Below are 140,856 nucleotides of genomic sequence, written 5' to 3'. Positions count from 1 at the left end.
TTTCTAAACTCAGAGGTTTCTAATTTTAGATCTTTTTGAAAAAATTTTTTAGGTTAATGTTAAAATTTCCAAGTTTTTTCTTGCGATTTTGTTTTTAATATTTTTACCTCAGGAATTTCCTTGTTTCTTTCATGTGGATGATTTGATTTTAAAAAAGTTATAATAACACAAAAATAAATGTAAATTGCATTTATGATAAACTTGGAGTATATGTAAGTATTTATTTTATTTATCTTCTCATAAATATTTGAACACCAAACCATTTAAGGGAAAAGCAAATCACAAATAAACTTAGAATCTAACTAGTAAATAAATGTTTGTGTGGGATATTTTTAAATAAAAATAGATTATTGATCAAATCTGGAAAACATTTGAATGTTTCATTAATTTATTAAATACATATTTAATCAAATATAAAAACAAATCATAAAAATCTGTAATTTTGCTGAATTTTGCTTTTTTTGTTGGTTTTTGTAATTTTGATTAAAATCTGAACATATTTTCTCTTGTTGATGTTTAAAGCTGCGGCTCCTTTAAGAGCTTCCTGCTGCTCAGCGCTTTGGGTCGGGTTGAATCGCTGCATCATGTTACATATTGATTGGCAGCATTAAGGAACCGAGCCTTTTCCGCCCTTAAATATAAGAAACTCACCCATTATGGCTTTACTTTGTCTTTACTGCAGGGATATTAGTGTAGAGTTTACAGCTTTTAAAAGTTATATAACATTATATGGCTGCATTTAATGGCTCTGATGCTAAAAACATCATCAGGCTTAGTGGTGGAGCATCTTTGTTCTGGTTCTGGTGGGGGAAATAGATTACATGTGTCAAACTCAAGGCTCAGGGGCCACATCCGGCCCGCCGTAGCGTTTAATGCGGCCCTCTGGGCTCCAGAGAGATGCATAAATAAAACATTTAAATGCTTAAATATTATTTTATCAATCAAATCAAAGCACAGAAATTCATGCTAAATCAACAGATCCCTGCATTTTTTCAATTTTCCTCTAAAATGGTAAAACAAAAAACAAAAAACAAAACCCATCAGGTTTAAGTGATGCAAACTCCCATCTGCAGGTGGCAGTGTTTCCTTCTTCTACTATTCTGCTGCTTCAGCTTTACCTGATGTAAAGTTACATTTACTGTCACATATATGGAAACGTGGACATTTCTGAATTTCCTTTACTTTTTCAACTTTTGGATCTCAGGAATTTCCAAGTTTTTTCTATGATTTTTTTTTATTTTTATTAATTTAAAAAATTCAGGTATTTTCTCACAATTTTAATTTTACTTTTGGAGCTCAGATGTTTCCGAGTTTTTTTCTAGAAAATCTGTGAGATTAATCTAAATAATTTCTGACTCATTTTTTCCACAAACTTTCAACATTTGGAGATTAGAAATGTCCTGTTTTTTCTAGAATTTTTCTGAGATGATCTAAAAAGTTTAGAGTTATTTTCACACACATTTTTGACTATGGAAACTCCAAAGTTTTGTAGAGATTAATATTTTTGTCTCCAATTTGTTCCACTTTTGGACCTCAGAAATTTTTTTTCTTGAAAATCCCTGAAATGAATTAATTTTTTCCCCCCTTTTGCTAAAATGAGGGGGGAAAGTCATGAAATTTTTTGAAAAATTTCAGCTTTTCAAACTCTGAAAACCAGAATTTATTTTAGATTAATCTCCAAATTTCAGAATTTTTTTACAGGAAATTTTCTGCTTTGTTCTTCTGTCTTCAGCTCCAGATCAGTGTGAAAACATGTTCATTTAATTTCAGAGGAACTGATTGAATGCAGATGAAGCTGTTTATTAATAATCTTCATATCTTTTTATTTTATTTTATTTTATTTTTTAAAAAGGAAAATGAATTTGACACCCAGAAGTAAATAATAGAAATTTTTTGGAGTGATTGAATTGAGCTGTTGCTTAGCAACAGTCATCCAGATTTATTTGATATTCACTCAAATTTTTCAAGTTTATTAGTACAGCACATTTCAGCATCAAGGCGGTTCAAAGTCAATGTTAGCTACGTTTCATCACACAGGTGTAATATGTTGGTCAGTGTTTCATTTATTATGGTTATCAAGTCTAAACATATGTGTTTTTCAGTTTTTATTTAAAGGAATTTGTAAAACAATCTCCAAACGCCTGTAAATGTTTCTGCTTTCCATTTTGCCTCACAGTTTAGCCTGTATAGATGCAGAAAAAACGTGTTTATTTTAATAAATTCCCAGTTTTTGCAGCCAGTTTGTGATAAAATCAGATCCTGAGTTAAGATGGCTGCTGGGCGTTTCTTCCTGGGAATGTGTGCAGCTCCCCCTCCTCCTCTCCCTCCATCCTAATCCATGAAGGGAATTGATGGCATTAGAGCCGCTCGCCTGTCAATGAAGCAGGGCGAGGCTCTGCGCATGCGCGGTGCGGACCCTTCCAGTGCGGGCTGCGCCTCCTTTCTGCTCTTGTCTGGTTCCGCGTTGGGAAGGTAACGGGTCTCGGCGCGCCGGTGGAGAGCTGGGTTCGGCTGTCAGGGTTCGGGTCTGAACTTCCGAGGTGGTTTGGGTCGCTCCAGGTTCGGCTGTTTCCGCTCCCTTTAAGAGGCTGCACGCTGGTAATCCGCACTCCTCCGTCTCCAAAAAAATCAACAAAAATCCCCCCAAAAACGAGCAGGAGCGCCGGGAAAGATGTCGGGATACCAGGGCAAGAAGAACATCCCCCGCATCACAGTAAGTCCCCGGCTTCCTGCGGGTCGGTCCCGCGGCTCGGGTTCGGTGTGGGCCTGCGGGCGTGGACGCGAGATGTCACCGGGCTGCGTTTGGTGACGCAAAATCTCAGCTCGGATCTGCAGGAGTTTGTCTTTAAAGATAATTTTCATCAGACAGAAGCAGTGGTGTGTCCGCAGCATCTTTGCGACAAGTGTCTGCGTGAATCTGAGCTTAGGTTCCCCACGCTTTGTCTCCTGCGGTTTCCAAGCCAGTGGAGATTTCACGCCGGTGGTCTTTGTTAGGCACCAACTGGTGGGAGCGTAGCGATCCCCCTCCTCAAACTGCCTTTTTATCCATTTATTCATTCCTCCAGGACAGCCATCTTCATTCCTTCCGCGCTATTTTTAGCAGATATTAGCGGTGGAAGCAGATTATTCCCCTGAATTCATGGCAGAGCTGCAGGGATGATGGTTTCAATGGAAAGTGGAGAGCAGGGAGGGGACGCAGGGTCCTATTTCCTTCATGTTTCTGCTTCAGCTGTGCAGTGAGGGCAGGATGCATGCATGCAGGCTGGGCAGGAAGGAGGTCACTGTCTCTACACTGGAATTTAAATCAGATAAAAAGATAAAACATCAGGAGTTTTGCATTTATTTACAACAGGGGAGTCCAAAGATACAGATGGAGACTTGGAGACAGATGGAGATGGAAAATTTACATTTTCTTACACAAGTAAATGTAAAATGCAACATAAAGTGGTTTAATAAAAAGATAAAAACCAAGTTTATTCAGACTTTTACTGAAATTCGTACCAAAATCAGCTTTTGTTCCTTAATTTATTCCTTAATCTTGGATAAATATAGCAACTGTTTAGAATCAAAGTGATCCAAACCCTGTTTTTGTTAATTCAAATAAATTTATTCAATCAAACCTAAAAAATATGCTTTTTTAATACAACAAACGTGCAAAAAAAGGAAAAAAGTAATTTCAGAAATTTTAAAGAAAATTTTATTAAAAACAAAAAAAAATCTAATTTTTAGATTATCTGAAATTTTCTGCAAATCAGAAATTTCTGTATTTCAAATGTCAAATTAAAAAAAATATTTTATTTTTTTAAATACAGCAAAGATGGAAAATCTGTGGTGGTGTGTTGTAGAAAAAAGGAAAAATAAGAGTAAATTTCTGTCAAAATCTCTGAAATTTTGTAAGTTTTATTGGTCGATTCAGATTTATTTGTCAATTTTTGGAAAATAAATTGTCTGGTGACCGGAATCGGATTATTCTTTCACAAACCGACAACAAAGACATCAGAAAAATTCTCCGATTGCAGTTTTGTTGGACGATTTCTGTTGTGTTACAGTTTTGAAATTAGAGATGCAGAGAACTTGTCTGGCAACTGATTCAGAATCAATCAATGATCAATCCAATCAGCCACACTGGAAGATTTTTGTTTTTTATTAAGAGAAATATTTTTCCCGCAAATGCTACTTTTGCCTGGTGTCTCTCTTTTTATTGTTTGATCATGAACTTTGACCTTAACTGAGGCGAGGAATGAGCTGTTGATTGTCTCTTGGAATATTTTTATTTTCCTCTATTTGTGTATATAGTTATTTTAAAGCTTTTATTTCTTGATTTCTTTTGATAGAGGTATGAAGCGTTGTAATCGGACTGAAATAATCGATGGCTAATTTAGTAATCGAATAATTGTTAACTGGAAAAAACAACCTCAAAAATAAAAAAGTTGTAAGACAGCATGGTAGAGGAAAAAATTTGCTAATTTTCATCAAAAAACTTGAAAATTTGCTGGGAAAAAATTCTGAAATTTTTAGATTTAATTTTCTGGAAAAAATATGACATTTTCTGAGTTTCAACATTTTTTTTCTGACAAATTTTTAAACAAGAAGTTTCTTAGCTTAATGTCGAAATTTCTGAGATTTTTTTGGCAGAAATCTACTACTTTTTCTTCCATCTTCAATTGTGCTAATACTCAGTAATTAGGCCCAAAATGACAGAAAAACATGCACATTTTATGTTTTTATCTATAAATATATTTTACCCAAAGATCAGAACACAGCTTTAGCTTCACCAGGTTAAAATTTGTAAAAGAAATCCGTTTTTAAATTGGGTTATTAATCAGTTCATCCACAAATAATCAATATTTCAGCCTTGCATTATAAGTCAGCAGAGAGATTTGAGTTTTCCACATATTGACGTTAAAAGTATTTTTTTAAGTGCAGATTCTTATTTTACTACAAACAATCAAGTGTTCACTTGGTTAATTCTGCTGTTATTGTGTTATAGTGTGTATTTTGTCACTTAAAATGGAATTGAACTGTTTTATTTGAATATTTTTAAGTTTTTCTATTAATGTATAATAGTTAAATGAAAAATTTGCAGAATGTTGAGATGTTTTTATCCAATTAATCAATACTAAGATAACCGTTTAGACATACTTTATTCTGCTTTGTGTTGTGTTGCCTCATTTCTTGTTTATTTATCTGAATTTGGATAAATAAATTTAAATTAAATCACACTGCAAAAACACAAAATCTTACCAAGTGTTTTTGTTTAATTCTAGTGAAAGTATCCCAGTAAATTTGAAATAAGACAAAACTAACAAGTAACTTTTCAGGATGATACAGGAGCTTATTCCTTATGACATGGGAAAAATGTCTTGTTAAAGTGAAATAATCTCCCAGTGGAACTGTACTGCGTTGCTAGGCGACGGGCGGGGCTTGGCTGCGGTTGCTAGGTAACGGTGTAGAGGAACATTCTACCAATGGAACTAGAACTTCTGACTTAAAACAAGCTCCTATTTCTTGTTGAAAAGTTACTTGTAAGTTAGTTTTATCTTATTCCAACTTTACTTAGACATTTTCACTAGAATTTAGACAAAAATACTTTGTAATATTTTGTGTCTTTGCAGTTTAGCTACCTTTTATGTTTATATTTTCAGCTTTTGTTTGTCTGATTTTAAATTTTTATTTAATCTAACACCTTTAAGTGTCATTTAGAAGCAGAAACAGGATATCTTTGGGTCTGGAGGCGTTTCTGACGGGAGGTTTTGTAGATTTTCTTCTTCTGCTGAAGCGCTGCAGGAGCAGCTGCTGCTCGGCGCAGAGATCAGCGGATTAGGGGGTTCCTGCAGTCGGACGTAAATGGATAGACGTGATTATTCTTGAGAAGCACTTGAAAGAAAAAGTGGGTCAGAGACGAAGCTGATGTCTCTGGAAACCTGAGATTTAAATACATTAAACTGTAGTTTTTCTGTCATCTCCTATCAGTTCTTTTTATTTTCAGTTTTCCTTTTTCTTTCTAATTTCATAGAGGAGTCATTAAACTGAACAGACGCTGCGGAGGAAATGAATGTTAAGTTGATTAAAACCCAAAGCAGGAAAAGCCGAACAGGAGACAAACGATGTCAGTGTTTGGCCGACCGTTTTTTTAATGAATCGGTTTGAGTTAAATATTTAGCTGAGTCTGAATGCTGAGTCCAGCTGCACTTCCATTAAATATGAATGAGGATCTGCAAATTCACCACCTGGAAGCTTCCGCAGCGAAAATGTGGAAACTGACTCTGACCATATATGAGCAAAAACAGAGTTTTGTTTAAAAAAAAAGAAGCTTTGCTTTCTAATAAAGTTACTAAGCTTCAACTCATTTGCATAATGAGCCAGAAATGCTTGAAGAAAACAGAGGAGACAAGGCAATGTAAAGCTTGTACAAGGAAAAGACAAAACAAAATATACACATTTCTTGACAAAAATGCATGTTTAAGTGAAAGGAAAAACAAATATGTCTACTTTTATTTTTAATTACGTCAGTTTTGGTCTTCCATATGTTTTATTCCACCAATCCGTTATAGATATTTTTTGATGACTAAATGAATTAAAAAGTGGGAGAAAAATATTTCAAACAGCAAACATACCTAAAAAATATTCAGTTTCATTTGATTATTCATTCAAATTGTAATTAAAGGCTGAAACAATTAATCGGATTAATTGGTTATTGAATTAATTGTCAACTAATCAATTAATCGTTAACAAAAGCTATGTAAAAAAGGCCGCTTGGTGATAAAAACGACATATTCAGAGAAGTTATTAACCGAAAACGCTACAATAAATATGTAAATTTGATATTTAAGATAAAATCCTCATTATTTGTGTATTTTCTTAACCATAAAATGAAGCAGGTTATTTATTTGCATCTTTTATGATATTTCTAATACAAAAAGCTCAAGAAAAATGAAAAATGTATCCAATTAATCATCAGAAAAATAATCGATTACTAAAGTAACTGTCAGTTGGAGCATTAACAGTAAGACGCTGACTGCTCATAATCTCTCCACAGGAACACATTTCATAGTCTAAACCTTTCAATATCTGATTATATAATTGAGAAAAATAATCTAATATCAAAAAGAAATTTGATAATGAATGAAAGAAAAATGAAAAATAGATTTTTTTTTTCTGTAAATTGATATAAAAACCTGAAAATATTATTAATAAATCATCATTCAGTCCCTAGTTTTCTGTGAGAAAATAATTTAATCTACTTATTATTCTGGATTATTCAGTGTATGTCATAATCAGATTTCACTTTGAGAATCATCTAATTTTTAAGATAGTGACTGCCAACAATCTCTCAATAGGAAACCATTTAAGAAAATATGCTATAAAATATTTGATTTGAAAAACGAAATAAATTAGACATTAAATAAATTGTATTGCCTGAAATATAATGTTATCATTATTGAGTTAATCTGGCTTTCACTTTAAAATCTGACCAAGTTATAAAACATGTTTTCATTCTGATGCGAGTCATAAATTTAGATGAGAGCAGAAAGAAAAAGTTATTTTAGGAAACAAAAGGAGTCTTTTGTTCAGGATGGAGGATAAAAATAGATTTTCTATTTTAAGACCGTTTGTAGATTATCAGGACGAATCACAGGACTCTAATTTAAAAAACATTTCAGAGTTCATTAAATGGTTTCTGATATATCCGTCTTACAGACTTGTTTCCCACACATGCAGCTAATGTTTGGTGTTTCCTGACATGGGTGGTTTGGCTCTTTGCCAAGGGCGCTGCTGTGTCAGGGGGCGGGCATGAGAATATATGATATAAAACTCATAAAATATGAGAAAGTTTCTTGTTATATAGACGTAATGAAGTTCAGTTCAGCTCAGAACAAACACATTTTATACAGCAGAGTGATATATTGGTGGCTCTACACCAAATTTATCAGTTTTACAACAAGTTTGAAATTCTTAGTTTTTTTTATCTAATAATTTCAGAGTTTTTTGGCAGAAATTTCCTCTCCTTTATGCTGTTGTAACCAGCAGTGTTTGCTGGTCTGGTGCTGGGAACCAGTTCCCACCGCCGCCATGCCTCGCCGTCGGCCATCACGTCTCACAGCTGACGGCCCAACGGTCCAATCAGCCGCCCATCGTCCGACTCCGCTTGGCATTTCTGACCCTTTCAGCTTCAATCTGAACGTCTTCATTCATAAAAACCCAGAAACGAACTCTGCTCTAATCACAACAGAGACTCTGTTGGATCCTCGACGCCTGGCGGCAGAAAGGAGGTCAGCCAGGGGTCAACGACCAGGGGAGAGGATTTTATTACAAACTTTGAGTCAAAAAGACAGTTAGGACAAATTAAACAACATATTTTAAGTTTTTATAGCAAAACAAAGATTTTCTTTAAAACTTTTTGTGTTGAATAAAAACTTCTTTGTTGTTTTTTGTGTTACAAATTGAGATATAAAATTTAGAGAAACATATTCAGCTATAAAACAAGTTTTTTTTTATGCTAACAGATTAGGCAAATGCTACATAGCTGCAGTAAACAGCATCACTGAATTAAATTTAAGGCTTTTTAAGATCATTATTTAATGTAAACACCAAAAAAAAATAATGTTATGCCAATTAAAATTCCCGTTTTTAACATTTTCAATTCAGACTTTCTGAAGCTAAAGGAGGTTTGTGGAGCAAAATAAAAATAGAAGAAGAAAAAAAAGCATTAATAAACAAGTTTAAGACGTTGGTTTTAATCCTTCAGCTGAAATTTGATGGGCTTTTATATCACTAAATGGGAAAAATATGTTTTAATAAGCCTTTTTTTTGTCTTATCTTGTAGATGTTTTGTGTGGTTGAGCTAAAGTTTCATATTTTAAACCAGGTTTCAGTCCATTTTGTGGTGTTTTTCTCTGCACATTTAGTCCGTTTTTATGGTTTTTCCTGCAGCTTTGCAAACAGAAATCTGGTTGTTTTGCATTTTCGTTTTTGCTTCATCCAGGAGGAGACGCGTAATTCAGCTGGCAGCTTTCTCCACCTGACTTCCTCAACGTTTCCCAGGATATTTTCCCCTTCAGAAACACAACACAAAATGTTGCCGGGTTACGCCTGAGCCAGACTTTTTACTCTGCATCCTGCATTTCGTCAGGTTACTTTCTGGTTTCTGTTTCTTTTTAATTATGGCACAATTTTAGCTCATGTTTCTCATTTCTAATGTGAGTTTAGCGTCTTTTCCATCATTGTTTTGGATTTACAGCCTGCAGCTGCTGTAATTCTCTCTCATTAATCCAAGGAGTCACTTTACTGCAGCTGTTCTCATTACAAAAACAACGGCACGCTAAATTTCCTGCACCAAAATAGAGTGTTTTATTACATTTATAACCGTCTAGATATGAAGTTCAGTTTTAAATGTAGGAATAAATTGGTGGAGTTCATCCGAATTAAGTATTGTTGTTTGTTTAAGCAAAATAATTCATTAATATTGATGAAAAGTTAAATGATCTATTTAAACAAGACATTTCAACTAGCAACATTCCACTGATAACTACTGAAGCACCGATCCACTTTATTCACTTCCGATACCGATATCTGAGGTTTAGTATTGGCTGATTCTGATACCGAATTCACTTAAAATTTTTATTTTTTTAAAACATGGACATAAATGTACGAAAGTACAAATTTATCTAATAACTTTGCACTAATACTGAACATTTAAATACACAAATAGCTTCAGAGGATTGGTCAAAAATATATTTAATCATTTCAGTCAGCGCCATTAATGTGAAATAAATAATAAAGACAGAAACACAATGTCAGTCAAACGTGTAAGAATAAACTGCAACAAACTTCTTTCAAACAGTTTAGTAAATATAATGTAAAATAAATAATAAAGCATAGAAATAGACTGAATAGATTTATGGATGATGATACCCAATCTAGAATTGTTTTTAATATCGGGGCCGGTACCAATTTTTGTATCGGATCGGTGCATCTCTACTAATAAAGAATTATTGACTTAAAACAAACTGAAAAGTTACGTGTAAGTTAGTTTTGTCTTATTTTGAGTGTAATAATATATTTGAAGTAGAAATTAGACCAAAAAGTTTCAAAAAAATTTCCCAAACTCATCATTTTCGATGGAAAAGTAAATATTTTGTTTTGAAGAACTACAGATCAGTTTTTACTCATCATAGTCGGTCTGTCGTCCACTTCCTGTTTGCTTTATTCCCGTTCACCATGCCTGATTCAAACCCAGAACACTCACTAAATCAGGGGTGTCCAAAGTGCGGCATGTGGGGCATTTGTGGCTCCCAAAAAACTATTTCAAAACAAAAAAACTAATCAATAATTATTAAGAACGATTCTGATTAATCGCTTCAGCCCTCCATCCGAGTTGCGACAATAAAACATTTTTGAACACAGCTTCACTTTACTCATCCAGCAGTGAAGTTTAAGTTGCCAAATAAATTTAGTTTATTCTAACGCAGGATTTACCGTCCAGACCTAAAGCTGAGTTTGGACCGAAGTCCCGGAGCCTTGTAGAGATGTTCCGTTTAGTGGAGCCAGAGTGGATCTGGGTCCGGTTCTGCTGCTGCCCGCCTCGAACAGAGAGGCCTTTGTTAGCCGGGGACGCCCGAGTCCTTGTGACCAGACCGGCCACGCCTTCTTTGGAGAGGGAGAGACAGGGACACTGGTGGAGCCTGGGGGCTCCCCTCCTCTTCCTCCTCTTCCTCTGCTGGTACAGCAGCAGGGAGGATGATTGATCACATGGTTTGCTCTCTCATTGGTCGGCTCCCCGTGTCTCTCTGCAGTGCTGAGGCAGGATGGGTGTGTCCGTCTGGTTCTTTTATTGTCTTCTAACCAGGGCCGGTCCAAGCTGTTTTGGGGCCCTAAGCAGATTTTCAATGAGGCCCTCCATACCAACATGTCTGAAGCTTCTCTATGTGTATAATATACATATCTCTACTGTTGTTTGTTTGTTTGGATCCCTTGGAACATGAGTGTAAGATCCCATCTCCCTGCTGGAGGCAAGAAGTTGCTAGCTGACAATGACTAGCATTGGTTTTAGCTGCTAAGTTGTCAATATAATGCGCTAAATCTTAAATATATGGCTGATATATGAAAGAAAAAGGGACGCAGTGCTTTACTACACTACGACAACTAGATAAGTTCTGGAAAAAGATTTAATTAAGAAAAAACTAATCGAGGGAGTGGGAAGTAGGCTAGTTATGCTAGCTTGACTATGATAACCTTGACATCTAGATGTGCTGTGGAATTTGGTGTGTTTCAGTTCAGTTACAAAAAAATAATAAAAATTAGGCAATCTAAATGCAATAACTCTGACAGATAATCAGTAGAGCAGGTGTTTAAATTAGCTAATCAACCGCCACAGTGTTAGCTTAGCTAATAGCAGTGCTAGCTAATCTACCACAGCAATCAATTATTAATAATCACAAAAAAGCCATCAAACTAAAAATATAAAACTGTAACGGACTGAATGTTCTGTTCTTTGTGTGGGAAATGTTTGAGTGTTTATTGGTGTTGAATCCTGAAATGTAAGGTAGCGTTGTTGTCAGTTGCTATGGCAACAAGTCTGTTTATTCAATTGATTTTTCTCGAGTAAAAGAAATAAAACTGCATACTAATGTAAGTAGGATTGAAGATGGTTGGATTTGTTTGCTTTTAAAAGACTGAGATTTGTATTGAACTGGCACTAAAGAAATTAAAATTAATTGTTTTAATGTGCATTTTGGAAAGCTGCTTTAGGAGACCCAGTAGAGCAACCTCAATAATAATTTATTTCCACTTCCACTTAATGCAGGGGTGTCAAACTCAATTTCCCCGAGGGCCACTTCAGCATATTGGCCACCCTCAACGGGCCACATTGACGGTACAAATCAGGAGTGCATCTCTGCTAAAACACCCCAGACAGAAGGCTGACTTCCCTCATTCAGTTCTGTAGAGGCTTATAATGAGTCAATGGTCCAGGTGTGTTAGAGAAGGAACGCATCTAAAGCTGCAGATGGGAGCTCTGGAAAACTAGACTTGGGCACCCCTAGCATAAATGTATAAAAATACAATGTTAAAAATAAATTAAACAGCTCATAATGTTAAATAATTGATTTTATGCATTGAAGTTTTAAATATTGCATTTGAGTTTCCATGGATGTAAAATTACTGCTCAGTTTAAAAATTACAATAATCAGTGTTTAAAGGTAAGCAAACAAACAATAAAAACAAGTCACATGGGCAGACATTACAGATTTTACTCAAAGATTTAGTCTGAGGCAACTGAAATCAATTAATTAAAAAATCCTTTCTGAATATCATCTCATGGTCTCTGAACTAAATGCGTCTTTCTGACCGGGAGCTGACAGCGTGTTGAAGAGTTCTGGACCGGACGCTTTGGAGCGTCTGGTTAGGAAGCGCATTACAAACCTTTGGTTGAAATGGCGCGTTAAATTCAAGTCTCCATTACAGACCAGAGAAAACTGAAGAGAATGCAACGTTGTGTTAATCCATTTGAGGAGCCGGTAGTTTATCTGGAGGAAATAAATGACGATGCAAAAGTTAATTAGACTGTAACATGCGCAGTCCGCTGCTCAACCACTGCGGACGCGACTCCGCCGCTGCGAAGAATTAGAAACCGCTGGAAGTAACTCATCCAGCGGCTTTAACAAATGGAGCCTTAGTGCATGTTACCCAGGAGAGCGGCGCTCTGGAGGAGCTGCAGACATAACATCTGTCCGTTTTGGAGAAGCGAAACCACGCAAAAAAAATAAAAAATAAAATAAATCCTGGTAAAAGCGCACACCGGACGCGCAGGGTAAAACACTCAGAGTTCAGTTGGTCTGTTTGGATCAGACAGATCCAACTGACTGAAGAATTAGCGCAGATTTTTCTGCAGATGGGAACCACGAGGAAGTGCGTTCAGACCCCAGCGGGTGAAGTGATGCTAATTTAAGTGAAGTCGCTTAATTTAATTTATTAAAAGTTATTGGGGCCTCAGTCAGTGGTTTTTGTCAAATAGCCGATGTTAATATGATTGTAATTTCACGGATAAAAATAGTACATGACCGATTTTTTTTTTTTTTTTTTTTTTTTATGTTGTCGGTATAACAAATAACAAAAAAAGTCTAGCACGACCTGCCGCCCTGACACCAACTCACACACATCTTCATTCACAGTCTTACTTGTAAATCGATTTTTCTTTTCTTGGACGTTTTGATGTTCGCTTGTCGATGTCTCAGTTTTATTCGCTGGGAAAATCAATATGCTTATTGATTGATTGATTGAGGTGACTCTGCTGCTGTCTAGTGGCGAGAAGCCGTAATGTTGGCTGATAACAATCGGAATGCATTATGGGAGAATTAGTTTGTAGTCAATTCGTGCTCAAAACCTATTTTAAGTCAATCATCGGCCTATAAAATGCTGGGGGCCACGTATGGCCCGCGGGCCTTGAGTTTGACACATGTGCATTACGCCATAGAACTGCCAATTGAAAGAAGCCTACATTGAAGTCAATTGGCAAATGAACCATCACAAAAGAGGAAGGCTCTTGTCGTCTCACTGCGCCCCAAGAGATGCATAACCTACAAAAACCCATTTGTCTGGTTTCGAACCAGCGACCTTTTGCATGTAAAGCAAACATGATAACCACTACACTACAGGAACTGAACTTCTCTGCTTTGTTTCAGTTTGAGGTTCCAAAGTTGATGATGTGAGATGCAACGCATGAAAATTTCAACTGAGGCTTGCACTCAGATGCCTGGACTCAGAGTACAGACCATGACACCACAGGACCCTTGTTGACCTTTAGTAAACACCTGTGATGAATAGAACATGCAAAATCTGTTTATGTCTGGTTTCGAACCAGAGACCTTTTGCGTGTAAAGCAAACGTGATAACCACTACACTACAGAAACTCATGCTCTTTGCAGTGTTCCTGGTAAATGATCCACATTTTGTTAGAGACTAACGTCAACGATGGGCATGGAACGATATCAAATACTTACAGATCCTCTCAGAGAGCACAGTAACTTGGTGAACAAACTGTCAGACTTATACTTGTGCCTAATTTCACATTACAGTCCATAAACTAAGCCTGGGATCAAAAAATTGTATTGAAGATGTCATTAGCAGAGACAAATGGTTCAACAGAGACTTGGCTAAATGGCTAAAAAATAAATGCAATACTTACAAATAAAAAATGGTTCAAAAATAAAATTAACACATTAAAATAAAAAATATATCTGAAATACAATCAACACTTCAAAATAAATAATGGTTCAAAAATACAATCAACACTTCAAAATACAAAATCTCTGGGAAATAAAATATTATGTATGTTGTTTTGAAAAACATTGGACTATAAGCACTTTTATCAAATCTCCATTGTGGTAAGATCATGTAAGTTCTTCTTAAATCCATGGAAACTCAACAGTTTGTAAGGTAGGTGAGTTAGCTCAGCAGGTTAGAGCACCGTGCTGGTAATGCTGAGGTCACCAGTTCAAATCCCATATGGGGCAATTCATGTCTAAGGTCCTTCAGACAATCAACACTTCAAAATAAATAAGGGTTCAAAAATAAAATCAACACCTCAAAATAAAAAATGGTTCAAAAATAAAATCAACACTTTACAATAAATAAGGTTTCTCAAATAAAATCAACACTTCATAATAAATAAGGTTTCAAAAATAAACACTACAATAAGTAAGGTTTCAAAAATAAACACTACAATAAATAAGGTTTCAAAAATAAAATTAACACTTTAAAATAAAAAATGGTTCAAAATCAACACTTCAAAATTAAAAATGGTTCAAAAATAAAATCAACAGTTCAAAATGTATAATGGTAACTGTTTCTGTCTGTTCATTCCATAAACTAAGCCTGGGATCAAAAAATGTTTTGAAGATGTCAATAGCAGAGATAAATGGTTCTACAGAGTCTTGGCTAAATGGCTAAAAAAATAAAATCAATACTTACAAATTAAAAATGGTTAGTAAGTGCATTACAAACCTTTGGTTGAAATGACATGTTAAATTCAAGTCTCCATTACAGACCAGAGAAAACTAAAGAGAATGCAACATTGTATTAATCCATTTGAGGAGCTGGCAGTTTATCTTGAGGAAATAAATGACGATGCAAAAGTTAATTAGACTGTAACATGCGCAGTCCGCTGCTCAACCACTGCGGACGGCAAAGAATTAGAAACTGCTGGAAGTAACTCATCCAGCGGATTTAACAAATGGAGCCTTCTGGGTTCATAGGTCAATCATCGGCCTATAAAATGCTGGGCGGGCCACATAAAATGACATGGCGGGCCACATGTGGCCCGCGGGCCTTGAGTTTGACACATGTGACTTAATGGATATCAATAAATTATTGGAATCTAAAGCAACCACTGATTTGATTGATGATGTCCTGTCGTCGTTTGTTTTTTTTTTTTTTTTGTCAGAGTGACCGTCTCTTGATCAAAGGAGCGAAGATCGTGAATGATGACCAGTCGTTCTGCGCCGACATCTACATGGAGGATGGCGTCATTAAGTGAGTTTACGTCGCTTGTTTATGGCGTCCTCCGTTCCCTGCTCGGCCCAACCTGTTTCCATGTCGCCGCTTCAGACAAATCGGAGAGAACCTCATCGTTCCCGGCGGGGTGAAAACCATCGACGCCCACGGTCGCATGCTGCTGCCTGGCGGCATCGACGTGCACACGCGCTTCCAGATGCCCGACCGGGGCATGACGGCGGCCGATGACTTCTACCAGGGGACCAAGGCGGCGCTGGCCGGCGGCACCACGATGATTAGTGAGTCGCTCAACTGAAAATGTCCTAATTCTTCATTTCATTTCATTTTTTGGGTCATCAATTGTTTTTACCATTCTTGACTCATATAAAATAATTTCAAGGGACACAAAAGGCCCCCAGACCACACTTTGGACACCCCTGACTTAGCATAAATGCTAACTCATGTCATCTGATGAAATCTGTTGCGGAAAACTTTATCATCTGATAATATATTATGGCTTTATTACTAGAAAATACAGTTTTGATTATAAGAAAACGTGCAATATTTCATATTAATCACATCAAACTTTATTTTATCCCCACAGTACTTGTGATTTTTTTGATCTTTTGGTCTTCTTCTCCTCAGAAACATTTCTTGTTAGCTTTGCTAGCTTGATGAATTGACCAACAACCAATCAGACAAAAAGTATCAGAAATAATAGATAAATAAATAATTTCAACTTATATGTACAACAAATCTGAAGAAGAAAAAGGCATCAAGGTGTTCTTAAAAACCGTGATTCCTTATTGGTTGGGAAAAATCTCATAAATATAAACTCATATAAAAGCGTTTATTAAATAGCTTAAATAAAAAAAGTTAATTTTCTATCTATTATTCCTTGTTATTTCAGCTTTAAAACGTTAAATATATTGATGTTTATGTGAACTATAAAAAACAAAGCAGCTAATTGAAACCTTAATTAAATGCCACATTAGGCCTCCCTGTACTGAATCAGCAGCAAAAACAAACTCTGTTGTCACTCCAGGCTAAACGCTGACTGCTGCAGTCAGGTCTGGAACATTGACACAACATTAACTGCCGCCATTTTGAAGATGAAACGGAACCGTACAATCAGAACAACTCTTTAGAATAACCTCATTCTGCTCATGTTTACAAGATTCATTCAAGAACATTAATGTGTAACCTTTCAATGTTCATGTCAGGTCTACTCGGTTGACATACGACAGAAATATTCAGGTTCATTGTATTTATTCTAACAAAAGAGGAAACCAAGATGGTGGCTAACATCAGTCCAGCAGCTTCTGTCCCTAAACATTAACTGAAATACAAATAAATAACCATAAAGAAACTACAAAACAATAGCTCTCAATGAGCAATTAGCAGCAGTTAGCATCAGTTAGCATTTGTAAAATTAAACACATCTAAAATGGACAACATTAATAATAATATTTACAGTTAAAAACATATACAAGACATAGCAAAATTACTCATGAAACTGTATATTATTAAAATTGTCTAAAATAAATGTTAAAATATAACATTTGTAAAGAAAACATAGAGCCGATCCTACTACATGCCGCAGTTACCGACGGCAACAGATAAAAAGGGGGAGGAGCTGACAGTTACTGGTTACTATGGTAACCACCAAAAGAGCAGCCTAGCAGAACTCTAAACACCAATAAATGTCTGAAGAAACAACTTGTTGACTTAACAAAAGGAATTCAAAGAATAAATAAAGACATTTTGACAAACTTCATGTCTATAACGTTGTTAAAATAAAACCCAGTTAGAAATGCTGCACTGAATTTGCCCGTTTTAAAAGCTCCGGTCGGACTTGTGGTCTCTGTGTCCAGTTGACCACGTGGTTCCCGAGCCCGGCGTCAGCCTCATGTCCGCCTTCGAGCAGTGGCGCGAATGGGCCGACGGCAAGTCCTGCTGCGACTACTCGCTGCACGTCGACATCACCGAGTGGCACAAGGGGATCCAGGAGGAGATGGAGACGCTGGTGAAGGACCACGGTACGAGCGCTGAGCATCTGATCCGTCTGCACGGCACAGCAAAACAAACAAAACTGGCAGAAAATTCACAGAAACCTGAAAAAACTTAAGGAGTTTTTCTGACAACCTATATTTGTTCCAAATAAATTATCTAAGGAGTTTTAAAGCAACAGATACAATCTCTTAATGCACTATGAAGGTTGTTTTGTTTGTTTTACTTTCAAAAAATTATGAAAGAGGAAGAAAAGTAAATAAATGAAGGATTTAAATCTGGAGTGAGAGATTCTTGTAATCAAACCACCAACAGTTTGCCTTTATTGGCACACATAAAGTCTGCTTAAAGAAATTAATTCTCAATCATTTGAGATCTTCACATTTTAATGATCATCTTTTAATCTGGTTATTTTCAGGTGTCAACTCTTTCCTGGTCTACTTGGCGTATAAAGATATTTTCCAGCTTACTGATGCTCAGGTATGGCTCCTTTATTTCTCCAAACAACACTTACATCCACCCTGAATTATTCTCCTATATCAAAATGGATAAATCTGTATTGAAATTAACATAATGTTGCAAAATGTATGTTGTAGCAGATCAGCTTCTCTTACAAATCAGATTAAAATGAAATATTTCTTTAAATAAAGCTTGATTGTAGTGATTTTGAGTTTACTGGTTTCTCCTGTATTTTCTGAGAACGGCTGGGACTTTACGATATAATTTTATAATAAAACAAAATGTGCCTGTGGCTTGATTTTTGGCAAAGCTGGATCCAAATCCAGAGTGTGTTTGTCTTGGCGAGGCTTCTTCTCATAAAGATAGTCTGAGTGTTTCTCTTGGGAGGGTGAGATGTAATAAAAGCCATATCTCAGCGCAGATCTCACTCTGAGTCATGGTGAAAATGAATTAATCCCGTTCGAAAGCAGCTTTGAAGCAGATCTCTGTCGGTTTTTGCACCTGCGTGAGGAATGCCGGCTGCAGTTTATTCCTCTTTTGTTTCCGCTGAACTCTGACGGCGCCGCGCTGTTGCATGTTTGGCAGCAGGAAGGCGATGATTCCTTCAGTGAACCCATTTTACTGTGTTACCAAGTAAATCGTGGAAACTTTGGAAAAAAATGTTTGCTTTTCAGCTCAAAACCTTGTTTTCTTGTTTTCAGACTGAACAATGAGATGCCGTTTGTGAAAATAAGCTAATAATCTGGGTTATTTAGTAATAAGAGAAAGAAAAAGTCATATTTTCATCATGTTATTTATTAATTTATAAAATGTTGCAGTTTCAAACTAATTGTTTAATTATTTAGCTAAATATTTAGATTACAAGCTACTCAGATAGCTATTTAAATATTTAGTTGGGAAGCTGACCGACTTAATATTTAACTCTAGCATAAATATTTAGTGAGGAAGCTAAATATCACGCTTCAAATAAAATATTTAGATCTGAGCTAGCTCAGAAATATTTGGCTAACTTAGAGCAGGAACGCTCTGATTTAGCCTTCATTATTTCTGAGCTAAGTACTACATGTTAGTTCAATATAAAGTAAGTTAGAAATATTTTTGCTAGCCTAGAGCTAAATATTTAGCACAGAGCTAAACAAGCTAAATGTTAGTTCAGAATAAATATTTAGCTCAGAATATTTAGTTCACAAACTAAATACTGAGCTAGCTCTGAGCTAATTATTTAGCTAATATTCAAATTACTTATTAATAAACTGAAGTGGACTATGAAAATAAAAGGTGGGTCTTGTGAACTGTTGCTTAAACTAATAACTACATGCTAGCATTCTTGCTAACTCAATATTTGGCTAGTTCACTAAATATTTAGCTTGCTAACTAAATTTTCAGTTTGAAACTGTGACATTTATAAAAGAGTGAAAATATCACTTTGAAAAATGACTTTCTCACAGTACTATATGTAGATATTTTCATCAAATCTGATTTCAAATGATACATTTTCATCTCCCTGTTTCTCTTTGATGCAGGTGTATGAGGTGTTCAGCGTGATCCGTGATCTGGGAGCCATCGCCCAGGTTCACGCCGAGAACGGGGACATTGTTGCTGAGGTATAAATTTGAGCTGTCTGTTTCCCCGTAACCGGGATCTAAAAATTTAGCTAGTCTTGCAGATTTCTGTAATTCCAATTTGATTTTCTACTTTTTCTAAAAACAAACAAAACTCTTAAAGAATCCTCCCAGCCAGCCGCTGTTTGGCAATCAGTAAAAGTTTTTTGGTTTCTGAATGTAATGTAACAATTCAGCAGGCACTGCCCAGCCGTTACCTAGCAACCCCAGCAGAGTTCCAACCGTTACCTAGCAACTCAATAGGAATTCTGGCACATTTGGCCAGCTGGTTTTACTGCTTCATGTGCGGGTCAGTGCTGTTTCCCTGAACATAGATAAGTCATTTCATCCCAGTTGTTTCTGTGTTTCTGTATTCTTATATTCATTGATATATACATATTTATTATTGCCTTTGAGAGTTGCTATATTTTAATGACAATACAATTCATTCTGATTCTGATAGTTGTCAATTGTGACACATTGTATATTTTTATTATTTTTAAATGGTATGGACTACCTTTTGTCTCAAAATAAAGCTGTTTTCATGTGTAAACGCTGATTTGGGGGTGTAGCCATCAGGAATTTATTTGGATTTAAAGTGACAAGACAGCTCATTCTGAAAGGAGCCCAAGATACGCAGACTAAAACGTCACTATTTAAGAATAATTTTGTGCAGAAAATGTAATGACCATGCTTTGTGTGGCCTGTAATCCTGTTGTAACATGTACGAGTCGCGCTTGTTGGCCGCCGCATGACGTTTGTAATTGCCACCAGATGAGGACAGTCGGTTACGGGGGTCATGGCTGTGATCGGTTTTCTCTGCTGTTGATCGGAAACACCTGGACATGACTCAGTGGTTGACTTTTCCATCGAGTTTGTTTGTGTGTTTGTGCGTTTTTAGGAGCAGAGGCGGATCTTGGAGCAGGGGATCACCGGACCTGAAGGACACGTGTTGAGCCACCCAGAGGAGGTGAATGCTTGGACTTTGCATTTCTACTCCAGCCTCTTTCTTTGCCCGAACAGCTTGACCTTTCCAGTCGTTCACTGCTTGGTACTAAAGTGTTTGACAGTTTTATAATCGTTGGACGATTCTCTGCCTTGGCCAAAACAAGACGCCAAAACAAAGGATGGGGTTTGTCATCAGGACATCTGTTATAAAGATAACACTGTGTTATTGCTAAAACATGTATTTTCTTCCCTTTTTCCTTCTGCCTGGTGGGAAAAAGCACAACATTAATGTTTAAGCTTGACTGTAAAACATAAGTCAGGGCTAAAAAAGATTGTATTTGATTTGTATTCACCAGCTTTTACTGATACAACTAAATAAAAGTCACCTAATTAGATGCTTAGAGGAGATTTTGATGTCTACATCTACAGTGTTTTTCTTTGTTTTCCAGGTGGAAGCAGAAGCTGTTAACCGCGCGGTGACGGTGGCCAATCAGACGAACTGCCCGCTGTACGTTACCAAGGTGATGAGCAAGAGCGCTGCTGATGTCATCGCTCAGGCTAGGAAGAAGGGTGAGGAAAGGATATATAAATGTGTATTTTTTGCTAATTTTGGCCAATTTTACAAAGGAGAACAAAAACAAATAAGTATTTTGATAAACATGCTTTTATTATAACGTGAATAAAAAATATTTCATGAATAATTCATTATATTTTTAATAAATAACTCAATATATGTATTTCCAATTTTATTTAAGCTAGTACATACATAAATATTTATATGACAAATTATATTTTTTATTAGTTTGAGGCACTTATGTGCCTCTATGCAACACAGCAACATGAAATTACATTTTCAAGTTTATTGGTATTTTCTCCTATAAGTGCTAACAAGAGAGGACCTCTAAAATAGAAAAAATAATCATAATTTTTTAAATCAAAATTCTGACATTTTTCTCAAAATTTTGAATTTTTTCTGACTTTTGATTCTGAGGAATAAGCCAGATTTTTTGTTGTTGTTGTCAGTGGTCGTAAATGCTTATTCAGTGACACTCAAAAAAAAAAAAACAACGTGGAAAATGGTCTGCAAAGATCCTAGTAGCAATGAAATTTATGAGTTGAAAAAGCTAAAAAATTTTGGAATTAATCTCAGAAATTTCCCATTTTTTTCCAAACTCTTAAATTTCCTTTTTCTAAAATATTTGAGTTCGAAAAGTCAAAAATTTGCACGAGAGAAATTAAATTTTGGAATTAATCTCCTAAATTTTCATAATTATTCTAAAACTTTTTGGCAGACATTTTCTCTATATAGTGTCCCTAACATGCTGCTGCAGTAACCTGCCTCTGTCTGGCAGCAGAACTTTACTTTAACTATTTTTCCAGGCACTGTGGTCTATGGAGAGCCGATCACGGCGAGCCTGGGAACGGATGGGTCGCACTACTGGAGTAAGAACTGGGCCAAGGCTGCGGCTTATGTCACGTCCCCTCCACTGAGCCCTGACCCGGCCACTCCGGACTATCTCAACTCCCTGCTGTCCTGGTACAAGTTGGATCCAACTGGAGACACATTTGGAAATGTTTCTGTCTCAGCATCCCAGTTATACTCACTTTCTTTCTTTCTGCGTGTGTTTGGTCATTTTTAATCTTCATAGTGGCGACCTGCAGGTGACAGGAAGTGCGCACTGTCCCTTTAACACGGCCCAGCGCGCTGTGGGGAAAGATGACTTCACCTTGATTCCTGAGGGTGTCAATGGCACAGAGGAGAGGATGTCAATCATCTGGGACAAATGTGTGGTATGTGTCCTGGCCAGGGCCGGCCCAAGCCTTTTTGGGGGCCAGAGCAGATTTTTATTTGGGCCCCCCATCCCAACATGTCAATAACAAATTCTTTATACTTCCTGAGGAGTAACAGACTATATGTGTAACATGCCTATTATCATTATCATAATTTTTAATTAACTTAAATCATACCAATGTTATTATATTGATTTAAATTTTACAGGAGTAACAGACTGAAAAAAAATGTGAATTTTGAATTTGCGGAGTGGTATCTAAGTGAATATAGAGCTAAATTTGGGCCAAAAAGTTTGGTCAAAAGAAAAAAATACATGGAAGTGACAAAAAAAAAGATTTGAAACTGAACATTTATTTTTGGAAAAAAAATTTTAAACAGAAAAAAAGATTTGGAACTGAAAAAGGTATTAAAGTGAAAAAAGAAGCTGAAATATTTTGAAATGGAAAAAAATCAAAACAGAAAATAAAGATTTAAAACTGAAAAAAGGTTTAAACTGAAAATAAAAATATGAAACTTAAAAAACATAATTGAATATGAAAAGTAGATCTTTTTCAGTTTCACATTCTTTATTTCTGTTTCAAATATTTATTTTTTTTCAGTCTATTTTTTTCATTTGAATAAACTTTGACACTAATTTAGCTCCTTAAGTGTAGCATGTTATTTTAACCATATTAAAGTGACATCAGCTGATCAACACTAAATTTATAAATTTAATATTTCCCCAACAGCAGCCATCAGCAGGAAGAGATTAACCATTATTTGTGTTACAACTATAAAAACAAAATAGAAATATTTTTTTCATGTGTGATACCATTTAGTTTGTGTTATTCAAAGCTATTTTAAATATATATGTATTTTTATTATGATGGCTTGGTGCTCTTGGGGGCCCTAAGCAGCTGGTTAATTTGCATATTTTTTTGACGAAAAGATTTTTCTTTCAAAAAATGTTTTAGGCAAAAACAAGCCACTTTAGGTGAAACAGTCAAACAATTGGTCAGGAACAACAAACTAAACATGCAACATAGAAGCTTAGAGAATCAGGCCAGTTCTAACGCTCGGTCGTAATGTATTCCAGGTGACTGGTAAGATGGACGAAAACCAGTTTGTAGCCGTCACCAGCACCAACGCAGCCAAGATTTTCAACCTGTACCCCCGCAAGGGTCGCATCGCAGTGGGTTCGGACGCGGACCTGGTGCTCTGGGACCCGGACGTCACGAAGATCATCTCTGCCAAGAGCCACAACTCCGTACGATGTCCTCCATTTTCTGAAGCCGGTGTCAGTGGGAGCGAGTGGGTGTTAGTCCAGTGCTGTGGTGGCTGGGAAGACTGCTGAACAGGGCGTGGGCCTCACACGGTGTCGAGGGAGTGATGTCATTCATAAAATCTGCCAGAGAACTGAAACACATCAGGCTCTGATTGTTTGCAGGCTGCCTGTCTGTGTATGTATGTTTTAGAAAGACATGGAGACCATTGCTGTGGACGTTCTGGGAATCTGCTAATTTAATCCTGTTATGTCCCTGAGCCTCTTTTTGTTCCATGGGAGAAATTATGTATAGCAGCGTGTGAGTAATGGGGTGGCTAATCCTTCTGGTGAGCTCATGTTGGGATAAAGTTTTGCCAGATTGCCATGACCTCAGCGTTAACCAGTAGCTTTTAGGAAAGAGCAGTTTAAGGCTTCCAGAGTGGACACACACAAACACAAAAACCTCTTCATTGGCCAAACTTCCTCATCTGTTGGGATAAAAATGAACGCTTGTGTTCCCCATCAGCTAATCCCTCTTGTCCATACAATTAGCTCTTTTATTAGCATTAGACCACAGGGAACACATTGTAACACATTGGTTAAAGGAATAGTTGTGGATGTGTTGTAAGTCGGTTTTTGTGGAGTCATCATCTGTTCATCTGGTAGAATGATCTCCAATTTGGAGAATCTGGAAGGACTTGTAAGATAACAGGACCTTATAGCCGGTCCAACCTAAAAGAACTCAAACCCAAAACCTCCAGAGATGTTGTACCAATTATGTTTAAGCCTTGTCACTTTTTGCATTTCACAACTATTTATTGTCAATTATTCTCTTAACTGAAAATAATTTGTTCTTGTGTCATTTAAAATAATCTAGTTGTTAGCATGAGCAATGTTTTTTTAGGTTTCTGCTAGCCTAAGTAGCCATTAGCTTGAATTAGTCCATAGTTGTTAGCTTAATTAGATATTATTATTAAAGCACTGTTAGCTTTAATATATACTAGACTAATTTAATAACTAATTTAATATCTACTAGACTAATTTAGCTTGATAGATGCTAGCTTGACTAGATGTTAGTTAAATTTTGGGTATTGTCTGTTAGCTTTAGGTAAGTGCTAGTTTTGTGAAATGCTAGCTCAAGTTGCTGTTTGCTTATGTATTTGTTAGCTTTAATAGCTGTTAGTATTATTAGATGTTAGCTTAGGCAGCCATTAGTGTTAGTAACTATCAGTTAAAGTAGCTGTTGGTGTTCATAGATGTGCACTGCTAGCTTTTGTAGCTGTTAGCTTGAGTTTCTGATAATTTATTTAGGTTATTATCTAAATGTTACTGTCTACTGGGCTGATACTCAGATTCATTCAACATTCTGTTGCAAATGAATGTTATTCCTCTTGTTCTGGCTATTTCATAACATATTGTTTAAATCTGTGGACAAAGTGACATATTATGATAAAATATTACTCCATTCTGATAACGGGGGGAAAAGTCTGTCTTGAGCTTCTTTTAAGTTTTGTTATTTCAGCAGTTGTAACTTGGGATAAATACCAAAATATGCAAATTGGCAGAATGAATTCAAATTCTTCTAGTTTGTGTAAAATAACCCTATTTTTTATGTGCTTACTTTTCTTTTCTTAGACTGTAGAGTACAACATCTTTGAAGGCCTGGAGGTGCGCGGTGGGCCTCTGGTGGTCATCAGCCAGGGAAAGATCGTTTTGGAGGAGGGGACTCTCCACGCCACCGAGGGCTCAGGACGCTTCGTGGCCCGTAAACCGTTCCCTGACTACGTCTACAAGAGGATAAAGGCTCGCAGCAGGGTATAGTGCAGCACTGTTGTTTTGAGGACTGTCATTTTGGTTCTTGCATTGAATATTGCGTGTTGTTTTTCTTCTTGCAGCTGGCTGAGCTGAGGGGTGTGCCTAGAGGTCTGTACGACGGTCCGGTGTGCGAGGTGTCCGTCACTCCTAAAACCATGACCCCCGTCTCTTCTGCGAAGACCTCGCCTGCCAAACAACCCAGCCAGCCTGTCCGCAACCTGCACCAGTCTGGCTTCAGCCTGTCCGGTCAGTCAGGAACCATCAGTCCATAAGCTTTACTCACAGTCAGGAACCTGTAGCTTGTTTCTGTCTGGTAGGAGAGACAGAAACAAGCTACTTTTGAGTTTATTTCAGAAATATAACCCAGTTGAAGATTTCAAAGGCACTGCCACCATTTTGAAGAAAGCCAAGCTTTTGGCTAATTGGTAAAAACTTTTAGGAAACCTGAAGAATATTTTTGTTCATATTTGAAAATGTAAGGAACCAGTGGGGAGCTTTGCTTTATTTGTACCATGTCAGACATGGGGTTGGCTTAAGTTTCTCTGTGTCAATAACTGGATATTTCTGATCTAATCAACTATTTTAAACCATATAATACCATTAATCCACCGTCATGGATAATACCATGATTTTAACATGATGAAAATGTAAAATTGTAGATTAAACTGAGAATTAATTAATCTGTTTGGGTTTCTACTGCTTCAAAAACAAAACCCAGATGGTTTTTGACAATAAGTTCATGTTTTTTGTTGTCTGGACAATGAGCCATTTCAAAAACCTGAGGAATGCAACGTCACAAATCAACAAGCACTGACCTTTAATCTAGTAATCCCAGAGCAGCCGGCCTGTTACCTAGCAACACCAACGGAATCCCCCCCCCCCCGTTACCTAGCAACACCAACGGAATCCCCCCCGTTACCTAGCAACACAAGATGAGCTCCAAGACATTAGGTCAGCAGGTTTTACTGCTGTATTAATTCAATTCAAATGTAAAAATACTTTACTGAACCCAAAGGGAAAGTAAATGTTGTTGTAACTCATATTAATTCAAAAACAAGAGTTATTGTAAATGGTGATTACCGCCTGTAGCAGTCCATATTACAGCAAATTTGAAGAAACCTCTTACTTAAGACACTCTGTTTTTCTAATACAGACGTGGATGGTCAGGATGCATATGCTATACAATGGCTGCTGGAAAAAGTTTTGTGGTTGACTTACCATCCAGAAACCACTTGCTCCATTCTTGTTGTTATTCAAAGATGTACGGTTGTATGTTTACACATCTGTAAACGTTGAGTTAGAGGCGTGGCCAGAAGCAGATTACTTGGATTTAAAGTGACAGGACACCCTAAAACGTCTCGAAATCATAATGAAGATGTTTTGTTTTGACCTGTTCAAGGAACCATAACAGCTTGCTTTCTGTTTGGTCACACAGGTGCTCAGATCGACGACAACGTTCCACGCAGGAACACCCAGCGCATTGTGGCGCCCCCGGGTGGCAGGGCCAACATCACCAGCCTGGGTTAAAGCTCCGCCTCACAAACCCTGACCCTTGACCCTGCATAGGAGGAAATTTGTCAAAGGATGGCGTTCAGCCGGTGAGATCAGGTCGAGAGCAGCCGAACCTTTCACTGCGCCTCACCGTTGATCCCGGCACTTCCTCCTATGCAGTTTTTCTCACCTACCAACTTTCCTGTTTCCCCAGCCTCTATTGGACACAGTTAGAAATAAATAGCAAACAAACAAAAAGGAAAAAAGAGAAAAAAATAACACTGCTTTTTGAGCACTTTTGACTGCATTGTTTTGTTTTTTTATATATATATATATTGTACTTACTTTATTCCATTTGTCCTTTTTATTTTCTGCTTTGCAGTTTTTGTTGAGGGTTCAGGTGAGTCAGTTAGGACGAAAAAAGGCCATGTTATGCAAGATGCTGTATTTCTGTTCATTTCTTTTCCTTTTTGTTTTGGTTGTAGCTACAATGAAGAATGGGTACCAAATTGATCAGTCTTAACAGTGTTGCAGCAGTAAGGTCAAGAATCTCAAATTCTGTTGATAATTTACAATGAATGCTGCCTTAAGAGTTAAAATAATTAGAGATTTTTTTTAAAATCTTTTGTTTGTTTTGCAGTGTATCTGAGACATGTGATGGTTGGAAAACCGTCACGTTTCATTTCTGTTTTCAGTCATAATTGCATTGCAGAATTGGTGGTTGAGAAGTTTTATTCTGTCAGACTTTGCCTTTCCATGCCTTATTGTCTCTTTACATCCTTTTAGTGAGATCTGTCCCATCTGGGAAGTGACTGATTTTCCACTTTGTTTGCATTCCTGAGTCACAAAGATCCAAATTTCACAGCGGAAGCTGCAAAATTCCCAGCCGTCCTCAACCAACCAACCAACCAACCAACCAACCAACCAACCAACCAACCAACCAACCAACCAACCAACCAACCAACCAACCAACCAACCAACCAACCAACCAACCAACCAACCAACCAACCAACCAACCAACCAACCAACCGCTGCTTTAGCATACAGACTGTTTTCTACTCATCGAAATCTCTCCTCATTTCCACTTTTTATGTGCCTGAACAAACAGAAGTTGTACTGATATTTTGATTTTGTTCTTTTTTATTTGTTGTTGAAGTAAGTGAAGGATGTAAGATAAAAAGATGTAAAATAGCCAGGATTAACCGATTCAAAGGTGCCAGATTTTTGTGCTTTCGTAGGGGCTTTTCAGCTCGACTGAGCCCTACGCAAAGGAAAAACGAGATCGATATCTTGAAATGTTCTAATGTTTTAGAGTTTTTACCTTGTTGTCAAACTGCTTTTTAGTGTTATTCTGTAACTAGGTGCCTAAGGGCTGAGCACTATTGATTTACGCTTGAACATAGACATGAGCTAACGTAGTTCTGACTGATATTTAGTGTTTATGCGGATGAGGTATGGGACACCTACAGGAGGCGCCTGCTAAAAAATAGTTTTCACCAAATATTTAGCTTCAGCTAAATAATTGCTACATTAGCATGATGACGACTAATGGTACTGTGCTACGGTACCATTAGCGGATGGTAATATCTACTAGAGTGAATACCAGCATGCTATTGTTAGCATTCATGCTAATTATGGGCTATGAACAATTATGTGCTCATTGTTAGTATGCCACAGAAGCACTAGCATCCACAAAAACAATAGCCTAATAACTATTATGCTAACACTAGTTAGCTCAGCTAATTTCTGGATATTAGAATGCTAACAACTAGCTATAGTATGGTAATGTTCAAAGCAAATAATTGTCCTTTTCATGCTCCCAAAAACAAGCTACTTCTGCTTTTGTTAACATCTTGATTTAGATGTAAAAACACAACCTGGAGTTAATTCTTTAATTAGGTGGAATAGGTTTGGACATAATTTTCAATTTAAAGATTTCTTTTGACAGATAATTCATGCAAGTCTCTCTTTATGCTAGCATGGTAGTTGCTAATGCTAGTCTCAATAATGTCATATTTAGTTGTCGTCTGTTAGGACGCTAACTCCTGTTTAAGCAAATGGTAGCATTTTAATCTATGATTTATTAATTAAAACAACAACATGCAGTAACCCAACATCTACAGTGGTAGATTAGCCACAACTAATTCTAATATCTAGATGTTAGCATGCTAGTAGCTAATGTTAGCAAGCTTGTGTTCACACCTATAAACTGCAATTTTCAGATAAAAAAAACCCACACTGTTGTTCAAGGATTTGAGAAATATTTAAATTCATAAATTACAGGATAAAGTGCAAATCATGAATTTTACCCAGGAACAGATTGGTAATAATATCCACTGCTTATTCATTAAAAGTATCTTAATCAAATGAGTAAACATTTGAAATTTCAGTCAGTTCATCAATTAAGACTAGGTTAAGCTTTTTATTTTAATCATATTGTTAAAGTAAAAGATTTAATTCACATTAAATGGCTTTAGCTTTAATGCTAGCTAGTCTGTGCTCATCTGGGCTGTGAATAGTATTGAATAACAAAGCACTACTGTTCTCTTTTGCCATCCGTTACATGAAGCATTAGCCTATTTGCAATGACTGGAAATCCTTTGAAAGCCCACTGTTTTTAAAGATTTATTACGCAGTTGGGTTTGTTTAAAAACACAGTAACACGACTTGGCAGCGAACCGCGCTTTCACCCCCTTCCTCTAAACTTTTTCTCTCCTTTGGCTGTTGGCGACAAACCTCCAACCTCTGTTTGTCATGGCAACCCGGCGCTATTACCGACAACTCTGCACTGACATATTTTTTGAATTATGTTGTGTGGACTCCAGACTGTTCTGAAAAGATTCTGCAGGCGTAGAAGAGTCGGCTTTGATGCTAAAAACGCCCGTCGTTTTTAGCATCAAAGAGACACACTGGCGTCCTCAGTGTGTCTCATGCCTCCTCCGTTTACACGCACAGTTTTACTCCTTTGATGCTCTGTCAGCTTGGACGCTTTCTTTCTATGCCATATTATGCTAACGCTATATGAGTGACATGTATGTACCCAACATGCTGCAGACTGACAGGTTCTTCCTTCTGCTCTGAGGTTGTTGATGCTGTTGAACGCCGCCTTTCCCCCCTGAGGCCCGTAGTCACCCCACTCCTCCTCCTCTGTAAGCTCTCCCCCTACTTTTTGTGAAAGTGAAACTGTGTGATGGTGTTTGTCCTGGTGACTGTAGGGTTTCTGGGATGCTTGCTTGTTATGACGAAAAGATCATGTGGACAGCAGAAAATAAAATAAACGGAACAAGGACTTCAGAGTATTAAGGGTTTTCTTTTGTTGTTCTTGTTTGACACTTGGAGCTTCACTCATTAGTGAAGGCTAAACGACATATTCGATTCATATCAGTCGATTAGAGCAAAACTTCAGTTTCAAGAAGTGTAAAGTTGGTGCAGACACACCAGGGTCTTCGAACTGTAATAACCTAAATTACAGAAGAAAAATCTTGATAATAGTATACTAATTATCAAGATTTTTCTTTGTAAAACTAAAATAACTATAAATTAATTTCCCAAATAGCTTAATTCAATCTTGAATTAAATATAAGCAAGTAACTCTAATCGTGTGGCATCTCAAAGTGTTTGGAGGAATCCAGAGATATTACAGTTTTCCACTAGGGGGCGGTGCTGTTCTGTTTACAGATCCAGCTTGTTGAGACCCAACACCTGTTGCTATGGCCGTAAATCCTTCATCATTCAGCAGCAGCTGCTAAATAAAACACACCAGTTAGGCATTTGAAATAAACTACAACGTATTTTCCGGAAGTCTGAATTAACTCGATACTTTTAATGTTTAAATTAAGTTTTGTTCTTTATAAATGCCAAACAAATGAATTTTCTTTCGAAGAAGTTATTTACAAGGTTTATCAGAGTATTCTGACCCCTAGTGGTCAGTTTGTGTAAATATTTCCAACCGTCAAGAGTTACATTTCCATGTGTTTATGTTATTCCTAAGAAGAAAAATCCTCACAATATTTGCTAAATATTGTGCTAAAATTGTTTGGATTCTTTAAAATTTGGTGAAAAGTATGGAAGAGGATTAGGCCCAAAAGAAAAGCAATAATCTGATATTTATTCTCCAGAACTCCAGGGGGGAGTCAGGACTTTGACCCAAATTGAGCTAAATTCCTCTGGAGCTGGTTTGATTGTTCATGTTTCTGCAGAGTTCAGGATTCTGGTCCAGGCTGAACGAGGGATGAGCATCCGGATGGTTTTGTTTAAGGTGAAGAAAATTCTGCAGGTTTTTACCACAGAAAGATCCTGGCAGCAGAAATGAAGAGGAGCTTAAAGCTCCTCCACTGTCAACATTTGGAAAATTTAAACCTTTAAACCTGTGAGAAAAGTTGGAGACGTGTCATAAAACCCAGAAGAACTGGTCAGATGTTGGACCTTGAACTAAATGATTCTCTGAAAACTAAATGCAGAAATAGAGCTGGCAGTAGAAATACTAAATGCTGATTGGTTAAAGTTTTACAGCTTTATAAACAGACGGATTACAAACTGATATGAACACGATGCAAACATTGGACTCTGCTGTCATTATAGAGCAGTTAGGAAACAGGAGGCATATTTTCCCTGAACCACCAAACACATCTAGTTTCTTCAGCAGGAACGATTCTTTCATTTCATTTCCTGAAGCTGTGGAGAGCTAACATGTTAGCAACCTGAGTTTAGAGACTCAGTCGGTTATTTTGAGCAGAAAACTGCTGTGAAGATGATTCAGCTTAAACTATTACTGCTCTCAGAGCGCTCCTCTTCCTGGTCTCACACACACACTGAGTCTGGGCGGGACCTGCTGAAGCTGGAAGCTGATTGGCTGCAGCCTCTCTGCCCTGACATGTGATTGGTGGATCACAGCTCCAGCTTGTTTCTGTTCTCAGGAAATGAAACTAACAGTCAGAGCTACTGAGAGCAGAAATGGAGCAGCAGGCAGTTCAGCTGGATCGAGAGACTTTCTCCTGTTCCATCTGTCTGGATCTACTGAAGGATCCGGTGACGACTTCCTGTGGACACAGCTACTGTATGACCTGCATTAAAAACTTCTGGGATGAAGGTGAGAAAAAGGAAAACTACCACTGTCCTCAGTGCAGGAAAACCTTCACACAGAGGCCTGACCTGCAGAAAAACACCATCCTAGCAGTTTTAGTGGAGCAGCTGAAGAAGACTGGACTCCAAGCTGCTCCTGCTGACCACTGTTATGCTGGACCTGAAGATGTGGCCTGTGATTCCTGCACTGGAAGAAAACTGAAAGCCATCAAGTCCTGTTTAGTCTGTCTGGCCTCTTTCTGTGAGAAACACCTTCAGCCTCATTATGATGTGGCTCCATTAAGGAAACACAAGCTGGTGGAGCCGTCCAAGAACCTCCAGGAGAACATCTGCTCTAAGCATGATGAGGTGATGAAGATGTTCTGCCGCACTGATCAGAAGTGTATCTGTCTCATCTGTTTAATGGATGAACATAAAGGCCATGAAACAGTGTCAGCTGCAGCAGAAAGGACTGAGAGGCAGAGAGAGCTGGAGGAGAGACGAGGAAACATCCAGCAGAGAATCCAGGACCAGGAGAAAGATGTGAAGCTGCTTCAGCAGGAGGTGGAGGCCATCAATCGCTTTGCTGATAAAACAGTGGAGGACAGTGAGAAGATCTTCACCCAGCTGATCCGTCTCCTCCAGAAAAGAAGCTCTGAGGTGGAGCAGCAGATCAGATCCCAGCAGGAAACTGAAGTGAGTCGAGTCAAAGATGTTCAGGAGAAGCTGGAGCAGGAGATCACTGAGCTGAAGAGGAAAGACGCTGAGCTGGAGCAGCTCTCACACACAGAGGATCACAACCAGTTTCTCCTCAACTACCCCTCACTGCCAGCACTCAGTGAGTCGACACACTCATCCAGCATCAACATCCGTCCTCTGGGACACTTTGAGGACGTGACAGCAGCTGTGTCAGAGCTCAGAGACAAACTACAGGACGTCCTGAGAGACTCAAGGACAAACATCTCACTGAAGGTCACTGAGGTGGATGTTCTACTGTCAGAACCAGAACCAAAGAGCAGAGCTGGATTCTTAAGATATTCATGTGAAATCACTCTGGATCCAAACACAGCAAACACAATGCTGGTACTATCAGAGGGGAACAGGAAGGTGACAAGGATGGATCAGGATCAGTTTTATTCTAGTCATCCAGACAGATTCACTGGTTATTGTCAGGTTCTGAGTAGAGAGAGTCTGACTGGACGTTGTTACTGGGAGGTGGAGTGGAGAGGGGATGTTTTTGTATCAGTTGCATACAAGAGTATCAGCAGACTAGGAGGTGGGAATGAATGTGGTTTTGGAAGAAATGATAAATCTTGGGCATTAGGTTGTATCAATAGTAAATTTGGTCACAACAGCATCTGGACCTCCATCTCAGGTCCAGTTCCCTCCAGAGTCGGAGTGTACCTGGATCACACAGCAGGTATTCTGTCCTTCTACAGCGTCTCTGAAACCATGACTCTCCTCCACAGAGTCCGGACCAGATTCACTGAACCGATACTGGCTGGAGTTTGTGTTGGTTATGGATCCTCAGCAGAGTTCAGTAAACCCAGATAGATTTCCTCTTGTCTCTCAGGTTGTTGATCAGGGTTCATGGTTCTGGTGTCTCTGCTGTTCTGATCTTCTTTATTTTTCCGGTTTAGTTCTTTGTGTTACAGGAGCCATAAAGGAAATCACTGCTGATGATTTCTTTCATTCTGATGACAGAAATATTTCATGAAAATCTAAACTTCTCTGGACTCTGATGGTTTTCCTTTAACTTTTTATCCATGTATTTCCATGTTTTATTTGTTGTTAAATCAGTTTACCGTATTTTCCGCACTTTAAGGCGCACCTAAAAAACTTAAATTTCCTCAAAAGCCTTGCAAGAACAATAGGTATCAGTGATCTTGTCCACAGCTATATTTATGCTGAGGGTGTGAGGATCTCCTGTTTTCCTCATCTGTTGGTAGCTTTTAGCTGTGACGTGCACAATGTTGGAGGCATCCCGTGGCTCAAACACCTTGATTTCGTCCAAAAAAGATGACATGAACTTGTTGGTTCCCCTGTCCATTGTCGTGGCTGATATTTTGTTTCAATCACAGATTCACAAACATCCAGTGGTGATTTGTACACTCTGGAGGAAATTAATGATTTTCTGGATGAAACGTTTGGAAAACAAGTTAAAGTCCTTGATTATTTTCCTGATGCAGAAAAATTTATCAAGAGTGTATTAATGGTACAGAAAATAGTTGGTTTTGACATGTTGGATGAAAAGAAACAGTTCTGGTTAAATAAACACACGACAAACATCCAGAGACATTTGTCAGTAACTAAAGCAAAAAGTTCAAAGCGATTGGAAATTCAGAAATAAGATGATGATTAAAGTGCACTGGGTGATCTTCTTTCTCCTGTCTCTCTCTGTTTTCCTTCTCTTTTTCACCTGTATGAGTAACATCAGGGTGGGGACTTTAAATATCAATGGTGGGAGGGATCCGCATAAAAAGACGGTTAGTTTAGAGACGATTAGGCAAAAGAAACTTAATGTGTTTTTTACAAGACACGCACACAGACCATGAAAATGAGGTGGGGTGGGGTTTGAGTTGGAAAGGGAACCAGGTCATTTGCTGCTGTAGCAGTTTTATTCTCACCAGGTTTAGACATTAATGTTGTTTCTTATACTGAGTTAGTCCCAGGAAGGGTCCTGCTGTTAGAGCGGAAATAGAAAAACCCCTTTTCTTTTTTATGAATGTTTATGCACCAAATCAAGGGGATCAAAGAATTAAAATTTTTCAAGACATGCATCATTTTTTGCAGCAGTTCAATTAAAATGAGTGTGTTGCGTTGGGGGGTGATTGGAACTGCACTGCTAGTTTTCTAACTGACAGAACTGGGGAAGAACCTCATCCTCCGTCATCTTCTAAAGCAGTGGTTCTTAACCTGGGTTTGATCGAACCCCAGGGGTTCGGTGAGTCGGTGTCAGGGGTTCGGCGGAGCCTCTGCTGCAGAGGTAAAGACACATTTGTGTAAAGTTGTGATGACGCCCCGGTTTGCCATCACTTGCTGCAGAGGATCACGTTACATTGCTGAGCCAATCAGAGCTGCGGAGGAGGAGCACTGATTGAAGGAGCTCCTCTCTCAGCATGGATTTAAACTTGTGTCTTTAATTACTTCAGCAAAGCTCACAGTTTTTACCAAATTCTATAGTCTAAATCTGCTATTTAGTTGCATCTTTTCGGGGTTGCTACTGCCTCTGGTGGCGTGGGGGTGGTAACACAACTAATATAATTACATTACTAAATCAGAATACCGCAAAGTATTTTGTGTGTCGGGGGGGAGGGGTTGTAAGAGCGGAAATACTGTATAAGGAGTGTTTTTGTGGAAAAAGACCTTGGCGCCTCGTTTCTGTGAAAAAAGATCTTGGCACCTCTTTTGGTCAACTTGACCAGACTCCCTTTCTTCCATTTGCCTGCAAAGCGCAAATGGAACCAGAATTTACTGGAAAGGATGTCTGTGCAAGATAAAATCAACAATTTTATCAGAATTGCTGAATAGAAAAATTGTCCTATTCAGCAATTCTGAAATGGAGCAGATATTGAGTTTGTGAGGTCCAAAATATTTTAAAGGTCGTCCAATACACACTCAGTATAAAGCGTGCCAGGATCTTTCTGCAAAACAACTATAGCAAGCCATTGGTTGAAACTTTCCAATACACACCAATGAAGATGAAAATGTATAAAGAGAACGAGGTCTTAGAATGACGAGGAGATTTTTTGTGTTGAGACTATGGAAGATTTTTGATTATTGAACTGAAGAAACTGTAACGAGGTATCCGTGGTAGTGTAATAAATCTCTGGCTCGTCTATGGCCTAGCAGCAAGAACTACGTTTCTGTGCGTTATTTCTTTTACTTATATATTTAAGCCACCTTTCAATTCTTCAATAGGGGTTGGAATAAGAAGGGTTCGGTGAATGCACATATGCAACTGGGGGGTTCGGTACCTCAAACAAGGTTAAGAACCACTGATCTGAACTAACTGAGGTGACAGCAGAGCTGGGCTTGGTTGATGCTTGGAGGATTAAACACTCTCAAGATAGACAGTATACCTGGGTAAAAATGAAGGATGGGACAGTGAGTGGGGCCTGGTTGGACAGATTTTATATCTCAGATACTTATAGAAATAGATTGTCCAACTGTTTAAGTTCTCCAGTGGGTTTTTCTGATCATCACCTAGATTACTTGGACTTTCTTTGTTCAAGAAATATTAGATACGGATCGTATTGGCATTTCAATACGAAACTACTTAAATACATTTTCTTTTGTCAAAATTTGAGTAAATTTTGGCAACTATGGAAAACAAAAAAATCAGAATTTGTCTTTAACTGAGTGGTGGGAGGTTGGAAAGGCTCAGATAAGAGCCATATAATGCTAAAATTTTGCATTATATGGCTAAAAAAAGCTATATAATGCAAAGATTTAGCATTATATGGCTAAAAAATGCTATATAATGCTAAAATTATTAAATTATTTTACTTTTACTTAAGTAAAGAGTTAATGTGGTACTTTTACTTTTACTTGAGTACATTTGTGAGTACTTTCTACACCACTATAGAGCAGTTAGGAAACAGGAGGTATATTTTCCCTGAACCACTAAACACATGTAGTTTCTTCAGCAGGAATGATTCTTTCATTTTCATTTCAATTTAGCATTAAATGGCTAAAAAATGCTATATAATGCTAACATTTAGCATTAAATGGCTAAAAAAATGCTATATAATGCTAAAATTTAGCATTATATGCTATATGTGTAAACAAAACTGGAGAAAGGAAAAAACAACACAATAAAGTGTACATTTTTAAGTAAATTTAGTATAAAATTAACTCCATAAAAATAACAGTATTACTCTGAAGAGTGTAAAACAACAATAGTGTTAAATAATTTGACTCACTGACTTGTTGATTTTAACACTAAAATGAGTAAAATTAACTCTGAAAATTTGACACTGGCTATAGAGAACATTTTACACAGTTTTCTCGTGGGACCAAATGTTTTCTGAAACGGAGTTAAATTCAACTCTATAGGTGTTAAATTGACACTTTGTTTTTTACTGTGGTTTGACCTAAACCCAGGACTAACTGACAAAGAAGAATTAGAAGTTTCTCCTGAAATCCTTATGGTTTCTCTGTCCTGCCATAAAATCATCCCCTCCAAGAGGTGAGGGACGGTTCATGAGGTCAAGATTGTCTCTGTGCTCCATCTGGCAGTAGAGATCAGATCAGACTTTGGGTGGCTCCTTTCCTTGCTGTGATGATGTGACACAACAAGCTTTATCTGTCTCATTGTTAAATGAAATGGCACTTTGTATTAAAATTAAGTAATTTTAATACAAGTACAAAAATTAAGTAATTTTAATACAAATGAAATAATTATAATACATCAGAAAGAAATTTTTTTAATGATATTAGTAAATGCATTCAGCAAGTACTTTACTTTTAATAATTAGGTATTTTTAAAAGCCAGGGCTTTTTTACTTTTACTTGAGTACATATTTAGAGCAGTGAGGAAACAGGAGGCATATTTTCCCTGAACCACCAAACACATCTAGTTTCTTCAGCAGGAACGATTCTTTCATTTCATTTCCTGAAGCTGTGGAGAGCTAACATGTTAGCAACCTGAGTTTAGAGACTCAGTCGGTTATTTTGAGCAGAAAACTGCTGTGAAGATGATTCAGCTTAAACTATTACTGCTCTCAGAGCGCTCCTCTTCCTGGTCTCACACACACACTGAGTCTGGGCGGGACCTGCTGAAGCTGGAAGCTGATTGGCTGCAGCCTCTCTGCCCTGACATGTGATTGGTGGATCACAGCTCCAGCTTGTTTCTGTTCTCAGGAAATGAAACTAGTCAGAGCTACTGAGAGCAGAAATGGAGCAGAATCAGTTCCATCGAGAGACTTTCTCCTGTTCCCTCTGCCTGGATCTACTGAAAGATCCGGTGGCGACTCCCTGTGGACACAGCTACTGTATGACCTGCATTAAAGGTCACTGGGATGAAGAGGATCAGAAAGGAATCCACAGCTGCCCTCAGTGCAGAGAGATATTCATACCAAGGCCTGTTTTGAAGAAAAACACCATGCTAGCAGCTTTAGTGGAGCAGCTGAAGAAGACTGGACTCCAAGCTGCTCCTGATGACCACTGTTATGCTGGACCTGAAGATGTGCCCTGTGATTCCTGCACTGGAAGAAAACTGAAAGCCATCAAGTCCTGTTTAGTCTGTCTGGCCTCTTACTGTGAGAAACACCTTCAGCCTCATTATGATTCAGCTGCATTTAAGAAACACAAGCTGGTGGAGCCGTCCAAGAACCTCCAGGAGAACATCTGCTCTAAGCATGATGAGGTGATGAAGATGTTCTGCCGCACTGATCAGAAGTGTATCTGTTATCTCTGCTCTGTGGATGAACATAAAGGCCATGAAACAGTGTCAGCTGCAGCAGAAAGGACTGAGAGGCAGAGAGAGCTGGAGGAGAGACGAGGAAACATCCAGCAGAGAATCCAGGACCAGGAGAAAGATGTGAAGCTGCTTCAGCAGGAGGTGGAGGCCATCAATCGCTCTGCTGATAAAACAGTGGAGGACAGTGAGAAGATCTTCACCCAGCTGATCCGTCTCCTCCAGAAAAGAAGCTCTGAGGTGAAGCAGCAGATCAGATCCCAGCAGGAAACTGAAGTGAGTCGAGTCAAAGATGTTCAGGAGAAGCTGGAGCAGGAGATCACTGAGCTGAAGAGGAAAGACGCTGAGCTGGAGCAGCTCTCACACACAGAGGATCTCAACCAGTTTCTCCTCAACTACCCCTCACTGCCAGCACTCAGTGAGTCAACACACTCATCCAGCATCAACATCCGTCCTCTGAGACACTTTGAGGACGTGACAGCAGCTGTGTCAGAGCTCAGAGACAAACTACAGGATGTCCTGAGAGACTCAAGGACAAACATCTCACTGATGGTCACTGAGGTGGATGTTCTACTAGCAGAACCAGGACCAGAACCAAAGAGCAGAGCTGGATTCTTAAGATATTCATGTGAAATCACTCTGGATCCAAACACAGCAAACACATTGCTGAGACTATCAGAGGGGAACAGGAAGGTGACAAGGATGGATCAGGATCAGTTTTATTCTAGTCATCCAGACAGATTCACTGGTTATTATCAGGTTCTGAGTAGAGAGAGTCTGACTGGACGTTGTTACTGGGAGGTGGAGAGGAGTGGGAGAGTTCATGTATCAGTCGCATACAAGAGTATCAGCAGAGTAGGAGGTGGGAATGAATGTGGTTTTGGGTATAATGATAAATCTTGGGCTTTAGATTGTTCTCAAATCAGTTCAGGGTTTAGACACAACAGCATCTGGACCTCCATCTCAGGTCCAGTTCCCTCCAGAGTCGGAGTGTACCTGGATCACACAGCAGGTATTCTGTCCTTCTACAGTGTCTCTAAAACCATGGCTCTCCTCCACAGAGTCCAGACCAGATTCACTGAACCGATACTGGCTGGAGTTTGTGTTTATGGTTCTGGATACTCAGCAGAGTTCTGTAAACCCAGATAGATTTCCTCTTGTCTCTCAGGTTGTTGATCAGGGTTCATGGTTCTGGTGTCTCTGCTGTTCTGATCTTCTTTATTTTTCCGGTTTAGTTCTTTGTGTTACAGGAGTTATAAAGGAAATCACTGCTGATGATTTCTTTCATTCTGATGACAGAAATATTTCATGAAAATCTAAACTTCTCTGGACTCTGATGGTTTTCTTTAACTTTTTTATCCATGTATTTCCATGTTTTATTTGTTGTTAAATCAGTTTAGATCAAAGTGATCTGAACTTGATTCTGTTTTCTATGTTGTGATCCAGAAAACCTGAAACATCAAATCAGAACTGATGCTGTTTTCTTCTCATATTTTAGATTTAGATCAGAAATAAATGTCTGTTGTTTGTCTTCAATAAAGAAACTTGATTACAGAGAAATGCTGAAAGTTTTCTAGTCATTTCTAATGGCAGTTTGAACTTCCTCCCCTGTTTCCACTGTGATTGTGTCTTGCTGTTGGCGTCTTCTTCACAAATTCATCCAAATCTGTGGACCTACCGGTTTGATTGGTTTCAAAGAGCGACCGTTAACATGTGTGGTCTGTGAAACTAGTTGGCTGCAGGCAGCTCAGTCTGACTAACTCACAAGGGAAAGAAGGGTGGGACACCTGGATGGAGGTTGTCAGGAACCAGGTGAGTCTTTCTCCACAGGACAGCAGTTTACCTCAGTTCTGAACAGGGTGATACCCAGCAGGTTTAGGAAACTCAATTTACCCGTTAGATGGAGACGGCTTTACCCACGGAGCCCAGCCGGGCTCAGCCCGAAGAGGAGATGTGGGTCCCCCTTCCAACTGGCTCACCACGTATAGCAGGGGCCAAAGGGGTCGGGTGCAGTGTGTAATGGGCGGCGGACGAAGGAGGGGACCCTGGCGGTCTGATCCTCGGCTGCAGAAGCTGGCTCTTGGGACGTGGAACATCACCTCTCCGGTGGGGAAGGAACTGGCGCTAGTGTGCGAGGCTGAGAGTTTAGGCTAGAAATAGTCGGCCTCACCTCGACGCATGGCTCTGGTTCTGGAACCAGTCTCCTTGAGAGGGGCTGGACGTACTTCCACTCTGGAGTTGCCCACGGTGAGAGGCGCTGGGCAGGAGTGGGCATACTTGTTGCCCCCCAACTTGGCGCCTGTACGTTGGGGCTTACCCCGGTGAATGAGAGGGTAGCCTCCCTCCGCCTACGGGTGGGCGGACGGGTTCTGACTGTTGTCTGTGCTTACTTGCTGAACAACAGTTCAGATTACCCACCCTTCTTGGAGTCCTTAGAGGGGGTACTGGAAAGTGCACCTCCTGGGGACTCCCTTGTTCTGCTGGGGGATTTCAACACTCACGTGGGCAATAACAGTGAGACCTGGAGGGGCGTGGTCGGGAGGAACGCCTCCCCCGATCTGAACTCGAGTGGTGTTCTGTTCTGTGCTCATCACAGATTGTCCATCACAAACACCATATTCAGGCATAAGGGTGTCCATAAGTGCACTTGGCACCAGGATACCGCAGTTTGATGATCGATTTTGTCGTCGTTTCATCGGATCTGCAGCCGTATGTCTTGCACACTTGGGTGAAGAGAGGTGCGGAGCTGTCCACTGACCACTACCTGGTGGTGAGTTGGCTCCGGTGGTAGGGGAGGAAGCCGGTCAGACCTGGCAGGCCCAAATGTGTAGTGAGTGTCTGCTGGGAACGTGTGGCGGAGTCCCCTGTGAGACAGAGCTTTAACTCCCATCTCCAGCAGAACTTCAAACACTTTCTGGGGGAGGTGGGATTCATTGAGTCAGAATGGACCATGTTCCATGCCGCCATTGCTGAGGTGGCTTATCAGAGCTGCAGTCGCAAGGTTGCTGGTGCCTGTCGCGGTGGCAACCCTCGAACCCATTGGTGGACGCCTTCAGTGAGGGATGCTGTCAAGCTGAAGAAGGAGTCCTATCGGGCCTTTTTGGCCTATGGGACTCCAGAAGCAGTTGATGGGTACTGGCAGGCGAAGCGGCATGCGGCTTGGGTGGTCGCTGAGGCAAAAACCTGGGCATTCGAGGAGTTTGGAGAAGCCATGGAGAAAAACTTCCGCACAGCTTCGAGGCGATTCTGGTCCACTATCTGGCAACTCAGGAGGTGTAAGCAGTGCAGCACCAACACTGTTTATAGTAGGGATGGTGTGCTGCTGACCTCAACTCGGGACGTTGTGGGCCGGTGGCCAGAATACTTCGAAGACCTCCTCAATCCCACCAACATGCCTTCTGTTGAGGAAGCTGAGCCTGGGGACTCTGGGTTGGGCTCTCCAATCTCTGGGGACGAGGTCACCGAGGTGGTCAAAAAGTTCCTCGGTGGCAGGGCCCCAGGGGCGGATGAGATCCGCCTGGAGTTCCTTAAGGCTCTGGATGTTGTAGGGTTGTGTTGGCTCACGCGACTGCAATATCGCATGGACATCGGGGGCAGTCCCCCTGGATTGGCAGATTGGGGTGGTGGTCCCCCTGTTTAAAAAGGGGGACCGGAGGTGTGCTGCAATTACAAGGGGGTGACACTCTTAAGCCTCCCTGGTAAGGTCTACTCAGGGGTCCTGGAGAGGAGGGTCCGTCGGATAGTCGATCCTCGGATTCAGGAATAGCAGTGTGGTTTTCTTCCTGGTAGTGGAACATGTACCAGCTCTACACCCTCAGCAGGGTCCTGGAGGGTGCATGGGAGTTCTCCCAACCAATCTACATGTGTTTTGTGGACTTGGAGAAAGCGTTCGACCGTGTTCCCAAAGGGGGCTTGTGGGGGGATTTTCCGGGAATATGGGGTACCGGGCCCTTTGATACGGGCTATTAGGTCCTTCTACGACCAGTGTCAGTGTCTGGACCGCATTGCCGGCAGTAAGTCGGGCTTGTTTCCGCTGAGAGTTGGACTCCGCCAAGGCTGCCCTTTGTCACCGATTCTTTTCATTACTTTCATGGACAGAATTTCTAGTCGCAGCCAAGGTGTTGAGGGGATCCGTTTGAGTGGCCTTAGGATAGCATCTCTGCTTTTTGCGAATGATGTGGTCCTGTTGGCTTCATCAAGCTGTGATCTGCAGCTCTCGCTAGAGTGGTTCGCGGCCGAGTGTGAAGCGGCCGGAATAACGTTCAGAGCCTCCAAATCCGAGGCCATGGTCTTGAGCTGGAAAAGGGTAGAGTGCCTTCTCCGGGTCAGGGGGGTCATCCTGCCTCAAGTGGAGGAGTTTAAGTACCTGGGGATCTTGTTGACGAATGAGGGAAGAGAGGAGCGGGAGATTGACAGGCAGATTGGCGCAGCATCTGTTGTAAAGTGGGCGCTGTACCGGTCCGTCGTGGTGAAAAGAGATCTGAGTCAAAAAGCGAAGCTATCGATTTACTGGTCGATCTACGTTCCCACCCTCATCTATGGTCATGAACTTTGGGTCATGACCGAAAGAACGAGGTCCCGGATACAAGCGGCCGAAATGGGTTTCCTCCGCAGGGTGGCTGGGCTCTCCCTTAGATATAGGGTGAGAAGCTTGGTCATCCGGGAGGGACTCAGAGTAGAGCTGCTGCTCCTCCACATCAAAAGGAGCCAGTTGAGGTGGCTCGGGCATCTGATACAGATGCCTCCTGGACGCTTCCCTGGTGAGGTTTTTCGGGCATGTCCCACCGGGAGGAGGCCTCGGAGAAGACCCAGGACACGCTGGAGGGACTATGTCTCTCGGCTGGCCTTGGAATGCCTTGGGGTTCCACCAGAGGAGCTGGAAGAAGTGGCTGGGAAGAGGGAAGTCTGGGCCTCCCTTCTGAAGCTACTGCCCCCGCGATCCGACCCCGGATAGGCAGAAGAAAATGGATGGATGGATGGATGGATGGATGGATGGATGGATGGATGGATGGATGGATGTTTGGCAAGCTTCATCAACTTTTAATCGATTGGACATTGGACCAGGGAAATTGTATCTTTAAACATGGTAAAAGGAGGTTCTGACATCTCTGAGCCAATGCAAATGTCTCAAGAGGCTCAAGTTATGAAAGTGAACTGGGCAAAACACAGTGGGCTTATTTAGTGTCCTCATCTGGTTATTGGTGGCAAAGTTGAATCTGAGATGCCTCTTTTACCAGATCAAGTCTGTGTTCATAGTTAAAGACAAATCGTTGCTGCTTGCATTGCCTTTATGTACAGGAACTTTTCATCAACATTTTCATGCTGATGAAGTTACTAAAATGATGCAAGGTTTTGTTGCATTTGATGTCAACCAACTATGTTATCCGAAGCCCTTTGACATAAAAATGTCATATGAAGCAAATGACACTGCTCTCCTTGTTGTCCCATATTGCTATCTTTGGTGAACTTTGTTTTGCAGATGATTAAAATGACACTGTTGAAGTAATTTTGCCACTGGATCATCAAGTTCAATAAACTTATAACTTTGTGATTATTGTGATTGGTAGATTTTATAGAAGCCATATAATGCTAAAATTTAGCATTATATGCTATATGTGTAAAAAATTGGAAAAAGGAAAAAACAACACAATCAAGTGTACATTTTTAAGTAAATTTAGTGTAAAATTAACTCGATAAAAATAACATTATTACTCTGAAGAGTGTAAAACAACAATAGCGTTAAATAATTTGACTCACTGACTTGTTGATTTTGACACTAAAATGAGTAAAATTAACTCTGAAAATTTGACACTGGCTATAGAGAACATTTTACACTGTTTTCTAGTGCAGTGTTTTTCAACCACTGTTCCGCGGCACACTAGTGTGCCGTGAGTGATCGTCAGGTGTGCCGTGGAAATTATTCAGTTTCACCTATGGTACCGTATTTTCTGGACTATAAGTTGCTACTTTTTTCCTAAACTTTGAACCATGCGGATTGTAGCCCGGTGTGGCTTTTCTGTGTATTTTTCTTCAACCACCAGAGGGCTCTCTAGCAGGAAGTTAATCATTAGAAGTCAAAATTGTAAATCAAAGAAGAACACGTTAAGTTTCATTTAGAACAACCACATGCTAGCAGCAGGCACGACGGAGAAATGTTTTCAAAGTCGTATGATGCAGCTTTTAAGTTGAGGGCTGTCGATATGGCACTACAGTAGGGAAATAGAGCCGCTGCACTTAAGCTTGGTGTGAACAAAACCATGGTTAGTAGTGGCTAGTGGCATAATCATGTAATTTTCTTACCACTAGATGGCAGTAGGTACAGAGCATTTTATATTAAAACAAGAGAATTAGTGATGCATGAATGTTACAGGTACCGATGAGCAAAGACATAATATAAGGATAGACGCCTCATGGACCGCTCTCGCCTATTGTCGCTGACGAGATTTAGGGCGGCCATCTTGGAGCGGTATACCACTCCACTCAGCCTTATGTGTTTAACAGGCACAAGGACGTATCGGCGGATTTAATCGATCATAACACACTTTTTGTTACTGGAAACCATATTCAAACATCTATCAAAGCAACATTTATAAACAATTGTATTTTTTAAGTATGTTTTTAATACATAGTTCATCATATTTAAATATGCTTAGTGGCTATAACAATAGAATAGGAATGGGATATTCTGATATCGATGTATGAAGAGCATATTACAAAGCACACAGCCGTTCATAATTTATTTATTTAATAAATTATTTAGTAATATCAATACATATTTTATATAACTATACAAATACTAATAAATAAAGATTAATAATGGCACAAATAAATAATGATTAATAGTGAATTATATATATATATATATATATATATATATATATATATTTTTTTTTTTTTTTTTTTTTTTTTTTTCAGCCGACGAGTCCAAAATCCCATGTGAGATCCAGCCGTGCTGCAGTGAATCCGTCTCTCTTTATAGATATCTCCCTCTTCTTCCTCACATCGTGTCTTTAGGAAAATTTCAAAACAAAAACGGAAGATTTAGGATGTATCTTACTTTTGACAGAGTGAAAGAATATAAATAATAATCTTTACCACCTGTGTAAACTTTGCCGGTGAATGTTATAACACATAATATAAGTTTTATAATATATGTTACATTGTTTCATTTCTAATATAGGCCCTTGTGTCAGATAATCTAAGTCAATGTTAGAGAATAATAAATGTTTTTAGATTTACGGAATCTCAGTTAGCCTTCATAGCGGGGCTGAACCCGTATTACACTAAGCACTGTAGCTAATATTAGCTGGTATCTCGCCGGTGGACATAAATACAGTAAAGTAATATTCTAATCACAATATATACACAATAATATGTCCAGCTTACTTGTGAAATGTTGTCTGTGGAGCCCTCGCATCAATAATCCATAGATCCGAACAACAATATCCCTCAGTGCTGAGGCATCTTCTGCTGTTTTGATTGAGCAAAGTAGGAGGGTATACCGCTCCAAGATGGCCGCCGTATTTCCTGCGCCGGAGCGGTCCATGAGGCGTCTATGCTTATATTATGTCTATGGCGATGAGAGCATCGTATCTAGCAAGACTGACGACAGTGATGGAAAAGTCAGTGAAGCTCAGCAGTAGTTAGAAAGAACATGGGTCCATTTCCCACAACATGTCTGTGTGAAGTGAGCTTCTCAAGCCTGGTTAGTATAAAAACTGAAACCAGAGAGAGACTGAGAGCTGTTGAGGAAGAGCTTTGTCTTTCTTCAATTTCTGCTAGGAAAATCATCTGTTTCCTTCCAAATATGCACAGGTTTCACACTAGATGGGTAAAATATACAGATATTGACATTTTGTACATGCAAATCTTCATATTGTAACAGTGAAATCTGTCCCAAATATTATTGCTTCTTTCAGAATAAGAATTATTTTCTGTATTCTGGCTTAAATAATGCTGTGGACTAGTTTGTAAAACACTGAAGTTTTCTACAACTTCTTTAAATTTAAGACCACAGTGTTGTGGCCCTGTTCAGGTGTTTAGGTGTATTTTTGAAGTGGACATGTTACGTGCAATTTTCTGTCATGGGCCCTAATTTATGGAATGACTTACCTTTGGAGGTCAGAGAGGCCCCTTCACTGTCCACTTTTAAAGCTCGTCTTAAAACACATCTATTTTACTTGGCTTTCAACACCAGCGGGATCTAGTTTTAAATTGTATGTTTTTGTTTTTAAACCGTTTTTATTTACTTTTTTTATTATGTTGTGTTTTAATTGTACAGCACTTTGTATCAACTGTGATTGTTTTAAAGTGCTTTATAAATAATGTTGGTATGGTATGGTATAAGAAATGTAAAATGTGATAAAAATACATTTTTGTGTTTACTTGATTCCTTTTCAAGACACTTTGATAAGAATGACTATATATGTAATATAGGCGGCTACAGAGCATCTTTGTTTACATTTTTTGTTGGTGGTGTGCCTTGAGATTTTTTCAATTAAAAAAGTGTACCTTGGCTCAAAAGAGGTTGAAAAACACTGTTCTAGTGGGACCAAATGTTTTCTGAAACGGAGTTAAATTCAACTCTATAGGTGTTAAATTGACACTTTGTTTTTTCCTGTGGTTTGACCTGAACCCAGGACTAACTGACAAAGAAGAATTAGAAGTTTCTCCTGAAATCCTTATGGTTTCTCTGTCCTGCCATAAAATCATCCCCTCCAAGAGGTGAGGGACGGTTCATGAGGTCAGGATTGTCTCTGTGCTCCATCTGGCAGTAGAGATCAGATCAGACTTTGGGTGGCTCCTTTCCTTGCTGTGACTATATAATGATGTGATGTGTGTTGTTCAGGGCTCTTCTCCTGACTGCGCTAAGGAGACGGGTCTTCAAACGCTTTTGCCTTCGAATAAAGAAACTTAAAGACAAAGATTAATCTTTCTCTGATTATTGAAACAGCTTCTCATTCTTTGATAATGAAATTTCCATAACACCAATGAAGCAAAACTCAACCCATCATTCAGAAACGTAAAAACTAAGGTACAGCTGCAAAACAAGAGCTTTCATTACAGTATCAAAGAGGCTCCAGGTAACTCTGGAGGAGCTGCAGAAATCAACCGCTCATGTTTTATGGACGAATATTAAAGTTTTTAGTCTGCATGTAGGAAAAAAGCTGCTATATGGTGTAAGAAACTACACCAAGCCGGATTCAGCCCGCCTCCACATTTGGTCCGGCCCCCTGAACAATACCAGAGAGCATTAAGATTTTTTTTCATTCATTGTATTCTCCGGTTTATATGTGTATTTTTCCTCAACCACCAGGGGGCTCTTTAGCAGGAAATGTGTCCTGTAAACTGTGGGTGTTTTGTTTTGCATGGCGCATTGCTGCCATCTGTTGGAATTTTAGGGAACTGCTTGACTTTCATGTTATTTAATCAGTACGGTTGTTTGCTAGCGGTAGAGCAGATGAACACGTATCTGTTATGAACGCCGCATTCCAAGTCGAGTTCTTCAAAGTAATGCCTGTAAGTAGCAACTTATACTTCAAAATGAGCCTTTATGTTAAGATATGAGAAATTAATATGTTATAGTTACTTTCCCTCAGTGAAATACATACTAGTCAGTGCCCATGTGCTTTCTGGGTAAAAATCAATCGAGAAACGCCCCCCCCCCCCCCTAACCCCTCACCCCGCCCAGCAACAAATCCTAAGCGATGTCGTGTGGAACTACAGGTGCTGGTCATAAAATTAGAATATTGTGATAAAGTTCATTATTTTCCATAATGTCATGATAAAAATTAAATTGTCATATATTTTAGATTCATTGCACACCAACTGAAATATTTCAGGTCTTTTATTGTTTAAATTTTGATGATTTTGGCAAACAGCTCATGAAAACCCAAAATCCCTGTCTCAAAAAATTAGAATATTATGAAAAGGTTCTCTGAACGAGCAATAAAAATAATCATCTGAATCAACAAAGTAACTCTAAACACCTGAAAAAGATTCCTGAGGCCTTTAAAAACTCCCAGCCTGGTTCGTTACTCAAAACCGCAATCATGGGTCAGACTGCTGACCTGACTGCTGTCCAGAAGGCCATCAATGACATCATCAAGCAAGAGGGTGAGAAACAGAAAGAAATTTCTGAACGAATCGGCTGTTTGCAGAGTGTTATATCAAGGCACCTCAGTGGGAAGTCAGTAGGAAGGAAAAAGTGTGGCAGAAAACGCTACACAACGAGAAGAGGTGACCGGACCCTGAGGAAGATTGTGGAGAAGGGCCAAACCTTCACACAGAGGCCTGACCTGCAGAAAAACACCATGCTAGCAGCTTTAGTGGAGCAGCTGAAGAAGACTGGACTCCAAGCTGCTCCTGCTGACCACTGTTATGCTGGACCTGAAGATGTGGCCTGTGATTCCTGCACTGGAAGAAAACTGAAAGCCATCAAGTCCTGTTTAGTCTGTCTGGCCTCTTTCTGTGAGAAACACCTTCAGCCTCATTATGATTCAGCTGCATTTAAGAAACACAAGCTGGTGGAGCCGTCCAAGAACCTCCAGGAGAACATCTGCTCTAAGCATGATGAGGTGATGAAGAAGTTCTGCCGCACTGATCAGAAGTGTATCTGCTTCATCTGTTTAATGGATGAACATAGAGACCATGAAACAGTGTCAGCTGCAGCAGAAAGGACTGAGAGGCAGAGAGAGCTGGAGGAGAGACGAGGAAACATCCAGCAGAGAATCCAGGACCAGGAGAAAGATGTGAAGCTGCTTCAGCAGGAGGTGGAGGCCATCAATCGCTCTGCTGATAAAACAGTGGAGGACAGTGAGAAGATCTTCACCCAGCTGATCCGTCTCCTCCAGAAAAGAAGCTCTGAGGTGAAGCAGCAGATCAGATCCCAGCAGGAAACTGAAGTGAGTCGAGTCAAAGATGTTCAGGAGAAGCTGGAGCAGGAGATCACTGAGCTGAAGAGGAAAGACGCTGAGCTGGAGCAGCTCTCACACACAGAGGATCACAACCAGTTTCTCCTCAACTACCCCTCACTGCCAGCACTCAGTGAGTCGACACACTCATCCAGCATCAACATCCGTCCTCTGGGACACTTTGAGGACGTGGCAGCAGCTGTGTCAGAGCTCAGAGACAAACTACAGGACGTCCTGAGAGACTCATGGACAGACATCTCACTGATGGTCACTGAGGTGGATGTTCTACTGTCAGAACCAGAACCAGAACCAAAGAGCAGAGCTGGATTCTCAAGATATTCATGTGAAATCACTCTGGATCCAAACACAGCAAACACATGGCTGGTACTATCAGAGGGGAACAGGAAGGTGACATGGATGGATCAGGATCAGTTTTATTCTAGTCATCCAGACAGATTCACTGGTTATTCTCAGGTTCTGAGTAGAGAGAGTCTGACTGGACGTTGTTACTGGGAGGTGGAGAGGAGAGGGAGAAAAGTTTATGTATCAGTCGCATACAAGAGTATCAGCAGAGCAGGAGGTGGGAATGAATGTTTTTTTGGATATAATGATAAATCTTGGTCATTAAATTGTAGCAATAGTGAATTTAGACACAACAGAATCTGGACCTCCATCTCAGGTCCAGTTCCCTCCAGAGTCGGAGTGTACCTGGATCACACAGCAGGTATTCTGTCCTTCTACAGCGTCTCTGAAACCATGACTCTCCTCCACAGAGTCCAGACCAGATTCACTGAACCGATACTGGCTGGAGTTTGGGTTTATGGTATTGGATCCTCTGCAGAGTTCAGTAAACCCAGATAGATTTCCTCTTGTCTCTCAGGTTGTTGATCAGGGTTCATGGTTCTGGTGTCTCTGCTGTTCTGATCTTCTTTATTTTTCCGGTTTAGTTCTTTGTGTTACAGGAGCCATAAAGGAAATCACTGCTGATGATTTCTTTCATTCTGATGACAGAAATATTTCATGAAAATCTAAACTTCTCTGGACTCTGATGGTTTTCCTTTAACTTTTTTATCCATGTATTTCCATGTTTTATTTGTTGTTAAATCAGTTTAGATCAAAGTGATCTGAACTTGATTCTGTTTTCTATGTTGTGATCCAGAAAACCTGAAACATCAAATCAGAACTGATGCTGTTTTCTTCTCATGTTTTAGATTTAGATCAGAAATAAATGTCTGTTGTTCGTCTTCAATAAAGAAACTTGATTACAGAGAAATGCTGAAAGTTTTCTAGTCATTTCTAATAGCAGTTTGAACTTCCTCCCCTGTTTCCACTGTGATTGTGTCTTGCTGTTGGCGTCTTCCTCACAAATTCATCCAAATCTGTGGACCTACTGGTTTGACTGGTTTCAAAGAGCGACCGTTAACATGTGTGGTCTGTGAAACTAGTTGGCTGCAGGCGGCTCAGTCTGACTAACTCACAGGGGGAAGAAGGGTGGGACACCTGGATGGAGGTCGTCAGGAACCAGGTGAGTCTTTCTCCACAGGCCAGCAGTTTCCCTCAGTTCTGGACAGGGTGATACCCAGCAGGTTTAGGAAACTCAATTCACCCGTTAGATGGAGAGCTGTGTCAGAGTTGACACCTATTAAACACAGCAAATAACACAGGAAAGACAAAAGAAAGTTAGATTCTTAATACTCGCGAGGAGAACAGACAGAGATGAGATTTCAGTTACAAATCTCCTGCTGCTCTGAAGCACATTTACCTGCTCCTCTCTTTTTATTGTCTTTAGGATCCTGATCACAGAGAGCGCTGTGACTCTAAAGGGAGGAGAGACACTTCATCACACAGTCACAGCGCCAATCATCATCACTACTAACAACACAACCTATTTCACACCAGCTGATCTACAACCCCTGGCAAAAAGTATGGAATCACCAGTCTTGGATGAGCACTCATTCAGACATTTCATGCTGTAAAACAAACTCAGATCAAAAACATGATACAATATTAAGGTCGTTCCAAAGTGCAACTTGTTGGCCTTCAGGAACACTCAAAGAAATGAAGAGAAAACATTGTGGAAGTCAGTGAATGATACTTTTATTGACCAAACACAGGGAAATAAATATGGAATCACTCAATTCTGAGGAAAAAAGTATGGAATCACTCAAATTGGAGGTAGAAAAAAAAGGACACACCCATTCTATTTCCTTTCCCTAAATGGACACCTGCCCCAGATTAGATGTGCCCGTTAGTGTGCAGTTCAAAACACCTGGAGTCATGACACCTTGGAGGGCTGCTGGACGAAGTGGAGTGGCGAGAACCATGACTCCAACAAGAGAAATGTCCCTTGAAACAAAAGAGAGGATTGTGAAACTTCTTGAAGAAGGTAACCCTTCACGCATGGTTGCTAAAGATGTGGGCTGTTCACAGTCAGCTGTATCCAAGATATGGACCAAATACAAACAGCATGGAATGGTTGTTAAAGCCAAGCGTACTGGTAGACCAAGAAAGACATCAAAGCGTCAAGACAAACAACTTAAGGCCATTTGTCTTGAAAACCGAAAAAGTACAACTAAACAGATGAAGCATAAATGGGAGGAAGCTGGAGTCAATGCATGTGACCGAACCGTAAGAAATCACCTAAAGGAGATGGGATTTCAATACAGGAAAGCTAAACGAAAACCAGCATTGACACCTACACATAAAAGAACGAGACTCCAATGCGCTAAGGAGAGGCAATCATGGACTGTGGATGACTGGATGAAAGTTGTCTTCAGTGATGAGTCAAGAATCTGCATTGGACAAGGTGATGATGCTGGAACTTTTGTTTGGTGCCGTTCCAGTGAGATTTACGAAGAGGCCTGCCTGAAGAAAACAACCAAATTTCCACAGTCCTTGATGATATGGGGCTGCATGTCAGGCAAAGGCACTGGGGAGATGACTGTGGTTAATTCTTCCATCAATGCACAAGTTTACATTGACATTTTGGACAGTTTTCTCATCCCTTCAATTGAACAGATGTTTGGTGATGATGAAATAATTTTCTAAGATGACAATGCATCGTGCCATAGGGCAAAAACAGTGAAGGCATTCCTTGAAGAAAGACACATTCAGTCGATGTCATGGCCTGCAAATAGTCCAGATCTCAACCCAATTGAAAACCTGTGGTGGAGATTGAAAAAAATGTTCCACAAGAAGGGTCCAACCAGCAAAGCTGATCTGGCAACTGCTATCAAAGAGAGTTGGCACCAAATTGATGCAGAATACTGTTTGTCACTCATGAAGTCCATGCCTCAAAGACTGAAAGCTGTTATAAAAGCCAAAGGTGGTGTAACTAAATACTAGTGATGTATTTTGAATGGTCTTTTGTTTATGCGTTTTTCATGATTCCATACTTTTTTCCTCAGAATTGAGTGATTCCATATTTATTTCCCTGTGTTTGGTCAATAAAAGTATCATTCACTGACTTCCACAATGTTTTCTCTTCATTTCTTTGAGTGTTCCTGAAAGCCAACAAGTTGCACTTTGGAACGACCTTAATATTGTATCATGTTTTTGATTTGAGTTTGTTTTACAGCATGAAATGTCTGAATGAGTGCTCATCCAAGACTGGTGATTCCATACTTTTTGCCAGGGGTTGTAGTTCCAGACCCAGGATCAAACAGGTCAAGTTGTGAATCTTCACAGTTTTATAGTTATCTAAACAGCTCAAAGCAGGACGTTCTGTGAAGAGCTGCTGTCGCTGCTCTTCGTCAGAACGGCCCTCTGAGAAAGGAAATCAGAGCGATTAACAATACAGAAACATTTCTTAAGAGATATGACTAAACATGTAAGAATACATAAACTAAGAACATCATAAAATGTAACAAATAGTTGATAATACAATTTACCCAACAACCATCTTATCTATCCTAATAAATATTCAGCATGAAGAAAAATCTAAAAGATTTTGTGGACATTCAATTACTGAGTCGCCTCAAAGTTCTTTGATGGTCGTAAAATAGATGAAGTTTGATTCTGGAGAGAAAAAGGTGGGAAACGTTTCATATGTTGCTTTAACCCCAAACTTTATGTAAAACACCTTGAGACTCGCCTGAGTCACTAAAACCAACCTGGTTCAGGAACAAGTGCAGGTTGTAACACAGAGAAAGAGCGACCGTTAACATGTGTGGTCTGTGACCCTGGACATCAAATGTATCTGCAGTTCTAGAATCTCCACGTCTCTGTTATGAACGCCGCATTTCAGGTCCAGTTCTTTGAAGCAAAGCCTGTAAGTAGCAGCTTATATTCAAAACAAGCCTTTATGAACACATGAATTCCTCATGTTGAAGTTACTGAACCTCAGTGGGATGTATACCAGTCAGTCCCAGTGAAGGTCGTCTGATCCACAGGTGGAGGCAGCGATTTACAGGAACAGGAACCAGATTCAGCAGCTGTGAAACTATGAGGGACTGAAGGGCCTCACCTTTCCTCAGAGCTGATCTGGACCCAGCAGAACCAGTTCAGCAGCATCTGCAGAGCCAACCAGCAGAGCTTCACTCCCAGTTTGTTCTGGTTGCTCTGAGAGGAAGATGAAAATGGTTTGTGGGGTCACCTTCCTCTCTCTGCCCTCATCATCCTCACTCTAGTCTCTGCAGGTCTTTCTGTCTGGAAGCTGCTCAGCTCAACCACAGCAGAGGTTCTGGAGGTCCAGCAGGTTCTACTGGGTCGGTCTCAGACCAGTTGCTGTGTGGTTCTGCTGCTGTTTTGTTGATACACTAAAGTTCTGACTTGGTTCTGTCTGGGACCAAAGTAAATGGAGGTTCTGTTGTGTTCTGGTCTCACTTCAAATCGTCCTACTGGGAGAGTTCTGGTCCAGTCTGGTACCAACTTTTAAAGGTTTATTCAGGTTGTTGTCGCTTGTTATTCTGTTCAGGTTCTGGTTCTGGTCGGTTTCTGGCTTCATATATTGGACCTGAATGACATCAGCTGTACTGAAGGACATTCTGACGTTTCCAGAGAGTTTCAGCTCCAAACGGCTCTGAGTTTATTTTCATCTGCAGCCCGAAATTTAGCACAAATTGACAAATAGTGAAGTTTTACATGATAAATCACGTCGAATTTAATGTTCTGGATAAGATGAGCCTGATACTTCCTTCATTTAAGGATTTATTCTGCTGTGAAAGCAGAACAACCAGTGAGACCAATAACTGATTAGAAAATATCTATACATGCCATAGTATTTCCTGTCTGTGTCGTCAGTTTCCCAGCATGCCCTGCTGGAGTGGTGGAGGTTAATGAGGGGGCGGAGTCTGTCCTCCTGAGCTGCCGATACTCTGATCATTTGCCTGAAGAGCCTCACTGATGTGGAACCGCAGCGATCTCACTCCTAAATCTGTCCACCTGAGGAGAGAAGACAACGATGAGCTCAAAGGCCAGAACCAGAACTTTACAGGCCGGACCTCCATGAACCCTCTGGACAGCAGAACCTTCAGCCTGATTCTGAGGAAACCTCACCTGTCTGACAGTGGAAACTACACCTGCATCATCTACGACGGTCCCAGCCGCCACTCTCTGCCCTTCTCCAGTCGCCACAGTCCCCGTGGTGATGGGGTTTCTGGCCAGACTAGCCCCAAGACGTCAAGCGGCACGGCAAGTGGCATGGCCCGCCCCGGTATTTCAGCCTCCAGAGCTTCCTGCACCCACTGCCAATGAGCAGCCACCTGCTCCGTCCAGCCGGCCGGCCCCTCTGCCTGTCTTCAAGGGCCTCCAGCTGGCCCCACGGCCCAAGCGCCTGTTGCGGCGGCGACCGCCGGACCCACCTCCTGTCTCCCTTCCGCCCACCCTGTTGGGTTGTTTTCTGTTTTTTTGGACTAAGTTTTTGTTTTCTGGACTCTAGCCCCCCTTCCGTCGCCCCTCCTCCCCTTCATCCACAGAAAGCCGCTGAAGGAACGGACTCCAGACCTCCTGGTCATCGTGGGAACGGTTTGCTCTCTTTGTTAACTGAGGCCTCACCATGTAACATAACCAATGTGTTTGTTTTCTTTGGAATAAATGAAGTAAAAGTTAAATATATCAGACTGTTTTTTAGGACGGCTTCAGCTACTTGGTTGTTGAGAAATCTGAAGTTTTCCATTGTTTAAAACTGATTTTTTGGGAACAACATGCAGGTTTTAGGTGTAGCTATGATGAGCAATTAAAAAGGGTTGGATGTGTCGGCGTTCGTCAGGGCGCCAACACCGACTTTCACATAAAAAGGTCAGTGAGTTGATTTGAAACTGTAGCTGTTAAACAGAGCAGAGAAGAAAAGGTCAAAGGTTACAAAGTTATGAAATAAGCAAATTTGCTGCCATTTTACTAATTAAGCCCTAATAATATCTATTTAACCTCTAGAGTCTAGAACAACTTGGCTGCAGATGGATTTATAGACCAAACGAGCCAAAAGGGGTTAACTGTAAATAATTTTTTGATGTTGGCACCTCTAAGATCTAGAATAGCAAGACTGGGATATCGAGGGAAAGAAAACTCAGTAGCTGCTGGTAGGGGCCATTCAGGGGCCCTCAGACATTCAGGGGCCCTAGAAACGGTTTAATTGTAACACAGACCATAGATTTAAACCTGTAGCATTAATTTATAGAGAATGACAATATTACTAAATTTTATTAAATGCATTCAGTAGAGAAAAAAAGATACATTTAGGATTTAATTAGGACATTTACTTTGTAAAAGTTTAAAGAACCATCTTGATAGTTTGATTGTTGTGTAATTTATATTTTGGTGATTTTGCAGAATGTTAAAAACAACATAAAAAGGCAACATACCATATTTGACCAATAAAGTTTTTCTAATTAATTACTTTATTAGAAAAGTAATAAGAAAAACTTTTCTAATCAGATCCCCAAAGTTGAGATCTGGGGATCTTAATGATTGTCTAATGGTGTGGGATCGTATTTTTGCAAAGATTTGTAAGACTTTAAGCTTATCTCATTATTTCCTGGTTCAGTAAAGGGTCCTAAAAAGCCACGCCCACAGTAATACCAGTTAATTTAGCCACCAGTTAATCTATAACACCGGTAACAACCAGGTCTAACGCTCAACAAAACATATTTTTTTCCGCCGAACTACATTAAGAAGGCAAAGTAAAACAAATAAATAAACAAAACAAAGAACGGTTATCACTGAGGCTTGAGTTCTCCCGTTCACGGGATCGAGCCATTAAAAAGAATCGGATTGTTCCTGAACACACTACACTCTGCAAGTCGAGTGAAATTAATGCCACATGAACGTTAGCAGGTTGGGTTTATGCTGACATGCTAAGGGGCTGCAGTTGAAAGACAGGCAATCATCAGTCAGCTCTGTTATCATGGACGAAAACATTAAAGACTCTCAGGTAAAAGACATGGCAGTTTTAGCTAATGTTGGACCCAGAAGCCCATGCTAACGTTAGCATATTAACCTGAGAAGACTTTTATGCTTTGTCATTTTTGAGAAAAATCAACTTGTAACCATATATGCGAGTAGTAAAGTCTTTAGAAAATTTTCTAAAGAAGAATAACTCACCTTTAAAAAACCTCTGCTTATTTCACCGTCAACAAATATTCTGGAAGCTTCCGGCACTTTACTGCGCATGCGCACTGCTGAGCTGAAGCATTCGCTCCAGTAACAAAAAATCCAGCTTACTTTTCTCAGGCCAAACATGTACATTACTCACATTACTTGAGTTGAATTAACAGTTTATTGAGAGTTGAATAAAGCATTTTAGAGTGTAGTACCAGAAATTAATATAAAAATAGAAAAGCAATCTACAGATGGATATTCAGTATACACAGGAGAACTGTTGGCATTATTATTAGCTTTACAATAGATATGAGATATAAAACCATTAAAAACTATATGCTCAGATTCAAGCTCTGCATTATGATTTTTAAATTATAATCAGTCAGACAGTAGGATGGACATTTTATTATAAATATTTCATACATTGTTCAGAATACAAAATATGGGTTTGATAGTTATATTTGTGGTTCAACCACATATTGTTGGAAATGAGAGGGCAGATGAAATGGCAATGATGAAAATTCAAAAATCCTTTAAGTTTCACAGCTAAAACAAGTAAATCTGAGGGGAAGAGTTTTGTTAAAGACAAACTGATGAAATAACTACAAAAAAGGTGGGATGAAGGAAAACAGGAAGATGGTTATTAAATTCAAAAGATTCTTAGAAAGAAAAAAGAAGAAAAGACTAATAAAGTTAAGATTTGGACAGACAGGATTTAAAATTCAAAAGCACAATACTGGCAAATGTGATCACGGGAAAATATGAGACAACAGAGGATGTTGTAGAATGTCATAAAAAGAGACAAGATACATGAGGAGAGAGTTTGAAAGAATGAAGGAAAATATTAATTTATTATGAGGAAGAATTTGGGTAGTAAGCATTCCAAGCTTTCCAAGAAAACTAAATAATTTCATGGAATTCGATGTAGTGGATGTGTTTTTAAATGTGTGCATGATAAATAAATGGATAGTGTAAAAATGTATAGAAAAGTATGTAAATTTAAGTGTGGTGTGTTAAATTACGTATATATGTAATGTCGACGTTTATATGCATAGATAGTATGAATCAGACCGGCAGGATCAACACTCCATACCAGCAGGTGGCGGTAATGCTACTAAACGTTTGTAGCCAATCGCCAATAAAACCAAGGAAAAAAAACAAAACAGTAGAAGAAGAAAAAAAGACGAAGAAGAGAAAATCCTCTTGGGGCGGAGTGATTCCAGCAGGAACATCCGGGAAAAACAGGAAACAGTTTAGAGAGAAACGTGTTGGAGGAAACGCACGTGGGATCATTTTGTCTCGGACTGAAATCAAACTAACACTGAACAAGGAGAACAGAGAGAGAACCGAGCGACTAGAGACACAAACTGCTGGAGGACGAAACAACAAGCAAACCAGAGTAAAAGTAAGTTCAGAAAGTTTCTACAGGAGAGAAAGTGACTTCATGGTTTAACTTTCTGTCTGCTGTGTTTTCAGCTTCACTCTGAGGAAACAAAATGGCTTCCAGATCAGACGATGATCTCTGCTGTCCGGTCTGTCTGGAAATATTTAAGAATCCGGTTCTTCTGTCATGCAGCCACAGCTTCTGTAAGGAATGTCTGGAGAAATGTTGGAGAGAGAAACCGGTAAGAGAGTGTCCAGTTTGTAAGAGGAGATCTTCTAAAGCTGATCCTCTCTGTAATCTGGCTCTGAAGAATCTGTGTCTTTGTTACAGGAGAGAAACCCAACAGCTTCAGAGGGTCTCTGCTCTCTGCACTCTGAGAAACTCAAACTCTTCTGTCTGGACCATCAGCAGCCAGTGTGTCTCGTCTGCAGAGATTCAGATAAACACACCAACCACAGATTCAGAGCCATCGATGAAGCTGCTCAGCAACACAGGAAGGACCTTCAGGAAACTCTGGAGCCTTTAGAGGAGAAGCTGGAGCTCAGGAAGAAAGTTCAGGAGGAGTTTGATCAGACAGCAGAACACCTGGAGGTCCAGGCCCGACACACAGAGAGGCAGATTAGGGAGCAGTTTAAGCAGCTTCATCAGTTTCTAGCAGAGGAAGAGGAGGCCAGGCTGGCTGCACTGAGGGAGGAAGAGGAGCAGAAGAGAGGGATGATGAAGGAGAAGATGGAGGCTCTGAGCAGAGAGATAGCAGCTCTTTCAGACACAGTCAGAGCCACAGAGGAGGAGCTGAGAGCTGCAGACGTCTCATTCCTGCACAACTACAAGGCTGCAGTGGAAAGAGTCCAGCGCTGCCCCCTGCTGGAGGATCCACAGCTGCCCTCAGGAGCTCTGATAGACCAGGCCAAACATCTGGGCAACCTGGCCTTCAACATCTGGAGCAACATGGAGACCATGGTGACCTACACTCCTCTGGTTCTGGACCCAAACACGGCTGGTACAGGACTCCATCTGTCTGAAGATCTGACCAGTTTGACGATAAGTTGGAAACAGCAGCTTCCTGATAACCCAGAGAGGTTTGATTGGTCCCGTTCTGTTCTGAGTTCTGAGGGTTTTAACTCAGGGAACCACAGCTGGGATGTTGATGTTGGAGACAGTAAATACTGGATACTTGGTGTGTTGGAAGAGTCTGTAGAGAGGAAGGGAGACATAAAGTCTGGATTGTTCCATATAAGTTTTCATTTCTTTCAATACTCAGCAGATTCTCCATCAGCTCCTTTCACTCGTCTCTCAGTCCAGAAGAATCTCCAGAGGATCAGAGTGAATCTGGACTGGGACAGAGGAAAACTGTCCTTCTCAGACCTGGATACTAACACACACATACACACCTTCACACACACCTTCACTGACAGGATGTTTCCATTCTTCTCCACTATTGATGCATTAAAGATCCAACCGATGAAGATCTCAGTGATCAAACAGCAGCTCTGATGATCTCAGCATGAAGAACAAATTAATCCTCATTGATCAGATGATTGATTGGTTTTATGATTGATAGTTTGCTGGTTTGGTGAATTTAATGCTTTTATTTTGAAACTCAGTTTTTTTATTTAGGAAACTGGAGACGATCTGATCGTCTCTGGACTTTTTATTTTGTGTTTTTCCATCATAATATTTTCAAATTTGTTTTTATTATTTACAACAAATTGATGAAAATAAGTTTTTACCTACATGATTGAAAGTTTGTTCTTTTAATTTTACTTAAACAAGATTTCCAAACAAGAAGATTGTTTTTAATCATTTTAGAAGAATTTGATGTAAAAACTGATCAGATGGGAACAAATGTCTGTTGTTCTTGTCTCCTGTTGATCTGAACAGCAAAATAAAGCCAATAAAATCAGACAGTTACCAGGTTTCTGTTCATTAATGCTTCAGATTAAAGTAAATGATGCTTTAATGTTTCCTCTCACTGACGACTTGATTTCATTGGTCAGATGGAGGAACGTCACCCTGAGACCTTTAAACTCATTTCATTTAATCTGAAATGATTTTTCACATCTTTCTGTGTTTTGTACTGAAATGTTTTCAAAGTTGTGTTTATTATTTACAACAACTTGATGTGAATAAATTACTAGCAGATGATTGAAAGCTTAATGGAAACTTAATAAATTAGTAGCTATAAGAGTTTATTTTGTTTTTCTAGACTTTAGAAACCAAACCACCAAAACCTTCAGTGAGTTTGTGAACTTTTGCTGTTTCTGTTTTATTTATAGAGGATTAGAAAATTAAAATAACTTCATCATCACAACATGCGTCCAAATGAATCCAGGTGAAACCATCCCATCATGTGTTCCTGCAGGACCAGCTGGTTCCCATTTGCTCCGTCTGCTTGGGGAAATTTGATCCCTTGGATTGAGAGACCAGTTAACCAGATCTATAGTTTGTAGATCTGGAGGATGTGCAAAAAAAGGCTCCAAAAAAGCAACAGAACAAGATGAAGCAGGTGGATGTGAAGGGAGAGGAGCAGAGGAAGAAGCGTCCGCCTTCACCGAGTGCTAGAGAGAAAAGTACTGAGCAGAACTTCTGCTGCCTCTCCAACCTGAAACCATCAGTTTAATATGGCTTAGTGCAGAGGGGCCCAAACTGTGGGGCGCGGCCCCTAGGGGGGACGCCGTGCCATTGCAGGGGAGGCAGGAAGCAGAATGAATGAATGAACTAAAACAACGATGAACACTGTTGGGTTTTTACCTCAGAATGACCAACTTCCTGTTCTTCCTGCATCAGTTTGATACAGTAGGAGCTTCTGCTCTTCCATATCTGTGTCCTCTATATTATAACCCTCTGGTCTGGTATGTTATGTTGGTGTTGGTTTAAAGGGCCGTCGCACTAAACCAAACAGCTGCTACTGGCTATGTTATCTCATTCCTGCTCATCGGTCCTGAAATCAGGTTTTGCACAACTACTGTGTTTCTGTCATGTTGTCATGACTTTCACTCCATACTAGGGTTTAAAATGTTGTTAGCCGTAAGGCTACTTTTCTTTATTGTAAGCAGCAAAAGGCAAATTGTTTTTTCTGCCAGAATCTCCTTCATCAAGTGAGGAGGCTAAATCCTGGAAACTTCACTGGTGATAAAGTTTATTTTAGTCCGTCGCATTCAGCTGGTTATGATCATGTTTTACAGATTCCAGGTTCTTTGTTGGAGCAAATCAGAGACTCAAATGGCCACTGGGTAACTGTAACCATGGAAACTGAAGGAAATAAGATCATTTTGGTGTGTATATGGATACAATAATAAAGCCATAATAAATAGTATATTTTTACTGAGTGATGATAAAACATTGGAAATTAAAATATTCACTGATCAGGTTATTTTAGGAGGAGATTTCAATGTAACTCCAGATGGATCAATCGATCGTCTCCCCTCTAGGGGGCAGCACCACATTTACAATGATGCTTTTGTAACTTAATCTCTAATCCAGATTTGACAGACTGCTGGAGAATTAGAAATCCTAAAACCAGACAAAACTCCTGGTTCAATCCTTCTGGAAATGGCCAGAGCTCTAAACCAGATTATTGGTTAATCCCTCATAATCTGGTAAATAATCTTCAAACTGTGAAATCTCAGCGGCTCCTCTAACAGATCATTGTTCAGGTTTCTTGTTTCTCTCTAAATGAATCTAAACCAGCTTCAAACTGGAAGTTTAATCTGCTGAGTAATGAAACCTTTTGTTCAGAAATCCTGAACCTCATTCAGGATATTTCAGTGATCAGATCTGGACCATCTGGACCCGTCAGAGAGCTGCTGATGTCATCAAGCTTCTCCTCAGTCTGATGGACTCTGGTTCTGTTCTGCAGAGCCGTGTTGGATGGAGGCTCAGTGGACCAGGTGGGTTCAGGTTGAGGGTAGATCCCCTCTGAGCTGCAGGTGATCCTGTTTCCATCCTGATGGATCCTGATGTCAGAGACTGGAGCTGAAACAACATGAGAAAATAAAAAAGAAGAATTTCTCAGGAGAAATAGAACCACAATAAAAACTCTCAAAACAGGATTTGAATGTTTTCAGTGAAGATGTTCCACCTTCTGCTGCCAGGTGACCAACACGTCTATAGGAGACGCCAGCTGTAAACGCATCACACCTGTAACTGCCTCATCATCAACCTTCATCCTCTCAGCAGCAGATCGCCGTTTCCTCTGGATCTGATCCTCAGACAGAGACGCTCTGGATCTGCAGCTCTCAGAGCAGCTGGAGCCACGATGGTCAAACCGGACAATCAGAGATGATCCAGTTTCCATATCAGGGCCACATTCTGGTTCTGGACCAGCCCTGGTAAAATGCAGCCCTGGTTCAGAACCTGCTGCTTTCAGAATCTGCAATAAGATCAAATCAGGTGAAAGTTGAGCTGAATGGTGTTGAGGAGGAAACCCAGATCCTCTGAAGGATCAGAGGAAAACCTGCCTGGAAACAAGATCTCAGCAAATAATCTCCATGATCCAGATGATGTTCACTGGACCAGAAGTTCTGGTTCTGATGGGAAACAGGAAGGCTTTGTGGAGCAAAGTGGCCTTTTGAGTTATTTTCATGTTTTTACTATTTTGGATTTATTCAGTTTGGCTGTGACATGTTGACATGATTTAATTTGCTGAGTCGTCTGTATTGTGGATTTATTTTGGGTTGCTGAGTCGCTGTGTGCTGATCTATTCTGCATATATCTATTTTCTCATCTATCATTAAAAGTCTAGTTTATTTATAGTTATGTTTAAAAATAGCAAGTAGATTTATTCTATTGGCTTTTCAACAATTAATTGGAAAAGATTTCTTGACATTAGTTGGAATAAATAATTCCATGTTTTCCTCCGTCTCTTCCAGCTGCTTCCATGCTCGTATCTACACATGCGCAGCCATAGTGCACATGCGCAGCCATAGTGAACATGCGCAGCCATAGTGCACATGTGCACAAAGCTAAAAATGAGCCAACAACAGGAACCAGAACCTGTTGCTAGGAGCCTTTTTGTTGTTCCAGCCCATAACGACGGCCTGATGATGGACCAGCTCTGCTTCTTAGTCTGAATTCATGGAGTTCATGAATTCAACTCATTGAGCCTCAAACACTGAGAAGCTGAACTGAGAAAGGATAATTCTCCACAGTCTGGAGGCTCTGCTGAGACGTATGGAGGTCAGAGAGAAACTGAGCAGAGCTCAGCAGACCCAACTCTGGGTTGACCCACAGAAACAAAAGGTCAATAGAAACTTTAACTGAGTGATTGAACCACATGAAGAGGCTGGTGTCTGAATTATTAGGCTCCTGAATTCAAGGCTGCAGCTTCGCTTCATGGTGAAATACAGGATTTAATGGAAATCAGAGGAAAAAAGGGGAAAGTGCGTCTCTGGACTTTCAGTCCTCACCGACTAAACCTGACAAGGTGTCGGTTCAGAGCGAGGAGTGGGGCCCTCTGAAGAGTCTCTGGTTTATAGGGTCACTGGGACGTCTGAGGAATAAATGGAAACTAAACATGTTCTGGAAGATGCTGACCTCACTGGTTTAATTCCTGGTCTGTGTGTGAGCCGGGCCTCTGCTGGACCAGAGGATCCATGTGGAGCTGCTGGTCTGAGACGTTGGACTGATTTGGGCTTTTTGTTTGTTTGTCTTGTTGTTTTGGTGGATGGAGAACAGAAAATATGATGAACAGCCATGAAATGATCTGTGGATGTTAAACTGATGAATTTATGCTGTTGGTCACATATAAACACAATGTTCTTTGTTTTATAGACCAAAGGATCTTTTCCCCCTGGAGTTCAGCTTGATAACCTTTAGATTGATTTGCATAATGAAGTAACTATTGAAGGGGCTTTGGGGGGGGGGGGGGCATTAGGAAGCAGGAAACCAAATGGCAGTAAAGTGGAAATCAGCCAATTCACTTTGTTCTGATTCAAGTTCATCATTAGACTCAGTTAAAATAATCAGTCTGATAGTCGACCAGACCTTTTATTGGAGATTCAGTTTTTACTTTATATAATTCAGGCCGTGGGATTAATAGTCATTTTTTCATGGGTTCATCTCATGGAGGAATAAAAGGAAACGAGTCGGCAGATAAATATGCAAAACAAGCTTCAAAAACAGTTTTATTGAGAAACTGATTCATTTAGTAAAGAGGAAATAAAATGTATTATTAAACAAAAGGTGAAGGAAAGATGGCAGAAGCAGTGAAGAAGAGAGAACTGGTAGATGCTTCATAGGATTCAGAGGAAAGTTGGTGCAATGAGGGGAACAGGAAGAAGGAGAAAAGAAGGAAACATTTTATCCAGGTGACGTTTTGGTCACACAGGTTTAAACAGTTTCACTATTTAAAATGGGGAAACAGGAAACTGTGGTTTTAGTTTCCAAGCAGAGACAGTAAAACATGTTTAGTTGTTCTGTCCTCAGTTCTCTGAGGAGAGAAGGAAGTTAGAAAGTCGACGGCTAAAGAATAAGTTACAGTTAAAACACAAGATGTTCTGGGGAATTCTTCTGCATATTTACGGTATTTAATAAACTATCTTCAGAAAACTAACCTGGTAGAAAGGATATCAGGTGTTTCTGCTCCTCAGCTCCACCTCCCAGATCAGGAGGTGGAGGAGATCTGGAGCTGTTCAGGAGAAGCAGGCCGAGCTGCTGGAGGCCCAGAAGACTCCGGATGTCTGATGGTGGAGACTTTAAATCAGGTCCATGAAGGAGGAATGAGGAGCCAAGCAGGAGGCCCAGGCTCTCATCGCCTCCCCGAAGGAGGCCCAGGCTCTCATCACCTCCCTGAAGGAGGCCCAGGCTCTCATCGCCTCCTTGAAGGAGGCCCAGGTTCTCATCGCCTCCCCGAAGGAGGCCCAGGCTCTCATCGCCTCCCCGAAGGAGGCCCAGGCTCTCATCGCCTCCCCGAAGGAGGCCCAGGCTCTCATCGCCTCCCCGAAGGAGGCCCAGGCTCTCATCGCCTCCCTGAAGGAGGCCCAGGCTCTCATCGCCTCCTTGAAGGAGGCCCAGGTTCTCATCGCCTCCCCGAAGGAGGCCCAGGCTCTCATCGCCTCCCCGAAGGAGGCCCAGGCTCTCATCGCCTCCATGAAGGAGGCCCAAGATCTCATCGCCTCCATGAAGGAGGCCCAGGCTCTCATCGCCTCCCCGAAGGAGGCCCAGGCTCTCATCGCCTCCCTGAAGGAGGCCCAGGCTCTCATCGCCTCCTTGAAGGAGGCCCAGGTTCTCATCGCCTCCCCGAAGGAGGCCCAGGCTCTCATAGCCTCCCTGAAGGAGGCCCAGGCTCTCATCGCCTCCATGAAGGAGGCCCAGGCTCTCATCGCCTCCTTGAAGGAGGCCCAGGTTCTCATCGCCTCCCTGAAGGAGGCCCAGGCTCTCATCGCCTCCATGAAGGAGGCCCAGGATCTCATCTCCTCCCCGAAGGAGGCCCAGGCTCTCATAGCCTCCCTGAAGGAGGCCCAGGCTCTCATCGCCTCCATGAAGGAGGCCCAGGCTCTCATCGCCTCCTTGAAGGAGGCCCAGGTTCTCATCGCCTCCCTGAAGGAGGCCCAGGCTCTCATCGCCTCCTTGAAGGAGGCCCAGGTTCTCATCGCCTCCCTGAAGGAGGCCCAGGCTCTCATCGCCTCCTTGAAGGAGGCCCAGGTTCTCATCGCCTCCCCGAAGGAGGCCCAGGCTCTCATCGCCTCCCCGAAGGAGGCCCAGGCTCTCATCGCCTCCATGAAGGAGGCCCAGGATCTCATCTCCTCCCCGAAGGAGGCCCAGGCTCTCATAGCCTCCCTGAAGGAGGCCCAGGCTCTCATCGCCTCCATGAAGGAGGCCCAGGCTCTCATCGCCTCCATGAAGGAGGCCCAGGATCTCATCTCCTCCCCGAAGGAGGCCCAGGCTCTCATAGCCTCCCTGAAGGAGGCCCAGGCTCTCATCGCCTCCCTGAAGGAGGCCCAGGCTCTCATCTCCTCCTTGAAGGAGGCCCAGGCTCTCATAGCCTCCCTGAAGGAGGCCCAGGCTCTCATAGCCTCCCTGAAGGAGGCCCAGGCTCTCATCGCCTCCCTGAAGGAGGCCCAGGCTCTCATCGCCTCCTTGAAGGAGGCCCAGGCTCTCATAGCCTCCCTGAAGGAGGCCCAGGCTCTCATCGCCTCCCTGAAGGAGGCCCAGGCTCTCATCGCCTCCCTGAAGGAGGCCCAGGCTCTCATCGCCTCCCTGAAGGAGGCCCAGGCTCTCATCGCCTCCCTGAAGGAGGCCCAGGCTCTCATCGCCTCCCTGAAGGAGGCCCAGGCTCTCATCTCCTCCTTGAAGGAGGCCCAGGCTCTCATAGCCTCCCTGAAGGAGGCCCAGGCTCTCATAGCCTCCCTGAAGGAGGCCCAGGCTCTCATCGCCTCCTTGAAGGAGGCCCAGGCTCTCATCGCCTCCCTGAAGGAGGCCCAGGCTCTCATCGCCTCCTTGAAGGAGGCCCAGGCTCTCATCGCCTCCCTGAAGGAGGCCCAGGCTCTCATCGCCTCCTTGAAGGAGGCCCAGGCTCTCATCGCCTCCCCGAAGGAGGCCCAGGCTCTCATCGCCTCCTTGAAGGAGGCCCAGGCTCTCATCGCCTCCCCGAAGGAGGCCCAGGCTCTCATCGCCTCCCCGAAGGAGGCCCAGGCTCTCATCGCCTCCCCGAAGGAGGCCCAGGCTCTCACCGCCTCCCCGAAGGAGGCCCAGGCTCTCATCGCCTCCCTGAAGGAGGCCCAGGCTCTCACCGCCTCCCCGAAGGAGGCCCAGGCTCTCATCGCCTCCCCGAAGGAGGCCCAGGCTCTCATCGCCTCCCCGAAGGAGGCCCAGGCTCTCATCGCCTCCCCGAAGGAGGCCCAGGCTCTCATCGCCTCCCTGAAGGAGGCCAACGCTCGGCCAAACACCAACATGGCCCTTTTCACAGCAAACGGGCTGAAGAGGAGGAAGGAGATCCAGGAGATCCACCATCACTGGGTCTGACACCTTCTCCTGCTTTTTCTCCCCCTCCTTCTCCTCTTCCTCCTCCAACCTGGTATTTAGCACTAGCTAACGCTAAAGCACAATACAAACATAGTACATATTATATTTAGCAGAAACAAATGCTAACATGGTATTTAGCAGTAGCTACACTAAGGCATTTATCTTAAACTATTGCTAAAGCGCTACAATAACATAGTACTTAACAGGAGCTAATGCTAACGCGCTACAATAACATAGTACTTAACAGGAGCTAATGCTAACGTGCTACACCAACCTGGTGTATCTCTTCAAACCTCAATAGCAGCTCATGGAGGAGTTTGATCTGTTCACATTTCATCTGTCTGATGCCATACAGTCATGACACGGTAACATTTTTCACAAACATGTAAAAAACATATTTTTAATAAAAGTTACACACTGCAGCTATAAATGCCTGAATTTGTTCAAACTACTAATTCTGCACTGAGAGTCCAGAGTTTATTCTGAGGGAACAGACAAAGTTTCATCTTTTAATTTTACAGAAAACCCCATTAACTGCTGGAAACTAATCTGGTGAGACAAACCTGTATTTAAATGACCCAATGTTGGAGATTATATTTTTTCATCTTTCATCTTCATGGGATGGGAATGTTTTACTTTAACTAGGACTTTCTGAAAGGCAGAGTTGATGAAAAATATTTTTAATATTTAAATTTGAACAGGAAAAGAACAGAATGAGCAGCAAATGAACCAAATGCAGAAGAAGAAAAATGTTTTTATTTCTCTAAAACACATGAAGAAAAACTGCAGCAAATAAACAAAAGGAAGATTTAATATTCAAATCTGACGAGTTTAGAAAAATAGGAGCCGACAGAAACAGAAAATGTTCAGAGAGAAAAACTGATCAACATTTCAATGAAATCTGATGAATGAGAGGAAAAAATAAGACAAACAACATCTTGATATTCAGTGTGAAGCTTTGACTGGAAACAAACAGGAAAACATGAGGATCCTGGAATAATCCTGGAATAATCCTGGAATAATCCTGGAATAATCCCAGCTTCCATCTTTAAAGGACTGGAAGAAGAAAAAGTTTCCAAGGACTCAATCAGAAAAGTTTCACCAAGAAATAGATTGTAGAGATGAACTATCTGTTCAACAGTGAGAGAGTTTCTCTGACAGGAGGAAAATCTTTAGACTCAAATCAGCAAAGAAACACTGAGGAACCAGAACTGAACCAGAACCAGAATCCAGGAATCAGAGGTTCAGTGAATGTGGTGTTGAAGGTGTGGAGGAGGATCAGTGAGTCAGAGGAGACTCTGTAGAAGGACAGAATGCCAGCAGGACAGTCCACATACACTGATACTCTGTGAGAGACGGAGGAGGAGGAGAGACGAGTTTCTCTGTTATTGTGCCAGACAGAGTAACCATCATCATCACAGCATCTCAGACTCCAGGAATGATCATTCCATCCAAACCCACAGTCTCCACTGTTTCCTTTCCTCCTGATTCTTCTGTAACTCACTGATATAAAAACCCATCCTCTCCACTCGACCTCCCAGTAACAGCGACCAGTCAGACCAGTTCTACACAGCAGCTGAGGATCATCAAATCTGTCTGGATGATCAGGATATGACTGAATCTTCTTCACACGTGTCACCTTCCTGTTGTCTTCAGACAGTTTGATGTTTCTGCTCACTGTGTTTGTGTCGATGGTGAGTTGACAGGAATCTGATGGAGAGAACAAACACAATCCAGCTGCAGTTATTGATCATTTATTGATCTTTGATGATGATCCTGAATGAGTGATGTGACAGTTTGAAGATGGTTGAATGTGAGCTGCTTTGTTGTCATGAATCAGATGAAAAACACACTTACATCTCCATGGACCTGGTGTCAAGAATCGGCCTCCAGCAGGCTCCACCCTGAAAGGAGGAGGGGGGTCAGACCATCAGTCTCTTTCAGCAGCAAACATGGACATTACATGTCTCTCAGACACACATTGTCCTCCACTGAGACAGGAACAGTCCAACATCTGGATTGCAAACTGCAGTGGATGTAGGAAGGACAGTTGGTGCTGCTGCAGCACAACTCATTTCTCCAAACACAGGAAAAGCTCCAACAGAGAGGAGAAAGGAAATCCCTCAGTAACAACCTGAAGAAACTCACTGAAGCCTAAAAGGACATCAGGAAACTAAGGAAACATTTCTGGAAGCTCAACCTGATTTAATAATCAGCATTAAAATCCAATCAATCTAAACTCTGATCAACACCTGGATACCTGCTCCATCCACACTCCCACACACAGATGAAGGAATGAAACACTAAACAACCTGCTGCTGAAAACCTGCTGTGGCCTCACTGGAATATCCAGAAATACAAACATTAAAAAGGAGAAGCTGCATCACATTCAACAAAGAGTTCAACAAGAACCAAACATTTGATCTCTGAGCTCAGACTCACAAACCAGGGAGAGGCTTCCATCATCACACACCTCTGACAAACACCTCCAACCTTTCAGCACTTCCTCTACCAACCAGCACCACCAGGTGGCGCTATACACACTTGTGAGTTTAGTTCAAAATCTTTATTTCTCTCTCTGAACTTTTAAACATCCATCTGACCAACATGGAGTTACTTTTCTTCTCATCTTTGCTCCTTGGGGCTGATTGGTCTGGAGCTCCATCAAATATTGTTTTAAAGTCCTTTCTGTCATCAGTAGATCATCATGGAAATCTAACTGAACTTCACTTTTATTAATTTAGTCAGAGTCCCTATTAAACTCTATTAAATCCATCCCACTCTTTCATTTTCCTTGTGAGCCGTTCTTAGTCAGGAGAATATTCCAGAAAACTGGGTAATGATCTCTGCCTCCAGATGAGGCGTCTAAATATTTAATGATCAAACTAAATATTTCTCTTCAAACTAAATGTTTCCCATCAGACTAAAGACGTTTCTCCTCTTCCTCCTCTATCAGACCTTCTCTGCTCCTGCAGCAGGTTCCTCCATACCTGAGAGCTTCCAGTCTCCAGTCTGGATCCTTCAGTCCAGCCGACAGCAGCTTCACTCCTGAGTCTCCTGGATGATTGTAGCTCAGGTCCAACTCTTTCAGATGGGAGGGGTTAAAGGTCAGAGCTGAGGCCAGAGAAGCACAGCCTTCCTCTGAGACCAAACAGCCTGATAAGCTGCAGACACACAATTCATCACATGATGAGAAGATGGAGGTAGAGAACAAGGTCTGAACTGATTCCTATTGCAGATAATAAAAATCAACATTTCCCCATCGATGGTTGAGAAAGTCTGACAACTGCTGGTTGGAAAGATCTGCAATAATCTCCTTTGTTCTGTCAATAATCCAGAGTTACACTATCAGTGGAAGCCTGACCTCCACTTTTCTTAATAACTTTCTTTATGATTCTTTCAGCCTGGAGAAAATGAAAATGATCCATTATTATGTGTTGAGATTTAGCAGGTTAACCATGTCACAGTCAGACATCAATTATTATATCAAATAATAATTACATCATCTTTGAAAGCAGGTAAAGGACAGAAATCTGGTTTCACCAGGATTGGTCACATTTTACCTGAGAGTCTCCAGGTTGCAGTTTGGACTCTTCAGTCCAGCAGAGAGAAGCTTCACTCCTGAATCCTGCAGGTTGTTGTTACTCAGGTCCAGTTCTCTGAGACTGGAGGACTGGGAGCTGAGAACTGAGGACAGAGCTTCACAGCTTCTCTCTGAGAGGTTACAGCCACTCAGTCTGAGGAGACGGGGAGGAAAATATGAAAACATTCATCAGAATTTATGTTTTTTGTTCCAGACAGCGATGTTCTTTTTTTAACAGATTGAAGTAAAATGTCATATTTTTCACATCTTTATGATACAAGTATAGAGAACTGGTTTATTTTTTAGTTGTGCCTCCAGCCTTAAAAGACTGAGATACAGCAGCCAGTAAGGAGGCTGGCAAGAGAAACATTAATTTCATTAATTTCCATAATGAACAGCATTAATCCAGTTCAGCTTCAACAGAAACAATAATTTCTGCTCTTTGAACATGTAGCATTATGAATAGTCACCTATGAGAGCCGGTCTCTCTTTTACTCATCATCTGCTAGCGGCTAACATTGAGGAGACAATGAACCAGTAAACAAACTGAAGAAGCATGACTCGATATTTACCTCATCACTAACAAATGTCTTTAAAAATACCTGCAGTACCAATGTGTGTCCTTACAGAGCTTTGTTGGAGGCTTTAACCACTGGCAGCAGCCTCAGAAGAGCCTCCTCTGAAGCAGAGTATTTCTTCAGGTCAAACACATCCAGATCTTTTCCTGATGACACTAAGATGAAACCCAGAGCTGACCACTGAGCAGGAGACAGTTTATCTGTGGAGAGACGTCCTGAACTCAGAGACTGTTGGATCTCCTCCACTAGAGAACGATCATTCAGTTCATTCAGACAGTGGAACAGATTGATGCTTTTCTCTGCAGAGACATTCTCACTGATCTTCTCCTTGATGTACTGAACTGTTTCCTGATTGGTCTGTGAGCTACTTCCTGTCTGTGTCAGCAGACCTTGTAGGAGTCTCTGATTGGTCTGCAGTGAAAGTCCCAGGAGGAAACGGAGGAACAAGTCCAGGTGTCCATTTGGACTCCGTAAGGCCTGGTCAACAGCTGTCTGATGGAGAGACTTTAGTTTAGGTTTATTAAATAATAAAAACATTTTAGATGGTTGTGTTTCTTCCATCAGGTTGACTCCAGAGTTGATGAAGGTCCGATGAACATGAAGAGCAGCCAGAAACTCCTGAACACTCAGATGGACGAAGCAGAACACCTTGTCCTGGTACAGCCCTCTCTCCTCTCTAAAGATCTGTGTGAACACTCCTGAGTACACTGAGGCGGCTCTGATATCGATGCCACACTCTGTCAGGTCTGATCCATAGAAGATCAGGTTTCCTTTCTGCAGCTGATCAAAAGCCAGTTTTCCCAGAGACTCGATCATCTTCCTGCTCTCTGGACTCCAGTGTGGATCTGTTTCAGCTCCTCCATCATACTTGACCTTCTTCACTTTGGTCTGAACCACCAGGAAGTGGATGTACATCTCAGTCAGAGTTCTGGGCAGCTCTCCTCCCTCTCTGGTCTCCAACACATCCTCCAGAACTGTAGCAGTGATCCAGCAGAAGACTGGGATGTGGCACATGATGTGGAGGCTTCGTGACGTCTTCATGTGGGAGATGATCCTGCTGGCCTGCTGCTCATCTCTGAATCTCTTCCTGAAGTACTCCTCCTTCTGGGGGTCATTGAACCCTCTGACCTCTGTCGCCATGCCAACACACTGAGGAGGGATCTGATTGGCTGCTGCAGGTCGTGTGGTTATCCAGAGGAGAGCAGAGGGAAGCAGTTTCCCCCTGATGAGGTTTGTCAGCAGAACATCCACTGAGCTGGACTCTGCAGCATCAGTCAGGATCTCCTTGTTGTGGAAGTCCAGAGGAAGTCGACTCTCATCCAGGCCATCAAAGATGAACAGAACCTGGAAGTGTTCAAAGCTGCAGATTCCTTTGGTTTCAGTAAAGAAGTGATGAACAAGTTCCACCAAGCTGAACTTTTTCTCTCTCAGCACATTCAGCTCTCTAAAGGTGAATGGAAATATGAAGTGGATGTTCTGGTGGGCTTTGTCTTCAGCCCAGTCCAGAGTGAACTTCTGTGTTAAGACTGTTTTCCCAATGCCAGCCACTCCCTTTGTCATCACTGTTCTGATTGGTTGATCTCTTCCAGGTGGGACTTTAAAGATGTCTTCTTGTCTGATTGTTGTTTCTGGTCTGTGTGGTTTCCTGGATGCTCTTTCAATCTGTCTGACCTCATGTTCATCATTGACCTCTCCAGTCCCTCCCTCTGTGATGTAGAGCTCTGTGTAGATCTGGTTCAGAAGGGTTGGACTTCCTGCTTTACCGATCCCCTCAAACACAGACTGGAACTTCTTCTTCAGACCAGATTTAAGTTCATGTTGACAAACTGCAGCAAAATGTTCTAAATTAACACAAAAAGTAAAATCAGGTATGAAACAAAAATACCTTCTGAAGATGATTTAAATAAATGTGATTCCGTTTCTTCAGACATCAGTAAATGTGTCATTTATCCATCAGGTCAAATCTTTGTAGAAATCCTCTTACTCTGCAGACGGTCAGCCAGCTCCTCCTGCTTCATCCTCCTCAGGAAGTTCAGTGTGATCTTCATCACTGCCTCTCTGCTGCTCCTCCTCTGCTCTTCATCATCACCTTCCAACACCTCATCATCCTCTCTCTGACTCTCTGAGCATTCTGGGTAATCTGGACTCAGAACCTTCTGGATCTTCTTCAGCTCGTTCTTCACAAAAGTGACAATGTTTTCCTCCAGCAGCTGGAACAGAATAATAGATGAAGGAAACATCAGACTGACATCATGGAGCCAAACACCAGATGGATGTTGGACAGACTGACAGTCCTCTGGTCTACAAAGTGCAGCATGGAGACGACTGTGAACAGAACCATGGAAAAGTAGTTGTTGTTCATGTACAGACCATAAATATGGAGTCCAGCTGTGTTTGATGCTGCTGGGCAGACGGACCACTGGGAACCTCTGAGCTCTGCTGGTCCACTCTGTGGAGGAACCAGGAACAATCAGGAAGGCAGGAAATATTCATGCAGCAATATTTACTAATAAAATAACTAAGAGTGTCACATTAAAGCAGAAAACAGAGCATCACATGAACACAATACAAAGAAGTTAGAAAGAGGAAGATGAACTACAAGGATGAAGACCAGTAACACCAGAATCACCAGTAGACATTTTAAAAAGTTGGTGCTGAACTTGGACTTCAAACTGTCCACACTGTCAGCAGATCTGATGCTGGTGGAGACAGAGTCCCAGAGCTTGGGGACAGTGGAAGTGAAGGCTCTGTCCACACAGGTCTTCAGGACAGTGTGGGACATCCATCAGGTTCTGATGACTGGATCTGAGGTGATGTGGACATGGAGGAGCTCTGAGATATGTGGGTGTGTCCATGTGGGATCCTCTCCTGGATGTTCTAGAGGATTTAAAATGGATCCAGTAGATCCTGGAAGCCAGTGAGCTCACATTATATCTGTCCACACAGAGACAATCAGAAGGTAAAGGTCCATGAAGTGATATCTGGATGTGAGCAGTGAACCAGATGATCCAAGTAAAGATTTAATGTTCCTGCTGATCCACTAAGAACCAGCAGAACCTCTGATGGTCCACATCAGCTCAGTCTGGTTGAGTTCCAGCAGATCTCACCAACCACATCATGAAGCTTTCCTTCCTGCTGAACTGATCTCACAATGCACACAGGAACCAAGTCCTGATGGACCAGACTGGTTTACCAGGTATTTCCCAGTGGCTGGTGGAAATGTGTCCCACTGTTAGTCTGACATGGAGCCAGGAAGCAGCAGAACATCATCATCATCACCCAGAGATGAAGGTATGAAGGTGTTTTCATTAGAACAGAGCAGCTGGTTTAGATAATGGATCAAAACTCTGTAAATATAACTGGGAACATCTGAAACTTACTGGTTCAGTTTACAGCAGTTAGAAACAGCTCACCTCTCTGATGGTGGAGATCCAGGAGATTTAAATTCAATGGGTTTTTCCATTGACCTGTCGCTCTTAAAGGACACACAGCTGGGTTCTGGTTCTGGTTCTGGTCTGAGTCTCTGATGGATCCTGACAGAAACATGATGATTAAAACTGAATCTGTTCAGTCTGGATGAAGCAGCAAAGAGGAGCAGCAGCAGCTTCATCACCACGTCTGTTTTGGCCTGATATAGTGAACGCTGTGTGAAAAGGGCTGTGGACAGTTAGAGATGGTGACCTCACCTCTGACCTTTGCTCTGGCTCTCATCTTCCCCACACAGAGTGGTTTTAGAGGGAGGGACTCCCTCCTCTCTGTCCTCACACTGATCCATGCTGCTGAATTCACATCAGCTCACACACACTTTCTAGCTTCACCTGCAGAGGAAACACACATCATTCATCTGCACATCAACTCTGATCATCCTTTATATCATTAGTGCTGGAGAAAGATCAGCTGCTCCTCCTCTGATTGGCTCTTCTTCTCTGCTTCATATCAGTGTCAGGTGAATGCAGTCAGACAGCAGAGAGGCAGAGGAAGCTGCATCAGCTGCTGCACTTCTACTATCAGTCCACTAGATGGAGACATGGAGCAACATTTACATTCACTGATTCAACCTGAACAGGAAGAATTTTAGTTAGTTAATTATTAATCACTATAAATGATTAACAAATAATTAATCATTTGCAGTTATTGGGTTATATTCTGCATCAAAGATTATATAGATATTTTACTTTGAAAGGAAGCAACAAGTTGTTGTTGTTTTTAACTTTGATGGTGGAGACCAAAGTTTGATTACAGGAAATAAAAACATGAACCAGATTTTTCAGAGAAGAAATCATAGAAACATCGTCCTTTTATCAAGTTGTTTGATTCCAGTTCATCAGTAATATAATTCTGACCTTCAAACAGCAGAGATGAAACTTTGAGCTGAAATAAGCAGTGAATCTTTTCTCCAAACTTTAGAGAGCAGAAAGAAACAGGAAAGTTCCTGAAGACAAAGTTTAAGTAAACAAATCAAACTTACAATTTGTTCAAACGATCAAAAAGTAGAAAATAAAATATTTGAACAACAAATAAAGATATAACAACCTGATCAGAGCCGAACCTAAACAGTGTCATTCAAACTGAAAGTAAATGTGACGGATGTTACATACCCGATGACGTCACAGCTCACCTGGGTTGTAGATTTTTCTTTCAGAGCAGCAGAACCAGGAAGTAGAAGGTCTGCAGTGAAATCAGACGCAGGTTGATAAAATCTTAATGAGGATTTACTTTGTTTAGACCAGTGTTTCTCAACCTTTTTGGGCCAGCGCCCCCCAGCCTTTATCAAGGTCCCTCACCGCCCCCACCAAAGAATTTGTAGGTTACTTTGCACTGACTATTATTTTATTATTAATGTTACTATCATTATTGTAGATATTTTTATTTTTATGCGTATTTCTGTATTTATCATCAAAAATAATTTCCCAGAGATCAAAAAACCCATGTGAATAGAAATTATTTTCACAGGTGTCTACAAAAAATGCAATGAACATTCAACTTAAAATTAATAAGCCTAACAGCAGCCAATCAGAGTGGAAAACATATTCTTATTCTGTGCCATTTTCTGGTTGTTAAAGTTGTTAATTCAAGTAAATGATCTCGCTGCAATCAGTGTATTCAGACAAGGTTCATAAAGAAAACAGCCGAGCGGCACTGATGTTTTTAGCAACCCTCCAATTTTAGAAAGTGGCAACAACAAGCAGGCTTATAAACACTATTATGTGACTATCATGGCTAATTAAACGTATTAAGCACAGGTACAATTAGCCTCCAGGAGGCTAATTTAGCTAGCTTACACCGTATATTTTCCACCAAAAAAATGTTACAAACGTGTCTTCAACCATTCGCAGCTCAGTCCTGCTGCCATTAAGTCCTAAAACTACCATCAGTAACTTTATAACGTAACACTTTGGAGTTACTTTTTGGTTTTAGCGTAAAAACATTTTTTGACAGATGCAGGTTCTTCTTCTTCTTGTTGGTTTTCATTGGCGGTTGGCAACAAACTTTCAGTAGCATTACCGCCACCTACTGGTATGGAGTGTGGTTCGTGATGATCTATATACTTTCAGTTCATAGCTAATCCCTACAATAATTTCTGATTAAACATACACTCACACATACACACCTACTTATATAACCTTACTTGCATATAGCTTTATATACCACTCTGTGTTATTCTTTACACATTCACAACCATCTTACTCTACTCAGATTCTATGAAATAACTTTGTTTTTTTAAGAAACCAAATAATTATTTGAATATGTCTACTCCCCAAATCCCTCCTCAAAAAGTCTAATAAATTAAACCTTTCTTTAATACCTTCACACTCTCAACATGCATCTTCTCTCTTCTTCATGTGGCAGGAGCAGTATGATAAGAACTGGTAACTTAAATTCAAAAGCACTGTTTTAATAAAGATAAAAATGGTTATAATGACTCCGCTTTAAAAGTTACCTTAAGGCACACAGACCCGCTTACAGATGAGGCTTGATATAATCTCACAATTCAATAAGTTTATTTATTACACCATTGTTTTAGTTCAATCCAAAAATACTAGCTTAAACCACTCACACATTAAAAGTCAGTTCTGTCTCAACTCAGAGATAGGAGTGAAATTTAGTGTCCTAAAAAGAAAAGAAACACAGCAAACACAACGGGGCAAAAACTAAAGAAAATCCTGCACCAAACCAGAAGTAGTACCACCACCCGGAAAGTCCACCACCAACACCACGAGCTGGCCGTTCCTGTCAAAATAGAGGAAAGGAACATTCAAATTACAGACAATATAATACAAGTCAGTCCACGATCAATCAAGCAGCAATAGTCCAAATTAAGAGTCCGTCCTGGGAGGAACCATCCGCTGTAACAGACGCCACTCAGAGCGGCACTAGGATGGTCCGAGCTGATCACCAATCAGCCCAAATCAGCTCCACTGGACGAGTGATAGGAGCCAGCTTCACGCCGACCAGCATGGTGAGCATGAAGCCAGCAAACAGGACGACAGATCAGCAACAGACAGATAATCCAGATGACAGGCGGACCGCCAGTCGGGGACGACCAGAACAGCAGGAAAACAGCCGGCCAAGGACAAACAGCAGTGGCACTTGAGCTCCTTTATATGTTTTTCCCCCTAAGTTGCCCATTGCTGAGAAACTATCTGTGGTAGACAGACAAAGAGACAGAGAGACAGACAGAAAAAATTGTATATAAATAAGATGATTGAGTTAAACCCGAAATGACGAGTGAGGCAGCTCTTTACTAGATTTTCTACTTATTTTTTAATATAAAAGTAAAAATGTCTTATTTTAAAAGGCTTTTATTTTGAAATTATATATCATATGTGTTTGATATTTTCTGGTTGTCTTCTAGAGGTCTCCCTCACTTACTCAAGTGTAATTGTTGGATTCCCATGGGTTTTAACTTCACTGAATAAAAAATGCATCAGATATGGACACACCTAGAATGTAAGATGTAGTGAAACATTTCTGCTTCTGTTCAAACTTTATTGTTCTTATACTGTTTTCTACCTGCTGAGGAAGAACTTTAAGATACATACAATATATTTACTTTACCAACTCTAAGAATTGGGGCTTTTTTTTTTGCTTGTTTAAAAAAAAGATTTGTCAAGGTTTTTTCTCCTGCCTGAATCTGTTTTTTAATCATATTTTTTATACATATTTTTTTCTTTTCAGTCTTTAGATACCAGAATTTAGTTGCAAGTATTTAGTAGCACTGTGATGCTTAATGTTCATTATACAAGGAAGTGGAAATTATAAATGTATTTTTCTAATCTTTATCTTTTTTATTGCTTGTGATGTTTTCACAGGGGTTTGTAAAAACCCAACAGTGAACAAACAGCTGATGGCAAAAGGGTGAATTGTTCAGTTCCTGGTGTTTCAAGAGTGGAGATGGAGCTGCATAGCAGAGATGATGGGACTGTTTATAAGCCTGTTATAACCTCACAAAACACCCAATACTTGATGTTTCTGTGACCAAGGAAGGCCGCTATCGTTGTCTTGGGAAGCAGAAAGAATCACATTTATTCAGAGAAGAGTTTTGTTCTGATCTCTGGTGAGCTTGTTTTTAGTTTTGATGTGAATATTTGTGGTTGTTTTTGTTACATATAACGTCATTATGAGTTTCATTAAAAAATTCTTTAAGAATGAAAAGAGATCAAATTAAAATGACATTAGCTGAGTCTGAACCTGCTCAGTCTTAGTCTGATCAGGTTCTGCTGAGATTAGACAGAGAATTAGAATATTTGTTCTAAACATATATTTTTATTTAGTAAGATAGTGAAATTTTATGTTCATGTCGTTGGAACAAAACCTGAACAATAACCAGTGATTATTGGTTGTTGATACTAATTCAAGTCAAGATAACGAGGGACGTCACCTCAGAGCTAAAACAATGACAAAACTCCAACTGTATAAATTAAATACAGCTGGGATTTTAGCCTTTCCCTCCAAAGAGCTGAAAAAGAAAAACTCCAAGTCTTACTCGGTTCTCCTGTTTTTAGTAAGAATAGATTAAAAGCTAAATGCCATATTATTCTTATCCTTATAGAATGGAAAACGAATGAACTTTGGATTCCCACACTGAGGTGTAACATGATGTCCGAGATGTTAAAAGGGCCTTAGACCTGAAATAAGCACAAGTATTGATTTAAAGCTCAGTAACGGCTATAAAAAGGATAAAGGCTCTTTTGCTTGAAGCACATCATTTTTGATGACAATTGTGGGAAACACTTTTCAACAATTTGTAAAACAAACGTTCTGTTGAACCGCAGCACTTTGTTATATTTACCAGTAGAATAATAGTAAATGTTGATCTCTGGATTTTATAAAAAAAAATCATTCACAACATATTTACACACTTTTTAGGTTAATAAAAATGTTACAATGAATAAATGGAATTCAGAAAAATGAAAAAGTGGAATTTGGACAAAATAAAACAGAATTTTGAAAATAATGAAACAAATTTCATAGGGTCTTAATAAACTCTACTCTAATTTAACAGGGACCTAATCAAGAAAAACAAACATTGGAGAAATAAGATCCTCTTTTTAAATGAGCAGAAGGGTTTCCACAGATTTTTCTTTGACTTTCCTGATATTAGAGCAGTTTAAGCTGAACTGACCCTCACAAAACTGTCTGACTAATAAATATTCAGCATGAAGAAAAATCTAAAAGATGTTGTGGACATTCAATTACTGAGTCGCCTCAAAGTTCTTTGATGGTTGTAAAATAGATGAAGTTTGATTCTGGAGAGAAAAAGGTGGAAAACGTTTCATATGTTGCTTTTAGCCCCAAACTTTATGTAAAACACCTTGAGACTCGCCTGAGTCACTGAAACCAACCTGGTTCAGTAACAAGTGCAGGTTGTAACCAAGAGAAAGAGCGACCGTTAACATGTGTGGTCTGTGAAACTAGTTGGCTGCAGGCGGCTCAGTCTGACTAACTCACAGGGGGAAGAAGGGTGGGACACCTGGATGGAGGTGGTCAGGAACCAGGTGAGTCTTTCTCCACAGGCCAGCAGTTCAAGTCTGTTAGGATTCAGTTTATGAGGCAGATCAACAAAAAGTGGTGAGTAAATTGTGAAAAGGAACCAAAAACCCACATGGAGAACATGAAAAATGAAGCATGTATCTGTTTTCAGCTGATTCCAATGAAGCAAAACTAAATCCATCATTCAGAAACGTAAAAACTAAGGAGCAGCTGCAAAACAAGAGCTTTCATTACAGTATCCAAGAGGCTCCAGGTAACTCTGGAGGAGCTGCAGAGATCAACCGCTCATGTTTTATGGACCAATATTAAAGTTTTTAGTCTGCATGTAGAAAAAAAGCTGCTATATGGTGTAAAAAACTAAAAACCAGAGTGAAAGAAACTCCTGACAGCATTTTAAATCTAACCATATCGATGTGTTATAAAGAATAAAATCTAAAATATTGAAATAAATGAAGCTTGGGAAGCTGAACTGTCTTGATGTGACGCTGAACAGCGACATGAGGAAGACCATGGCTGTTAGCTTGTGCCGTGTTGCTAAGATGGTGTCCACTGTTTGTATCAAAGCACATCAAACATATTTGTGTTTGAAACTATTAAAATGAAGAAGTTTCTAAATGTTTCTAGATGGGGTCAAAGTATTTGTTGATTTTAGCTAATTGTAGTTGGCTGTGGTCCCTAAACTCCTGGAAGAGGAACAAATATATCAAACCACTTTTCCTCAAATGCACCAAAATCTAAAAAGAGTGAACCAAATCCACCTCTTTAAAAAATAACTTTATTTTCTATTTTGTTTAATCAAGTCTAAAATAATCTGTAAACTAGACGCCTTTAAAACTGCAGGATGTAACGTTTACATGTTTGTTAATTTGATCCCAAATTCAGCTAAATTCCTCTGGAGCTGGTTTGATTGTTCCTGTTTCTGCAGAGTTCACCAGAGAGGAAAGTGGGATCTCCTGAGCTGCATTCAAGTCTGAAAAGGAGTCGTTGACAAGGCTCTTCTCAGGATTCTGGTCCAGGCTGAACGAGGGATGAGCATCCGGATGGTTTTGTTTAAGGTGAAGAAAATTCTGCAGGTTTTTACCACAGAAAGATCCTGGCAGCAGAAATGAAGAGGAGCTTAAAGCTCCTCCACTGTCAACATTTGGAAAATTTCAACCTTTAAACCTGTGAGAAAAGTTGGAGACGTGTCATAAAACCCAGAAGAACTGGTCAGATGTTGGACCTTGAACTACATGATTCTCTGAAAACTAAATGCAGAAATAGAGCTGGCAGTAGAAATACTAAATGCTGATTGGTTAAAGTTTTACAGCTTTATAAACAGACGGATTACAAACTGATATGAACACGATGCAAACATTGGACTCTCTGCTGTCATTATAGAGCAGTTAGGAAACAGGAGGCATATTTTCCCTGAACCACCAAACACATCTAGTTTCTTCAGCAGGAACGATTCTTTCATTTCATTTCCTGAAGCTGTGGAGAGCTAACATGTTAGCAAGCTGAGTTTAGAGACTCAGTCGGTTATTTTGAGCAGAAAACTGCTGTGAAGATGATTCAGCTTAAACTATTACTGCTCTCAGAGCGCTCCTCTTCCTGGTCTCACACACACATTGAGTCTGGGCGGGACCTGCTGAAGCTGGAAGCTGATTGGCTGCAGCCTCTCTGCCCTGACATGTGATTGGTGGATCACAGCTCCAGCTTGTTTCTGTTCTCAGGAAATGAAACTAACAGTCAGAGCTACTGAGAGCAGAAATGGAGCAGCAGGCAGTTCAGCTGGATCGAGAGACTTTCTCCTGTTCCATCTGTCTGGATCTACTGAAGGATCCGGTGACGACTTCCTGTGGACACAGCTACTGTATGACCTGCATTAAAAACTTCTGGGATGAAGGTGAGAAAAAGGAAAACTACCACTGTCCTCAGTGCAGGAAAACCTTCACACAGAGGCCTGACCTGCAGAAAAACACCATGCTAGCAGCTTTAGTGGAGCAGCTGAAGAAGACTGGACTCCAAGCTGCTCCTGCTGACCACTGTTATGCTGGACCTGAAGATGTGGCCTGTGATTCCTGCACTGGAAGAAAACTGAAAGCCATCAAGTCCTGTTTAGTCTGTCTGGCCTCTTTCTGTGAGAAACACCTTCAGCCTCATTATGATGTGGCTCCATTAAAGAAACACAAGCTGGTGGAGCCGTCCAAGAACCTCCAGGAGAACATCTGCTCTAAGCATGATAGGTTGTTGGAGGTCTTCTGCCGCACTGATCAGAAGTGTATCTGCTATCTCTGCACTATGGATGAACATAAAGGCCATGAAACAGTGTCAGCTGCAGCAGAAAGGACTGAGAGGCAGAGAGAGCTGGAGGAGAGACGAGGAAACATCCAGCAGAGAATCCAGGACCAGGAGAAAGATGTGAAGCTGCTTCAGCAGGAGGTGGAGGCCATCAATCGCTTTGCTGATAAAACAGTGGAGGACAGTGAGAAGATCTTCACCCAGCTGATCCGTCTCCTCCAGAAAAGAAGCTCTGAGGTGAAGCAGCAGATCAGATCCCAGCAGGAAACTGAAGTGAGTCGAGTCAAAGATGTTCAGGAGAAGCTGGAGCAGGAGATCACTGAGCTGAAGAGGAAAGACGCTGAGCTGGAGCAGCTCTCACACACAGAGGATCACAACCAGTTTCTCCTCAACTACCCCTCACTGCCAGCACTCAGTGAGTCGACACACTCATCCAGCATCAACATCCGTCCTCTGAGACACTTTGAGGACGTGACAGCAGCTGTGTCAGAGCTCAGAGACAAACTACAGGACGTCCTGAGAGACTCATGGACAAACATCTCACTGAAGGTCACTGAGGTGGATGTTCTACTGTCAGAACCAGGACCAGAACCAAAGAGCAGAGCTGGATTCTTAAGATATTCATGTGAAATCACTCTGGATCCAAACACAGCAAACACAATGCTGGTACTATCAGAGGGGAACAGGAAGGTGACATGGATGAATCAGGATCAGTTTTATTCTAGTCATCCAGACAGATTCACTAATTATTCTCAGGTTCTGAGTAAAGAGAGTCTGACTGGACGTTGTTACTGGGAGGTGGAGAGGAGTGGGACAGTTCATGTATCAGTCGCATACAAGAGTATCAGCAGAGCAGGACGTGGGGATGAATGTGTTTTTGGAAGAAATCATAAATCTTGGGCATTAGGTTGTAGTGATAGTAAATTTGGTCACAACAACATCTGGACCTCCATCTCAGGTCCAGTTCCCTCCAGAGTCGGAGTGTACCTGGATCACACAGCAGGTATTCTGTCCTTCTACAGCGTCTCTGAAACCATGACTCTCCTCCACAGAGTCCAGACCAGATTCACTGAACCGATACTGGCTGGAGTTAGGATTTGTGGTTCTGGATCCTCAGCAGAGTTCAGTAAACCCAGATAGATTTCCTCTTGTCTCTCAGGTTGTTGATCAGGGTTCATGGTTCTGGTGTCTCTGCTGTTCTGATCTTCTTTATTTTTCCGGTTTAGTTCTTTGTGTTACAGGAGCCATAAAGGAAATCACTGCTGATGATTTCTTTCATTGTGATGACAGAAATATTTCATGAAAATCTAAACTTCTCTGGACTCTGATGGTTTTCCTTTAACTTTTTTATCCATGTATTTCCATGTTTTATTTGTTGTTAAATCAGTTTAGATCAAAGTGATCTGAACTTGATTCTGTTTTCTATGTTGTGATCCAGAAAACCTGAAACATCAAATCAGAACTGATGCTGTTTTCTTCTCATATTTTAGATTTAGATCAGAAATAAATGTCTGTTGTTCGTCTTCAATAAAGAAACTTGATTACAGAGAAATGCTGAAAGTTTTCTAGTCATTATTGTGATAAATTCTTTTTGAGGAATCGGATTTGGGTCCAACATGATCCGACGATCCCAGTTGAAACGGTTCTGTTGACAGTTGGTGATCTAGTTTGTCACAGAAATTTAATTTATGCTTCCAGAATGAATAAGGGAATAGTGATATTTTTAAAAAAGGAGCGTTTTGTGAACCAGCTGATTGTCCGTGGTGTGACGGTAGGCGGAGACCTGCAGGTGTCGCTGCTTGCGGTGCCTCCATCCGGGTTATTATCTCAGGTGTGCCGCCGTTCATTCCTAATGTTTAGTTGGAGAAAAAGCTCCAGCGCTTTGGGAAACTTGCGAGTGGTTTTGAAACTGTTGGTTCGGGATGTAAACATGACAAGCTGAAACACGTTCAGTCTTTCAGGAGGCAGGTTTTCATGTTCTTAAACTGCTACACAGACGCTAGAAGTTTCTTTCAGAGTGAAATATGAAGAAGGATCTTACATGGTTTATGCGAGTACTGGGAGTATGAAATGCTTTGAATGTGGGATGTTGGACGTGAACGGGCTTCTTGCCCTCACAAAAAGCAGGAAGCTCAGATTGAAGTGAGTGGAAGTGCAGAGGAGTCGCCGGTGGTTGGAGCTCCTCCGCCTGCTGAGGGCGGGGCGTTTCCTCCGTCGGTTGGCTCTGATGCTGGGAGGGAAGCAGTGGTCTGAATAAACACGCTGCACGGGAGGAGACTGAGAAAACTGGAACCGATGTTCCCAAGGACTCCTCAGATGGGAGCAATCTGGATATAGAAACGGATCAGACGGCTGGTTGTGTTGCTGCCGAGGCTGCAGCGTTACCTGAAGGTGGCGCTGCAGAGGTTCAGTCTGCAGCTTCACCTGCCCAGGTAGAGGACATGGAGTCTGACAGCGACTCAGAGGCGTTTCAACCGCAGATTCACAAACATCCAGTGGTGATTTGTACACTCTGGAGGAAACTAATGATTTTCTGGATGAAACGTTTGGAAAACAAGTTAAAGTCCTTGATTATTTTCCTGATGCAGAAAAATGTATCAAGAGTGTATTAATGGTACAGAAAATAGTTGGTTTTGAAATGTTGGATGAAAAGAATCGGCTAAACGGCTAACGGTTAAAAAAACACACGACAAACGTCCGGAGACATTTGTCAGAAAATTAAGTAAAAGGTTCAAAGCGACTGAAAATTCAGAAATAAGATGATGGTTAAAGTGCACTGGGTGATCTTCTTTCTACTGTCTCTCTCTGTTTTCCTTCTCCTTTTCACCTGTATGAGTAACATCAGAGCTGCGGAGGAGCCCCGATTGAAGGAGTTCCACTCTCAGCATGGATTTGAAACTTTTTATTATGATGTGCTTAAATGAGCCTCTGTTCCAGAACAGCTGAGTCAGATGTTTGCATGACCGTCTGCAGCCATCAAGAAGTGCAGAAGGTTGTTAATCATCCACAGATTCAATCCAGGTGAGGCAGAAGGGAAACACTTAACATGTAAGGCAGGTGAAACACTGAACTAAACCTGCTAATGACTGATTCAGTCTGTTGATCCTTGGATTGGTAACTGGTTAAACTGAACTGGACTATTGTTACTTGTGTGGGATCTTATCAGCATATAGACACTTTTTAAGGAATTTAATCAACTTATTTGGAAATATTTGTAGTTGATGGAAGATTAAACCAGCTATTTGATGGAAGTTTATTCTGTATAAATTATAGATAATTTTTCCAACTACAGTATAAATCACCTTTTGTTCTATTTATTTGTCTCTGGTGTGTTAAATCTACCCTGATCCTCCCTGAGTTTTATCCTTAGGTTTTCTGATAAACAACCCTTTATTTTAAATATTGATTTAATATCAATATCATAAATCCTACACTATACTGCAGCTTGATGGATAAATGTAATTGTATACGTAAAGATTAAGATAAATATTAATTTAACAGTGAGTGTACATGGGGAACTATATGGTTTGTATTTGTTCTCAGACCTGTAACCAGTACACTTTTTAATCTTTCAATGTCTTTCAGAACTTTTCAAATGTTTATCATATTTCTAACCGGCACCTTCCTCACTTTTATTTTTGTGTTTTTTAGCCGTTGCTCTGCAGTTTGACCGAAAGCTGACTCTTGAGGACTGCAGCGAAACTGTCAAGAAGTGGCTTCATTACGCGCCAGAACGAGAGGAAGACATCGCAAGGAATCAAAGTGACGCCAACCAGAGTCAAACTGGGGTTACCACAACTTGTCCTGTTTCATTGGTTCATAGAGGACAAAGCTTAACTTCATGGACTCTGTTCTTCTGTGGACAACAGGCTGTTGTTTTGACAGTCAAAAAGGAGTCAAATATGTTTAAAGATCTGTCCCTCTTTTCTTAAATAAAATGTTATATCAAACCCATGCTGTCATTTTTAACCTTTTGTACACAGTTCACCCATGATCTGCCAATAATATAATGTGTTTAACACCAGTGAAGAAACTTTTAGTGGCATGTTATGATGTAGACCTATCAGACCTAAAAATGTACATAAATCCTGAGCTTTCATTCAATATAAAATCAACCCAAATCTGCATGTAGATCCACATTCAGATGATGGTTGAATCAACGTTGATATAATGTCAGTTATGGTTGAAACACTAACGTTGATTCAACATACAAGTCACCGACCACTTTCAATGTTTCAATGTCAGCGTTCAACGTTGATTCAGTGTTTCTGGCTGACATTGATTCAATGTTGTTTCAGTCATTCTGTGCTATCTGGGTTGTGTCTTTAATTACTTCAGCAAAGCTCACAGCTTTTACCAAATTCTATAGTGTAAATCTGCTCCTTAGTCGCATCTTTACGGGGTTGCTGCTGTCTCTAGTGGCGTGGGGTGGTAACACAACTAATATAATTACATTACTAAATCAGAATACCGCAAAGTATTTTGTGTGTCGAAGGGGTTGGAATAAGAAGGGTTTGGTGAATGCACATATGCAACTGGGGGGTTCGGTACCTCAAACAAGGTTAAGAACCACTGATCTAAACTAACTGAGGTGACAGCAGAGCTGGGCTTGGTTGATGCTTGGAGGATTAAACAGTCTCAAGATAGACAGTATACCTGGGTAAAAATGAAGGATGGGACAGTGACTGGGGCCTGGTTGGACAGATTTTATATCTCAGATACTGATAGAAATAGATTGTCCAACTGTTTAAGTTCTCCACTTGGTTTTTCTGATCATCACCTAGATTACTTGGACTTTCTTTGTTCAAGAAATATTAGATACGGATCGTATTGGCATTTTAATACCAACTACTTAAAGACATTTTCTTTTGTCAAAGTTTTAGTAACTTTTGGCAACTATGGAAAACAAAAAAAATCAGAATTTGTCTTTAACTGAGTGGTGGGAGGTTGGAAAGGCTCAGATAAGAGCTATATAATGCTAAAATTTAGGATTATATGGCAAAAAAATGCTATATAATGCTAAAATTATAAAATTATTTTACTTCTACTTAAGTAAAATGTTAATGTGGTACTTTTACTTTTACTTGAGTACATTTGTGAGTACTTTCTCCACCACTATAGAGAAGTTAGGAAACAGGAGGCATATTTTCCCTGAACCACCAAACACATCTAGTTTCTTCAGCAGGAACGATTCTTTCATTTCATTTCCTGAAGCTGTGGAGAGCTAACATGTTAGCAAGCTGAGTTTAGAGACTCAGTCGGTTATTTTGAGCAGAAAACTGCTGTGAAGATGATTCAGCTTAAACTATTACTGCTCTCAGAGCGCTCCTCTTCCTGGTCTCACACACACACTGAGTCTGGGCAGGACCTGCTGAAGCTGGAAGCTGATTGGCAGCAGCCTCTCTGCCCTGACATGTGATTGGTGGATCACAGCTCCAGCTTGTTTCTGTTCTCAGGAAATGAAACTAACAGTCAGAGCTACTGAGAGCAGAAATGGAGCAGCAGGCAGTTCAGCTGGATCGAGAGACTTTCTCCTGTTCCATCTGTCTGGATCTACTGAAGGATCCGGTGACGACTCCCTGTGGACACAGCTACTGTATGACCTGCATTAAAAACTTCTGGGATGAAGGTGAGAAAAAGGAAAACTACCACTGTCCTCAGTGCAGGAAAACCTTCACACAGAGGCCTGACCTGCAGAAAAACACCATGCTAGCAGCTTTAGTGGAGCAGCTGAAGAAGACTGGACTCCAAGCTGCTCCTGCTGACCACTGTTATGCTGGACCTGAAGATGTGGCCTGTGATTCCTGCACTGGAAGAAAACTGAAAGCCATCAAGTCCTGTTTAGTCTGTCTGGCCTCTTTCTGTGAGAAACACCTTCAGCCTCATTATGATTCAGCTGCATTTAAGAAACACAAGCTGGTGGAGCCGTCCAAGAACCTCCAGGAGAACATCTGCTCTAAGCATGATGAGGTGATGAAGATGTTCTGCCGCACTGATCAGAAGTGTATCTGTCTCATCTGTTTAATGGATGAACATAGAGACCATGAAACAGTGTCAGCTGCAGCAGAAAGGACTGAGAGGCAGAGAGAGCTGGAGGAGAGACGAGGAAACATCCAGCAGAGAATCCAGGACCAGGAGAAAGATGTGAAGCTGCTTCAGCAGGAGGTGGAGGCCATCAATCGCTCTGCTGATAAAACAGTGGAGGACAGTGAGAAGATCTTCACCCAGCTGATCCGTCTCCTCCAGAAAAGAAGCTCTGAGGTGAAGCAGCAGATCAGATCCCAGCAGGAAACTGAAGTGAGTCGAGTCAAAGATGTTCAGGAGAAGCTGGAGCAGGAGATCACTGAGCTGAAGAGGAAAGACGCTGAGCTGGAGCAGCTCTCACACACAGAGGATCACAACCAGTTTCTCCTCAACTACCCCTCACTGCCAGCACTCAGTGAGTCGACACACTCATCCAGCATCAACATCCGTCCTCTGAGACACTTTGAGGACGTGACAGCAGCTGTGTCAGAGCTCAGAGACAAACTACAGGACGTCCTGAGAGACTCATGGACAAACATCTCACTGAAGGTCACTGAGGTGGATGTTCTACTGTCAGAACCAGAACCAAAGAGCAGAGCTGGATTCTTAAGATATTCATGTGAAATCACTCTGGATCCAAACACAGCATTCAGACGGCTGAGACTATCAGAGGGGAACAGGAAGGTGACATGGATGAATCAGGATCAGTTTTATTCTAATCATCCAGACAGATTCACTTTTTATGATCAGGTTCTGAGTAGAGAGAGTCTGACTGGACGTTGTTACTGGGAGGTGGAGAGGAGAGGGATAGTTAATGTATCAGTCGCATACAAGAGTATCAGCAGAGCAGGACGTGGGTATGAATGTTGTTTTGGAAGAAATTATACATCTTGGGCATTAGATTGCAGTGATAGTACATTTGGTCACAACAACATCTGGACCTCCATCTCAGGTCCAGTTCCCTCCAGAGTCGGAGTGTACCTGGATCACACAGCAGGTATTCTGTCCTTCTACAGCGTCTCTGAAACCATGACTCTCCTCCACAGAGTCCAGACCAGATTCACTGAACCGATACTGGCTGGAGTTAGGATTTGTGGTTCTGGATCCTCAGCAGAGTTCAGTAAACCCAGATAGATTTCCTCTTGTCTCTCAGGTTGTTGATCAGGGTTCATGGTTCTGGTGTCTCTGCTGTTCTGATCTTCTTTATTTTTCCGGTTTAGTTCTTTGTGTTACAGGAGCCATAAAGGAAATCACTGCTGATGATTTCTTTCATTCTGATGACAGAAATATTTCATGAAAATCTAAACTTCTCTGGACTCTGATGGTTTTCCTTTAACTTTTTTATCCATGTATTTCCATGTTTTATTTGTTGTTAAATCAGTTTAGATCAAAGTGATCTGAACTTGATTCTGTTTTCTATGTTGTGATCCAGAAAACCTGAAACATCAAATCAGAACTGATGCTGTTTTCTTCTCATGTTTTAGATTTATATCAGAAATAAATGTCTGTTGTTCGTCTTCAATAAAGAAACTTGATTACAGAGAAATGCTGAAAGTTTTCTAGTCATTTCTAATGGCAGTTTGAACTTCCTCCCCTGTTTCCACGGTGATTGTGTCTTGCTGTTGGCGTCTTCCTCACAAATTCATCCAAATCTGTGGACCTACTGGTTTGATTCCTTGCTGAGTTGTTTATCTGACAGCAGTTTTGCTTTAGCATGTGAAACTTCAGCTCGATTGTTTTATCAGAGTTATTGGCACTGCGTTCCTGGACCGTCACTGGGATTCTGTCAGAGCTGATTGTGGCTCAGTTCGCCCGACTCGGTTTGAGAAGGAAACTGGTTTGCTGATTCTGTGCCACTTCTGGCACTTTAGCATTGATGCTGAGGCAGTGAAGTTAAATTGGTCACAATGGAAAGTAGCTACACTTAAGTTGGATATTGTTTGTTTATTTATTTTACTTTTCGTTCTCTCACTCTGCTTGAGGTTTTGACAATTTATTTTTATTTTCCTTGATTGATATTTTGAAAGTGCATTTTGGCTTTAATTTGGTCTTTAACTTGAAATATGATGAATACTCTTTTTGTTCACTTTATTTAAATTATGGGTAATTTAACCTGATTAATTATTACTAATTTAATATTTGCATTTAATATGCATGGACTAAATGTATTATTTCATTGTGTGTTTGTACATATTTGTTGTTTTTTGATAAAACACTTAATGGGTTCTTCGGACCTTTTAGGTCGGGTTTTTTCCCCTGATGGATCAGATCCTCATCTGGATCTGAAGATGGAGAGCTGGGAAAAGGACTATGGACTTTATGATCTTAGAATTAATTTATTCTGAGTCATTTTGTTTGTCATTGTGTTTCTATAATTGTCTATTTTTATTCAAATCACTTAATACAGACACCAAAATTCAAAGCCCTGTCTCCTGTTTGAATTCACAGCCCAGGCTCCCTAAAGAACCGTCATCTGATGCTGCTTTAGCAAGTGAAACCTGCTGGATCACGTTCTTCATCATCAGGCCGGTTCTGGGGTTCACACATCCTACGCTCCGTCCGTCTCTCAAAGGTTCCCTTTTTAGTTCTCAGTGTCGGCATTAGGGAAAGAGAGATGGTTGATTTTACTGATTGGATTATTTCTGCTGCTGCATTAAGCTGAACTGACCCTCGCAAAACTGTCTTACTAATAAATATTCAGCAGAAAGAAAAATCTAAAAGATGCTGTGGACATTCAATTAATGAATCACCTCAAAGTTCTTTGATGGTCGCAAAATAACTACGATGTTTTATTCTGGAGAGAAAAAGGTGGAAAACGTTTCATATGTTGCTTTTAGCCCAAAACTTTATGTAAAACACCCTTGAGACTCGCCTGAGTCACTAAAACGAAAGTTACGTATGTAACTACGGTTCTATGAATCCCGGATGACCGCCAGACGGCGGTGCTGAAAGCACTGAATGTTCCTTTTGCGCATGCGCTGTTGGAGCAATAATGTCAACAGAGTCACACTTGTGACACATCAGATGATCAATCAGAGGCTATATAGCATGACGTCATCCGAGGCTTTGTTCCTACAGAATCTTCTCGCGAAACGCAAGGATTCTGAATGACACAGAATCTCTGGCGGTCATCCGGGATTCATAGAACCGTAGTTACATACGTAACTTTCGTTCTATTTCATCCCTACTGATCGCCAAGGGGCGGTGCTGAAAGCACTGAATGACTAATACCAGCAATGTCACATCCTGAGCACATACCTCAATGAGGAGACCCAGAGGACCCCTGTAAAACAACCTGGTCCAGAGAATGACAGGAGGCCACATTCACATTGTAAAATCTAGTGAACGTGCTCGGAGAAGCCCATGATGCCACAGCACGTATAGCTTCCAGTGGAACCCCTCTCAAGGCTGCCCAGGAAGTGAAAACACTCCTGGTAGAGTGTGCCTTCACGCCAACTGGCCGGGGGCGATGCCCTGCAGTGTAGGCGTGGCAGATGACGTCCACGATCCAATGGGAGAGGCGCTGTTTGGACAGAGGACAACCTAATCTCGGGCCGCCATAACACAAGACAAGCTGGTCCGAGCGCCTTGTAGCAGCAGTGGCTGCAATATAGGCTTCCAGTGCCCTCACTGGGAACAGTAACTCAGAACTATCGTCAGCTTCCCCTGACGTAGGCTGAAAACGCGCCAACCTCAATGGTTGGTTACAATGAGAACGAGAAAGCACTTTAGGGACAAATGCCGGGTTTGGCCACAAGGTAATCCCAGAACCATCTGAACCCCATCTGAGACATGACGGGCTGACAGAAAGAGCATGTAGCTCACTGACCCTCTTAGCGGAGACAATAGCCAACAAAAAAGCCGTTTTACATGATACCCATTTGAGGTCTGTATGAACCAAAGGCTCAAATGGAGGGCGGCACAGAGCACTGAGGACCAAGGACAGGTCCCAAACTGGTGCTCGCGGAATTGTTGGCAGGTGCAGCCTACGAGCACCACACAAAAAAAGAGAAACCAGCTTATGGCTCCCCACTGTACAGCCATCAACGTCAGCATGACAAGATGATATAGCCGCTACATATACCTTAAGCGTCGAAGGAGAGCGTCCCTCATCAAGAAGCGACTGAAGAAATTCCAAAATAGTGGGAACCGGGCAGGTTACTGGATCAGTATTGTGGGCAGAGCACCACTGGGAAAACAGACGCCATCTGTTTTCATATTGCTGACGAGTGGAGAATGCCCTGGCACTCAAAATAGTGTGCCTGACAGGACCTCCTTCAGAAGCTGTGCTGACCTGGTGCCACCTTGGTGGTTGATGTGGTAGACAACAGAGGTGTTGTCTGACCGAATCAGGACATGTCTCCCCTGCAGGTGGGGCAAAAAGTGCCTGAGAGCCAAATGCACAGCATGCAGCTCCAATACATTTATATGTTTGGAGCGATCCTGTGGACACCAGCGGCCCTGGACCGCCCTGTGTTGCCACACAGCACCCCATCCCATGGAGCTGGCATCTGTCATAAATACCTCCCTGTGATACACAACCACCCCCATGGACACGCCCCTGGACAAGTAGGCCCTGTCTCTCCATGGACTCAGGGTATGAAGACATGGCCACGTTACCACAAGTTTGCGATGCCTGTGTAGTCTCGCATCCAGGCGCCAGCTGTTGATCCACCTCTGCAAAGGGCGCAAAGACAGCAGACCTAAGGGCACAACCTGAGTAACTGATGTTAGTTTGCCCAGCAGCCACAGGAAGACGATATAAGAAAGCTGCCTCCCCAGCCTGAATCGACTCACCAGTCGGAGAATGCCGTCCACCCTCTGGACAGATGGGTAGGCTGTCATGGAGGGAGAATCTAAAATCACCCCAAGAAAAGTGGTTGTCTGTGAAGGAATCAGACAGCTCTTCTCCAAGTTCACCCTGAGGCCCATCCGGGACACATGAGCGAGCAGGCGACTCGCATCACGAGATGCCTGCTCTCGAGATTGGGCGCAGAGAAGCTAGGCGTCGAGGTATGGCAGAACCTTCATACCTTGGGCCTGCAGAGGAGAGAGGGCCGCCTTCACGCACCGAGTGAACACCCTTGGGGACAGTGAGAGGCCGAACGGGAGCATACGGAACTGCCAGTGGCGACCCCGATAGGCAAACCTGAGAAAGCGATGATGTTCCGCCGCAATAGGTACATGAAAGTACGCATCTGTAAGGTCGATTGATGTAAACCATTCTCCCTTTGTCACAGCCCGCAAAACCTCTGCCGTCGTGAGCATGTGAAAAGGCAGGACCTTTAAATACTGATTGAGTCCCCTGAGATCTAAAATGGGACGAAATCCGCCCGTCTTTTTTGGCACGATAAAATGCGTTGAATAGTAGCCTCTGGGTTGCCGCAGAAGATCCACTGCCTCGATTGCACCCTTGGACAGGAGGGCGGAAAGCTCCTGGTCCAGGGCTTGTGCTTTCACCGGGTCGGCAATGATGGTCACCCTGACCCGGTGTGAGATGTGAGGCCGCCGTCGGAATTGTAGCCAGTAACCATGGGTCAGAGTGGCAACCACCCATGGATCCACAGCAAGAGCAGCCCAGTAACTGAGCTGCTGCTGAGAAAAATATCCGACGGCCGGCCTGGTGGCCTCACTTTCTCTCCCCCCGGCCCCTAGGTGGTCTGGGGGGGCAGTGGCCAACGTCTGCGGCCCGGGTGTGTCTGGTCGGTTGGCGGACCAGCTCACGAAAGTCCCTGCTGGATCTCCACTCTACATGACGAGGGTAAGACCCACTAGGCCGAGCAGAACCCTGAGGCAGCGGCCGAATACTGGGGCCAGCCGCTGGGCGCCTTGGATTACGATGAGGAGGGGGCATATCTCTGCTGAGGCCTGAAAGCTGTTCTCTAGTCTGCCGCGCCTGAACGGTTCGGTCCAGCGCTTCCAAGGCAGCAGAACTGAACAACTCCCCTGGCACAACAGGAACACTGCGGAGGGTCCTACGGCATGTTTCAGTCAACGTGGACTGAGCAAGCCAGACTTGTCGGCGAGCCTGGACCAGAAAAGACATCACACGCCCAAGCTCCCTGGACATCAATGCAAAGGCCTGAACGCTGCATCGCTAAAGCCAATAGCTGCATCTGCCCCACTGGTATCCTGAAGGGATGCAGAAAGGGCAAACATGAGGTGCGCCAAGGAATTTCCAAGGCTGCCAGAAACTCAATTCACCCGTTAGATGGAGAGCTGGGAGCAGGTCTCACCCTCTCAGGAGGAGAAGTAGAGAGAAGGGGCAGGGGGTGCTGCAGCAACAAGTCAGAAACACTCAGGATGATGAAGTGGAATCAACATTTAGTCTGTTAGGATTCAGTTCATGTGGCAGATCAACAAAAAGTGGTGAGTAAATTGTGAAATGGAAGCAAAAATCCACATTAAGAGCATGAAAAATGCAGCATGTTTCTGTTTTCAGCTGATTCCAATGAAGCAAAACTCAACCCATCATTCAGAAACGTAAAAACTAAGGTGCAGCTGCAAAACAAGAGCTTTCATTACAGTATCCAAGAGGCTCCAGGTAACTCTGGAGGAGCTGCAGAGATCAACCGCTCATGTTTTATGGACCAATATTAAAGTTTTTAGTCTGCATGTAGAAAAAAAGCTGCTATATGGTGTAAAAAACTAAAAACCAGAGTGAAAGAAACTCCTGACAACATTTTAAATCTAACCATATCGATGTGTTATAAAGAATAAAATCTAAAATATTGAAATAAATGAAGCTTGGGAAGCTGAACTGTCTTGATGTGACGCTGAACAGCGACATGAGGAAGACCATGGCTGTTAGCTTGTGCCGTGTTGCTAAGATGGTGTCCACTGTTTGTATCAAAGCACATCAAACATATTTGTGTTTGAAACTATTAAAATGAAGAAGTTTCTAAATGTTTCTAGATGGGGTCAAAGTATTTGTTGATTTTAGCTAATTGTAGTTGGCTGTGGTCCCTAAACTCCTGGAAGAGGAACAAATATATCAAACCACTTTTCCTCAAATGCACCAAAATCTATAAAGAGTGAACCAAATCCACCTCTTTTAAAAAAAACTTTATTTTCTATTTTGTTTAATCAAGTCTAAAATAATCTGCAAACTAGACGCCTTTAAAACTGCAGGATGTAACGTTTACATGTTTGTTAATTTGATCCCAAATTCAGCTAAATTCCTCTGGAGCTGGTTTGATTGTTCCTGTTTCTGCAGAGTTCACCAGAGAGGAAAGTGGGATCTCCTGAGCTGCATTCAAGTCTGAAAAGGAGTCGTTGACAAGGCTCTTCTCAGGATTCTGGTCCAGGCTGAACGAGGGATGAGCATCTGGATGGTTTTGTTTAAGGTGAAGAAAATTCTGCAGGTTTTTACCACAGAAAGATCCTGGCAGCAGAAATGAAGAGGAGCTTAAAGCTCCTCCACTGTCAACATTTGGAAAATTTAAACCTTTAAACCTGTGAGAAAAGTTGGAGACGTGTCATAAAACCCAGAAGAACTGGTCAGATGTTGGACCTTGAACTACATGATTCTCTGAAAACTAAATGCAGAAATAGAGCTGGCAGTAGAAATACTAAATGCTGATTGGTTAAAGTTTTACAGCTTTATAAACAGACGGATTACAAACTGATATGAACACGATGCAAACATTGGACTCTCTGCTGTCATTATAGAGCAGTTAGGAAACAGGAGGCATATTTTCCCTGAACCACCAAACACATCTAGTTTCTTCAGCAGGAACGATTCTTTCATTTCATTTCCTGAAGCTGTGGAGAGCTAACATGTTAGCAACCTGAGTTTAGAGACTCAGTCGGTTATTTTGAGCAGAAAACTGCTGTGAAGATGATTCAGCTTAAACTATTACTGCTCTCAGAGCGCTCCTCTTCCTGGTCTCACACACACACTGAGTCTGGGCGGGACCTGCTGAAGCTGGAAGCTGATTGGCTGCAGCCTCTCTGCCCTCACAGACAGGGGCGCTGCACTAGAAGGGCTCCGACAAGATATAGATATTTTTTTCTTCACAGAAATAGAGAAAAATTGTGGCCCTCTCAATTGCAAATTTAATCATATCATTTTTTTAAATGACGTTTAGCAGTAAAAAAAAAGGCGTCTCTGAAACCATGACTCTCCTCCACAGAGTCCAGATCCACTGAACCGCTATTGGCTGGAGTTATTTGTTAAAAATTTTTATATGTTGTGACAGTGGGAGAAATTATCTGACAATAATGTAATTCCTCTATCATCTCCCAGTTCTCTCTAAAAACAACCAATCAGGAGAAGCAGGAGGTGGGTTTTAGTGCTGTAAAACACAATCTTTAGCCAGCCAGAGCATCTCAGGGAGGAGGTGGAGGAGTTTGATCCTTTTCACAATTTATCCGTCTCAAACTGTCATGACGTAGAAAACATTTTTATTAAAAGTTATATCTTGCAGCTTGAACAAAACGCAACTATATAGCATTTTTGGGAAGTCTGGATTACTTTATGTGTATTTTGCATATTGCCTATGGCTGTTGCTGGTGGGGACACATTCCAAGAAGCTAAAAGTAAGAAAAATGTAAGCAAACTATTTGCATACTGTATGCAATTTTAGTCTTGCATGTATAATTCACAAGCAGTAAATATTGTACTAGTTATCAGTGTTGGACTAAAGAAAGCAAGGCAGTTGGAAGCTTTTGAAATCGTTAAGCTTTTGATAATCAGAGACTCAGGAAATTGTATCAGCAGCTGCCTGCATGGTGTGGGGCCAATAACATTGTCAGGGCAGCGCCCCTGTTCCAGTGTTACCAAAACATTAGTATATTTTGGCAACAGCATTTCAACCTCCATCACAGGTCCAGTTCCCTCCAGAGTCCTGGATCACACAGCAGGTATTCTGTCCTTCTACAGCATCTCTGAAACCACGACTCTCCTCCAGAGTCCAGATCCACTGAACTGCTACTGGCTGGAGTTTGGCTTGGAGAATCTGCTGAGTTCTGGAAACTTAAATAAAAAGCTTGTCTTACTTTATTGCTCTGTTATTTGGTTTCTGGTGTCAGTATCTGTTCATGTGTTTGATGAGGAATGTAATTGATCATGTTTTTGTGTAATATTTATTTATTTTTTTCTCTATTTACTTGTGTTCTTATTTTCTGCTTGTCCGTCTCCTGCTTCTGCAGTGCTCTCTGGTCCGCCTGCTGTTCACATATGCATTCAAACCACAGCAGATTTCTCTTCAACCGAACCGAGAACCAGGTTTGTAGGTGTATCAGGGTTTGACTGCACAAAACCTCCCCAAGCAAAAATACTTTCTAGGCAAAAGAGACAAAGTTTGATGAAAGTGGACTCAACAGGGCTGCTGGTGTGAAGAAAAGTTTGAAACTCTGTAAAACCTCGGTTTCTAAATCACGAGGCTCCGGGAGCCGCCGTGTCAGCTGGACTCCAAATTATAGCAATAGGCCCTCACAGTTTTTCACAAACTGCAAAATTCACACAAAAATCAACAGATCCCCACATTTTTTCAGAGTGTATCAACATTTTTTCTCAAAATGATCTAAAAACATTTGGGTTCAAGTGACTGCTGTCTCAGCCTTACTGGATGTCAAGTTTTAGTCCATGACTATAACTTGATGAATAAAAGGTCACATTTAACATCATATATTAGCGCAAATATAAAATTCCTTACAGATATTTCTAAATTAGCACCACAAAATCTGTGATGTTGATCGTGTTGGGATGTGGGGAAGGCTGGCTGGTGTTTTCCAGTTTTCTCCACCAGAGGGCGTCCTGGGGCTGTTCCTGGAGGGGCCACCTGTGGCTCCCTACCTGCACACCTGCTGCCACTTACCGTCGTTTGGAGGAGTTTATCTGGAGGGAGCAGCCGACACTCCAAGGCCAGAGTGTTAGCCAGGAATGGTTGTTCCTCCGTGAAGCTTTGGCTCCTGTTCTGCCAGGATTATCGGCAGCCTGGTCCGAACCCCCGAGGCCCCGTGGAGATGACCCATTGGCGGCCCAGTTCCAGAACCTCCTCGCTGTTACGAACCTTCATCAAAGCTCCCGGTCGGCAGCTCCCTCCTGGATCCAAGGAGAACAAGTTCCTCCACTCAGCCTCCGCCTCTCCTCACCTCCAGCCCCGGAACCACCGTAGCCTCCCCCCGGTCCAGTTCATCCATCTACAAGTAAGACTGTAGTTCCTTCAAGGCCGCAAATTCCCACAGCACCTGAACTCACCTTCCCCGTCCTCTTTGTGTTCAGAGATCCATTGACCAGGTCCAGATCCATCCCCTCAGAACCTTCTGTTGGACCTGGTTTTGTAATAAACCTTTTTACTTGCTCTTGTCTCCAGAGTTGTTCTGTGTATGTGGGTTAAAAGAACCGAACCATCATGACGGATTGCAGAGAAACACAAAAACAATCAAAGAATCCTGGATGAAATGCGAAGGTGTGAAAAAATGCTCAATATTCCCAGATGAAAAAAAGTTTACTTTAGTATATTTCAAACATACTTACATTTGTGAAAGTACATTTTAAGTATTAAGTGTACTACCTATAAATATATCTGAAGTATACTAAAAGTATCTGTGTACCAATTTTGAAATTAGAACTTTAAACATAATTGTACCAAAATACACTTTTAATAAATATATTAAATAAAAGTATACTTTAAGTGAACAAAATATACATTTGGAGCTGCACAGTTGGTAGAGCTGTTTCCTTGCAGCAAGAAGGTTCTGGGTTCTATTCTGGGCCCTGGTCTTTCTGCATGGAGTGCATGTGTGGGTTTTCTCCAGGTACTCCAGCTTCCTCCCACAGTCCAAAAACATGACTGTCAGGTCAATTGGTTTCTCTAAATTGTCTCTAGGTGTGAGTGAGTGTATGCATGGTTGGCTGGAGAGGCACCAGCAACCCTCCTGACCCCACAAAGGGACAAGGGTGTAAAGAAAACGGATGGATGGAAAATATATTTTTGCCCAAGTGTAAACATAAACTTGCTCCAGTATATTTAAAATATATTTTATGTATATTAAATTATACGCTCAAAATGTATTTTTTAAAATTCACTTAAAGTATACCTTAATTTTCTTTATTTAACCAGGTGAACCCTGTTGAGATCCACATCTCATTTTCAAGAGGGACCTGAGCAGAAATCTGCAACACGCAGCAACCTGGTTACAAAATTAAACTAATGCATATGCAGAGGTCTGTCTTTTAGGCTCCTTTAAGGTACTTTTCATGTAAATTTTAGGCATACTTTTAAGGACCTAAAAAGTATGAATTTTTAGGTGCCTTAATCTTTTACTATTTTTGTTAAAATTGATCATGTTTAAGAAAGTACCCAATCCATTTTCAGATGTGACGTAAAACCCTATAATCCATGGCATCATCACACAAGGAGCAGATATAGAAGTACACCGAAAACTACAGAATTTGTTAAAAACTGTGAGCTGCGCTTAAGTAAATAAAAGATTGAAGTTCAAATACATGCTGAGAGTGAAACTCCTTCCTAAAGGTGAAGATGTATCACAGATTTAAAAAGAAAATAAAAACGGGAGACCGCGGTAATACAGGAAATAGCGCCCCCTTCGCTTCCGGAGTGCAATGGTCCCATTTCCAAATGAGGTATGGGACTGACAGCGGTCCGTCCCGCCCCTTTGTTTGCTGCAGCGAGGTGGACTTGTGACAGGCTGGCGCACCGGCAGCTGATTCCGAGTAATTGGCTGGTGGATTAAGAAGCAGTGGAGCGGTCACTCATCGCTCCATGGCCCCACTTGTTGGTCAGAGTCAAACCAAAGATTATGTTATGGATGTTTTAAGAGACTTGAGTAATGTTCTGTCTTCCCTCAGAACCCGACGAGCTGTCGGAACCAAGTCCGGACATTAAGATCGCTTCCTGCCAACACCGAACATCTCCGCCTGCCGCTCTCCTCTCCACTCCATCTTTGGTCTGCAGTTCGCTCCCGGATCCCAGCCTTTCCCCTCCGCGCTACCACCATCCGAGAGACAAACCCGAGCTGACCGACCCGTTCTCTGGAGCACAATCAGATTTGATTTTTGGAAAGAACCTCCATTAAACTTACTCTGATCAGTATTTGTGTGAACTTGCAAATAAAAAAAAAACAAAAACTTTTTTTTTAAATAACTCATTTTTTGTCTCGTGAACTTGGTTATTTGCCAAACAAACTTTTATTTGCACACATCAGAAATCGTTTGTTGTGATTTTAGGCCCCGCCCACGACGTCATGTGAGAATCACAAGCAAAACTTTGAGTCAAACAAAAACTTAGAATAGCAAGAAAATATTTCTGACATACACAAATAAGTTTGTTTTGCAAATAATTCTTTCACTTCATGAGACAAAATTGTGATTTTAATTTTGAAAACTGTTTTTTAAGCTAAACTCAGTAGGCTTTTCTCATGGTGACATGCATTAACAATTCAATTTTTGCTTTTTTTTCTGCAGTTCCACGTTAGTTTGATGCAGCTCTGCTTTCCTGAATGGACCATCTTCATCTCCACTGCAGCAAACAGGCAGCTCTGTTTTTATAGATTACAGTTCATTAAAAGGTTGCATTGTGCCCTTGTTTATATTTTTAATAATGCAATTCTTTAAAGACTAAATATGCTCTGATTTACATTTCTTGCTAAATTGCGGGTTTGAATATTGCAATACTTTCCTATAACAAAATAGACCTGCAGAAAGAAATTACTAAAAAAATATCTAACATATGCATAGTTCTTTGCTCTTTTTAGAGATTTTCCTTAGCTTTGATTGTATATCTCACAATTTTGTAATTTATATTGTTTATTAAACTCTGAAAGCTGAGAGGCTTTGTTAATATTCTGCCCTAAAATGCGGTTAGATGAGCCTCTTTTTTTGAGCACCTGCCCCTTTAATGGTCTCTGCAGTGGGTGTCAGGTTACATTGTGTTGCATTCAATGTTGTCGGAAAAAAGAGTTTCATGCGCTTAATGTCCGATTTGCCAAAGAGTCGGAGCTGCCACCCCAGTAGATCCGCCCTTGAAACATCAGTTTTCTCATCTTTATTTCAAGTCGTATTTAATAGAAATGTCTAATTACAAATGATGGCGCTACAAGTATTTTAGTGACAGATTTCTGCTCGTCCTGCGTTGGAATAGAAAGGATTTCTGGACTCAATGCATCACATAGTGACCAATAGTTGCTGTCCAATCAACTAATACATCAATTAACAGCAGTATGAAAGACTTAAAAATAATTAACTACACTAAATTAAGATATTGTATTTAAGCCGTGGTGTTACATGAAGCTAATTTTGAAACAATGCAAGATAAAAACAATATTTTGCACCAAGTAAATACATTGGACAGTTCAGTTACAATTAGCTGCTAGAATGATCAGACTTTAAACTATACTTTTTCAGAACTGAGAGGAAAATAAGTATTTGAACTTCCTGCGTCTTTACAAATTCTCCCACTTAGAAATCATGGAGGGTTTGAAATTTTCACCTCAGGTTCATGTCCACAGTGAGAGACACAATCTAAAAAAATCTGGAAATCCAGGAGTAAATGTGTTGTTATGAATGGTAATAATTAATCATATTCTTTAATATTTCTTTACAATCATGCTTACTGATTTTTAAGATCTGAACTTTGAGGCTGGGTGTAACCAAGATAAGCTGAGGGTAAAACCTGATTGGCTGCAGCCTCTCTGCACTGAAACATGAGTCATAAATCAGGACAAACCAGTTTCTGTTTTGAGGAAGTGAAACTCAGACAGTCACTGTGACTGAGAGCAGAAATGGAGCAGAATCAGTTCGACCGAGAGACTTTCTCCTGTTCCATCTGTCTGGATCTACTGACGGATCCGGTGACGACTCCCTGTGGACACAGCTACTGTATGACCTGCATTAAAGGTCACTGGGATGAAGAGGATCAGAAACGAATCCACAGCTGCCCTCAGTGCAGGGAGACATTCATACCAAGGCCTGTTTTGAAGAAACACACCATGCTAGCAGCTTTAGTGGAGCAGCTGAAGAAGTCTGGACTCCAAGCTGCTCCTGCTGACCACTGTTATGCTGGACCTGAAGATGTGGCCTGTGATTCCTGCACTGGAAGAAAACTGAGAGCCATCAAGTCCTGTTTAGTCTGTCTGGCCTCTTTCTGTGAGAAACACCTTCAGCCTCATTATGATTCAGCTGCATTTAAGAAACACAAGCTGGTGGAGCCGTCCAAGAACCTCCAGGAGAACATCTGCTCTAAGCATGATGAGGTGATGAAGATGTTCTGCCGCACTGATCAGAAGTGTATCTGTCTCATCTGTTTAATGGATGAACATAAAGGCCATGAAACAGTGTCAGCTGCAGCAGAAAGGACTGAGAGGCAGAGAGAGCTGGAGGAGAGACGAGGAAACATCCAGCAGAGAATCCAGGACCAGGAGAAAGATGTGAAGCTGCTTCAGCAGGAGGTGGAGGCCATCAATCGCTCTGCTGATAAAACAGTGGAGGACAGTGAGAAGATCTTCACCCAGCTGATCCGTCTCCTCCAGAAAAGAAGCTCTGAGGTGAAGCAGCAGATCAGATCCCAGCAGGAAACTGAAGTGAGTCGAGTCAAAGATGTTCAGGAGAAGCTGGAGCAGGAGATCACTGAGCTGAAGAGGAAAGACGCTGAGCTGGAGCAGCTCTCACACACAGAGGATCACAACCAGTTTCTCCTCAACTACCCCTCACTGCCAGCACTCAGTGAGTCGACACACTCATCCAGCATCAACATCCGTCCTCTGAGACACTTTGAGGACGTGACAGCAGCTGTGTCAGAGCTCAGAGACAAACTACAGGACGTCCTGAGAGACTCATGGACAAACATCTCACTGAAGGTCACTGAGGTGGATGTTCTACTGGCAGAACCAGAATCAGGACCAGAACCAAAGAGCAGAGCTGGATTCTTAAGATATTCATGTGAAATCACTCTGGATCCAAACACAGCATACAGATGGCTGGCACTATCAGAGGGGAACAGGAAGGTGACAAAGACGGATAAAAATCAGTCTTATTCTAGTCATTCAGACAGATTCACTAATTATGCCCAGGTTCTGAGTAGAGAGAGTCTGACTGGACGTTGTTACTGGGAGGTGGAGAGGAGAGGGGAAGTTTATGTATCAGTCGCATACAAGAGTATCAGCAGAGCAGGATGGGGGAATGAATGTGGTTTTGGAAATAATGACAAATCTTGGGCATTATATTGTTCTCAAAGCAAAAGTGAATTTAGACACAACAGAATCTGGACCTCCATCTCAGGTCCAGTTCCCTCCAGAGTCGGAGTGTACCTGGATCACACAGCAGGTATTCTGTCCTTCTACAGCGTCTCTGAAACCATGACTCTCCTCCACAGAGTCCAGACCAGATTCACTGAACCGATACTGGCTGGAGTTTTGGTTTATCCTGGATCCTCAGCAGAGTTCAGTAAACCCAGATAGATTTCCTCTTGTCTCTCAGGTTGTTGATCAGGGTTCATGGTTCTGGTGTCTCTGCTGTTCTGATCTTCTTTATTTTTCCGGTTTAGTTCTTTGTGTTACAGGAGCCATAAAGGAAATCACTGCTGATGATTTCTTTCATTCTGATGACAGAAATATTTCATGAAAATCTAAACTTCTCTGGACTCTGATGGTTTTCCTTTAACTTTTTTATCCATGTATTTCCATGTTTTATTTGTTGTTAAATCAGTTTAGATCAAAGTGATCTGAACTTGATTCTGTTTTCTATGTTGTGATCCAGAAAACCTGAAACATCAAATCAGAACTGATGCTGTTTTCTTCTCATATTTTAGATTTAGATCAGAAATAAATGTCTGTTGTTCGTCTTCAATAAAGAAACTTGATTACAGAGAAATGCTGAAAATTTCCTAATAAAGTAAAGTACTTATATTAATATTGTTTTATTTATAAGAATACTTACAAGTAAAACAAGTAACTGTAACTTTGGTATCAAATAATTAGAATAATTGATGATTCTTGGTTTCTTCTCAGAATGACGCCTGTAATAACTCAAACTGTGATTATAATAAGAGTAACTAATGAGTTATGGTTATCATAATGTTATACTAAATCAGAGAAGCTAAAGAAGTTATAGATGTGATTTAGACATTGATCTTGAAATGATGTAAAAGGTTTAACTGAAGTTAAAGATCACTGATGTTGTGTTGAAGATAGATGGTAGGTGAAAGGTGGAACTAAAAAGAGAGGAGAGATGACCAACGCCTCAGAGTTTGCTGATATGGAAACTGTTAAGGAAGATTTTTATGAATTAATTCATTTTGGAAAAAGTTTGGCTCTCTCTCTCTCTTCCTTTATGATCCCGGGTCCTCTCGCGGCGGCTACATGTAGCCACACAAAACCACAATGAGTGCAGACGTCACAGAATTGCAGTTTAATCCAATAGAAGACAACGCATAGAATTACAACAGAAACTGCAGAACAACAGAGACGTTCATTTACCTGACATAAATGGAAAGAAGAAGAAAGAAAGAAAAGCAAAGACGTCTTTGGAGAATTGCAAGAGCAAATCTAATTTGTTACTTCTGTGTAGAAAGTTTTATAGTGAAGGCGTATTCTTATCTTTAATTTATTCAAATGAGGCGTATCTTTGCTCCTCCAACCAGGAGCTGTCTCTGACCCTCTCTAAAGCCAGGAACTCCTGCTGTGTTTACGGCTTTTCACAGATGAGTGTGAAAAGCTACAACTTCTACTGTATCGTTTTCCCACACAGACAAAAGGCAGTTCAAACGATCCTAGCAGACCATCTGCTGTAACTACAGGTAAATTAAAGGTCAATAGGCCAGAATACGTCACTGATTTTAAAACCACAATTAGGCTATTTGAATCAAGACATGTTACGTTTTAAAACTAGCTTATTTTAAATTTATTTTCTTAACAAAACAGATTGTTGAGCAACTTAAACTGTTGGAAGAAAAGGTTGTGCAGCAGGCAGGGGGGCTGGGGGGGCTTGAGCACCTGCCCTTTTTGCTCCTTGCCCCCAAGTGCCCTATTGGTCAATTTTTTATTTTTTTAAAGTTATTATTATTATTTCCCAAGCCCTCCTCTGACATGTACTAAAATTATTTTTTGTTGTTGTTGTTGTTTAAATTTCAAGAAAAACAACATAATAAGCCACCGTTCACCTTGTAACCTTTGACCTTTTGTCCGTGACGCATGACGCAGCTGCCTCCCGCTCAGTCAGTGAGACCAGGTAGCTACTGCGGAGCTCAACGAGGAGGAGGAAGGAAGGAAAAGTGAGGAAAAACTGTTCTTATCTATCGACTCAGTATTTTATCATACAGACATTAGGCTGTTGTTGTTGTCCTATTAGCTAGCTGCTAGCTAACGAGTTTGCTAGCAAAGCAAGATAACTAAAAAGCTTCTTCCCTGTATCGCTAATGATATCAGTCATTCTTCATTATTGCTGATGGGGCCACATCGATGATCCAAACCGATCATCTCCATAATGGATATATGTCCGATTATCTAATTTCCTTTGCTGCATAATGTACATTGCATTTATTCTGGCATTAGGTAAATGTATCTTGAAGGAGAATAGCACTTTCAAAACTGTTTGAATTATAATGATTTATTTTTTTAAACAAAATTTTTATTTAAAAATATTTAATTAAATAACTAATTTTTGTCTCGTGAACTTAAAAAGTTATTTGCAAAACATAAACTTTTATTTGCACACATCAGAAGTCTTTGGTTGCAATTTTCGGCCCTGCCCATGACGTCATGTGAGAAGCAAGCAAAACTTTGAATCACAAACACAAACTTAGAATAGCAAGAAAATATTTATGACGAGCGCAACTAAGTTTGTTTGGAAAATAACTTTTCTCACTTTGAGACATAAATCTCTGATTTTAATAAAAAAAAAGATTTTAAGCAAAACTTTTGTTTAAAAATTGTTTCAATTCAAAATGTGTTGATCACAATTGTATTTTATTTAATTGAGGTTAGTTTTTTTTAATAGAATAATTGTGAAACATATTGAGCTCCATAGCAGAGGCCTCCTTTTCTCTGAAATTAATATTATGTTGTGCTGAGGACTGAAAAACATATTGGTTTAAACACAAGGGTAAAGAATTGGTAGTGTGGTTAATACAGTGTTCTTATCATAATTCATTATGTTTTGCTTTTTTCAGTTCAAAGATGCCACGTAAAGAAAGACGTCAGAAACAAAAAGAAAGGAATTGATAGAAGCAGCAAAAGGTAGTGGATTGTTGACCGACTGGGTCAGAACGAGTACCGCAGGTAAGAACAAAAAAAAATAATGTTCTTACCATTATCAACATGTAGTTTTTGGTAGTGAACAACATATTTAATATTACAGGGCATCTGTTGTGTTTTTCTTATGCTAAGATGTACTAAATCTAGGTGTAGAATAATGATTAGTTTGTTTCTTGCTCCCAGATGGACAGAAGGAAAGTGATAGATCAGAGGAGGAGACAAAAATGCAGTCAGCAACACAGGAAGACAGGCAAGGAGAGGGACAACAGTCAGAAATAAACACTATGGACGAAAACGCAGAGCAGCAAGTCAGAGAGAAGCCATTCACATTCTTAATGGACCTTCCACACCCAGATGACCCAGCACATGTCCTGCAGTTCAACATAAAATATGATGAAGCATTTATCCAAAATTGTGTAAACCAAGGACCCTGCCAACCAGAGCTGTCATTTCCTAAAAATGAAGAAGGAAGGTCTTTTCAGAGTAAATGGTATAAGAGTAACCCATGGCTGGAGTATTCTCCCAGTTTAAATTCCATGTTTTGTTTTAGCTGTCGTGTTTTTTTGAATGAAGAAAAGCACATGTTCCTCAAATCATGGAAGACAATAGGATTAAACAGATGGAACAAAGCATTACAGAAACTTAAAGAGCACAGTGGATCAGAGTCCCACATGTGTGCTGTGGTAAAGTGGAACACTTTTCAGAAAAAATCCCTGGAGGCCGTTTTGGAAACAGGTAACCTTCAATCACAAGCTGCACAAGACAAAGAAAAGCAGAGGAACAGAGAAATTTTATCTTGGTTGATTTCCATTACACTTTATCTGGCAAGACAGGGCATGTCATTTAGAGGAGATGATGAAACTTCAGGAAGCCGAAATCGAGGCAACTTTTTAGAGCTTGTGGAGTTATTTGGCAAGTATGATAGTGTCATTAAATTGCACCTTGATGGGTTGAAAGAAACACTGGAAAGTAACAAAAGACCACTGGTTTCACTACTATCAAACAGAACACAAAATGACATAATAAAAGCTTTAGGTATAGCAGTAAGACGTCCAATCAAAGCTGAAATAGAAGAAAGTGAGCTGTATTCCATTCTTATTGACCAAACCACAGATGTTTCACACATGGAACAAGAGTCATTTGTGGTCAGATACGTGCACAACATGCAGGTTAAGGAGTGATTTATTCAGGTGTGCAACATTCAGTCCACAAGTGGAGAAGCCCTTGAAAATCTGGTTCTGGACGAAGGAAAACAATCTAAAAATGGATAACATCAGAGGTCAGGGATACGATGGAGCAGCTAACATGAGAGGACACTACAAGGGACTTCAGGCAAGAATCCTCAGGCACAATCCCAGGGCTTTGTATGTCCACTGTCAGGCACACTGTCTTAATCTGGTGTTAGTTGAAAGCGCCAAATCAAATATATGCTTGGTCACATTTTTCAACTTGTTTGAAAAACTTTACGCTTTCATTGGGAACTCATCAAAAAGACCTACTGCATTTATTGAGGTTCAGAAAGGAATGCAACCACATCAGCGCCCAGTTGAACTGCAACAGTTGTCTGACACTCGTTGGGCCTGCCGAGAAAGAGCCCTGAAGTCTCAAGAAGGTCCTTCCAGCTGTTATGAAGTTCTTAGAGAATATGACTCAGGAAAGCCCCCCTGATCCATCAGCAGGTGATGCAGCAATCCTTTTGAAGAACATCGATTTTGAATTCTTCTTGTGTCTGGAAATTACTTGCCCCATCTTCCAAGTAACTGCAGTTGCATCAGATGCGTTACAGCAGAAAGATATGGACCTGGCTGCAGCCTACAAAACTGTTGAAGGGGAACTACAGACACTGGAGCATTGCAGATCAGAAGAAGAATTTGAGGAAATGTATAAGAAAGCCACAGAAAAGGCTGCAGCTGTGGGGCTTGACCCCCCTGAAGAAGTCAGTGGACACAGAAGGAAGAGGAAAGTGCCAGCAAAGTTTACTGCGGTTGGTACAGGCGCTTCTGATGACCATGTTCTCCATACCTTGAAGGAGTCCACAGGTATGTTATGTTTTTGTAGACTCCATTACACAAGAGCTTCAGAAACGGTTTAAGGGAGTAGATAATGCTACCTGGGAAACATTAAATGCCCTCCACTGCCTTACTGTCCCAGAAAACTGGTCCAATGCAACAGTTCCTCCAAAAGCACTTCAAGCTCTAAAGATGCTCTGCCAGTTTTATGAAACTGATGACCAAGAAAAATTGAAGACAGAGCTGAAGGTTTTTCACAATTCATATTTGGAGTTTTCATCTTTCAGTGTGTCATCAATGCTGTCTGTCATCAAAGAAAACAATGCTGATCTGGTTTTTCCCAACATGGCTGGACGATTGAAAACATACGCCACCTTACCAGTGTCTACAGCAACCGCTGAGCGTTCCTTCTCAAAACTGAAGCTAGTGAAAACAAAACTACGCAGCTTATGCAAGAAGGACAGGTTGTCAGACCTTCTTTTGTTGGCCATTAAGAAGGAAGTGCCAATCATTCACAGTGAGGTTATGGACATTTTTAGAGACATGACCAACAGAAAACTGCTGCTGTGAACAGAAGAGAACAAAAATAGCAAGAATGCTTAAAAGTTGGAAGTTTGTTTTTAAACAGTTAAATCACCATGAAGGAAAAGAAGATTTTGGATAATAATCTTAGATTCAGTTTGGGGGGAAAAAAGAGACTGAAATAAATAAGAGACATCGGCCTCCACTCAACACAGAGTAGATGAGACGATGAAGAAGAAAGAGAAGAGGAAAGATTGAAGAAAATGTATATAGGTACTTAAAAAATACACTGAGACACAAATAGAGATATAGGTAAACATTTTGGTAGGCAGTAAGTCTCAGTAGGCTTTTCTCATGGTGACATGCATTAACAATTCAATTTTTGCTTTTTTTTCTGCAGTTCCACGTTAAAGTTTGATGCAGCTCTGCTTTCCTGAATGGACCATCTTCATCTCCACTGCAGCAAACAGGAAGCTCTGTTTTATAGATTACAGTTCATTAAAAGGTTGCATTGTGCCCTTGTTTATATTTTTAACAGTGTAATTCTGTAAAGACAAAATATGTCTGCTGGTCTGGCTCTGATTTACATATTTTGCTAAATTGCGGGTTTGAATATGGCAAAACTTTCCTATAACAAAGTAGACCTGCAGAAAGAAATTACTAATAAAATATCTAACATATGCATAGTGTTATGCTCCATATAGAGTTTTTCCTTAGCTTATATTGTATGTCTCATAATTTTGTAATTTATCATTATTTATCAAGTCTTTCCTAGAATGCGGTTAGATGAGCCCTTTTTTTGAGCACCTGCCCCTTTAGTGGTCTCTGCACGGGCCTGTTGTGCAGGCAACGGATGTAGGATGACCTTTGACCCTGAGACATGAACACAGACATCAGGACATAATGTCTCTAAGACAATGATGGACATGAGATCATCTGTCCAAGCAGACGGCCAATAAAACAAGCATGGAAACAGAGCCAGCCAATGCAAGTGTGTCTATAGGGAGGATAAACCCTGTAAAGGTGAAGAAGAGCCGGAGACTGTCCTACGCATGGGGACCAACCTGTCAGCCCCCAACATGTTTGTTGTTTAGCTAAAACGATGTGGGACTGATCTCATGCTGCATGTTTGTTTGTTTTGTTGCTAGAGGAGCACTTTACTTAGAAATGAAAGGAAGATCTGGATTAAACTTGAGAGGGAATCGCTGAGGATCCTGGACTTTCTACACTGAAACGCTGAAGGATTACAACATTTTGGTCTTATTTGCACATTTGTTGTTGAGTGAAGGTCACGACCGTTTGCACAGACAGACATCCGCAAATTATTAAAGATATGAGGGTCAACAATCCCAAAAAACGCCATGAATCTGATCCTGGCATGTGGCAAGAGGGGTGTCCAAAAAACTGGCTGCTGCAGCAAAGTGGAAGTCATGTGAAGACCTTGCAGAGTGGATTCGGTCCATTATAAATCATTTCTGGTGGAGAACACAAACCTGTGGGGGAAATGCAGAAACACTGAAGGAGAAGTGGGTGTCACTGATTCACCATGTCACCAACCGACACGACTGGCCAGGGAACAAACACCATCATGCATGAGCTCATGAACTTCTGAGTGACTCAAGTCAGAGGACTAAGCTGTGGCTAAGGCCAGGATCTGATGCTCATGTTGGAAACATGATGAAAGACAAGCAGCTTTTGAAAGACCTGGACCGTCTTACAAAGAGCATCAACACCACAGAACTGGAGGTAAAATAGAAAATATTACACTAAAGCCACAATAGCTTTAGTGGAAGCTTTAGAAATGTTGTTTAGTATTTTGAATTTAAATTTTTATTCTACTTATAGAAGTACACATTCAATAACATTTAGAGTTAATTTTACAAACATTGTATTTAATTCTACCTTGTTTCTGATAGAGCCATTTATTTATATACAGCTGAGAGCCTGTCCATGTGGAGGGTTCAGAGGATCTATATTATTTTCAGATTATGTTTATCATATTATTCTCTAATGGCATGTTGATAGTTTTAATAAATATGTTAAAAACTATTTTATAAAAGGTACTAATGTAGCTTCTAAGGTGAATTGAATATTATGATGTATATCAACATTAAAGTAACATAATTTTAAATATTTCAGGTGTACAAGGCTATGTACCTGAAGTTCCTACCAAAAAGAACATAAATAACATAAAATAAACATAAAATATATGTGAAACAGTTATATATAACTTATACCATAATAAATACTTAAAAACCATAACCTTATACAGAAGAACTTTAAATGTTTTAATTCTTGTTTCCTTATTTACATGTTAATGTATTTTTTTAACTATATATTCATTAACATGGTCCTTAATGCCAAAATTCAAAGATTTCACATTTATACATAATGAGATAACACCAATACATTTATTACTACAATAAGTGTCAAAACTGTTTGAGTTTTAGCTTTTTCGGTTTTTGTGTTTTGAAAGATTACGTTGATCAGTTATTTAGTATTTATCACGTTATGATATGAAAATGTAAGCAGCATGATGAGGACTGTTTAAAAATATTTAACCTGCAGTGAATGTTGTGTTGAGATCCTTAGTTATAGTTATTTTAATACTGAGCAGATGGTCAGTTTACATGGTGGATGCATGGCAGGTTGGGAAGAAGAATCCGGAGAGTCGTTCCATCGTGTGCAGTAGATAAAATAAGACGTGTAAACCCTGAACCAAGTGGGATTTATATGGGCTTTGCAGATGGATGTGATGAGGCAGAAGTGGATCGGGCATGGACACATTTTTTAAATGTATGAGTGACCTGGAAATTTAATTGTTGAAAACACAAAAAGTCAGAAAACATTTGATTGTATGACATAAATTGTTCTCTACTAATACATTTAATTGCCATTCATAGAGTATTTATTGTTTTCTTTGTAGATCTATCAAATTCTTAACATTAATCATTATTTAAAAAGCATAACTCTTCAGTCGACTTTAAATGGAGCTTCTAAAAACTATGAATGCAGATTCCAGCTTCAGTTGTGAATGCATGAGAAGTTGTTTGCATTTCTAAATAAACGTGTACAAAAAGTAGCTTCTAGTCTCTTTGTATCATCAATATATACTGCTCAAAAAAATAAAGGGAACATTTCACTTTAATTTTGTGTGTGGCTCCAAATCCAGGCCTCCATTGGGTAATAAATTTGATTTCCATTGATGATTTTTGTGTGATTTTCTTGTGAGCACATTCAACTTTGTACAGAACAAAGTATTCAATGATAATATTTCATTCATTCAGATCTAGGATGTGTTATTTGAGTGTTCCCTTTATTTTTTTGAGCAGTGTATGTTCTCTGTTGGGTTCCAGGATGGGGGGATTAGTTGGCTTCCTTTTCAGTTCTTCGGCAGTCCACCAGAGGGAGCCATTGGGTCACTCTGGTGGGGAGGGTGTGCCTGCAGGCTCTCAACTACCAACACCTGAGAGGAATCATCATTGTCAGCCAGAGGAGCATATCAGCAGCAGACAGCCAACACTACCCTGCCAGAGCGTCTCAGTGTGTTTGGTCTAAGACTTCTGGGTTTTTTGATCCGAGTTTGTTCAGGGTCTCACCCAGTTCTTGTGACTCTCCTTTAGGAATCCTTCGAGGCCCTTGGGGTTGGTTTCCTCTCGTCCACCAGTCCTAAAGAAACCTTTTTCGTGACGCCTCTGCTGATCGTCTGTGGAGACATATCTGACCTGCCCACCCTCCATCGGTTACTCATGTAAGAACAGAGCTCACGGCCATTAGTCTCCTTTTTCACCCCCTGTGGAACCATCTAACCTCTCTTCCCTTGTCTGCAGATGCACCCGGACTCCGACCTGCTGACCCCCCTAGCCGTGTATCTTTGTTTGATTTTACAATAAACAACCTTTTCTTACATCCATCTCTCTGTGTGTTTCTGCATGTGGGCAAAAAGCATTAGACTCATCATGACCTTCTCTCTAGTCCATTTGACGTGAAGTCAGAAAATGTTCAAACCAATAACTTCATTTATTTCATTGTAATTGTCTTGAGGTGAAGATTGAGGTCAGGGGGAAAAAGTTTCTGACACATTATTCTGTGAAAACATGCTGGTGTCTCTCAGTCATCCAGGAAATTGTCAATAAAACAAGAACTTGGTAGTGAAAACATAACATCCAGAAGGCTTTCTCAGTTCAAACATGATCTGGAATGTGTAGAACTAAAAGTCCATGAGGCTTAGTTTATTATGTTAATGAGTCTGAAATAATGCAAGAATACAACAATAATAGATTATTTTTTTGTCCATTATAAGAATTAGTCTTAATAGAAAAGTGTAAGAAAAAAAGAGGAATTATAACTTTGTCTTACGTAAAGAGAACGTCTACGCATAAAAAATCTATAAAAAATGTGGGACGTCACATTTGACAGCTGTGCACATGATGGTGTTTTTACTGACCTGTTGGTGACGAGGCTCCGACTTGGAAGACCAGAACTTTCTCTGTGGTGGAGACTGACGAGGGCAGCCAACAAAACATCTGGATTTAGGCAAACTGCCTCAAAGTTTCCATGTGTTGTTATACAGGAGACATCTGGAGAAACAAACAAACAAGAAACGATAATTTTACACAATACAGAGAAGAAAATAAGTATTTGAACATCCGGCGACTTTGTAAGTTCTCCAACTTAGAAATCATGGAGGGTTTGAAATTTTCACCTCAGGTTCATGTCCACAGTGAGAGACACAATCTGGAAATCAAGGAGTGCATGTGCATAAATGGTAATATTTAATCATGTTCCTTGATAATATTTCTTTACAATCATGTTTACTGACTTTTAACATCTGGACTTTGAGGCTGGGCGTAACCAAGATAAGCTGTGGGTTAAACCTGATTGGCTGCAGCCTCTCTGCACTGAAACATGAGACTTGGACTCAATTAAACAGTTTCTGTTACCAGGAAGAGAAACTCAGACAGTCACTGTGACTGAGAGCAGAAATGGAGCAGAATCAGTTCGACCGAGAGACTTTCTCCTGTTCCATCTGTCTGGATCTACTGACGGATCCGGTGGCGACTCCCTGTGGACACAGCTACTGTATGACCTGCATTAAAGGTCACTGGGATGGAGAGGATCAGAAAGGAATCCACAGCTGCCCTCAGTGCAGAGAGACATTCATACCAAGGCCTGTTTTGAAGAAAAACACCATGCTAGCAGCTTTAGTGGAGCAGCTGAAGAAGACTGGACTCCAAGCTGCTCCTGCTGACCACTGTTATGCTGGACCTGAAGATGTGGCCTGTGATTCCTGCACTGGAAGAAAACTGAAAGCCATCAAGTCCTGTTTAGTCTGTCTGGCCTCTTTCTGTGAGAAACACCTTCATCCTCATTATGATTCAGCTGCATTTAAGAAACACAAGCTGGTGGAGCCGTCCAAGAACCTCCAGGAGAACATCTGCTGTAAGCATGATGAGGTGATGAAGATGTTCTGCCGCACTGATCAGAAGTGTATCTGCCTCATCTGTTTAATGGATGAACATAGAGACCATGAAACAGTGTCAGCTGCAGCAGAAAGGACTGAGAGGCAGAGAGAGCTGGAGGAGAGACGAGGAAACATCCAGCAGAGAATCCAGGACCAGGAGAAAGATGTGAAGCTGCTTCAGCAGGAGGTGGAGGCCATCAATCGCTCTGCTGATAAAACAGTGGAGGACAGTGAGAAGATCTTCACCCAGCTGATCCGTCTCCTCCGGAAAAGAAGCTCTGAGGTGAAGCAGCAGATCAGATCCCAGCAGGAAACTGAAGTGAGTCGAGTCAAAGATGTTCAGGAGAAGCTGGAGCAGGAGATCACTGAGCTGAAGAGGAAAGACGCTGAGCTGGAGCAGCTCTCACACACAGAGGATCACAACCAGTTTCTCCTCAACTACCCCTCACTGCCAGCACTCAGTGAGTCGACACACTCATCCAGCATCAACATCCGTCCTCTGAGACACTTTGAGGACGTGACAGCAGCTGTGTCAGAGCTCAGAGACAAACTACAGGACGTCCTGAGAGACTCATGGACAAACATCTCACTGATGGTCACTGAGGTGGATGTTCTACTGTCAGAACCAGAACCAGAACCAAAGAGCAGAGCTGGATTCTTAAGATATTCATGTGAAATCACTCTGGATCCAAACACAGCATTCAGACAGCTGGGACTATCAGAGGGGAACAGGAAGGTGACATGGATGGATCAGAATCAGTTTTATTCTAGTCATCCAGACAGATTCACTGATTATTATCAGGTTCTGAGTAAAGAGAGTCTGACTGGACGTTGTTACTGGGAGGTGGAGAGGAGAGGATCAGTTTGTGTATCAGTCGCATTCAAGAGTATCAGCAGAGAAGGATGTGGGAATGAATGTGGTTTTGGAAATAATGATAAATCTTGGGCTTTATATTCTTCTGTATTCAGTTATGGATTTGGACACAACAACATTTCAACCTCCGTCTCAGGTCCAGTTCCCTCCAGAGTCGGAGTGTACCTGGATCACACAGCAGGTATTCTGTCCTTCTACAGCGTCTCTGAAACCATGACTCTCCTCCACAGAGTCCAGACCAGATTCACTGAACCGATACTGGCTGGAGTTTATATTTATCCTGGATCCTCAGCAGAGTTCAGTAAACCTAAAAAATGTTATCAGTGAGAATTATTGAATTACAGTCCTGAAAAAATAAATAAAATGTTCCAGACTATTTCTAAGTTTTGGAAACCAGCTGACAGTTGTTTTATTTTAGTTTGAATGAATTTGTTTGAAATTAAAATATATATTTTTAAGTGTTGAAGATTATTCATATGGCATAAAATGTGTGTTTGCCTTTGAGTTGAACAGTTAAATTAGATTTTAATAACAGAAAATGGATTTTAGTAAATTGGTGAAATGTTTCAGCAACAGAAAACTGATCAGTTTGATGCAGAATCCAAAAACATGTTGAGATTTCTTTTTGAATGTGCACGTATCTTTAAATATGATCCTGAAGATCAGAGACCAAACGAATCATTACAAAATATATAGTTAAAGGAAAATTGGAAAATGTATGTGAATGTATTAATGTGAATCTGTAGCTTTAAATTGATTGGTGAATTGTTTTGATTTGTCCTTTTGGTGCTGCCACAGTTGGTGGGACCTGGTGCTGCTCACTGAGGTGGAAGCTGTGTGGCTGTTTGGGATCAGCAGAAGGACACAAGGACATGATTGGACAAAGAAATGTTCATGATTTCAGGAATTAAGAGACAGAGTTTGGGGAAGAAGACGGCGGTCGTTCTTTTTATTTTTGTTTCATATTCAGGCTCCTCTAAGAACAAAGGAGAAGCGGAGACACATCAGAAGAAAAACCATCGTTTGTTGTAATTGTCCAGTCCCAGCTGAGACGTGGAACCCTGACCCACACCTTCACCTTCAGCAGGACAAAGAAGGAAGCAGACGTGTCCCCCCTTCAGAGACACCCACACGACTACAGCACCAATCTGTGGTGCCGACTGATGAACAGGACCGCTTATGAGGGGAACCAAGTCAGCTGTATGTGCACAGCTGCCCTCTGCTCCACACAGCTCAGGTCTTCACCCAGGGAACATCACTGATGAGGAACAGATGTGTCTCCATGGCCTGAGTGTCCATCCACGGCGCAGCTTCTCAGCAGGAAGAAACAACAAGTGGAGTAAAAGGGATTATTCTAATCCACTTTGGACTGGAGCCGCCACACAGAGACTTTGGGGAGCTATGAACCGTTCACCGATGGCTGACTGCTACTTCCTGTGTGGATATGTGGCCTGTTAGCTGAGATTGGAGACCACATTGAGATCAACAGGTACGGCCGACTGCGACCCATCAACAGCAGGCCTGAGCTGGCCAACGGCGCCGTGAGAGAGCTGACTGAGCTGAGGAACCGTGTTGTACTGGACTTCCTCACAGCCTCTCGGGGAGGAGTTTGAAAATCATGGGCTCAGCGAGCTGCACGTTTGTTCCTGATGAAACAGGAACCGGTGGAAATATTTCTGACGCTCTACATGAGCTGGAGGAACTTAAACACTACGTGGAAAGTGGAACGCATGGATCACATCCTTTAGATTTTCTTTCATGGCTCATTTCTGGATCCTGGTGGAACCAGCTGTTGAAGCTTGGAGCTCCTGTTCTGGGTTTTCTGATCCTTTTTTCACAAGTTGCATCATTCCATGCCTTCGTAGCCTGATGCTTAAGACGTTTAACATGCTGTGGTCAGCTATCAGCGGGTCAGACCAACATCTGACACACGTGAGGACGACTTGCTCAATATGGATGAAGACGCGCTGAAAGGACAATTATATGACGATGTTCTGTAATCAATAAACAGATTAAATCATTTGCTGATTGATTCCTACACTGAGAATATGAAAACAAATGGTGTTAATGATAAAAAAAGAAAAATATCATTTGGTTTCCTGATGTTTCTTTTATATCTCATATTTTTCCTTTATGCATTTTATTGTTTGTTTCCTTTTTCCTTTTGTTCTTTTTCTTTACTTTTAATAGTTACACACATGTAAAATGATAAAGATGAGGGAGAGTGTGAGGATTTTTGTGTTATAATCTTTACATTTATATTACTTTAGATTATTAATCTTACCTTAGCAGTCTTATATTACCATAGATAATTGTGGTCTTCATTTAGAAGTGTTGGCCCTTCACTGTCTGTGTTAAAACCTCAGACTGCTGTGTTTAAAACTTTCTCACACTGATAACAGCCCTCCAACCTGGAGAAATCGCTCCCAAGCGAAAAGACGAGATGACCTTGTGTGATGAACTTATTGATAACTTGTCCCTTGTTTCTATCTCTGCCTTCTCTGAAAATAAAAGACGAGCTCAAACTGAAGTTTTTCAGAAGGCGCGGTGGGCAGCGCGCTGCAGCGGTCCTCTGCGTCTGCTGTTTTCATCAAAGCTGTCAGAGTTGGTGGTGGATGGTGGTGAGGAGATGACGCTGATGCCCAGGTTATGAAGAGAATGGTGGATTTAATAAAGGTAATGCACATGGTACATAGTCCATGACAGGCAGCACGGCAAGAGGCAAGCGCACAGCTAAAATGCCGGTAGCAACGGTCTAACAGGACTAACAAGCGAGCTACACAATCCAGGACTTGGCATTTCTACTGGAGAGAGTAGCAAACGCAAAGACGTACTTGTAAATGACAATCTTAGACAAGGACCCGAGGAGGAACACAGAAAACAGGTGGGATTAAATACACTGGGAGGGTAATCATGGGGAATGAGACACACCTGGGAGACAATCAGCAGGGAAGACGCAGAGACATGACTCACAGGGAACAGGATAACACAAAAAATACAAAAATAAACACACTGAAACACAGATCATAACAAAAGCTTGGTAAAAACTCACAAAGTTGTCTGTGGTTCCTTTTACTTAGGTTGTCGAAAAATACCTATGATAGAGGAAAATAAGTTTTTGAACATCCTGCAACTTTGTAAGTTCTTCCACTTAGAAATCATGGAGGGTTTGAAATTTTCACCTCAGGTTCATGTCCACAGTGAGAGACATAATCTAAAAAAATCTGGAAATCCAGGAGTGCATGTGCATAAATGGTAATATTTAATTATGTTCTTTAACAATATTTATTTACAATCATGTTTCCTTTATTCAGTATTTTTCTCATGAACAGTTGGGCCCATTTGTTTCCATTATTGTCTTTTTTACCTAAGATAAACTTCATGGTCTGATAAAACTTTGGGTGTAAACTGGGCAGGATTATTTTTTTGATCTGAACTTTGAGGCTGGGCGTAACCAAGATAAGCTGTGGGTAAAACTTGATTGGCTGCAGCCTCTCTGCACTGAAACATGAGACATAAATCAGGACAAACCAGTTTCTGTTTTGAAGAAGAGAAACTCAGACAGTCACTGTGACTGTGAGCAGAAATGGAGCAGAATCAGTTCGACCGAGAGACTTTCTCCTGTTCCATCTGTCTGGATCTACTGAAGGATCCGGTGACGATTCCCTGTGGACACAGCTACTGTATGACCTGCATTAAAGGTCACTGGGATGGAGAGGATCAGAAACGAATCCACAGCTGCCCTCAGTGCAGGGAGACATTCATACCAAGGCCTGTTTGGAAGAAAAACACCATGCTAGCAGCTTTAGTGGAGCAGCTGAAGAAGACTGGACTCCAAGCTGCTCCTGCTGACCACTGTTATGCTGGACCTGAAGATGTGGCCTGTGATTCCTGCACTGGAAGAAAACTGAAAGCCATCAAGTCCTGTTTAGTCTGTCTGGCCTCTTTCTGTGAGAAACACCTTCAGCCTCATTATGATTCAGCTGCATTTAAGAAACACAAGCTGGTGGAGCCGTCCAAGAACCTCCAGGAGAACATCTGCTGTAAGCATGATGAGGTGATGAAGATGTTCTGCCGCACTGATCAGAAGTGTATCTGTCTCATCTGTTTAATGGATGAACATAAAGGCCATGAAACAGTGTCAGCTGCAGCAGAAAGGACTGAGAGGCAGAGAGAGCTGGAGGAGAGACGAGGAAACATCCAGCAGAGAATCCAGGACCAGGAGAAAGATGTGAAGCTGCTTCAGCAGGAGGTGGAGGCCATCAATCGCTCTGCTGATAAAACAGTGGAGGACAGTGAGAAGATCTTCACCCAGCTGATCCGTCTCCTCCAGAAAAGAAGCTCTGAGGTGAAGCAGCAGATCAGATCCCAGCAGGAAACTGAAGTGAGTCGAGTCAAAGATGTTCAGGAGAAGCTGGAGCAGGAGATCACTGAGCTGAAGAGGAAAGACGCTGAGCTGGAGCAGCTCTCACACACAGAGGATCACAACCAGTTTCTCCTCAACTACCCCTCACTGCCAGCACTCAGTGAGTCGACACACTCATCCAGCATCAACATCCGTCCTCTGAGACACTTTGAGGATGTGACAGCAGCTGTGTCAGAGCTCAGAGACAAACTACAGGACATCCTGAGAGACTCAAGGACAAACATCTCACTGAAGGTCACTGAGGTGGATGTTCTACTGTCAGAACCAGAACCAGAACCAGAACCAAAGAGCAGAGCTGGATTCTTAAGATATTCATGTGAAATCACTCTGGATCCAAACACAGCAAACACATGGCTGAGACTATCAGAGGGGAACAGGAAGGTGACATGGATGAATCAGGTTCAGTTTTATTCTCGTCATCCAGACAGATTCACTGGATGGTTTCAGGTTCTGAGTAGAGAGAGTCTGACTGGACGTTGTTACTGGGAGGTGGAGTGGAGAGGGAGAGTTTATGTATCAGTCGCATACAAGAGTATCAGCAGAGCAGGAGGTGGGGATGAATGTGGTTTTGGATATAATCAGGGCCGTGCAGAGACCACTAAAAGGGCAGGTGCTCAAAAAAAAAAAAGGGCTCATCTAACCGCATTCTAGGATAGATTATTAACAAAGCCTCTCAGCTTTCAGAATTTAATAAACAATGATAAATTACAAAATTGTGAAATATACAATCAAAGCTAAGGTAAATCTCTATACAGAGCATACAACTATGCATATGTAAGATATTTTATTAGTAGTTTCTTTCTGCAGGTCTATTTTGTTATAGGAATGTATTGCAATATCCAAACCCGCAATTTAGCAAGATATGTAAATCAGAGCTGGTGGTTTAGTTCTGATTTACATATTTTGTCTTTACAGAATTACACTATTAAAAATATAAACAAGGGCACAATGCAACCTTTTACTGGACTGTAATCTATAAAAAAAAAGAGCTGCATGTTTGCTGCAGTGGAGATGAAGACGGTCCATTCAGGAAAGCAGAGCTGCATCAAACTTTAAGGTGGTTCTGCAGAAATAAAGAAAAAAACAAAAGCAAAAATTAAATTGTTAATGCATATCACTATGGGAAAAGCCTACTGAGTTTTGCTTAAAACTTTTTTAAACATTTAAATCCACATTTGTCTCATGAAGGGATTTTTTTTGCAAAACAAACTTATTTGTGCATGTCAGAAATCTTTTCTTGATATTCTAAGTTTTTGTTTGAGTCAAAGTTTTGCTTATGATTCTCACATGACGTCATGGGCAGGACCCAAAACGGCAACAAGATTTCTGATGTGTGAAAATAAAGTTTATGTTTGGCAAATAACTTTTTAAGTTCACAAGACCAAAATTAGTTATTAATTTAAAAAAAGTTTTTTAAACAAAATAATTTGTTTTAAAAAAAGAAATCATTACAATTCCAAAAGTTTTGATTACAATTTTATTTTACTTAATTGAGGTTAGTTTATTTTTTCCCATTGAATAATTGGGGAAAAAATTTAACTACATACTCTGCGAACCAGACCCCAAAACTTAAAATCTGGGTTGAGTTTTTTCCCCTTCATTCATGACACACATTATATCTATCATGGTAATTCAGGGTGAGTTATTTTTAATTCTAAATGAATATCCTTGTTGGACTATTATTTAAGTGCTATTCTCTTTCAAGACACATTTACTTAACGCCAGAATAAATGCAATGTACATTATGCAGCAAAGGAAATTAGAAGATCAGACATATATCCATTATGGAGATGATAAGTTTTGGACGGGCGATGTGCCTCGTACACAGGGAAGAAGCTTTTCAGTTATCTAGCTTCTAGCAAAGTCGTAGCTAGCAGCTAGCTAATAGCACAACAACAACAGCCTAATGTCTGTATGATAAAATACTGAATGATAGATAAGAACAGTTTCTCCTCACCTGGCTGTCTCCTCCCCTCAGTAGTTCTTCAGAGAAAGGCAGACTAGAGGCCTGTCAGTGTCTGTTGTATTTCATTACCTCTCTGCTTAAACCGCTGAAGCAGAAACGATACTTTCAACGTTTTCCGTCATCTGACAAGCAGCAAGTCTGCTCCACTTTATTCACTAAAAAAGTTTTTTTTATATATATAATTCACCAAAAACTGATCTGTAATCTGGAACGTTCGCTATGCTGAGCTCCAGTTAGCCGCCTTATCTGACTGCGCGAGAGGCAACTGCGTCATGCGTCACGGGCAAAAGGTCAAAGGTAACAAGGTGACCGGAAGGCTTATTATGTTGTACAAAAAAAAAAAATAAATAAAATAATTTTAGTACATGGTATTATGTGTCAGAAAAGGGCTTTGAAAATAATAATTCAAAAAAAAAAAAAAAAAATTGACCAAAAGGGCACTTTGGGGCAAGGAGCAAAAAGGGCAGGTGCTCAAGCACCCCCAGCCTCCCCCTCTGCACGTGCCTGCTGAAAAGCATTTATTTATTGGTGTCTTTCCATCCTGAAATTAATAATAATAATAAATAAATAAATAATTTAATATCTTAGCTTTTCTTCAGGTTAAAGCAAACTACTGTTACAAGTAAACTTTCTAAACTACAAACATTTAATTGTTAGGGATGCTCAAAAAGGACATATTGGACTGATCTGGACTAACTGGTGTTATTGCAGATTTGCCAATAGTTTATTTTGTAATTTTTTTTTATCCGATTACTCGATTAATCGTAAGATTACTCGATTACTAAAATATTCATTTACAACAGCCCTAGTTTATACTTGTAACCAATCATTTTACAATAAAATATCACATCAACAGGGCTTTCTTTGTGTCAAAGGTACATTTTTATCAGAACGGGCAAAAATCACCTGTGGGTAAGGTGGTTCACAATAACCTAATCGAGGTGAACCACCTTTCTGTGCATGATTGCTTATTGTTTTGCTCATTATATGCTGGGATATTCTTTTGCAATTTATTGGCTTAGTTATATTTATGATTCCAGAGATACAGTAATTGTTTTGCATTTTATTGATAATTTAATTATTGATAAATGATTACAGATGAATTCTTAATAATGAATTTTAATTCTCACCATTTTTATTGGTGGGCTGGTTGATTGGTTTTACGAATGACTGCATAACTTGCTGGGTTGGTGAACTAGTTTTTATTGTTTTGGTTTACATTTACTGTATTTTCAGTCACATTAAAAAATATATTAGTAAATTATTTCTTAATCTGAACCCAATTCCTTAATAGAAAGAAAACGTTTCCTTCACATCAAGCTTAATCTTCTCCAGTACTGTTGTGTTTTCTAAAACTGCAGATTCACAGAAAATCCGCCAGAGGGCACTACATCTTTGCTTCCGGAATGGAATTGAAACGGGACCCTTGGGAAAAAAAGGAAATAGTTAGGAGAGAAAAAAACTATTCGGGAAAACACCCAGGATCACCTTTGTCACAGACTCGTGGAAAACTGAAACCAAACAAGGGGAAGAGAGTGAAAAGTGAGGAACCAGACTCTGGAACGCAGACTGCTGCAGGAGGAAAAACAAGGAAATCAAAGTGAAAGTAAGAGAATCAAGTTTCTGCAGGAGGGAAACTGACTTCCTGGTTTTAACATTCTGTTTGTTTTCAATCTCACTCAGACAAAATGGCTTCCAGTTTAGAGGAGGATCTCTGCTGTCCGATCTGTCAGGACGTCTTTAACAATCCGGTTATTGTGTCATGTAGCCACAGCTTCTGTAAGGAGTGTCTGGAGAACTGGTGGAGAGAGAAACCAGCAAGAGAGTGTCCAGTTTGTAAGATGATATCGTTCATCAAAGATCCTCCCTGTAATCTGGCTCTGAAGAATCTGTGTGAGTCTTTGTTACAGCAGAGAAACCAAAATGCTTCAGAGGGTCTCTGCTCTCTGCACTCTGAGAAACTCAAACTCTTCTGTCTGGACCATCAGCAGCCAGTGTGTCTCGTCTGCAGAGACTCAGAAAAACACACCGAGCACAGATTCAGACCCATCGATGAAGCTGCTCAGCAACACAGGAAGAAACTTCAGGAAACTCTGGAGCCTTTAGAGGAGAAGCTGGAGCTCAGGAAGAAAGTTCAGGAGGAGTTTGATCAGACAGCAGAACACCTGGAGGTCCAGGCCCGACACACAGAGAGGCAGATTAGGGAGCAGTTTAAGCAGCTTCATCAGTTTCTAGCAGAGGAAGAGGAGGCCAGGCTGGCTGCACTGAGGGAGGAAGAGGAGCAGAAGAGAGGGATGATGAAGGAGAAGATGGAGGCTCTGAGCAGAGAGATAGCAGCTCTTTCAGACACAGTCAGAGCCACAGAGGAGGAGCTGAGAGCTGCAGACGTCTCATTCCTGCACAACTACAAGGCTGCAGTGGAAAGAGTCCAGCGCTGCCCCCTGCTGGAGGATCCACAGCTGCCCTCAGGAGCTCTGATAGACCAGGCCAAACATCTGGGCAACCTGGCCTTCAACATCTGGAGCAACATGGAGACCATGGTGACCTACACTCCTCTGGTTCTGGACCCAAACACGGCTGGTCCATTAATTCACCTTTCTGAAGATCTGACCAGCATGAGGGCAGGAGAGGATCAGCAGCTTCCTGATAATCCAGAGAGATTTGACAATTATTACTGTGGTTCTGTTCTGAGTTCTGAGGGTTTTAACTCAGGGAACAACAGCTGGGATGTTGATGTTGGAGACAGTGAATACTGGTTACTTGGTGTGTTAGAAGAGTCTGTAGAGAGGAAGGGAGACATAGAGTCTGGATTGTGGTTTTTAGTGTTCCATGAAGGTAAATACTCAGCAGATTCTCCATCAGCTCTTCCCACTCATCTCTCAGACCAGAAGAAAGTCCAGAGGATCAGAGTGAATCTGGACTGGGACAGAGGAAAACTGTCCTTCTCTGATCTGGATACTAACACACACATACACACCTTCACACACACCTTCACTGGCAAGATGGTTCCATACTTTGACACTTTGTATAAAGTAAAGATCCAACCGATGAAGATCTCAGTGATCAAACAGCAGCTCTGATGATTTCAGCATGAAGAACAAATTAATTCTTATTGATCAGATGATTGATTGGTTTTATGGTTGATAGTTTGCTGAGTTGGTGAATTTAATATATTTTAACTCAGTTTTTAATCAGGAAAATGGAAATGTCTGATTATCTTTGTGTTTTCCACTGTAATGTTTTGAACATTGTAGTTATTATTTAAAACAACTTGATGTAAACAAATGACTGGCAGATTGTGGTAACCATAATGGGAAGCTTAATAAATGTATTAATAGCTAGTAAGAGTGTGTTTTGTTTTTCTTCACCACCAAAATCTTGCAGCTAGTTCATCAACATTTGCTGTTTCTGTTTTATTTACGACTGCAAAATTAAAACTATTTTACTATCACAGAATACGTCCAACCGGCTGCACTGCACTGCTTGACTGGTGAACAAAATAAAGAAACACAAAAATCCCAGATGAGCAAAAACATACATTTATTATTTCATCTTCACCCTCTGGTCAGATATCCAAAAAATAACGTACTTCATTTTGTTTGCTACATTATTATTTGTCCAAATGAACTGCTTCTAATCCAAACCTGAAGTCATTTTAAGTTTTTCTTCTATTAGGAAGAATTTTATGCAAACTAAAGTGTCAGCTGCTTCATGGGAATTGTTAATTATATTTCACAAATATCTCTTGTTAATCTGAAACAGAAAAAATAAAATCAATAAAAACAGATAAAGTTATAGGCCATCGGTGTAAATCCCGGTGAGGTCAGGACCACTGTTAGTCTCATACAGTTCCTTATTTGGAAATGGGACCATTACACTCCGGAAGTAAAGGGGCTGCTATTTCCAATATTATCCACGGCCTTTTGTTTTTAATTTCTTTTGAAATCTATGATATATCTTCATTTTGAAGAAGGATTCTCACTTTCAGTGTGTTTTTGAACTTCTCTCTTTTATTTACTTCAGCTCAGCTCAAAGTTTTTAACAAATTCTGTATTTTTCGGCGTACTTTTTTGGGGGTAGTACTTTTTTGATAGATTTTTATTTTTGAAATTATTCATCAGATCTGGTTGACATTTTCTGGTTGTCTTCTAGAGGTGTCCCTCTGTCACTGAGAAGTGAGAGGACTTACTGGAAACAGAGAGTTTTCAAGCAATGAACATGACAATTTTCAGGGACAAAAGTAAAAACATGTTTTTTAACAGGCTTTTATTTTGGAATTGAAAATCAGATCTGGTTTTGTTCCAAATCTGGTTTGGAACAAAACCAGATTTTCTGGTTTTGTTCCAAAGGTGTTCCTCTTCCACCCAGAAGTGAGAGAAGTAGCTGGAAACAGAGTTTTTCAGCATTGCATAATGTCCCCAATTATTTCTGATACATCATTTCTTTTTGCAATTGCAACGGCTGGCTCAAACATGGACTGGATGCACACTTTTATTGTGAAAGCAGCATATAAATGGGTGTACCATAATGTCTTCCACGTGAATGTCTTGGAATATAATATTTAAATTATATTTAGCAATATAACTCTTACTTTAATATGAAGATTTTGAAACGAGAGGGAGCGGCTGAGCGCTAGCATTAGCTGACAGCTCAGTATGGGAGGCGAGAGCAGAGGAGCAAACAAAAAAAGATGCCTTTATTTCTTATCATCTTCAATGTAGAGCCTTTAAAAACACAAAATACTATCTGAATATTTTTCTCGTAAACTCCGCTGCTGAGCCTTAAGTTTCAGTTATGATACTTCCTAGATATTCAATTCCTACATATTTATTAGTTCTCAGCCATAAGGGACATGGAGAAAACACATCAAATATAAAAGTTTAAAGCAACTTAAGTTATAATTAAAATAACACATGATTTCTGTTTAGATCCACTACAATACATCAATATTTATGAGGAATTTTATTAAGTGGGGTTACCTATTAAAACTTGTTTTTGTTTAGTGCGTTAAGTTTTTGAAAGTGAAGCAGAGATTAGATCTGTGACTCTGAACCAAACTGATATCTGAAACTGAAGATATGAACTGAAAAGGGGAAGAAAGCTTTCAGTGTGATGGCTCCTATAGCCTAGAATCAGATCCAGCCTGAACTCACGATGACAGAAAAGGCATGTTGGTGGGATTGAGGAGGTCTTCGAAGTATTCTGGCCACCGGCCCACAACATCCTAAGTCAAGGTCAGCAGCCCACCATCCCCACTATAAACAGTGGTGGTGCTGCACTGCTTCCCCCTCCTGGGATGCCGGATGGTGGACCAGAATCGCCTCAAAGCTGAACAGAAGTCTTTCTCCATGGCCTCTCCAAACTCCTCCTACACCCGAGTTTTTGCCTCAGCAACCACCCGAGCCGCATGGCACTTCGCCTGCTGGTACCCATCAGCTGCTTCTGGAGTCCCACAGGCCAAAAAGATCCAATAGGACTCCTTCTGCTTGATAGCACTCCTCACCGAAAATGTCCATCAATGGGTTTGAGGGTTGCCACTGCGACAGGCACAGACAATCTTATGGCCACAGCTCTGATAAGCCGCCTCAGCAATGGAGGCACGGGACATGGTCCACTCAAACTCAATGTCCACCACCTCCCTTGGGACGTGTTAAAAGTTTGGCCGGAGATGGGAGTTAAGGCTCCGTCTCACAGGGGACTCCACCAGATGTTCCCAGCAGACCCTTACAACATGTTTGGGCTGCCAGGTCTGACCGGCTTCCTCCCCCACCACCGGAGCCAACTCACCACCAGGTAGTGGTCAGTGAACAGATCCGCACCTCTCTTCACCCGAGTGTCCAAGACATACGGCCGCAAATCCGATACCATACCAACTTTATTTATAAAGCACTTTAAAAAAAAAAAACATAGCTGATATAAAGTGCTGTGTATTAAAACACAACATAACAAAAAATAAAAAAAATAAATACTTTTACAGTTTAAAAACAAAACATACAATTTAAAACTAGATCCTGCTGGTGTTGAAAGCCAAGTAAAATAGATGTGTTTTAAGACGAGCTTTAAAAATGGACAGTGAAGGGGCCTCTCTAGTTGTTCCATAACTTGGGGCCCATAACAGAGAAAGCCCTGTCCCCTCTGAGCTTCCTTTTTGTTCTCGGTACCTCCAAGAGCAGCTGATTTGCTGACCTGAGAGACCGATAGGGTACGTAGGGATGAAGAAGCTCAGTGAGGTAAGCCGGGGCAAGATTATGCAGTGATTTAAAAACAAACATAAGAATTTTAAAATGAATCCTAAAATATACAGGCAGCCAGTGAAGTGAGGCCAGGACAGGGGTCACATGTTCCCTCTTTCGAGTTCCTGTCAGAAGTCGTGCAGCAGCATTTTGTACTAGCTGCAGACGTGAGAGCAGCGCCTGACTGACTCCCAGATAAATGCATTACAGTAGTCCAATCGAGTTGAAATAAAAGCGTGGATCACCGTTTCAAAATGCTGCCTGGAAAGAAAAGATTTCACTGATGCCAATCGCCTTAAATGATAAAAGCTGGACTTAACCACGGCTCTGATTTGGCTGTCCAATTTAAAATCACTGTCCACCTTAAAACCAAGATCTGTAATAACAGGTTTAAAATGTTCCTCCAAAGGTCCCAGGTCAACAGAGGAGGACTCACAGGAGCCACTGGGTCCAAACACCATCACCTCTGTTTTGTTTTCATTAAAGTTTAAAAAGTTCAAGGCCAACCCAGCTTTTATATCTCCTAGACATGCCAGGAGATGTTTGATTGAATGTACATCCTGCTGCTTTATGGGCAAATAAATCTGACAATCATCAGCATAGCAATGAAAGGAAACCCCATGTCAGCTGGCAGTACACAATGTTTTCTAAAACCTTAGAAAGAAAAGGCAGCTTTCAAATAAGCCGATAATTAGCCAGAACAGTAGGATTAAGGTAAGGCTTTTTAAGCAATGACTGCACTACTGCATGTTTAAACCTAGCAGGGACCACACCTGAGGACAGACTCCTATTTATAATTGCACTTCCACTGCTTTTCTTCAGCTCTGTGGATCATCTGACTTCCTTCACTCTGATACAGAAGAGATCTGGTCCTGGTTCTGTTCTTCCTGTCAAACCATCCTGGACTCTATTGCTCCATAAAAAACTAGGCAGCCAAGGATTAAACATGAGCCTTGGTTTAATGACAAAACTCGTGCTGTAAGAAAGGACTGTTGTCGTGTTGAACGCAGGTGGAAAAAGGATAAATTGCAGGTTACTTTTCAGATTTTAAAAGACTGTTGGCATCTCTACCACAGCACCAGTGGTGTTCTGTTGTTGGACGTCTGAACCATAACCCTCCAGATCTCACTGTCATTGCCCACGTGAGCGTTGAAGTCCCCCACCAGAACAAGGGAGTCCCCAAAAGCGGCACTCTCCACTACCCCCTCTAAGGACTCCAAGAAGGGTGGGTAATCTGAACTGCTGTTCGCCCCTTAAGCACAAACAAAAGTCAGAAGCCATTCCCCCACCTGTAGGCGGAGGGAGGCTACCCTCTCATTCACTGGGATAAACCACAATGTTCAGGTGGCGAGATGGGGGGCAACAAGTATGCCAACTCCTGCCCGGCATCTCTCACAGTGGACAACTCCAGAGTGGAAGTATGTCCACCTCTCTCAGGGAGACTGGATCCAGAACCAGAGCCATGCCTTGAGATGAGACGGACTATTTCTAGCCGGAACCACTCAGCCTCGCACACTAGCTCTGGCTTCTTCTCCATCAGAGGTGATGTTCCACATCCCAAGAGCCAGCTTCTGCAACCAAGGATTGGAACGCCAGGGTCCCCTCTCTCGCCTTTGGCCCCTCCGACCGGTGGTGAGCCCATTGGAAAAGGGACCCACGTCTCCTCTTCGGGCTGAGCCCAGCCGGGCTCCCTGGGTGCAAGCCCAGCCACCAGGCACTCGCCATTGTGCCCCACCTCCAGGCCTGGCTCCAGATGACCCGGTGACCCGCGTCCAGATGAGGGAAGACTAATTCCAACGTTATTTCTCACTATAAGGGGTCTTCAGGTTGCGCTTCATCTGGTTCCTCACCTAGGACCTGTCTGCCTTGGGTGACCCTACCAGGGGAATGAAGCCACAGACAGCATAGCTCCTAGGATCATTGGGACACTCAAACCCCTCCACCACAATAAGGTGGCAGCCCAAGGAGAGCAATCCTCATTGTTAGCAGAAATACATGGCTCCATGGAGACTTGGGCCAGCCCTGCTTGTAACCTTTCTGCAAGTGTAAGTATTCTTACAAGCAAAACATATAAGTATTTTAGCTTGAATCTTATCCAATTACTCAAAATGTTTAGATTTCATTCATTAAAACTTTCATGCTTTGAAATAAGGAATAGTTGAAACAATTTCTATGAATCTGCAAGCTGGAAACTTACTTCCTCATTTCTCAGGAAGCCTGCTGTTCCTGTTTCATGACACTCTTTCTACCTGACTATAATTTCTTAAGATAGAAAAAAGAAATAGAATTAAACCAAAGTTTGCAGGTGACAAAAACAACACACAACCAGACTGATTTGATCAAAGTTTGAGTCTACTGTTGGGGATGTTACTTGATAAACTTTAAATGTAACTTTATTTATTGTTAATATTAAACTTAAAATGTCCAGCATGTGGAACTGGAATGATCTTGGGTTTTCTTGACAATGTTTTAGTTTGTTCAGATTCAAGTAATCCATTAATTAGTTTTCAAGAAGGAAACTCAGAATCAAGACAGTATACTGTATATAATTCACTTAATTTTCAGGATTAAAAATTGTGGTTCTTAGTTTGGACTCCTGCCCACATTGGTGTGGTAGAAAATTAGTTAGCTGATAGTTTTACTAAGAGTGCTTCAAAAAAGAATGTTATTAATTTAAATATAAAAATACGTAAAAACAAGATAAAAATATTATAAAAGAGTAAATCAAGAAGAAGTGGCAAGAACAGTGGGATAAAGAAGATAATGTGAGGTTTTATTATAGTAAAGAAAAGTTGGGGAATTAAGAAAAGGAAATAGAAATAGAAAGGAAGAAGATATTATATCTAGAATAAGGTTTGGACATAGAAGATTAAGCAGTATTCTTAAGATAATCAATAAACAATACAGGTAGTTGTAATTATTGTGGAAAATAAAAACAGTACATCATATATTCTTAGAATATAATAAATATGGACGGAAAACAGATGTGTTACTTAGAGAGTTAAGTAGAAATAAAAATAAGTTAGATATTAGAGAATTGTTTCATCGATCCTCAGGGGATGTAGTTTTCAGTAGTATTTTTAATTTTCTAAGAACAGGTATTATGGGGAGAATATAAAGCATCCGGTCCATACTCCAATCTGGAAGGTGGAGGTAATGCATCTGTAAGTTGCTTGCCAACCACCATAAAAGAAGAAGAAGAAGAAAAATCAGGAAATAGTTCAGGTAGAAAAAAATATTCGAGGAAACACCCAGGATCACCTGTGTCACATTCCTTACACCAAACTACCGACTCAAGACAGACTGAAGGAAAACAGAGAGAAAAGCGAGGAACCAGATGCTCAAACACAGACTGCTGCAGGAGAAAAAACGAGGAAGTCAAAGTGAAAGTAAGAGTATAAAGTTTCTGCAGGAGGGAAACTGACTTCCTGGTTTAACTTTCTGTGTGCTGCGTTTTTAGCTTCACTAGACACAAAATGACTTCCAGGTCAGAGGAGGATCTCTGCTGTCCGATCTGTCAGGACGTCTTTAACAATCCGGTTATTGTGTCATGTAGCCACAGCTTCTGTAAGGAGTGTCTGGAGAACTGGTGGAGAGAGAAATCACTAAAACAGTGTCCTATTTGTAAGAAGAAATCTTCTAAGGATGATCCACCTTTAAATCTGGTTCTGAAGAATCTGTGTGAGTCTTTCTTACAGCAGAGAAACCAAACAGCTTCAGAGGGTCTCTGCTCTCTGCACTCTGAGAAACTCAAACTCTTCTGTCTGGACCATCAGCAGCCAGTGTGTCTCGTCTGCAGAGATTCAGAAAAACACACCAAGCACAGACTCAGACCCATCGATGAAGCTGCTCAGCAACACAGGAAGAAACTTCAGGAAACTCTGGAGCCTTTAAAGAAGAAGCTGGAGCTCAGGAAGAAAGTTCAGAATAAGTTTGAACAGACAGCAGAACACCTGGAGGTCCAGGCCCGACACACAGAGAGGCAGATTAGGGAGCAGTTTAAGCAGCTTCATCAGTTTCTAGCAGAGGAAGAGGAGGCCAGGCTGGCTGCACTGAGGGAGGAAGAGGAGCAGAAGAGAGGGATGATGAAGGAGAAGATGGAGGCTCTGAGCAGAGAGATAGCAGCTCTTTCAGACACAGTCAGAGCCACAGAGGAGGAGCTGAGAGCTGCAGACGTCTCATTCCTGCACAACTACAAGGCTGCAGTGGAAAGAGTCCAGCGCTGCCCCCTGCTGGAGGATCCACAGCTGCCCTCAGGAGCTCTGATAGACCAGGCCAAACATCTGGGCAACCTGGCCTTCAACATCTGGAGCAACATGAAGGACATGGTGACCTACACTCCTCTGGTTCTGGACCCAAACACGGCTGGTCCAAACCTCCATCTGTCTGATGATCTGACTGGTTTGACTTATGGAGAGAATCAGCAGCTTCCTGATAATCCAGAGAGGTTTAGGTTATGTTCTGTTCTGAGTTCTGAGGGTTTTAACTCAGGGATCCACAGCTGGGATGTTGATGTTGGAGACAGTAAATTCTGGTTACTTGGTGTGTTAGAAGAGTCTGTTCAGAAGAAAGGAGACATAAAGTCTGGATTGTGGTATATTTGGTTTTGTGGAGGTAAATACTCAGCAAATTCTCCACCAGCTCGTTCCACTCGTCTCTCAGTCCAGAAGAATCCTCAGAGGATCAGAGTGAATCTGGACTCGAACAGAGGAAAACTGTCCTTCTCTGATCTTTATACTAACACACACATTCACACCTTCACACACACCTTCACCGACAAGATGTTTCCATACTTCGACACTTATGACAAACCAGTAAAGATCCTGCGGAGGAAGATCTCAGTGATCAAACAGCAGCTCTGATGACCTCAACATGAGGAACAAATTAATCCTTATTGATCAGATGATTGATTGGTTTCATGATTTATAGTTTGCTGGTTTGGTAAATTTCTTCTACTTCTTCTTCTTATTATTATTATTATTATAAATTTCTTAGTCAGAAAACTGGAGATGATCTGATCATCTGGGGACTATACATATCTTTCTGTGTTTTCCAATGAAATATTTTGAACACTGTGTTCATAATTTACAACAAATTGATGTAAATAAGTTTCTAGTTTGGCTATTGAAAGTTTGGTCTTTCAATTTTACTTGTGACGGATTAGAAATGAAAACTATCACAATATGTATCCACATGATATATTTTCTTCGGTTTGAATAGTTATTATTTACATGGACCCGTTTCCAAACCTTAAGATTTTTCATGTTTAAGTACATTTCATGTAAACAAATATATGCTGCTTCATATGACCAAATGATCATTGTTCACGATTTTCTCCTTTTAATCTGAAACAGCAAAAATAAAACCAATAAAAACAGTTAAAGCTATCAGGTTTGTTGGGATTAATGGCTTCATGTATCTGCAGCTAAAAATCCTTCTAACATAAAACTGTGAAAGGTTCAGGCTTTTCTGTGTGACTTCACATCATTATAGTGTTTACTGATCTGATGATTATTTGTTTTATTAACTTATTACAGATAACCTGCAATAAAAAGTCTAGCCATATGTGAACCTGTATAAGTTTATTACAGTTTACTGCAATTATTTGCCACTAATATTGGTAAAAAATCAAAAGGTTTCTAATGTGAATTATGCAACAACGTGCAGTACACCCTCCCGTCCAGCAGAGGGAAGCCAAGCACATGTCTTTAACATGAGCCTGGCCTGCAGAGGATCCCTGGACGTGAAAACATCCTGCATTGTTCCGGTACCAAAGGACCAGCATCCATGTGACTCCAAGGACTTCAGGCCTGTGACCTCTGACCTCCCACATCATGAAGAGCCTGTAGAGACTCGTCCTGGAGCCGCTCCTTGCAGTTCTCCTATCAGCCCAGACATGGAGTTGAGGATCCCATCATCTTCCTGCTTAGCTGTGTAAACGCTGACTTGGACCAGCTCTGAGAGAATCATGTTATTACAATTATCCAGGAATCACCACTGAAACAAAAATTACATGAGTAACACATAATTTTGTAACTATTTTTAAATGATTATAGGACAAAAACTGCTATAACAAATAGTAAAATATCAAGTTATATCGTCAGGGGACGGCCCCATACTCACACACACATTCTGTCCATTATTGAAACTTCAGGACACGATGATCAAGTTACACCGTCAGGGGACAGCCACACACACTCACCCACATTCTGTCCAACATTTCCAAATAGGACTCACTGGTTGTTTTCCTCTCACTTAATAAATTGATTAAACAATATTTTAGGGAATACCGCCCCAGGGGTTCTCTAAAACCCCAAAGCAATTAGTGATCCCCAATCATGACACTCAATATGACTTGCCAATCACAGCGTTGTTGTTTGTTGGGCAATAGGGGATCTTGTCACAACCAGAATAAATATTTCAAGGGCTTTTTCCTCAGGACTCTTCCACCCTCATTATTTTGAGGGGATTTTATCTTTCAAGCCTCTTCAACCGTAATTTTAAACCAGCATAAATCACAATATATTTCTCAATGAGCTTCAAACAAACATAACAAAGAGTTATATCTCTTTATTATCCTTCTTCTTGGAAGAAGGATATGTAATAATATGTGCACTTTGGATACATCTCTCACTTTCTCTTTTCCCAACAGTTTTTATGATGGTAACCATGGAAACAAGGTGTTTCTACAACAAGATGCAGCTCTTTACCACATAGAAGCTGAAATAAAATCTGAACTATGACCCCAAATATCTAGGAGGAACTGAAACAGAGGTTTCATGTAGGCAGAGCAGAGAGAGGAGGAAGTTCAGTCTCTTCTGGCCAAACAGCAAAAACCCGTCACGTCAGGTTGTGTTGCTGAGCCCCGGATCTCAAAGTTAGTTGTTTTTTTTTGCAGTGTTTCCTCAACAATGACAATAAGCCTGCCTTCCCCTGTTGCACATGAGAAAATATGATTGCTTTCTTTTCTTAATTTTTTTTAGTTGTGCTTTTCATGTTTGGATTGTTTTTGTTTTTCCCTTTAACAACCCAAACACACTGGACTTTTATACAAAAGGAGATTAAGGAGACGGAAACCCTCCTGCTCAGGTGTCAGCAGAGGCTGATTGAAGCCAGAATAAAAGGAGCCTGGATGGAAGGAGAAGAAGAGCAATGATCCTGCAACCGACAAAAACGGATGCGCTGCCGAGCAAGGGGCGGACAGATTCTGCACGCCAGGCGCACCCGTAATAGGCGCTCCACTTGGATTAGAGAGTTCGGGCAGGGAATACATCGCTCGACTGCATCTTGGTGCGGGGATGCTGGCGCTTTTCTGGTTCTTTCTTTTAGCTGGATCGGTCTGAAAGGGGTGTTGTACGCCGAAGAGTGGATGCATTAATGTTTCCTCTCACTGACGACTTGATTTCATTGGTCAGATGGAGGAACGTCGCCCTGAGACCTTTAAACTCATTTCATCTCCTCCAGCTAGAAAAACAGGATGAAGGATTAAATGATGGCCAGTTCAGGTAAAAACTCAGGTGGATTTTGTCAACATGAAACTGTAAATATTAAAGAGCAGCAGATTCATCGTCCACAGAAGCTGATTATGAAGCAGAAACTCAGGTTGGCCTGAAATCCCTTCATCTGTGTGTTAAATGGTGTCGGCTGGCAAACGGCAACAATCAGCTTAAGAAAGTATTTCAGAGAAATTAGAGCCAAAATGCAACATTTTGTCAGGATCTGTGTTTTTCTGTTTTGTTTGTCTTTTTCTTTGTTTTGGTTTGAGTTTTATTTCTTGTTTGGAGCACCGTCATTTTCCTGGGCATCCACTAGATGTCGCCAGATGCAGAGCCCCTGAGATGCTGCCACAGGTGGTCACACCTGTGGCTTGTTTGGAGCGCGTGGATTGTGGATATAAGCTACGGCTGAACAACTTCTCACCGCCTGAGTGTTAGCTTACTTCGGTGATCCTGTTACCTCCTCGTTGTTTCCGTGAGTGCTGTCTGTGAGTCACCTTCCTCGACGCTGCCGGTGTTACCGGTCGAACGCCACTCCCCGTGTGTTCGCCTCCTTCCCCCGTCTTCGGTCTGTCTCCAGCGGATTCCCCTTCGTAACGCTAGGATCAGTCGGTCCCAGCCCGAACCCAGTCTGGAGAAGAGGTACATCTGGACCAAGTCGGACTCTGCTCGTTCAGCAGTAACAAACCTGTCCGCTCTCCTACGAGGCGCTATCCTCCAGCGCTCTGCTCGTTTACTCACCTTCATATCGAGTAAGAACCTGTTCGATTCACTCCTGGAAAGATACTCACCTTCCTCCTTTAACCATCTGCCTCTCGTTGACAGTAAGACGACCTGGTCATTCGCTCCAGTATCCACTCCCTCTTCCCTTTTCCTCCCTGGATTCAATAAACTCATTATTATTGTTCACTACTCTGACTCTTCTGGTTGTGTTCTTGCATGTGGGTTCGAAAACTGAATTCCACCATGACGCATTTAAAGATAAAGAAGGATTTTAGTTGTTGGTTTTATGGTTGACTTTTAGTTTCCTGCTCTGTGACTCAGAGCAAAGAGACGGGCAGGAAATGAAGGTTAAAACGTTTAAACAGGTTTTTCTGCTTTGGCCGATCCTCTTAGATTAGCACACTGTAAAAAATGACAGTCAAGTTCACACAACAACTCAGTAAAATCACAGCAGAGAAACTCTAAACTGTCAGAGAAAATTATTTTACAGCAACAATATGTGAGTGGAATCAACTTTATTAAAACTACAGAAAAACTGAAAAATATTGTGATAGTCGATAAAACCATCTGTCAATTTGACATTCAAACACTGAATAAACTTTAGTCTTTGCTTTCTGTCTGTTTTTCAAAACATAAAGTTCACTTTAAAACTTTATGTTGTATTTGTTATAAACAGTTTGACCTTAAATGTTCATTAATGTAATTCAGCAGTGATGTTGGTCACTGTAAAATAATTGACATGTTTTTCTAGTAGAGTAATTATTTAACCCTCCTGTTATGTTCCGGGTCAATTGATGAATCAACAGCCAGTCTAAGGGATGCAGAGACAGGCAGGGTAATATTATGGGCCATAATGTTTCTGGAGACTTTTCTCCAGAGTAATCTGATTTGACAATCGGTGGACAAGACAAACTAGCAGCTAATAGAACAGTGTGGAACATGTGGGTTGTAACTTCTCCTGTCCTATAAAACAGGCTCCAATGTCACAGTAGATGGAAGATTTGTGGCATTCATAAAGATCACCGCTGGCATTCAGAGGTCGCTGCTCATTTACACTATATATGCCTTCCACACCAGCTAAATATGACATAAAAATCTGGGCAGCATGTGATGAAAAACCCAGTTATGTTTTGGACATGCAGGTTTAAACTGGAAATCCACCTGGAGGATCATCTTCAGGACTCATTTGTCTTGATTTTAGTCAGCAGGTCAATTTGACCCAGGGCAGAATAGTGTCTCAAGTTCAATTATAAAGAACTTGAGACACTATTCTGTGTCGGAGCGCCGCTGCTGCACTCTCCTCTGCCAGCTTCCTGGTTTCCATGGCAACGCCTCAGTTTAGACGTTGCCATGGAAAAAATCTAAAAGTAATATAAAAAAAATAAAATTTTTTTTACAAAAAGTCACTTTCAAAAATAATTAGTGTTATTTTGTGTTTAGGTTTTTCATTTGTGAGGAATAAAAAAACATAATTGCACAAATATTGATTGAAATGGTTAGTATAGGAGTTAATAATCAGACACAAAAAGGTTTTGGAGGATTTTTTTGGTTTCTGACACTATAGCACGACTAAACACTCCCCGGGTCAAATTGACCCGCGAACATTATTGCTGTACCTCAGAAACTAACAGAACAGGAGGGTTAACATGTGTAATATCAGCTGTTTTCCTGTAAAAACACTTTATTCTTGTAGTTTTTACAGTGCAGCAGAGGAGTCCTTCTCCTGGCTGAATGACTTCCTGATCCGTGTCTCCATGTTTTTAGTTGCGTTTCCATCTCTGCGAGTTTTAACGATGTTTCTCTCGGTTTTCTCTCGGCTCGTTTCCTCTGGTTCTCTAACAGGAGAAACTTTTTCCTGCTGAGCTCCGGATCTCAAAGTTCAGAACTTCTTCTTCCGTCTGGATGCCTTATTGTTGCTCAGGCGAGTGTTTGGATGATAATACTAAACTGAGGCGTTGCCGTGGTAACCAGGAAGCTGGCGGAGGAGAGTGCAGCAGCGGCGCTCCGATCTTTATCTGCAGAACCAGGATGATTGTCTGCATGGATTTAAGTTCTGAGGAGGAAAAATGGCCGACCTGAGAGAGAAAAAGACATAATTCATGTGGGGAAAATAAAATGTTGTGTTTTATTTAGCCTTGTTGCCATTGTTGTGTCATTTGAAGCATTTCTGTCGTGTCCTCAGCCTCCATCACCTTGTTGGAGTCGACATTCAGATCAACCCTCCAAAATAAGAGCCCAGACCAGAAGCTTCTGTCGACTCTTTACTGAAGCCAGTTGGAGTCAAACTGAGAACATAAAACTTTGAGGAATGAAACACAGTAACAAACAATACAGAACTTCAATTACAATAAAGTTTCTACAGAGAAAATATTTAGCTTCATGCTGCAAAAGCTCTTATAAAAAGTATTGCTTTGTTTTTACATATGGCTGAATTATTCCTAGTCAACAAAATATCCATAGCAACATTGAATACAAACCAACAGCTTTCATGCTGTTTGTTATTTCTATGAAGACATACAGTCGAGTCCATCAAGGTGGGTAACTAACAGTGGAAACTGAAGGAAATAAGATCATTTTGGTTTATATGGATACAATAATAAAGCCATAAATAGTATATTTTTTACTGAGTGATGATAAAACATTGGAAATTAAAATATTCACTGATCAGGTTATTTTAGGAGGAGATTTCAATGTAACTCCAGATGGATCAATCGATCGTCTCCCATCTAGGGGGCAGCACCACATTTACAATGATGCTTTTGTAACTTAATCTCTAATCCAGATTTGACAGACTGCTGGAGAATTAGAAATCCTAAAACCAGACAATACTCCTGGCTCAATCCTTCTGGAAATGGCCAGAGCTCTAAGCCAGATTATTGGTTAATCCCTCATAATCTGGTAAATACTCTTCAAGCTGTGAAATCTCAGCGGCTCCTCTAACAGATCATTGTTCAGGTACCTTGTTTCTCTCTCTAAATGAATCTAAACCAGCTTCAAACTGGAAGTTTAATCTGCTGAGTAATGAAACCTTTTGTTCAGAAATCCTGAACCTCATTCAGGATATTTCAGTGATCAGATCTGGACCATCTGGACCCGTCAGAGAGCTGCTGATGTCATCAAGCTTCTCCTCAGGCTGATGGACTCTGGTTCTGTTCTGCAGAGCCGTGTTGGATGGAGGCTCAGTGGACCAGGTGGGTTCAGGTTGAGGGTAGATCCCCTCTGAGCTGCAGGTGATCCTGTTTCCATCCTGATGGATCCTGATGTCAGAGACTGGAGCTGAAACAACATGAGAAAATAAAAAAGAAGAATTTCTCAGGAGAAATAGAACCACAATAAAAACTCTCAAAACAGGATTTGAATGTTTTCAATGAAGATGTTCCTCCTTCTACTGCCAGGTGACCAACACGTCTCTAGGAGACGCCAGCTGTAAACGCATCACACCTGTAACTCATCATCATCAACCTTCATCCTCTCAGCAGCAGATCGCCGTTTCCTCTGGATCTGATCCTCAGACAGAGACGCTCTGGATCTGCAGCTCTCAGAGCAGCTGGAGCCACGATGGTCAAACCGGACAATCAGAGATGATCCAGTTTCCATATCAGGGCCACATTCTGGTTCTGGACCAGCCCTGGTAAAATGCAGCCCTGGTTCAGAACCTGCTGCTTTCAGAATCTGCAATAAGATCAAATCAGGTGAAAGTTGAGCTGAATGGTGTTGAGGAGGAAACCCAGATCCTCTGAAGGATCAGAGGAAAACCTGCCTGGAAACAAGATCTCAGCAAATAATCTCCATGATCCAGATGATGTTCACTGGACCAGAAGTTCTGGTTCTGATGGGGAAACAGGAAGGCTTTGTGGAGCAAAGTGCCTTTTGAGTTATTTTCATGTTTTTACTATTTTGGATTTATTCAGTTTGGCTGTGACATGTTGACATGATTTAATTTGCTGTGTCGTCTGTATTGTGGATTTATTTTGGGTTGCTGAGTCGCTGTGTGCTGATCTATTCTGCATATATCTATGTTTGCATCTATCATTAAACGTCTAGTTTATTTATAGTTTTGTTTAAAAATAGCAAGTAGATTTATTCTATTGGCTTTTCAACAATTAATTGGAAAAGATTTCTTGACATTAGTTGGAATAAATAATTCCATGTTTTCCTCCGTCTCTTCCAGCTGCTTCCATGCTCGTATCTACACATGCGCAGCCATAGTGCACATGCGCAGCCATAGTGCACATGCGCAGCCATAGTGCACATGTGCACAAAGCTAAAAATGAGCCAACAACAGGAACCAGAACCTGTTGCTAGGAGCCTTTTTGTTGTTCCAGCCCATAACGA

The 140,856-nt window shown here is 41.0% G+C and overlaps 13 protein-coding genes and 4 long non-coding RNA genes across 24 annotated transcripts; 15 read left to right on the top strand and 2 right to left on the bottom strand.

Moving 5' to 3' along the window:
- The first annotated feature begins 2,361 nt into the window (after nt 1-2,361).
- Nucleotides 2,362-30,140, top strand: LOC106931724 (dihydropyrimidinase-related protein 2). The gene is made up of 14 exons (XM_015010011.2): nt 2,362-2,713; nt 15,443-15,531; nt 15,607-15,791; nt 17,367-17,531; nt 17,921-17,982; nt 19,485-19,565; nt 20,464-20,532; nt 20,960-21,080; nt 21,891-22,047; nt 22,160-22,301; nt 23,378-23,548; nt 25,181-25,360; nt 25,441-25,606; nt 26,796-30,140. Exons 1-14 carry the CDS (start codon nt 2,672-2,674, stop codon nt 26,885-26,887), a joined length of 1,722 nt encoding a protein of 573 aa, XP_014865497.1. The 5' UTR covers nt 2,362-2,671; the 3' UTR covers nt 26,888-30,140.
- Nucleotides 30,141-31,481: 1,341 nt separating this feature from the next.
- Nucleotides 31,482-35,770, top strand: LOC148156051 (E3 ubiquitin/ISG15 ligase TRIM25-like). Its single transcript, XM_088011090.1, has 2 exons — nt 31,482-33,188; nt 33,268-35,770. The coding sequence occupies exons 1-2, from the start codon at nt 31,805-31,807 to the stop codon at nt 33,366-33,368; spliced, it is 1,485 nt and encodes a 494-aa protein (XP_087867216.1). The 5' UTR covers nt 31,482-31,804; the 3' UTR covers nt 33,369-35,770.
- Nucleotides 35,771-37,452: 1,682 nt separating this feature from the next.
- Nucleotides 37,453-39,610, top strand: LOC148156050 (tripartite motif-containing protein 16-like). The gene has a single exon (XM_088011089.1). The coding sequence runs from the start codon at nt 37,812-37,814 to the stop codon at nt 39,480-39,482; it is 1,671 nt and encodes a 556-aa protein (XP_087867215.1). The 5' UTR covers nt 37,453-37,811; the 3' UTR covers nt 39,483-39,610.
- A 9,004-nt stretch (nt 39,611-48,614) lies between these two features.
- On the top strand, nt 48,615-50,519 carry LOC148156049 (tripartite motif-containing protein 16-like). Its single transcript, XM_088011091.1, has one exon. It carries the CDS (start codon nt 48,647-48,649, stop codon nt 50,105-50,107), a length of 1,461 nt encoding a protein of 486 aa, XP_087867217.1. The 5' UTR covers nt 48,615-48,646; the 3' UTR covers nt 50,108-50,519.
- Nucleotides 50,520-58,505: 7,986 nt separating this feature from the next.
- LOC148156048 (nuclear factor 7, ovary-like) lies at nt 58,506-59,955 on the top strand. Its single transcript, XM_088011088.1, has one exon. The coding sequence runs from the start codon at nt 58,881-58,883 to the stop codon at nt 59,658-59,660; it is 780 nt and encodes a 259-aa protein (XP_087867214.1). The 5' UTR covers nt 58,506-58,880; the 3' UTR covers nt 59,661-59,955.
- Nucleotides 59,956-67,864: 7,909 nt separating this feature from the next.
- Nucleotides 67,865-75,876, bottom strand: LOC148156047 (NLR family CARD domain-containing protein 3-like). 4 transcript variants are annotated; one of them, XM_088011075.1, is made up of 11 exons: nt 75,825-75,871; nt 75,635-75,723; nt 74,978-75,109; nt 74,705-74,824; nt 73,662-73,740; nt 73,276-73,501; nt 71,341-73,132; nt 70,694-70,867; nt 70,121-70,294; nt 68,988-69,034; nt 67,865-68,840 (listed from the first exon to the last, which is right to left on the bottom strand). In XM_088011075.1, exons 3-11 carry the CDS (start codon nt 75,064-75,066, stop codon nt 68,314-68,316), a joined length of 3,228 nt encoding a protein of 1,075 aa, XP_087867201.1. In that variant the 5' UTR covers nt 75,067-75,109; nt 75,635-75,723; nt 75,825-75,871; the 3' UTR covers nt 67,865-68,313. The 4 variants fall into 4 exon arrangements, with proteins under 4 accessions (XP_087867201.1, XP_087867203.1, XP_087867200.1 ...); XM_088011077.1 differs by lacking the exon at nt 75,635-75,723 and having other exon boundaries at nt 75,825-75,876; XM_088011074.1 differs by having other exon boundaries at nt 75,635-75,867.
- A 5,216-nt stretch (nt 75,877-81,092) lies between these two features.
- LOC106905041 (E3 ubiquitin/ISG15 ligase TRIM25-like) lies at nt 81,093-86,518 on the top strand. 5 transcript variants are annotated; one of them, XR_015764896.1, is made up of 3 exons: nt 84,415-85,000; nt 85,511-85,589; nt 86,220-86,518. XR_015764896.1 is itself a non-coding variant. In XM_088011079.1 (2 exons), the coding sequence occupies exon 2, from the start codon at nt 82,038-82,040 to the stop codon at nt 83,706-83,708; it is 1,671 nt and encodes a 556-aa protein (XP_087867205.1). In that variant the 5' UTR covers nt 81,114-81,340; nt 82,001-82,037; the 3' UTR covers nt 83,709-84,120. The 5 variants fall into 5 exon arrangements, 1 of the variants encoding a protein (XP_087867205.1); XR_015764895.1 differs by having other exon boundaries at nt 84,416-85,000; nt 85,506-85,589; XR_015764897.1 differs by lacking the exons at nt 84,415-85,000; nt 85,511-85,589 and adding an exon at nt 81,093-81,340.
- Nucleotides 86,519-88,010: 1,492 nt separating this feature from the next.
- On the top strand, nt 88,011-91,312 carry LOC148156046 (E3 ubiquitin/ISG15 ligase TRIM25-like). The gene has a single exon (XM_088011081.1). The coding sequence runs from the start codon at nt 88,062-88,064 to the stop codon at nt 89,724-89,726; it is 1,665 nt and encodes a 554-aa protein (XP_087867207.1). The 5' UTR covers nt 88,011-88,061; the 3' UTR covers nt 89,727-91,312.
- A 6,439-nt stretch (nt 91,313-97,751) lies between these two features.
- On the top strand, nt 97,752-98,899 carry LOC106912667 (uncharacterized). Its single transcript, XR_001416986.2, has 2 exons — nt 97,752-98,744; nt 98,821-98,899. It is a non-coding gene; the product is annotated as an uncharacterized LOC106912667 (long non-coding RNA).
- Nucleotides 98,900-99,975: 1,076 nt separating this feature from the next.
- Nucleotides 99,976-101,416, top strand: LOC148156045 (uncharacterized). Its single transcript, XR_015764900.1, has 2 exons — nt 99,976-100,340; nt 100,411-101,416. It is a non-coding gene; the product is annotated as an uncharacterized LOC148156045 (long non-coding RNA).
- An 867-nt stretch (nt 101,417-102,283) lies between these two features.
- On the top strand, nt 102,284-104,427 carry LOC148156044 (tripartite motif-containing protein 16-like). Its single transcript, XM_088011078.1, has 2 exons — nt 102,284-103,729; nt 103,815-104,427. Exons 1-2 carry the CDS (start codon nt 102,342-102,344, stop codon nt 103,915-103,917), a joined length of 1,491 nt encoding a protein of 496 aa, XP_087867204.1. The 5' UTR covers nt 102,284-102,341; the 3' UTR covers nt 103,918-104,427.
- A 1,215-nt stretch (nt 104,428-105,642) lies between these two features.
- Nucleotides 105,643-106,767, top strand: LOC148156043 (uncharacterized). The gene is made up of 2 exons (XR_015764901.1): nt 105,643-105,826; nt 106,724-106,767. It is a non-coding gene; the product is annotated as an uncharacterized LOC148156043 (long non-coding RNA).
- A 7,495-nt stretch (nt 106,768-114,262) lies between these two features.
- Nucleotides 114,263-115,976, top strand: LOC148156042 (tripartite motif-containing protein 16-like). The gene is made up of 2 exons (XM_088011086.1): nt 114,263-115,706; nt 115,792-115,976. Exons 1-2 carry the CDS (start codon nt 114,325-114,327, stop codon nt 115,892-115,894), a joined length of 1,485 nt encoding a protein of 494 aa, XP_087867212.1. The 5' UTR covers nt 114,263-114,324; the 3' UTR covers nt 115,895-115,976.
- A 3,257-nt stretch (nt 115,977-119,233) lies between these two features.
- Nucleotides 119,234-123,594, top strand: LOC106926729 (tripartite motif-containing protein 16-like). Its single transcript, XM_088011083.1, has one exon. The coding sequence runs from the start codon at nt 119,264-119,266 to the stop codon at nt 120,752-120,754; it is 1,491 nt and encodes a 496-aa protein (XP_087867209.1). The 5' UTR covers nt 119,234-119,263; the 3' UTR covers nt 120,755-123,594.
- Nucleotides 123,539-125,410, top strand: LOC148156041 (nuclear factor 7, ovary-like). The gene is made up of 2 exons (XM_088011084.1): nt 123,539-123,675; nt 123,753-125,410. Exon 2 carries the CDS (start codon nt 123,758-123,760, stop codon nt 125,147-125,149), a length of 1,392 nt encoding a protein of 463 aa, XP_087867210.1. The 5' UTR covers nt 123,539-123,675; nt 123,753-123,757; the 3' UTR covers nt 125,150-125,410.
- Nucleotides 125,411-131,508: 6,098 nt separating this feature from the next.
- LOC106911927 (nuclear factor 7, ovary-like) lies at nt 131,509-136,710 on the top strand. Its single transcript, XM_088011085.1, has one exon. It carries the CDS (start codon nt 131,779-131,781, stop codon nt 133,162-133,164), a length of 1,386 nt encoding a protein of 461 aa, XP_087867211.1. The 5' UTR covers nt 131,509-131,778; the 3' UTR covers nt 133,165-136,710.
- Nucleotides 136,711-138,278: 1,568 nt separating this feature from the next.
- Nucleotides 138,279-139,304, bottom strand: LOC148156040 (uncharacterized). The gene is made up of 2 exons (XR_015764899.1): nt 138,714-139,304; nt 138,279-138,596 (listed from the first exon to the last, which is right to left on the bottom strand). It is a non-coding gene; the product is annotated as an uncharacterized LOC148156040 (long non-coding RNA).
- Nucleotides 139,305-140,856: the final 1,552 nt, after the last annotated feature.

Source organism: Poecilia mexicana, unplaced genomic scaffold, assembly GCF_051168715.1.
Source record: "Poecilia mexicana isolate PSO_F unplaced genomic scaffold, ASM5116871v1 scaffold_12, whole genome shotgun sequence".
In the NCBI taxonomy this organism is placed as follows: Eukaryota; Metazoa; Chordata; class Actinopteri; order Cyprinodontiformes; family Poeciliidae; genus Poecilia; species Poecilia mexicana.
The sequence above is the reverse complement of the archived record's forward strand: the minus strand, read 5'-3'. Positions and strand labels throughout refer to the sequence as shown.

Coding starts and splice junctions, on each gene's coding strand:
- LOC106931724 (XM_015010011.2), top strand. CDS start 2,672: ATGTCGGGATACCAGGGCAAGAAGAACATCCCCCGCATCACA. Junction 15,792..17,366: donor CGGCGGCACCACGATGATTA/GTGAGTCGCTCA, acceptor CTCTGTGTCCAG/TTGACCACGTGGTTCCCGAG. Junction 20,533..20,959: donor TGTTGAGCCACCCAGAGGAG/GTGAATGCTTGG, acceptor TTTGTTTTCCAG/GTGGAAGCAGAAGCTGTTAA.
- LOC148156051 (XM_088011090.1), top strand. CDS start 31,805: ATGGAGCAGCAGGCAGTTCAGCTGGATCGAGAGACTTTCTCCTGTTCC. Junction 33,189..33,267: donor GAGTATCAGCAGACTAGGAG/GTGGGAATGAAT, acceptor TGGTCACAACAG/CATCTGGACCTCCATCTCAG.
- LOC148156050 (XM_088011089.1), top strand. CDS start 37,812: ATGGAGCAGAATCAGTTCCATCGAGAGACTTTCTCCTGTTCCCTCTGC.
- LOC148156049 (XM_088011091.1), top strand. CDS start 48,647: ATGCTAGCAGCTTTAGTGGAGCAGCTGAAGAAGACTGGACTCCAAGCT.
- LOC148156048 (XM_088011088.1), top strand. CDS start 58,881: ATGATGAAGGAGAAGATGGAGGCTCTGAGCAGAGAGATAGCAGCTCTT.
- LOC148156047 (XM_088011077.1), bottom strand. CDS start 75,066: ATGGATCAGTGTGAGGACAGAGAGGAGGGAGTCCCTCCCTCTAAAACC. Junction 73,502..73,661: donor AGCTGGACTCCATATTTATG/GTCTGTACATGA, acceptor ATTCTGTTCCAG/CTGCTGGAGGAAAACATTGT. Junction 73,133..73,275: donor GCTGGCTGACCGTCTGCAGA/GTAAGAGGATTT, acceptor GTGTTAATTTAG/AACATTTTGCTGCAGTTTGT.
- LOC106905041 (XM_088011079.1), top strand. CDS start 82,038: ATGGAGCAGCAGGCAGTTCAGCTGGATCGAGAGACTTTCTCCTGTTCC.
- LOC148156046 (XM_088011081.1), top strand. CDS start 88,062: ATGGAGCAGCAGGCAGTTCAGCTGGATCGAGAGACTTTCTCCTGTTCC.
- LOC148156044 (XM_088011078.1), top strand. CDS start 102,342: ATGGAGCAGAATCAGTTCGACCGAGAGACTTTCTCCTGTTCCATCTGT. Junction 103,730..103,814: donor AAGAGTATCAGCAGAGCAGG/ATGGGGGAATGA, acceptor TTTAGACACAAC/AGAATCTGGACCTCCATCTC.
- LOC148156042 (XM_088011086.1), top strand. CDS start 114,325: ATGGAGCAGAATCAGTTCGACCGAGAGACTTTCTCCTGTTCCATCTGT. Junction 115,707..115,791: donor AAGAGTATCAGCAGAGAAGG/ATGTGGGAATGA, acceptor TTTGGACACAAC/AACATTTCAACCTCCGTCTC.
- LOC106926729 (XM_088011083.1), top strand. CDS start 119,264: ATGGAGCAGAATCAGTTCGACCGAGAGACTTTCTCCTGTTCCATCTGT.
- LOC148156041 (XM_088011084.1), top strand. CDS start 123,758: ATGGCTTCCAGTTTAGAGGAGGATCTCTGCTGTCCGATCTGTCAGGAC.
- LOC106911927 (XM_088011085.1), top strand. CDS start 131,779: ATGACTTCCAGGTCAGAGGAGGATCTCTGCTGTCCGATCTGTCAGGAC.